This window comes from Mercenaria mercenaria, chromosome 17, assembly GCF_021730395.1.
Source record: "Mercenaria mercenaria strain notata chromosome 17, MADL_Memer_1, whole genome shotgun sequence".
Taxonomy (NCBI): domain Eukaryota; kingdom Metazoa; phylum Mollusca; class Bivalvia; order Venerida; family Veneridae; genus Mercenaria; species Mercenaria mercenaria.
Window position 1 is genome coordinate 30,004,174 of NC_069377.1, and position 144,179 is coordinate 30,148,352.

At 33.0% G+C, this 144,179-nt stretch overlaps 1 protein-coding gene across 3 annotated transcripts; it reads right to left on the reverse strand.

The window, feature by feature from the left end:
* Window positions 1-8,780: 8,780 nt before the first annotated feature.
* LOC128550396 (uncharacterized) lies at window positions 8,781-93,588 on the reverse strand. Of its 3 annotated transcripts, none has more exons than XM_053529370.1 (2): window positions 93,455-93,588; window positions 8,781-12,218 (listed from the first exon to the last, which is right to left on the reverse strand). In XM_053529370.1, the coding sequence occupies exon 2, from the start codon at window positions 11,600-11,602 to the stop codon at window positions 10,559-10,561; it is 1,044 nt and encodes a 347-aa protein (XP_053385345.1). In that variant the 5' UTR covers window positions 11,603-12,218; window positions 93,455-93,588; the 3' UTR covers window positions 8,781-10,558. The 3 variants fall into 3 exon arrangements, with proteins under 3 accessions (XP_053385345.1, XP_053385344.1, XP_053385343.1); XM_053529369.1 differs by lacking the exon at window positions 93,455-93,588 and adding an exon at window positions 56,711-56,833; XM_053529368.1 differs by lacking the exon at window positions 93,455-93,588 and adding an exon at window positions 24,371-24,525.
* Window positions 93,589-144,179: the final 50,591 nt, after the last annotated feature.

Sequence of the window (144,179 nt, forward strand, 5' to 3'; positions counted from 1 at the left end):
TTGAGTGAATAAAAAATGTCTTTATAATGTTTGCAGTTTGATTGTAATTTTACAAATCTTTTTTTTTTCAATTTTTCAGTTATACTGTCACATTTTTCTTGACATAGATATAACTTTTCTATACGAAATACTGAATGGATCTTTTTGACTCCAGAAAATTAAACTGATATTTAACCATACTCCAAAAAATTAAACTGATATTTAACCGACTAAGCAAATTCATTTTGCTTCAAATGGAACTTAGGTCATCTCAAGCATTGCAACTGAATAATGTCTTTAAGAATGTACCTAAGACTGATGCGTGCTTGAGGAAGTCTCCATAAGGGCTCGAACCTAAGGGTCCGGGTTGAGCGGCCGTCACATTTAACTGCTAGATCTTCGTCCCCTCTTCAGGTAAACGGAACATAATACTGCATCACACTCAAGAGAATGTTACTCTCTCTAAAGTCATTAATAAACTATAATATATGTCACTGTGGTCGGCAGTATATATTTATAACTGAAATTATCTGTTAAAATAAGCCCAATGATGATGAAAGATTACTGTAATATTGTGTTTGCCAAAAAAGGATGCCAGTACTATTTCAGCATTTTCTAGCCTGCGGTAGTTGAATTTGTTGACCATTTACAGTTTATATCACAAATGCACAGACGTGAAATGTGCGTTCTTGGTTCCTTTCATATTACTTTGTCAGAAATAAAATATAATTAATAACACAAATAAATATAAAATTCTACTAGACATACAGAAAAATGTAACTAAAAGGTAACGAACTGTGCATCATTACTCAAACACCCTAGCACCACCATAAGAGGACTCTTATTATAAATAGAATTGATTGGAATCCATAACCCTAAAGAACCAAAAAATAAATCAACACCAAGTCCAAGTACAGGGAGATTCATTACAATCCCATTGAAACAATGGAAACAAAATGTTATCTCGTTGCCTTGTGATAGGCGAAATGATTTCCCGTGGCAATGAGATAGAAGAAAGTAAAAACTTATTGCCGACTAAACTTCAAGGTCGTACAATGAGATCAAAGCCTCGAAGAAATTAACATAAGCTAACAAAGCAATTAATGTGATATTAATATAACGCACAATCCACTCATAATTCTATTATTATTATTGTTCTTGTGATTCAGGGAGATGAATCAATACTGCCATGTTATAGCAATGTAGAACCGAAGAGATAAATTGAAAAGTGTCCCTGCGGAGCTTTCTTTTTCACTAAAACTGATTACAAAATTTGAAAACACTAATTGCATGAAGAAAATAAAAAATATTAACTCGTGAATAAATTATTTAAAAAAAATCTTTATATCACGTGATTGTCATTTGTAAACTCATTTGCAGACAGGAAAAATGGTACATTTCTGAGTATTTGTTTTGTAAGTCTTCATTTATTACTTCTGTTTATTTTGTTTAAATTCTTAGACTATGAGATAGGAAGTCGACTTAAATAGCTTTTGATAGCATACGTGCTGTAAAGTATCGTGAACTTCAATCAAACCGAGTCTGCTATTATTCCTTTTTGTTTGCATTCTATGCTTCCAAAGGATCATTTTACAGAGAAATGTTTATGTGCCGTGTGGCGGCTGTAAAAAGTCTCCCCGTTCTTAAATTCAGTGTTGTTATATTTTCTGGTCCTTTGGGATCATGAAGTCCATTCAATAGATATATAATAGAGTTCCGTTTAGGCCAGTGTTAGGGGCGTGAGAGGTGTTGCACATTTTATTACCTTTCATTAACAGACTCAATTAAACGGAGTCCGCTAATTTTTTGCTTGCATTCCATGCTCCCAAGGGATCTTTATACAGACTGTATTAACTATCACAACATCAATCTTTATGTGCCTTGTGGCGGCTGTAAAATGTCTCCCCGTACTTGGATTCAGTGGTGTTATATTTTCTGGTCCTTTGGAATCATGGAGTCAATTCAATTTCATGTGCTATTTTAGTTATAATACTTTTAATCTTGATCCTAGAATGTATGTATTTAGTGATAATTTTGCCATAAAATGTCAGGCGAATTAAAATCAACGTGTACGTTGAAATGCAGTAACTCGCTTTCGTACTTACGACAAGTAATTTTATTTATTCAGCATCCCGACATTTAGAAATTAAACAACCAAGACAATTAACATGATTAAAGGCGCGTTACATATTTCTCCTTTTAGGCTTAGCCTAGCGATATGCCAATTACATGTTTCAGTTTAGAGAAAACCTAACAACCCAAGTAACAACTTAATGCTATACATTATATATTGCATCATTATAATTGATATGTAAAATACAGTTATACATATTTCTGACGGTGGTTTCTACATATCATCGAATATCATAAATATATGGAAACAGCTTGTCTTTGATGATTGTTTTCAGTTAGTAATGTAAACAGAACTCGAAGGCAAATCCACATTTAATATCCTCATGTCTTTATCAAAAAAGACAAATCGGTTTGAAATGGCCATGCATTTGTGGTAGTTGGAACGAGATTCAAAAAGCGCTAGGCCATTATATAGGTCTGTCAATTCTTACATAATGGGGTGTTGGGGTAGCATGGTGTTCAATAGAAATCTAGAAATGTGCTCTGCTTGCTTAACATACCATTAACGAACTGAACATAATGCAGAAAAGGGAACACTTAGTTGATATATCATTATTATATTTACTTGGACAAACAATAAGTATATGTGAGTTTTCATGTCGACGCCTTTTGCCGTCATTCGGTCAAACAAGAATGTGCCTCGCCGGCGCTTAATGACCTTAGTTCTGATTTCAGCATTCAATGCAAAGGTGTTCAAATGAGCTACATGATGACCAGGAGACTGTTGAGTATATATAAAAGTTTTGTTTTAGGGATAAAAGATGAATATAAGGACACAACATAAAATGACCTGTATATTCTACATAAAGAAGTATAACTTTCTAACTATGCCGCAGCTTTCGCGATATCGTTTCCACATTCCATGATGACAAAAGACACAATTTATGACTGACAAAAGAAGATTGAAGTAAATTGACAAATGGAACACTTAAATAATATACATATTTTCAGTATTGTCTTTTACATATTCCTAAATACGATATTTCATGATAAAATACCATGTACATTTTACTTATCGCAAAGTCCACTTTGGTCACAATGTTCGGTTATTTGCTGCCACTGGAACAAAATTTTAAAAAGAAGTCAATATATTTCGCATTGCTACCTATCTATTTATGAGCCTGACAGTAATAAACGTAAATGTTGTTGTATTACCAAATTGCGAAATTATCTTGTACCTATAAAGTTATCGCAAGATCTCACTCGTGTCAACATTTCTTGACACATTTTTGGATAATTTCTTGCCATGGCAATTGTATGTTTTACCAGCAACACATTTACATAGTTAAGTGAGTTAGCACCCTATCAAAAGGAGTACACATAGATGACAAGGTCAACTGCGGAATAGTAAAAGTCAGCTTAGCCTGTGGTAGACTCCATCCCAATGTATGGGAGCGTAGAGATATCTCCATAGAAACAAAACTAAAGGCTTACAGAGCCGTTGTTCTCCCTATACTATTCTTCGCCTGTGAATCATGGACAGTCTACAGTAGATAAGCGAGCAAACTGAGCCAATTCTACATGCTCGCGCAAGTATCTCGAGGTAATATGGCAGGGCAAAGTTCCAGATACGGAGGTGTTAGAAAGGGCCAATCTCCCAACTATTCACAGCATTCTACAGAAATACCAAATTCGAAGGGCTGGCCATGCTTTCTGCGTGTATGATTAACGTCTTCAAAAGCAGCTCCTTTACTAAAAAATATTAACGGGAGAAGTTGGTGGCTAAAGGAAGCGGTCCAAAGACTACCTGAAAGAGTCGCCTAAAAGTCCCAATATGGATAAAGACACCTCGGAAGAGACAGACTGATTACTAAACAAGTGTCAGTGGAACACTCATATAAGCAGGGTTGTTATACTTTCAGAAGGACGTCAGACATAGTCTTTGAAAGAAAAGCCTTTTCTCTGTAAGAGTCAGTCAGTCAGCCAGCACCTCAAAACCAGTATCAGACCATGTGTGCTCGGCTTGTGGTCCGCATTGGACTTATCAGCCATCACCAGACCTGTAGAAGCATATCAACTGCTTAGAAAATGTCATAGTGGTCATCGAATATCGATGGACGAACGTTATGTTTTGCCATAACAATAAAATATCGGATATGTGCATATTTTTCATATTGCCATCTATCCATGCAACAAGTTTCATGAAAAAAATCTGGCACCTTTAGAATTGTCTTAGAATCCCCCTTTGCGTAAGTGACGGACTGATTAACGGACGGGAAAGACACTGCCAAACTGGTGAAACATCGACAGGTGACAATGACTAATAAGACCATATGCCTTTTAAAACATTGACATTTAATCAAGTTTATGTTCTCTACACAGAAGCATTGAAAAGTATCTTAGCTGCTAGAATTCGATAACAATTCTGTAGCTTGAACTTGTTTGCATGTTCGCACTGGCTGTAATTTTAATCAATTTTATTAGACTCAACATTATAGACCCGTGCTAAAGTAATATCTTTTGTGAAAATACCTGTGTACACTAAATTAGGTTAGTATTGATTATTTATTACGAGTACTTACCATGTTGTATTAATATTATAATCTAAGCATATATGCATCGTTAGTTTGTTTCATAAAACGACGATGAGTGTGGGTAATAGGAACAATGTTATTTTCGTCGAATACACTATTACTTATTTAAACTTACAAATATACTGTGTCTGAATATGTGTTCAAAGTAAAGTATATATGTTTTTATCTTGCCGCGGCTTAATCTCTTGTCCTGACAAACTAGCGAATGGCACACTCTCTCGACTTTTATACTGTTGGCCTCTCTGCTCAATCTCAGCACACTCTTTGCGACCATTAAAGAGGCAAACACATGTATTCAGCCTGTTCATTAAGTTTTCAAATTGAATGCATGTTTCTGTCAGTATTTTTATTGTTTTCTTAATTTTATCATGGGTCGAAGTCGTAAAATCTCCATCATCTGTCACGGCTATAACCTTGCTAGTCATGAACAACAAAAAGGCAGAAAACAAATATTTCAAAATTAGTAAACTTTAAAACTGTTCAATGGTGGTTAGCTCTAGTAATATTTTCAGGAATTCTTTAATGGCATACTGTCAGTGTTTGCTCTGAGGATGTCTCATTAACGGAGAAAAAATGATTATCTACTATTTGCTTTTGGTTTTACAAATTATATGCCACATGCCAATCTCGTGCCTTTGCATTTTAACAATCTGTAAATACGTTTTGACTTACAACAATTTGTGTGAATTGTCATATAATAGTTGGTTTTTTTTTTTGGAAAATGACTGTTATAGATACCGTACAGAAGCAAAGTATCATTATTGCGTTTATTTTTTGCAAACTGTAAATTTAGGTAGTTCTGCACGTTTGGATTTAAATTTCTTTACATGTAAAATTTGATTAAGTAATTTTTGCTATACTGATTTGAAAAATTTGGACCTCACGCAAACTTTCATAATATTTTCGTGAATAGAAAGTTTTCAACAATGTAGATTTTGATGAAACTCTCATTTTTGTAAATAAACATATGACATATAATGTGGGCCCGAGTGCTTATTTTTGAGATACTTGACCATGATTCAACTGAGCCGAATATTTTACGCTAATTTTAAGACATTATTTTGAATTTGTTAACGTGTCATATTTCTTATATGCTATTTTTGCCTTTAAAAATATAGTAGCCATGGCATTTTCAAATTGATAAATTTACTGTCTGGTTGTCATTAATTTATAAAATGATTTTCATTTTCGTACGCCGAATCCAGGCTTTATTCTATGTTTTCAGGAAATATGACGTTACGGCATCACTTCCGGTTTATCAAACATGCGGCACTACCTTAACAGTCAGTAGCATTTTCGTTTTAAACAGAATATATACGAAGTTAGATTAATATTTGACTTGTTGGTGCAAGGGATAACTTGAAGGAAATGTAATTATTTTGTAGTGACAATTTTGACGCTTCGAATTTTGTATCCGTCCAAAACAAATTCGCATCACATCCTCTGGGTATGGTTTCTAATTCATCATCGTTTTAAATCGGCATCATCTTGAAATTGATCAATATTGAAATCATGGCCGGGCTATGCTATTTAAAGTAAAGTTTGAAAGTTTCATAGAATTTATTAAAAGTTTCTTCGTTGTAGCTTACTGAAAAATAAGAAATTAAATACAGCCATCAAAACAAAACAAAAATATACGGCTATGGGAATCGAACTCATGACGAAATAGCGCAAAAGTGTGCTACCGCCAAGCCAAAGAATTAGTGTTTGTGTCGGAAACTTTGTGTATGGACTTAATCTTATATCATTTTGTTTGTTAAAACATGGTTAAGTCATTCGAGGAGATGGTAAACTACCAAATAAATATTCTTGCATAAAAACTACTTTTTTCACTGGATCCGCCCATGTATAAACGGGAGAAAAATCGTGTGCAAACAAGGCAATTCACGTGCTGTTAATACATGATTTTTATTTTTGAAATGCTTTGCCAGGGACGTATGTATGTATTTCTGCGCAGACTGATATTTGGCATCTGCATCTTGTTTCTTACATAATAACCTCTTCTTGTAGCATTATAGATACATTGTAATCCATAGTATGTTTATCTGTATCAGTTTCCAACCCCAAACGTACTGCCCCCATCAATGTAAGTACTAGCTTCTCTTAGACTTTACTCCCTTTACAAAGCGTCTGTTCAGTTATTGTAAATAACTGTGAATAAATAAGTATCGCGTGTAACTTGTGCTATTGCCCGTTTTTAGGTATTATATTAATGATTTTTGTTAGTATCAGTCGGTTTGTTTTTACCCGATTGTTCGCAGAATTCATATAATAAACCTCGAAAGCTAGTCACTAGCGTCGAACTCATCCGTACTTTGTTTGTTCGTACTCAAAATAATTCGAATGTAAAGTTGTTATTCTTAAAATAATTGTGTTCCTGTTTATCATTATTTTTAGTTATATGCAAAATTATGTGTAATGTAACGTTTGTAATAACTAAAAATAAAAATAAGATGCTCAAAACCTTCAAATCACGCTTTTAGTAGTGTTGTTGTTATGTGTGCCCCGGTTATGGATATTTAAAACATGTTTACCGTTTCCAAGAACAACAAGAATGGTAAATAAAAAATGTACCGGAATCGTCAAGTCATCACATATGAAAACAATGCATTTAGTCGTCGTGTGATGTTTTTTTTTAATGCAAGAATAGCGACAATACACGTTTGTTTTGTGTATTAACGCCTGCAGAAGCCCTTGGGATATGTTTGTGACCTCGACCTTCGGTCTCGGTCACAAACAATCCCGCGGGCTTCTGCAGACGTTAATACACAAAAAAAAACGTGTATTATCCCTACAATAAAACATTTCCTTCTGAAAAAGAAAATACCATCTCTTGATAAGTAAATGTAACTTTTAACTTCCGAATTTTATCCTTTTTTTCATTAATATATGAGAACACATTTGCCTGTACAAGATAATAAACTTGCCAACATGATACACAAAGTATACATTGGGTCGGTTTCAACGTGTAAGTAAATAATTAACGAAAGCGCCACATGTATTCTCTGCTTAAATTCCTCCTGGGAACAAAGTATGGAAATTGGCAAGCGGTTCAGAGAACTGATTTCAATACTGTCTGGCTGCATTGCATATTTTTAATTCGTATTTTCAAATTGTTTGTTTTTGGTTTAACGCCGTTTAAAAAGTATTTCATGTAAGGGCGGGCACTTATCAGGGTTCGTTGATTGTGCAACGGTTCGAACTTGTTCTCCGCAATCCGCAAGTGACGGCCATCTTCCCCACATAAATCTGAGGTGGAATACGAATGATTTCAGACACAATGTTTTTATCAAATCGTCATGGAGTACATACGCCCACCATCGAATGGATTGCGAACAGTGCAGATCTTAATCAGACTGTATATATATGCAGGCTGAGCATGACCTACACTGGTCGCAAAGGCATAATCAATCATGTCCAGCATGATAATGGATAGCATTAATTCAAATCAGGTCCAGTACTGTTTTCTTTCATTACCAACAATAATGAAATATGTACTTTGATTCATATTAGATTAATAAAATATTATTATGAAAAGTTTGGAATTTAGATCAGTGAAAGGCATCTGTAGATATGCGGGTGTACAAAAATATAGGAACCATTTGATATGTAAATAGCAGATCGTTGAGTAATGAGATAAAATGGTTGCATAAGCTTGGTGAAAATACCTTTGATTTCTCATTTTTCTTCTTTTACAGTGTATAAAATAACATTGCAATTGTCATGACTTCATTTGCAAAATATTTATTGCTAATTCTCATTCTTTTTTTAAGCTTTAATATTTGCAGTTAATAAAGGATTTAATTTGTTCTGAATTTAATTGTTGACCTTGGTTACCTATACGTATTGTTCAACTCTGGATGTATACAATAATCTAAAACCATTTAAGAATGATAAATGTTACAACTTATATTTTGTATCTTGTAAAATGTAGGATCGTTTAAAAGCAGATCTGACATTGTAATATGTACAGTTTTCGGGGTCCGGAACTATTTTCGCTTAATTGCCCTTATTCACTAGGAATGATTATTGTTAATATATCCGTCATTCTGTCTGTCCAATTATAAGGCTATACGTCGTAACAAGTATTACTATATTAAATAAATAGGTCTGAAAATAGAATCCAAACAAATATAAGACATAATATTTTAATTTCAAAATAGTTCCTGAAAAAGAGCAAATACTTAAACATCAATATACATGTACATACAATAATGGTTTATACACTTCTCGTTATATAGCATAAAATAGCTGTAAGTGTATCGTTATTTATATTTTACATCCAGGGTAGTAAAAGACACAGCAAACATGACATTTTTATGAATAGAAGTCTTACTCACACTCATACCGTTTTCACATATTTTTTTCGTTCGACGCAAAATGAATTCGTATTTGTAAGGAAAACATATACCATCTGAATATCAAATATCTCGTGTATTTACCGAGGAGTTACTAATAATTAAGATTTAAAAACAAAGTTTCTTCATACTATTTTGTGAAGTCATTGTTGTCCTCGTCATCTAAAAATAATGCCAATAAACTATGGAGTCAGTCCTACCAGGTATATATGCGAACGTTAAAATAAATTATAGCATCAATCCTGACAGGTATATTGACAAATATCAAAAAAAATATACAATTATAAATCCTGAAATGTATATTTTCCAATGTCCAGGTAAAATATAGAAGCAAACCCGATAGGTATATTGTGAATGTGAAAATAAACTATAGAATCAATCCTGACAGATGTATTTGCAAATGTCAAAATAAACCATAGACTTAAACCCAGTCATGACAGGTACATTTGGGAATGTCAAAATAAATCATAGAATCAATCTTGACAGGTATATTTTCAAATGTCAAAATAAACAATATCATTAGTTCTGACGTGTAATTTTGCGAACATCAATAATCATGATAATATACAGTCGATTCTGAAAGGGATATTCGCGAATGTCAAAATAAAATATAGAATCAATTCTGACAAGTATATTAAAAAAAATTGGCGGATGTCAAATTAGACTATAAAATTAGTCTTGAAATGTCAAAAATAGCAATGCAGTCAATTCTGAAAGGTATTTTTGAATGTCAAAATTAAATATACAATCAATCCTGTCAGATATATTTGCGGAATAGGAAAAAGAACTACTAGTAGAGCGGACCCGGGTATTATCTACTGTTACTGCTTGACATGTAATTGTGAATACTTCTGTACATACACAATTAATTCAAATATTTAACAAAATTAAAAAGCCATTATTGAGGATTTTCTATTTTTTTTTAGATAATACCTGAAGATAATTATGTCAGTGAAAGATGAGCACTGAGTCTGTTTAACACTTTTCATGAAGCAAATTCTATCAGAATAGGTAGTGTTCAATACATTTCTTGTTCAAATACATTGAAACGATTTCATAGTCAATGCTGTATATCACAGCCGGGTTGGGAAATCTGCTCTTTAGATTAAAGTGATATAAAACTTTTCTTCATATGAACCATCCAAATGGTAACGTGGTACTTCTACCAAGCTATAAATGCACTTTGCATACTCCCATTCCAAGGCAACAAGGAAACTAGTTTTAAATTAGTTACTTTTTTTAAAAAAAAGATGCGTGGATAGCAAGCATTCGTAGTCTTTGCACTACGTGTACAATGATGGAAAATGAAATCGGTCGGTAGATTTTTGTAGAAGTGTTTGATATTTGATTATTCTTTGGTGTTTATTTCTTCAATAATGAAAATGGTACTGTTCTATTTGTAATAAGTTGTCAAAGCACATTTGAATTATCCAATCTCAAGGCAACACGGAAACTGGTTTAACAACATTTCGTAAATGAAATGCATTAATTAACAACAACCTTTCTAACTGTTATGCCTTTCAACACATGGCATTGTCCTGTTGTAGCAGGCAGTTACACACTTGTAGAAGTAGAAGGTACTTGATTATATTCCGGTTTTAATGTTTTCAACTCGATATGTGCACGTTTCCTTCTTAGGCGAGATATAATTTCATTAAAAGCGTCCTTAAGAGAATCCCTAAATACGTTACATCGAATAATAAGCACGTAAAACACACACAGATAGCATATCCAAGAAATATATGTTGCAAATTCAAATAGAAGAGTAAGACTTCTTCCGTTTTCGTCATTCATTATATGCATAAAGTGTAGAACATTCGACGGCATTGCACATGAGAAAACTATGAGCGAAATTATCATGACAGCATATGTTACGTCTATTTCATTTTTCGATAGGTCTGGCATTTGTCTACCATGATGTTTAAGACAAAAGCGTATAATCATCAAGTTTCCGAAGGTGAATAACAAAATTAAAGGCAGACATCCCAATAGAAAACCTGAGGCCCATAGCCAAAGCCTATTGAAATAATCCCCCCTCTCAAAATAGCAAATAAATTGCGGCGACATATTGTACATCCATAGGGCATGTATGCTAACAGCAGTCAAACCTATTAAGATGAAAACAACTGCATTCTTTGCCATGAACACTGTACATAGGCTTTGCGCTTTTATAGGAGTCCAAAGAATAAACACTCTATCTACCGCTGCACCAGTTATGAACCAAAATCCAGAAAATGTCACAATACACGTAAGGAAAGACCAAATTCGGCAGCTAATTTGAGACATACTACTAAAGTGTCGTGACTCCGACTTGTCTAACACCCAGTTCAGTTTTATCATTAGGATCCATGTAAGAATTGCTGCAATACAATACGCCTTTAAGTATACAGACACTGAAATGCTGTTGATTGGTGGTCGTAGAAGAGCAATAAATGTGATCGTATTGCAGACTATTCCCACAACTGCCAACACAGGACAGATATAATCATAGATAAACTCTGACACTGGGTGAACAGCTGGTCCTCCAAAATGAGCGTAATAGGAACCGTTACTGTGATTTGAACAATTGTTATATTCAAAACATGTTTGATTTTCCATTTTGCGGTATTACAAGTATGCAAATATTATATTAGGCACTTATTTTGAAGATGGATAATGTAAATTTGAAACTGTGTCACATGTCACAACTTTAATATTTTCCTTTGTACTTGTGTATCAAATAGTGACAGCGTCGCTCTAAATTCTGTATTATGTTGAAAACAACTGCACCATGGGTCTATTTCAAACGATCTGAATATGAAAATGTGTCACTCGTTTTGTATTGTGTGTATTCAAGTTATTATATAGTGTCACCCCTGTTGATACAAACTTCCAATTGAAAAAAAAGGAGAAAAGCATTTACTGTCCATATAAAGCGATGGAGTTACTACAGTAAAAACTTAACAACGTTTTAGCTTTTTGTTTTCATGCAAAGTAGTCCACATATTTTTTTTTAAGAAAGGATAAAGATCCAACAGTAATAGTTGTTTCCTAAAACTTCACTTAACGAATTTCCTGTTGTTACAAGCAATAGTTTGTTCCCGTATTCTCTATTGGTAGATATTTTCTATAAAGTAACACTGGTGAAGTCAATAATGCTGTAAACCATCGAAAACTTCTTGAGCGTTATAGGTTAAATTGTTTTCTTCAAGGTCAACGCATGTTGCAGCAGCAACTGAAATGAGAAAAATAACAAAATGAAATACAGTAGCAAGTGTTTGAGTAGTACTCACCTAGTCCTTTGCTTTATTTTTTTATAATTACCCCGTGACCACGAAAAGTAATGAATTTTTTTCGAGGTCTCGAGAAATTTAGAATCATTGTCAACTCGTGGTCGTCACGTTACATGTCGTGCAGTTACATAATTAAAGAAAACTTCGTTCGTATTTGATTTGTTTCCGATGTCGGACAGTGTATCAAAATTTAACATCGAATCTGTCTATTTAATAAATTCAAGACTAAACAGATATGTTCATAAAAATCATGAACGTAGCATGTGGATAATTTTCAAACGAAAACCTACAGCTGGCATAAGTCTGAAGCATTTATACACTTTTTATTTCCTGTTGAATTGAAATGCATCGATGCAAAATTAATGCATTAAATACAATCCCACAATTGCCAAGTAATTTGCTTTCTATATATTAGCAGTTCCGATACTGGTGAATGGTTACATTTACATGATCATTTGTAAGTGATGAGGTACAATTACAGGAAAAACAATAACCCAACATTAAACTTGTATTAATATGCTTTTGCCGTCATTCAGAACGAACGAAAACATAAAAGTTATTCAATACTAATCTAACGAACAATTCATTTGTAATTCTATAAATGAGATTGGGTATCCGTGGCGCTATCAAGAATAAAAGACATAAAATGAAAATTTACAATGCATATCCCCCTCTGAGATTTTCGATAAGTTAATCATTTGCATGAAACGAAACTTTTAAGAGAGACAAAAACAATACAGATTATTGGAGATCTGATATCCTTAAACTTCATGGCGTTCAAAAAGTAGTATACATTTAAGTAATTGTTTAATTACTTCATACTTTCGTTTGTATTATTCATATATTAAAAGTGAGCTTAACTTTAAATTTAGACACCTTTAGAGGACCTTCGGACACCATACTATCCTGTACTTCTTATTCTACAAAGAAAAATAATTCACAACGTAGTACATAGAACACATCACGAAATCGCGACAGAACGTAAACGGCTTTAAAGACACTGACCTCCAGATTTAGCTAAAAATAATCTTTCTTTTAAATTGAAGTTTGGTCATATTATGAACATAAGAATATGAGTTTTTTGTTTCTAAAATAGTTTTAAAATTCCAAATCAAGAAAAAAAGATGACCGCGTCGGGAATCGAACCCGGGACCGGCGCGGCAATAAAATAGAGAAAAGTGGAAACTTCGAGGTCGCCCAACACGACAAAGACATTTTCCCGTCGTCGTAACTATCTAAAAAAAGTTTTGGTTGTCGAACGATCTGGAGGCCAGTCCCTGTATTATAGTACAACTATGTCGCGCTTCGCCATTGTACTATCGCGCTTCGCCATCGTTCTTTCTGTTTATTACGTAACTTAGAATGTTCTTTTATACGTTAGTCAGTGAAACTAAGTAAATCTTGCAAATACACATGTCAATTGTCTTCTTTATCAAATCTAATTTTCAAATTAAGTTTAAATAGCCTGCAGTAATTCGAAATCGATTTTACTTTGTTAAAGTTTCTCCAGACGGGAAAATTAAATTAGATTTAATACCACATCTCCCTCTGAGATTTACCACTACAGATTGGAGTTTCATAACCTTCACATATTGGCAACAATAACAGAACAGATGTACTGATAAAGTTATTTCTCTACATCAAATGTGTTATCTTAAGGTATTAAAGTGCGATATTTCAGCAGAAAGTAACGAATTACCTTTGATGTCAATATAATAAAAAATCTGGAATCAGAAATTTAGTATACTATGGAATCATTTAATTCCGTAGGCAAGACTTTTCGTGGATTTGGTCAAAAGATTTTTTTCGTCGGGATATGAACTCGTGGATCACAACTTACTCATTCGATTTACTTGTTCACGGGCATTTAATTTTATCATGGAATTCAGTACACCATTTTCAAATCAATGTTTCAGTTTTTTTTTTAATTCTGCTCATGGTATTCGAGTGTACACTGGGTTGCTATAAAACACTTATACAGCTCTTTTTAATTCCTTTATAATTTTAGGCATAGCTTTTGTTAAAGCTTCAAAGAACGTAAAATATGTAACTAAATCTGGTCACACGATTCCTTGAGAAGAAATGCATTTTCCCATAATTATACATGTATGACATGACGCAAACTTTGTTAAAATAAGAGTTTTTGCTTAATATGCTAAACATCACAGGTATTATTTATTAATGCACGAACGACTTCCAAGTTAGATATTAGAAGCTTTTCGTAGCAGGTTTATGCTTTATTTTGTAAGCGAAACAACACTTCAAATACTGACAATAAGTGTAATTTCCATAATGTATCTGGTGACATATAGTAAAGTTAGTACAAGATTTAAATCATAGTTACAAAATTAATGCATTTATTTAACACCAAGACGTATATTAAACACACAATTTCATCAAATTTCTGGATTGAAGCAATGTACGTAATTAAAAAAAGAGAACCAGGAATATTTGAAAACACTGATTATGATATGATTTTGTTTCGTATCGAAAAGCTGTTCTAGCATTATGACAAATATCAATTACGTACTATTATAGTGAACAGAACATTTGCAATATTAAACCAATATGATGTCCAATAATATCTCGTTAATTGATGAAGACCCACGTTTTCACACTTTTCACAATAATTAAACGTCTTGGCGACTGATTTATGAATCGACGTGATCAATAATTTCAGGTGAAAATGGCCAGTTACCGAACAGTGCCTTTGCTACCAGTGCAGACCAAGATCAGCCTGCACATCCGTGCATCATGGTCTATACTGTTCGCTATTCCGTCAGTATCCTTTTATTTAGCATACCTTCTAACAGTTAATGATACTGTCTAAATTGAAAGATGGACACGTTCATTGTAGAAATTTAGCAGGGTAAGGTTAAGTCCTAACAAGTAAATATTGTATTTCACGGTAAGAGTTGCCCTAGTATCTTCTTCTTTTTTTATTTTGCTACGATCAAGATTTACAATCAAAACTCTCTCGTTACCCTAACTTTATGTTTTTGTTGTAATCGGCAACTTGTCAAGAACTGTCAAGTAGTGCAATGAAGATGTCTTGTCAGCGATGAATGGCATTAGAACTGATTACAATATTCAATAAAATGAGCTTGATGCAGACAGAGAATCTGCTAAATGCAAATTTTGTTTCAGTGTATGGAAATTTGATTGGTAATACTGTACGAGTATCACGATTTTAAATTGTTACTGCCTTTCAAACTAGCCAGATTGCCCAGAGGTTTTATATGTTCCATATATCGGATTGTAGGCTGATGTAGAAACTGACTCCACCTTTTATCCCACCTATTGTCATCAGCCTCTCCTATCACATGATATGCGACTCTGGATGTGTTCCTACCCATACATTTATCATTTAACGTAAACTTTTAAAGCTACGCCTTTATAACTCTCTATTTTTCCTGACTATTTCACTGAATATCAACATCACGTAAACGTAAAAAACTATGTCATCGACTTTATTTAGAAAGTTTCCTCAGATGCTTGAAATCAATTAACTAGATTGCTTTTTGTATTCATAATATGACTTATTTTCTGGTCCTTCGGGACTATTGATTTCAACTCATTTAGATTTGAAGATTGAATATTGCTTAAGCCGGTGCTAGGGGGCGTGGGCAGTGTTGCTTTCTCCATTACTGCCCATGAACAGACTCAATCAAACCGAGTCTGCAATTTTCACTATTTGCTTGTTCTCGGTGCTTCCGAGGAATCTACTTTCCAGATTTTATTTCTACATGCGGAATCATATAACAATTGTTGGCTTTAAGATAATTCTGACCGAAATAAAGGATAATCAGAATTTAATAACAAGAGGGCCAAGATGGCCCTGGGTCGCTCACCTGAGAACACACACCATAATACACCGTAACAGTGTATACATAGTGAGTGAGTGTGTTCGGGTTTAACGTCTTTCTCAACAATTTTTCAGTCATATGAACGACGGTGTCTACTTGTAGCAGTGAGCATAATGCCCGACTTTATAGTGCTGCCTCACTGGAATATCACGCCGTAGACACATGACATGATACTCCACCCAGTCACATTATACTGACACCGGGCTGACCAGTCCTAGTACTATCCTCTTAATGCTGAGCGCCAAGCGAGGAAGCTACTAGTACCAGTTTTTACGTCTTTGGTATGACGCGGCCAGGGATCGAACCCACGATCTCCCGCACTCGAAGCGGACGCTCTACCACTAGGCTACCGAGGCGGTGTGTGTAAACATAGACCTAGTGATTGCATGGAAAAAATATTCTGACCAAGTATCATTAAAATTGGCAAACACAAGTATTTCTTTTATTTGACCTAGTGACCTAGTTTTTGACCCCAGATGACCCATATTCAAACTTGATCTAGATTTCATCAAGGAAATCATTCTGACTAAATTTCATAAAGATCAATTGAAAAATGCAGCCTCTATTGCATACACAAGGTTTTTCTTTGATTTGACCTAGTGACCTAGTTTTTAACCACAGATGACCAATAACCAAACTCTACCTAGATTTTATCAAGGCAATAATTCTGACCAAACTTCATAAAGATCAATTGAAAAATGCAGCCTCTATTGCATACACAAGGTTTTTCTTTGATTTGACCTAGTGACCTAATGTTTGACCCAAGATGACCCATATTCAAACTTGACCAAGATTTTATCAAGGCAATCATTCTGATTGAATTTCATGAAGATCAATTGAAAAATATAGCCTCTATCGCATACACAGGTTTTTTCTTTGATTTGACCTAATGACCTACTTTTTGACCCTAGATAACAAATATTCGAAGCTGACCTGGATTTCATCAAGGCAATCATTCTGACCAAAATTCATGAAAATTAATTACAGCCTCTATCGCATACACAGTGTTTCTTTAATTTGACCTAGTGACCTAGTTTTTGACCCCAGATGACCCATTTTCGAACTCGGCCTAGATTTTATCAAGGTTATCATTCTGACCAAAATTCATGAAGATTACTTGAAAAATACAGCCTCTATTGCATACACAAAGTTTTTCTTTGAATTGACCTAGTGACCTAGTTTTTGACCCCAGATAATATATTTTCGAACTCGGCCTAGATTTCATCAGGGTAATAATTCTGACCAAAATTCATGAAGATTAATTCAAAAATACAGCCTCTATCGCATACACAAGGTTTTTCTTTGATTTGACCTAGTGACCTAGTTTTTGACCCCAGATGACCCATTTTCATGCCTGGCCTAGATTTCATCAAGGTTATCATTCTGACAAAATTGCATGAAGATCAGTTGAAAAGTACAGCCTCTATCGCATACACAAGCTAAATGTTGACGGACAGACAGACGACAGTCAGACAGACGCCGGACATCGAGTGATTAGAAAAACTCACCTGAGCATTGCTCAGGTGAGGTAAAAACACATCCGTCTCACGTACACTAAGTGCTATATATATATCGTGCAATTAAATAGAACGCATGGATGCATAATATATCTATAATTTATGATTACATGTAATGAGAGTGAGATTCCTTTAACAACGAATATTCAATTGAAACACACTGTGACACATTATACCGTTTCTTTTTAATGATAAAGAATATTTCATTGAACAAAAAAGAAAAAAAAAGTTTTCCTTGGTGCACTTTTTTCAAACCAACGTAACGCTGTTTGAATTCACATGCAGATGTTGCGTACACAACTGAATAATTTATAATGTGTATGCTACCGGATATGTACAACCGACATATTAAAAATGCCACTAACGAACAATTTTACTGTGAATTTCTTTTACATTTTTTTTGCATCTATAAAACTTTAGAAAATTTCAAATTTAAATTTCTGTATGTAGTGTGTCTTTTCACAAGCTAACAAACACAAAATGATGTACGAAATTAAAAACAGAGAAAAAAAGTTTACTGTTTCTAAATTTTCAAATATAGAAAAGCGGACCCCATTACAAAATGTGTATAGCTGTTGCCTTTTAGTAGCTGTTGATTCGCAAGGCCGAATTGTGGATATTTTTTGCGACAAAAACGCAAGTTTTTGTTGTAGGCTAACGTGAAAAAATGCCAGACAAACAGCTAATTACCGACAGGAAGTAATTTCTCACTTCGGCATAGCAAAAACATTTCTGCTAATTAGATAAAGTCTGGACTATTATTCTAAAGTTATTAGACATATTTCATCTTTATGGAGTGTATTAAATAAACTGGTACAATGCATAGTAAAATACTAAGTTATGACATAAAACAAATTGTTGGTTTTCTATAAAGTACATTGAATTTTAATCAGAAGTAGCAAGATGGGCGATCATGACTTAGAAACAAATACTAAGGAAGACAAAAAGTCAGTTGCAACATGATTCAAAAGTCGGTTCACCATCCTGCTTTCGGAATGATAAAAGATCATTCTTCAATGTAACCTCTTTAAAGCATTTGCAGACAAACTGTGTTTTTTTTTCTTTTTATCAGAATTCGAATTTCACATTATTATCATTTACTTTAAAGCTCATCACTGCTTAAAACGTTATATTAAACAATTTCACCTGAGACAACAAAACAATAAATTTAATTGCTATTCGACCATATTATCTAGTGAAAAATAAACTTCAAAAGCTAAAGAGTGAAACGACCCGCCGGTTTACCTAAACTGTACAGTGAATATTCATCAAATGAAAAGAATGATCACGCTATCTAACCTTAAATAATAAATAATATTTAGGAAGACAATGTAATCAGTTTGGACGATGTGCAAAACAAAGTGATTGATTGATACCAGCTTTGGCGAAATTATTATTTTCGGCAAGCATGGAAAAATGAAAAGTATTCTTGGGTTAACGAAAAATGTCTTTATAATGTTTGCAGATTGATTGGTATTTTACAAATCAAAATTTTTCAATTTATCAATTATATTGTCACATTTGTTTCTACAAAGATATTACTTCTCTATACGAAATACTGAATGGATCTTTTTGACTCCAGAAAATTAAATTGATATTTAACCATACTCCAAAAAATTAAACTAATATTTAACCAGACTAAACAAATTCATTTTGCTTCAAATGGAACTTAGGTCATCTCAAGCATTGCAACTGAATAATGTCTTTTAGAATGTACCTAAGACTGATGCGTGTTTGAGGAGGTCTCCATTAGGGCTCGAACCTACGGGTCCGGATTGAGCGTCCGGCACTTTTAACTGCTAAATCTTCGTCCCCCTTCAGGTAAATGGAACTTTCAATGATACACGAAATGTTTTTCATGATAAGCGGCGATTGGTCCCCAGTTAAAACAAAACAGAGTACTATCTATATACAAAAAAAACATAATTATTTAATGTTTACATATGCAGTTTTATAATTGATGATATCGAACAAGACGTTTGGGCGTTATATAACTTTTAGTTTCCAAAGAAATAAGATGTTTTGGTCTAAAATCTTAGTATGCAAGAATTGATAAAAATGAAAGTAACCAATCATGCCATTTCTACATTTGTTTGTTCCACATTAAGTCTATTTCAGATTCCTTGAAGCAATAATTCATAGACAAAGTTACTTGAGACATTTGCAATGTTTTACATCCAATAAAACCGCAAACGAGCAAATCTATGTTTTGTAACTAAAATTTAGATGCCACTTGGAGTTTGGACACACCTTAGTTTATGCTTAAGAGCTGTTGAAAGTTAAACAAGGCAATTAACTTGGAAAATGCGCTTTTTACAGCTATTATAAATCATAATGTATGTTTTAGAGAAGATGAAAATTTTTAATATTTCACAAATTTATACGAAAACTGCGTCGTAACCGTACAATTACGCAATCGCTTTTATGGCAGTGATAACCTGACGAGTGTTATCTCTCATCTTTATCTAAGATAATATTTCTAAATTATTGTGAACAACTGTCCATTTATCTTGGCTGGTGTTTTGTTTTCGAACACACTCTGGTCGTTGCTGTTACTAATTGGCACCGGATTAATTTAGAATGGCATAAATAAAATACTTCCACCACTGAATAATTTGTCACGTTCTATATAATTTGAATAGAAGCAATGTCAAGTCAACTTTTAAATGTAGTTGTTGGCAACTACCTCTACGGCCATTACAAGCCCGTAATGAGCTGTTATGCTCTCTGATGATTTTGACACAAACGTGTTATTTTCTTGAAAAATACTTTATCTTCTTGTCAAATCTTCTTGTAAGAAAATTACAATATTTATAAACCCACGCCTCCAATAAGATATCACCAACAATAAATGGTCTAAACGGAAATCTCTGTCAATATAATACAAGTGTCATAAATCTGAGTAAGGGAAATTGTTTAGTTACACAGGGCTCGAAATATTAGACGTATATTATAGATCGAGCTGTCATGAGTTATAGTCCATTGCTGTAGAAAATCGTGATGGTATTGAAATCTAAACATGCCTGATTTTAGACATATATGTACTCTGAACAAACGTTCATCGTTTAACAGATGTAAATTTTTTCACGATGCATAAGTGGCTACATGGTTAGGAAAAGAGTAATGTTGCGACTTGGTCTTGATGTCGCTGTGATAAATGTTGTAAACTTGTCAGCAAATGTCAACGCAAGTGATCACGTTAGATTTACCTATCTGATATATTTTATATACTTTAGATAATTGGTATACGCCTCTTGTGATACAAAATGTAAGTTTTGCATTTAACCATGCCCCTGCTTACATTAGTTCCTAGTATACACAGACACCAATATCTAAATAAGCTGCTCTCGTATTACGACTTAGAGAATATAGTTTGCACTTTTCAACGATTTGTTAGGGAAAATTATTAAAAGTGTCAGTATGTGAACTCCCAAATGTATAGTCGGGAAACATTTCACAAAGCCGGCATAATCAGGAGAAATACATTGCACTTCTGAAAACACAACTCTTCAAAGGGCCATGTAGGCAAAAAGTAATAATTGCGATGATGTTTATTAACTCGGGATTGATTTAGCCGCTGTGAAGTTCTGTTCGTTTCATAAAATAAGTAATTATTTAATTTCAAAACCATAGCTTGTAATGAAATAAAATATGGTTTTGTTCCCTTATGTATTCACTATAAGCAAGTAGTTAGGTCTTTTTCAAGTCGAATCAATATAATCAACATTAGTCTTTAGCACTGTATTGATGTATTTTTATGGATAACAGCTTACAAGTTACGCGTTGATTTATTTTGAATAAATATACAGTAAAATTATAATTATTTTAGGCCATTGCAACACTAAGGTGTGCAAAGGCAGACAGCAGCAATTGACATTACTTTCCTTATAAAAATTATCAATAAAAAATGTTCTCAAAATGTTCACTTGGCTTGATATGAACACACTGGACGTTGATTGCAGGAACATTGTATATCATGTACACTAAATTTGTCGGCAGTATTATCGGCATGAAATTAAATCGTTACGTTATCAGTTGCAAACTCTTTAATGTTTATTGTCTATTACAAATCTACCGTATCTTGAATACCGTAATAGATAGAATTGTATGTATGTTTAGACCATTACAAATAAAATATAGGTAGGTGAATTATCTTAGTCTTGCCGACAAAAGTGTCTGCTGAAGAACTGCACATTAGGTCTACCTGTACAGAACAGAATTAAACTACTGAAGACAGCTTGCACTGTAAGAAGTTTTAAGAAAATGCACAACTACACCGATCGTTTAATAAACAATATTGTACTGCAAGACAACATAATATTTACCCTTACCCTGCTAAATATTTAAAATGGACTGGTCCATAATTCAATTTGGGCCATACCACTTATTATTCAAAGGGGTGTTCACTGAAAAATTACTGACTGAATAGCGAACAGTGCAGACCATGATCAGACTGCACGGATGTGCAGGCTGATCTTGGTCTGCACTGGTCGCAAAGGCAGAATCACTTGCCGCCAGTAGGCTAAGGGTTAAGCAATATAACGCTCCAAAGCAGAACACCTACACCGATCGTTCAATAAACAATATAGTACTCTAAGACAGCAAAATTACATCGATCATTTAATTAAGAATATAGTACTCCAAGAACAAATAGAACGTCCAGCATGGGGTTAAGAAGACGGAAGTACACGGAATAAAGACATGGTTTCAATTTATAATTCAATCGACTACGAACATAGACGTTAATGCTGCACACGTACTTTTCAGAGAACATTATTGGTGTATATACAAATGTAAAAGAAAACACTCCTTACTGTTTATGTTGTGTTGAATTCCGAATATCGCTAAATTGTCATAGAATGACAACAGACAAAAGTAAAATGAATATTTCCGCACATGTACAATCCTCTGTGGAAAATGCTCCTGAACGACGTTAAATTTCATATAAATTCTAAATTAATGTTGCAGGATGTATGTTGTATGCATGCAGATGTTACATTTGTAACTATAATTTCCTGATTATTCTCTTGATTGTACACAATCACGTCCGCATTTAGCACAGGAAAGCATAATACTTCCAAACATAATGTATCGCGTTGTTAAGCGTTCTGTTTTATGTATTAGTATGGGACGTTTGACATGAACAATTTCCTGGCAGTGCTTTTTCTAATAGAATAAAATGTATTGCCACATGCAAGGCGCGATAAATCATTACCATGCAAGACAAATATAGAACGTTTCACTGTAGTGTAATAGGATATGTCAAGAGCCAGTTTAGATTGATGCTCTGGTATTTTACATACTTTACATCTTTTGACAAAGATCTATGATTTATCAATGCTAAATTGCTAATCAAATTAAATAAAACAGAAAATGACAAATGCTTAAATACGGTAAATTGCATCATGTAACTCCGATTCTTCTGTAGCTCTCGCATCATCTTCCTTTGATATATACATGTTTGTGTTCAGAAGCACCAATTGTGATATATAAAGACAGTGTATTTGACAGAGATATAACTTAACAAGGACGAACTGATAATTTGGAAGGAACTAGACTGTAGAGGCAATGAGTATTGAGATACTTATTGCACATTTTATTACATTTATATTGTACATATAATGTTTCACCTTTCCAAAACGGAACTATGAAACTGTCCTTTATAACTAAGGGATACAATTGTGAAGCAGTTATTAGTTTATAGAACATTATAATGTTTCCATTACCTTTCCATTGATGCACTCTGAAATGGATTAATACAACGAAATAATCTATCTTTAACTTTGTTTGTAATTGTAATGCCAACAGAAAACTTTGCCCAAACAAGTTCACCAGCAAAAATAGCATCCGTTAAATGGATGCAGAATTTAGACCTGCCATTAACCTTTACCCTGCTGGCGGCAAGCGATACTGCCTTTGCTGCCTTTGCGGCCCCGTGCAGACCAAGATCAGCCTGCACATCCGTGCAGTCTGATCATGGTCTGCACTGTTCGCTATTCAGATAGTAAATTTTCAGTGAACACCCCTTTGAATAATAAATGGTACTGCCCAAATTGAATGATGGACAAGTTCATTTTAGAAATTTAGCAGGCTAAAGGTTAACTATTTTTTGTAGCTTGGATTTGATATTCTGTATTAAGTTTTATTCTGCTACCACCCTTGATTTCTTTCAACTTCTCACATATTCCTTATTGGTGCATAATCAGACTTAATTCATATCAGACATAACTTGCTACTTTACAAAACAAGAACTTCAAGGTTTTTTAAAAGTTTTTTCATGATACTTTGACTATTGCTGTCTTGTCTTCATTAAAGATAATAGGGAGATGACAATTTATCGCAGTTTCTCCAAATAATCGCCATAAAACTATGATCACGTAATCCATCTTACAAAGTTTCGTTCATGAATTGTTCATAATTTGTGTTGTGCATTTTGATGAACAAATTATACGTATTGAACTGTTCAAACACACGTCAACTCTGTATTAAATTTCTTTTCAAATTAAGGATAAAATCAAAATCTAAAATTGTTCCATTCCAATGTCATAAACGGATTTCATTATAATTTAATTCATTTTATTAAATACCAGGAAAAATGGAGTTTTGTATCAAAAAGCAAGTCGAAAACGATACATTATATTAACTCACATTTTCCGATTAAAATTTGTACTAAATCCTTAATACTCTATTTTGAACTGACTAAATATTCACCTGTGTTAATAATCCGTCGATGAATAAATTTTGATCAATCTCATCCTAACGTTCGCTTTATCCGTCATCTAACTTTATCAATGCGTGCTCTGTTCTTAAATATCTGTGTTGCACTGCCGTTTCTATGAAAAATCCAATAATATCTGTCAGCATCGTATACTAGACCAACGTTACAAACGGACTTCGAGGGAAAATGATCTGTTAACCAAATACGACTCCTTAAATCCACCTTTCCAAAATGACAAAAAGTGGAAAAACACAGGTCGCCGAACACGACATAAATGAAAATGTTTCTGGCTCGGTTTGATTGAACCTGTTCATGGACGGTAGTGGAAATGCAAGCTACCTTCCACGCCCTCTAGCCCCATAGCTGTGCATTTTAATTTTGACAGAAAAACGATTACAGTACATTACTAGTACAATGCTTTGCTGTAAAACAATCCTTGTAGGATATTAAATATGAATTTTATAACATCGGGAAAATTGTAACATCAACATTTCTGAAAACAGGTTGTCTGTCTTGAACTTTTAATATTCAAACAAACCCTGTTTAAATAAAGAACGTAACATAGCTCGTGTTAATTTGTTATTTTTTGTATCAGAGCCTAGAGCGCAACACAACAGTTTACGTTCGGAAACTTGTAGGTTCTGTAATCAATGCATTTTACATGTCTTAACATTTCTATAACACTTTCCGAGCAATAATCGATTGAAACTGTTAAATTCATTGAATTACTTCCAATTGAAACATCAATTGCAGGCATTGAGCTAATAAATAATCATTTGTTTAATAAATCGCAAATTATATGAAAATGTTTACTATAAACAAGTTAATAAATAGTTTCCCTTTGTAAATATCAAACGAATATTAGAGTCTTAATTTGATTAGCACAATCATTCATTGTCAGGCTTTATTGTTATATACAGATGTAGAATGGGTATTATTGATATCCTTAATTAGATAACTTTTGAGATATTTATTGCATTTCTTTGCTAAGATCAGAAAAAAAAGTCTGTGTCTCTCGGGCACATGCAATATTAAATAAAGAATGGCAAAAGTGAATAATGCTACATCATGTGTGCCCCTTAGAACTATGAAAGTGGATTCTTCTGGAAAAAAGAATGAACTCCATAATCATAAAGGACAAGTTCGAGAGACTTTGCACGGGGTGTACTTGCAGATATATAAAGACAGAGACCTTACACGCACAAAACTTTCAGTCGTATTAAGTTGACCAAAGGTGAATATTTTATATGAGACTTTCGACCTGATATTAAGAACAAAATCATGCTGTATTATATGTTGTGTTTGACAGCAATAAGATATTGATTATAACAAATGAAACGTTGCTATTAGATACATGCATTTTGATGCAACGCAATATCTATAACATTTGAAAATAGAGCAATTAAAATCTGTACTATAAATGAAGTTTCAAGTATGACTTATACGCTATGCTACATGTATTGTGACACTTCTATAAATGATTAAAATGGACAATATTTACTGAATATTTCAAGATATTTTATCAAATTATATCGTTAGTATATGCCTAAGCATAAACTAGCAATATAACTTAAAATGTAAGTTCATCCATTTTATTCAGAAGGTATTCAATTGCTTTTGCGAAAGTTTGTTATGTAAATCCAAAAGCTTTCCATGATTTGCAGATTCAATATTTCTGTATTATTGACTTAAAGTAGAGGAAAATACATTGGAAATAATTTGACAACTTGACGTCTGATCTTACATTACTATTTTACAGTTTTAAAGAAAAGCCATAAGTCTTTAAAACTAAATACTGAAGAATTAATTCTAAGACAAATCTAATAATTATACATATAAAATATTTAGTAAACTTCAAAGGCTACAATTTCTGACCTTCCTCAATCATACAGTTAATTTTAGTCAGAAATGAAAAGAAAGACCACGATATCTAACCTAGAATATTTTAAATGATTTAAATGCTTGAATCATTTTCTGTTACAGTACTTTCAATGGAACTTTCTCTCAATATCAGTTTTGTATCTGGTAAAAAAAAATCCCAGTACTTAAATTGAAACCCTTAGAGTGCTGTTTACTTATATATTTGTAAGTATTTGTAAATACATCAGTACCGTGAATACACGTAGTCTAAAACATGTTTTTATGTTCACACACAATTTGCAGTACTAATACTTGCAGCTGTGACGTTTGGGCGTAATATACCTCTTACTTGATGTGTTTGACAAAACCAGTTTAAATATCTGAGATTACCAAATGAATAAGTTTAAATGTATCCTGTCATGTAAGTTCTTTTTTATTTTTTGTTTGTTCTGCAGTAAGACTGTTTATGGAAATTTCAAAGCAAAAGAAAAATCACAGAAATTGTTATTTGAAGCGTTTTGCAGAGATTTGCAACAAATAAACAGAAAACAACAACATCTCTATGTCTTTTTTTTCAGTTCAGGCAACATTCAAATGGCCTTTAGAATTGTGAACGATATCCCTTAAGGCTTCGAAAGAAACAACTAAACGAACAGAATAACTCTACAGCGTTCTTGACAGGTTTTCTTAACCTTTACCCTGCTAAATGTTTAAAATGGACTGGTCCATCATTCAATTTGGGCACTATCATTAACTATTCGAAGGAGTGTTAAAAATATACTGACTGAATAGCGAACAGTGCAGACCATGATCAGACTGTACGGATGTGCAGGCTGCTCTTGGTCTGCACTGGTCGCAAAGGCAGAATCACTTGCCACCGGCAGGCTAAATGTTGATGTATGCTTATATTTAGTAAAATAACATATTCCAAATTAAACAGAACCTGAATCTTCTCTATAATCAAAAATAATGATATAACAAAATTAAAATGAATAATTGCACATTTGTGCAGGCAGCTGCCCAATTATTGTGGTTTTAGAACATTGGAGGCAGAATTTATTGCTAATTTGCGCCGGTTCGTTTTGAATTACATTTTACCAAATACTTCCCACGCTGAATAATACATCACTGCAACATAATTTGAACAAAAGCGATGTTGTCATCTTTAAATTGTAGCACATAGCAATTTTCCTTCTATCATTTCAAACACGTAATGAGCTATAATACAAACTGATTATTTTAGTGATCACCTGTTATTTTCTTGTAAAACGCGTGATTTTCTGGTTAACATGCTATTTCCTTGTCTTGTTCGAAAATAACAATATTTTAAAACAAATGACTAAAGCAAGATATCATCGTAAAACAGATATTTGTTAAAATAATGCAATATCATTGTCATAAATTAGAGAAAGTGAAATTGTATTCATTGCTATAGTTATATGGAGCTCACAGAGTTAGACGTATACGAGGTATCATGAAATAATGGAACATATCACATCGCTGTGGAAAATGCTGACTGGCTATAATTTAAAATATTTGTTTTTAACCATGCTTTGTTAAAGATATGTTTGTATTCTGAATGTAAACTTTAAATGAAGCGAAAGTGTCTACATGTAATATTGATAAATATCAATTTAATAGTTAGTGAATGACATTTCTGCGAGAAAATATATTAAACCCCGATTTTTAGGAGGATGTTGTTCATACATTTCTTAACAATTTTGGTCATGGCAATTGCCGACAGAATTTTTTTAATTTGTAAAAGTTTTATCAAAAGAGGTTATATCCCAACTGCTTTGAGACACATCGCAAATTGTGTGTTCTTTTGAAGATTCACGTTACGATAGTGATAGATAAATCGGTTAGATTTGCCAACCGAATAATCGGCATAATCGGACAAGCCAGCCGATGCGATTAATCGGACATAATCGGATAATCGGTTAGTTTAGTTGCATATCTATAAGTTCACCTTTACATTGGTTATAAACATTCACAATGTATGTTTTATATCATTTCTTAAGAAATGAACCACACAGAGATTAAATACCTTATTTCTATTGTATCTGATATGCAAAGACCCTTCATTAACACAAGTAAGTTAACAGCGTAAAAAGTACAATATTTTTGAAGATAGTAAACTTCAAATCAGGTACTCCTCTAAATTTCACCAGGATGCAGACAGACAGTATTAATCAAGTGATATTGTGTTATTAAACTAAAAATTATATTGAGATCAGCAAAAGAAAAGTAATAACGATTTATCAATTCTTAGTTAACTACTGGAATTTTTTCAATCTCACAAAATTCAAAATACTTTTGTTTACGTTAGTCTTACGACATGCTTTGCATACTGCTATACTAATGTCCAGAGTTTGGGACGATGGTCTCCCCGGCTAAATTTTGTAAAAGTCAAATACCTTCCAAAATCTGGGTGATTATAGATGATTTCGAGTTTTCCGAGACATTTTCAACAAACGTGTTGGAAGCCATTTTTGTAGAAGAGAAGTTTCCCTTGGCGTAATTGCCCCCAAAGAACCGTAAATACCAGAAAGAAAGAGGTCAGAAACAACTAAATTATCCATTTAGGGTGCCAAGTAATTAATCGGTCACGAAAATGTGAAGTCGGCGATCGCAATCATGAATGCAACGCCGACGATTATCCGATTGTCGCCGATTGTCGGCCCATCACTACTTTACGATTCCTCTTTGTTTATCTGTAAGGGAACAGGCAAGTACGAGGCCCTTGTAGGCAGTTTTTAAACCCCAACTAAGCTATGTTGGTATCTTTCTTCTTGCTCGGTTTCTTTGGCACTTAAATGTGTTTCTGTCAATGCTCTGTCTTCTGCAAAGGCACAGAGTATTACTTTACAGGAGCATTTTTTGTGATTTACTTGAAAACGTATGTGGTGTCTTTGATTCATAAACATGATCAGGAAAGAAATCAAATCTCGCAATTAGAAATCTGTATCCAGAGACATATTACAATCAGAATTCGGTCAATTAAATAACATTGTAGTGAACTCGTCCAATGTCAATGATCTTGTGTGAGTTCACTAGAATCATGTCCGACATTGTTCAGAAACATGCCCCTCTAAAGGAAAGAACTATTCTCTGTAGACCGACAGTTCCTTGGTACTCTGGATACCTGAAACAGCTGAAACAATACAAACGATCAATAGAAAAAATCTTTATGAATGACAACTCTGACCTTTCAAAGAAAGTGTATAGTGGTGTAAGAAATGTATATAGTGCTGAACTTTCTAGGACCAAGGATGAGTACTACCAGAACAAGATTGGAGAAGCAGAAGGAAACATCAAAAAGCTATATGCTGTAACATCCGATTTACTGGGAAGGTCGAAGGACAATCCGCTCCCATTACACACAAATGCAGTATCTTCGGCAAATTACTTTCTACGATACTTTGCTGATAAAATAATCAAGTTGAGAAATGATCTTGACAACATGTCAACTGAAACACACAATGGTAATTCTTCCTACTCAAATCCACCTGTGATTATGAATACATTTACTGCGTTCAAACCACTTTCCGAAAACGTTATTTTGAAACTTGTATATGCATCAACATCTACAACTTGTGAACTTGATGTGATACCAACTAAGAAATTAAAGGAGCATTTTTCACAACTTGCTCCCGTTGTGACAGAAATTGTAAATCGATCACTGCTATCTGGTGTGTTCCCTGAGGAATGGAAAAGTGCTGCGATAAAACCTTTGTTGAAGAAGAAAGGTCTCCCACTTGAACTGCAAAACTATCGCCCAGTGTCAAATTTAACATTCCTCTCCAAAATTCTTGAAAAAGCTGCACTAAATCAAATCAACAAGCATATTGAAGCTAACATTCTCCTCCCAGCTTACCAAAGTGCCTATAGAAAATATCATGGGGTTGAAACAGCAATGGTCAAAATGTATAATGATCTTTTGGAAACCATAGATGAAAATCAAATAACAATCGTGGTCATGATCGACATGAATGCAGCGTTCAATACCATCGATATCCCGATACTGATTTAAATCCTTCAAGATGACTTTGGTATAAATAGCACTCCCTTGAAATGGATAGAATCTTACCTCACGAACAGAACAATGAAAGTTTTAGTCAAACAGTCAGCATCTGACACAGAGCCACTGAGGTTTGGTGTCCCGCAGGGTTCTTGTGCCGGACCTGTGATCTTTACCCTGTATATATCGGCTCTCGACCGAGTGGTTTAGAAATATCCAGCTGATCTCTATGGATACGCGGACGACCACAATATTGCGTTAAAAAATCAAGCGGGAAATTCTCAAAATGAGACAACTGTTCTTCAACAACTCGACAGTTGTCTAAATGAAATCATAAAATGGATGACAACCTTCAAACTGAAAATGAATCAGTCTTAAACTGAAATTATTATGTATGGAACAAGACAATAGTTAGCGAAATGGAACATCACAAGTGTAAACGTTGGTGGGTGCGACGTAAAATGCGTCGATCATGTCAGAGACCTAAGTATATCTATGACCAATACACTGAACTTTGACCATCACATTCAGAAAAAGTGTCAGATAGCTCATGTGCAGTTACGAAACCTTAGGGCTATACGGAAACATCTCACACAAAAGTAAACTGAATCATTAGTGCATGGATTGGGTCATTCTCACATTGACTTCTGCAACAGTTTATTTACAGAAATTCCAGCCAACCAAATCAATAAACTACAGCGAGTCCAAAATCATGCCGCCAGAGTAGTCAAGAATGCTTCATATGAAAAACCAAGTACCGAACTTCTGAAAGAATTACACTGGCTTCCAGTTAAGGCTAGAGTCTTGTTCAAAGTTTTAATAATAGTCTTCCGTGTCATCAATGGTACAGCTCCAGTATATCTGAGGGAAATGTTTGTACGTACTCGACAACGATACAAACTTTGATCACAAAGTGACTCTAACTTTAACATCCCTAGACGGCGAACAAAATTAGCAGACAGATCTATGGCAGTCGTTGGTCCCAAATGGTGGAACGATCTGACATTCAGTCTGAAGCCAGCTTTAGATCAAAACTGAAAACACATCTATTTAGGCAGTTTCATGAACAATGAGTGTAGTCTTGTTAAAATACAAAATATCAGAAGTGGTGTAAAATAGTATTTATACATATCTAAATCTTTAAATCTAAGTTCTAGAATCCTGTTCATATTTTGTATGTATATATGTTAAATGTGTGTTATGTAACTGTAAAGCGCAATAGAATAATTTATATTTTTTGCGCTATATAAATGCCACGTATTTGTATTTAAACACGCTTTAAATTGCTATTTGGTTTCATCCCATGATCAGAATTCGTATAATGTCATGTATTTTTATTTAAATCATTATAAAGGTTGAACATATTACACGTATGTGTATGTAAATGACTCTGTTATTTTGCCGACAAAAACATCTGCAGAATATTCTAACACGATCCGCAGCAGTTGCTATATAAACATATAGTGAAATCGCCTATACATAAATCTACGATAAAATATAGCTCTTCCATTCCACCCTACGATTGTAACATGACTGTGAGATTCTACTCTGCTTCTGTTATATGCCGACTAAATATTCGACTTTTTCAGTGCTATGTAGTAGTAATAAAAAGTACATCAAATTTTCTGAAACAAACAATTTCTAACTGATGAATTTATTTGTTTATATTTTTACCGTAAGAAAATGTTTCAGCCCGGTAAGTTTCAACTTCAACACCAGCGGCATCTGTCTGGTCGTGTGTGTAGTTTACAATTTCTGCGTTGTAGGCACCACAAATGTCAACTAGATTCTACTTTGACAGTAAATAAATTATAATTCATGTTCCAATCTTCCAGACTCAAGTGTTTACGTGTTTATATGCCGCCGCAATTTTCTGGCGTGTATGTTTCAGTGCCATCATGTTGGTGACGTGCACTATTTTTAGAAACTGCATAATATAAACTTTGAATGAAGTATTTACTTCTGATTTCTATATCCGACCTTAGATGTTATTGAAAATAACATTTTTACAGAAGTAACGACTTAATACTTTAATTAAAATTTGCTGAATATCGGAAAATTCCGTTTTATGCAACGCGTTCCATTCGTGGGGAGGTTTTTATAATAGGATATGGCCAGCCGAATGACATATCGAGCTAAAATGTAGTGCTGTTAAATGCGAAGAATTTGCGTGGTTAGAATCGAAATAATAAATATGTTCCAATAATTTTATCAGTTAATAAAATATGGGCAGTCGTTCGGATGCGAATATTAAATCACTCGTGCTACGCACTCGTGATTTAATTATTACGCATCCGAACTCCTGCCCATATTTTATAAACTGATAAAATATAGGCACATATTTATTATTTCTTAAATAAAATCACACATTAACTCCAATTCTGTATACAAGAATAAAACTATAATCAATAATAATGCCCGTCGTTATGAACTTTACCTCATGGTTAAGCTTACGCTGTCTTAAATGAAGTGTAACATTTTACGAAAAAGCATTAACCTATATCGAGTTAAAAGCAGTAGTTAATGGTCCATTGACAACTGCAATGTTACATCGATCACTAAATAAATTTACAGCATTCCAAGAAAGCATCAAAAGGGAACTTCCAACATGAGGTTAATAAAACGGAAGTGCACATAATAGGCACATGCTCCCAGCTTAAATAAATGATAATTAATTAAACCTAAATTAAAATGTCTACAAAAGTATTGATCAAGCAAGAATGACAGTTTATGTACGGTGTAGGATATATACTTATCGAACACACTATACATTATTTTCATTCTTGCAGAAAATATTCATAAAATAAATAAGTCTTTCATGACATCCCTTCGATACTGTTGTATGATGTAAATAGACGTTTATACATATACACTTTTAAGAAAACATTACTTAACAAAATGTTCATGTATGTGATACGTGTACGAAACACTTCTTATCCATTTGAATACAAAATCGATTACTCAACAAATGCATTTCAATACAATTGAAAAAGAAAGAACTGTAATGAATTCTATCATGCAGGAGCGACCTTCTGTAGAATCTGTTGCTGGATGACGTCAAATTTCGTGTAACGACTGATTCGCTTATTGCATACTGTATAGATATAAGTATTGGAAACTACATTTATTTACGAGATTATTAGATAAGTTGTACATAAAGATATCCCACACTATACGGTATTTGCATTTTGCAACGCAAATAATATTTTAACACTTCTAAAACTATAACTCTTATAATAATGTAATGTATTGTAAAAAAAAATGTTTTATTAATTTCTAGTAGACTGTTTACAAATCTTTATAAACTAAGAGATTTCCTGGCAGTGACCTCTTTGATATCAATTTAAAACGTTCTGAAATTAAACTTATACAGAACAGATTCTCTGCCATAAGTTTGCATTCATGCAAATTACATACTTACTGCTGTGCAAATTATACGACATCACATTTAGTGTTTTAGTTGTATAATAATGATTACTGAATACTGCGGACATGTTTATATGCCTGCTACATGTTATACAAAAACATTCTCTGATAAATGTTATTTTGTAAAGGAAAGCTTACATCTTTAAAACGTTAATAATAATTATCATACTGTTAAACATTCTGTTTCATGGATTTCTAGAAGACGTTTGACACCAGCAATTTCCTGGCTGTGTCTTCCCTGATAGATTAAATTGTACTGCTTCGTGCAAGCGGTGTTATTTTGTACAGATATTATGTATGATACAATCCACAATGCAATCGACGTTCAGAATTTAGTCACTTCCGACATGTAACGAAGTTTCTACTGATAATTAAAAGCATATGTTGTTCCATTTTTATCATTTTACAATATGGTAATATGTACGTTTAGTACAGGAAAACAGCTTTTCATGACTTAGACAGTAACATGTAGTTATATACTACAATATACTACAATGTAACAAAAACTACATTATAATATTGGAGATCAACGGTACTAAATGGCATTTAACTCGACTGTAGCATTTTGATTTACTATGAAATGAATGTATCAGAAAAACGTATATTCCTGATAAGTCCTGATGGAAAGATAATAGCTGTTAATTAGTCTAAAGTCTTCGAGAAAAAGAAACCTCGGCCGGTCACTCCGCCACGCTCCGTTTTCCTCCTTATCGGTTTCTTTTTCACGAAGAATTCACTTCATAAACTCCATCTATAACATAATGATTAATAATTACACATAATTCCTTTTCTTGCTATGCATAAAATATTCATGACATTGTTCTAAATAGAATGAAACGTGTTCGGGCTTACGCAGACGATACTAAAGAAAAAGTCACATTCACATTACCACCACAACATAATGGCTGTAGAAATATGTATCGAAAATCTGTAAAAGAATAGTTTCAGCAGACCGCGTATAAATTGTAGGATTTGAGGTTTGCTTTGTTACGCCATGTAACAGGAATATGACACTTAGAGGTGTCAATTCCACGACGCAAAGAACAATCGTGTAAATAAAAAAGTTCATATCTACCTTGAAACGATAAACGCTGCCAACTACGTTAGACAAATAATTTGGAGTCAGTGTTTAGAACGTTTTGGTTTAAGGTAATGGACCCATAATGAAAATCGTTTATTTCTGTTCGATTACGTAGTCTCAGTATAGGACTTCGGCATTCTCCGTCTGGTTGGTTGCTCATACAAGCTGAATAAGCAGCCGGAGAATGCCGAAGTAACATTGGGATATTACGTCATCAAACGTAAATTGCCGATTGTTATTATGGGTCCATCACCTTAAATCAATATCTGTGTTAAACACAATATGCATTTCAAAATAAGTACCTTACGTTTAATTCAAAATACTTGAATACCAGAAAATAGTTGGAAGTAAAAAGCATACTAGCAAAAAAGAAACCAAAAATGTTATAATTATTGACTTCAAGGAATTTCGCTTTCATTGAAGTAAAAACATCTATTCGTGATGAAAAACATAAATATTATAAAGATACAAGTTTCTTAATGGCCTATAGCCGTCATTCATTTATGTTTCTTTAAATGCTTTTTTTTTCACAGTATAAGCAAGTAATAAAATTTGGACTTGATCTGTGAATAATTTTTAAAATTTTTATAAAATTTGATATCATTCTGAAAAAAAAATCTGAAAAGCATTTGCCATGCTGTGTGGCGGCCTTAAAAAGTCGCCCCGACTTCATCTCAGTGTTGTTATATTTTCTGGTCCATCAAGATCATTGATTTCAACTCATTTAGATTTGAAGATTGAATACTGCTTAAGCCGGTGCTAGAGGGCGTGGGCAGTGTTGCATTTTCTATTACTGCTGATGAACAGACTCAATCAAACCGAGTCTGCAATTTTCACTGTTTGCCTTGTTCTCGGTGCTTCCGAGGGCTCTACTTTCCAGATTTTATTGTTAATGCTTAAACATGTAACTCATGGTATAATCTAAATATTAAAAATAAATATATATTTCTGTATCTCGAACAAGTGTTTTCAAACAAAATCTATATTATGTAGCTAGAAAGAAGTTCTCGCGACTAACACTTCAAACCAACTTTCAGATTATTAACATTTTGTAATATGACGTTTAGTTTTCAGATAAACAATTTATTGCATGTGCTAGTTCACCATCCTTAGACATCAAATTTAATCAGTCCAGTTTCACCTGATTAAGTTGCTGAAAATAAAGAAATGTACGGCGAAGTCGTATGTAACATCAACATATAGCAGGGCAGAACGAAAAATGAGGCAGTTTGTTACAAATTAGGTAGTTTACTATTTTACGATTTCTAATAACATTTAAATTCAGAATTTTAGAAATAAACTGTGCTTATGGAGAACAAAAACTGTTTAAACTTTGATATGTGTCTAAAGCTTAAAAATACGACGCTACAATTTGAACCCAACTCAACAGATCAACTAAATAAATTCAATTACCTCAAATAAAACATCTAAATAAATTCAGTTACCTCCAATAAAATGTTTAATTTAACTGAATCACCTCGAATTGCGGTCAATCATTGTTCCGAGGGTTGAACGGGAAACTATCTTAACTCGTATTAAATAAAGGAGTTACAGCATTTTCCCGTTCTATCCACGATTTGTTTAAAAGTTGCAAATTATCTCACTGTGTCTATTGAAAGCCAGTCAATTGATATTTCCCTAAGTAAACATCAAAACTATATTAATGTCTGAATCCAATATTTCATTAATTCCTTGTCAGGTTCTATTGATACTTAAAGCCATAGGAGCGTCATTATTGACATCCGTAATCAAAAGGCTTATGATATAAATCCTTTATTCGGAAAATTTGTCTGTGTCATACACATCTGCGCTATGAAAATTAATAAATGAATTGATATCAAAACACACAATTAATAATAAATATAAACAAAATAATGAATAATAAAATAAGATTAAATAATAATCATTTTTAGTAAATAATTGTAGTGAGAGATAGTGCAAACCCACTGGCAGACTTCCCCTGGCAGACTTCCATAATATAAGTATTAATTAAATATATGATCTCATGGCTAAGTACGAGGAGACTTTGTAGTTGCTATGAAACGTTGAGGTTTACTCGAAAATAGTAATTTGAGAATATATAAAAAAATCTTGACATTTTAGAATTTTGTGCCGTTTCATTTAAGTCGTATTTCATTTGATTGAAAAAGGCAAAATGTTACAGTTCATTTCTGGCTTAAGCTGATAATAATTCATACTTCAAAATATGCAACATCATTATTTGTAATATCGATTTCATAAAGAGAAGTATATTACTAAATTAAAATATCGATTATTAGTAATGAGACGTTGCTATTAGATACATAAACTGTGATAATATGGATATAATTCCAGACTCAACCATAATCAGATATGCTGTAAAAGACGTTTATTACTTTGATTTACACGCCACTGTGACTGAAACAGTTGTATGATAGGTTAAAAACGACAACATTGTAAAGATAAGACTGATAGAAATATTCCAGATATTTCATCAAATTATATTGTTGTTATAAGTCGAAACGCAATGAACAAACTAACTTAAAATGTAATGCGATTGATTTTATACAGAACATACTTCCTTGTTTTCATGAACATTTGTTTTAGCATATTAGAAGGCTTTCCCTGATCCTTAAAATCAATTAAGTAAATTTCTTTTTGAGTCATAACATCAATATCTAATGCAGAATCATATAAGAAGTATTGACATTAAGCCGAGTCTCAGATGAACAGATAAAGAGAATTCCATTTAATACACGTGACAAAATCCGTTAAAGAAAATTACGTACAATAAACGGTAGTATATTTTGTGCAATGGAATATTTTTAAATGTAACTAAAGCACTGAGCATTTTTTTTACTTTCCATTATAAGGCTTCTATGATTACATACAAGTCTATGCAGATGTGTATTCCGCCGAATACATATGACTTACAAACATGTTTAAAAATTGCATCAAAAGATCAATTATTTATGCTCTGATTTATTTTAAATTATTCTGCTTCTATAAAGCTGAAACTATAGATTGTAGTTCATGCATCAAGTCCTTTTTTCAAGTTAACTCACATCTGTGAAAGTTAAACAGAGAAAAGACTTAATTGATTCTAAAATCGCAAATGGAAACAAACAAGGATTCTCTGACCAAAGCAGCACACAAAAAAACTGACTGTTTCTTATCCCACTGTTAAAATTTCGTGACATATAGCGCTCAGTTTATGAGTTTATGAAAAGCAACACCCAAACAAATATTAAAAAGTGTCAAACATAAAGCTGATTACCTATAGGAAATAAGGTCTACAAAAATCGTTAAATTAAATTTTAATTAGAAACAGAAAGGGGTCAATTCAGAGTTCGATTTATGGCTACAATATTCCGTAATATTGTAGAATATATTTGAGAAGGTTTTTTTCTAAATTATGCAGTGAACTTTAATCAGAAAACAATCAAGATATCCAACCTAAAATAATTAATAATACTGAGAAAGACAATGCAATCAGTTAAGACAAAATGATTGATTGATATCTGCTTTGACGAATCGATCGCTCTTAATAAAAATTAAGATTAAATATCTTACAGAGAAAGCTCCGTTCACGTGTTGCATATCTCAGCACCATGCTTATGCCGACGCATACCTAAGACTGTGGAAATGCACCCAAATATCAATTGTATTTCAATTTCGTTTACGCTATCCTCCATTTATAAAACTGAAACTATAATTCATCATGTTCCTTGAGCGTTTGACGATTATTTGTGAATTATTAAATTATGATTTGAGCACGTTAAAACGACATTTTACAAAGAGAACCTTACTTTTAGAAAAGGAATTCTAAAAGGTGTCAACAACAATATACGAAATTTATATGTCTATTCATTTAATAAAAGTGGAATTTGGTACAAATACTATTAGGAATTACAAATAAATTGTACGTGTGTGTGTTCTAAGTATATAAACAGCATTGATGTGTACATATGGGGTATACCTTGACCGTGGTGTAGACAAATGTAAGGGTATATGTGTTCTTCTCTTTTGCTGCTTAATTATGAATGCGTAAAACCCGCTTTTGACAAACATTTTGTTCTGTGTATGAAATTTATACCATGTTATGCTGTATACCCTAGTGCTTTGTTTAGATATCAGCATAAAACAGACATCTTGGAAAGGAATTCTCTGTCAATAAATTTAGAAAGTCACAAAATACTTGCCAACAAACTTATTCTGGTCTTTCAGGATTAGGTTTACAGTTTTGTATCGAATTACGAAATTAAACTATGCATCATGATGAGTCCTGAATGTATTATAATATAACTGTTAAGTATTTGATAGCTAATGTTTTTGATATAATATGATGATTTTCACATTTATCAGGGACATCTGTACATTTTGAATGGTACCAAAATGTATATTAAGTGTATGGAACAGTAACGTTTAAATAGAAGATGGGTAAATGATCTTCAAATGTCTTTTGATTTTGACTTTTAACCTAAAAGCTTCCAGTTTTATATTTGTTTTTGTTTAAACTAGCTTCAATTAAACGCCCAGGAATACAAAGCATATGATACAGGAACCGCTTTAATCTTTATAAAGACAAATAATGCAGTTTTTTTTTTCAACGTTACTGAAATACGTTGTTTACTGTTATAACATCCATTCGTTTCCCGTTTTCTCATTTTTTTTTTAAAATCATATTCAAATATCAGACTGAAAGATGTTTATTTCTTGTCTGTCTTTTACAAAATATGGGATTATCATGGGGTTGGTTTATCAGACATATCTGGATTATTGACATTTTTGTAATACTACATTTATGGATCCTTTCCTGAATGGAATGGTTTAAATGACATGTCAAGTTTGTTTGTAATCCGTTGTTTGATTAGCACGACACCTCCTGGTTTTAATTTTTGAGGTAGTGCCCACTGAGATTTGTCTGCGAAAATCTCAGTTTCTATCCCCTGGTGTAAAAAGGAAATGTCATTAGCTTTCAAAGGAAATTGAGTTACTTTAGGTTTCAGTTTTATACCAAACAGTGTTCCGCTTGAGCCAGGAACGTTGATAATTGCAGCGCCTCCGAAAGCGGAAAAATAGACAAATGCATCAGTTTGCTTTTTTTTCTTGCGTAGGCTGTTTGACTGCTGTTATTAGTGCTCATATTATTCCTTCCGATGATACCATTTTCGGCATGATACAGTGGCATTACTTGTCCTAGCATCAATTTTGTCAGGATCAGCTGAGATATTATATTCTTTAAACATGTTGCCATCGAAACACAATTCTTGGACCAAAACTGACACTTCTTTTCATGTAAAACCACTGTCCTTCGACCTTTTGTCATGCTCCTTTTTAAGTAAATATCTTAATATTCATGTACGTTCATATTCCGTTCAAATCTTTCTTAAGAGCATTTTGAAAATCTCTCGGGCACTGGATGCTTTGAAATTTCTGGCATGTATTACAATTTGTAGAAATTATATCGCATTTAACTAAAAATACACTGTATATGGACCTATCTTGTGATGTTTTCTTGTTGACACAATTTTGTTTTGTTGCACGTTTTGCATCAACATGTAAACTTTTATACAGTCAAACCTGTCTATAAAGACCACCCTTGGGAGAGCCAAAATGTGGTCTTTATTGGGAGGTGGTCTTTATTCACATGTTAAAACACACTGTAAATGTTAAAGTGGGAAACAACACATGTGGTCTTTAGAGCCAGGTAATCTCTGTTCAGAGGTGGTCTTTAACACAGATTTGACTGTATACAGTGTGGTCTTTAGAGCCAGGTAATCTCTGTTCAGAGGTGGTCTTTAACACAGATTTGACTGTATACAGTGTTCTTAATTCACATCACGTCGGATATTTTCTGGATCATTCTAAAAGTAGACCCCATGATTCCAAGGTACATGGCACAATGGATCGTGCCAGCAATAATCACCTGCTAAAAGTAAAGCTTTTTTCATCAGACTTGAGCCAATTTAAGCATACAAGACATGAAAACTATTGACATTATGGTATGTTTTATTGTTGTTTAGCTCTCGAATATGAACGAATATTAAGAGAACGATACAGGGTTAAAAGGAATAGTTAACGGTTCTTTGTTAACATCAAAGTTACATCGGTTGTTAATAAACATTGTAATACTGAGTATCAAAAGGCAATGTCCAGCATGAGATTAATCAAGAAGGAAAAAACATGCAATAAGCTCATATTTTTAATTAAAAACACATGTTAAATAATTGATTTTTGAACAGCAATGTTTATAACAATTTGGTATTCATCGACGACAATTTTTTAAACGATAGTTTACAAACGTAGAAGAAACTGTATTAACTGAATACAGTACACGTTATTTCTGTCAATAAAAGAAAAAACTACCGACGATAAAGCAATTGTGGCATGTTTAGGACATGCATTTTTTAGATTAAATTATCCCGGGCGCTCGACATCTTATCTCGAGCGCTTGACATAATTATTATCTTGTGCGCACGACATCTTTTCTCGTGCGTACATCTTATCTCGAGCGCATGACATATTATCTCGAGAGCACCACATTTTATCTCGTGCGCACGACATTTTATCTCGAGCGCACGACATATTTTATCGAGCGCTCTACATCTTATCTCGTGCGCACGACATCTTATCTCGAGCGCACGACATCATTATGTATATATAATAAAGGCCCTTTGTGCGTATTTAGGTCATCAGTAAAATATACGGACAAGTAGATAATTAAGGTCCCGCCTAATAGTATTCAGATGCTATTTAAACTTCCCACAAGTACAAGTTTATCACATCATTTAAGAGAGCGGTGCATATAATTGGTCCTCCTATCTTCAAATTTAAACGAAAATAATCAATGATGCTTACTGCATGTTAGAATAGCAACAAATCGCAGTTCGACTGATAGCATAAATTCGTGCATTGTCAGAAAAGTTGAAGAATGGCATGCATAAATTAAGGGGAAACGGGGAAATTTTTTGATATATGGACGAAGCCTACATTCTAAATCTTTTTTTTTTTTTTTTTTTTGGTCATGGACTTACATTTATTCCTTTGCGTCATCACTGAATATTTGCTGCCTATTTTTATCAGTTTGTGTGTTTAAATTACAACCTTGCAAACACGTGAAACGGTTGTAAGACATTAATCGAAACAAAACAAAAGCTGTGGCGGGCGTATGTTTTACTGAATTCACACAAACGGCCTTAATATATATATTTTAATGATTTCGAGCGCTCGGGATATGGCTTCGTGCTCATGACATAAGATATCGAGCGCAAGAGATAATATGTCGAGCGCTCGAGATAAGATGTCGTGCGCATGTGATAAGATGTCGATCGCTCGAAATATGATGTCGGGAGCTCGAGATAAGATGTCGATAGCTCGAGATAAGATATCATGCGCACGAGATAAGATGTCGTGCATACGACATAATTTAATCTTAGAAAAAATAAATGTATGTCCTAAACATACTACCGTACAATCTACAGTTTTGGGGATTTTTGTATTTTTGTTTCAAATATTAGCGAATTATACGTGTATATAACGGACATTTTATACACAGAAATCACTTCCATGTCACTCTTTTCTTGATGTTGAATACTGATATAAATTTATTGATTTATTTCTTAATCACCACGAAATAATACAATAACAAAATACTTTCATCATCTGTACAAATTATTTATGACTTGACAATCAAACCGCATAAAGCATATCTTTGAAAAGTGAAAATGTAACACTTCATCCGAACAGGCGAAACCAGCCTAAGCTACATCTTGAAATCTGTTGTAATTATTTAAACACAAAGCAGAAGGCTTCCAAAAACATAAACTATGTTTCAAAGACCTAGTCGGCTTAGTGCTTCAAATAAATGTCAATAATATGAAATTTATATTAATATATAAATAGTATGTGAAATGACCGCAATGAATAGAGAGAAGTAACACCATCAACATATAACGCAAGACAAATGGCTTATAAAACGGTTCGGATGTGAAGAAATTCTAAAATAAGGACACCATCTTACCAAAGTCATTACCCTTTGCAAAGGAAACTGGAGTTTTGTACGTTTATGGGCATTGGCATACCGATCTCACACCTATCCTTTTTTCAACTTGTAAGAAGATAAATAAAATGATTCCTCTTTCGGGTAAGTACAGTGATGAAAAATACCTCAGCAAAGCAATGAGTTTTAAGTTTAAAATCAAGTGAATGAGACTTTGATATCACCGTAGAAGGGTGAAAATTATAAAACAAAACTGCTTGAGTGTTAAAACAGAATATATAATCATGAAAAGAAAGAGTTATATGTATAATACGATCATGTAGGAATGTTCTTCTGTTAATAGGTTTCTAGACGACATTTTTAGTGTAAAGAATTTCGTTGCATACATCACACCAGAGATATATAAATATAAAGCTATGCTTTCGTGACAACTCGCTTGATTTCCTATGATAAATTTCTATTAAATATTTTGCAAAGGGATGGTAACCATTTCCAGGAGCTTATAGTAATGTTACGCGTGCTGTGTTGTGCATTTATAGTAGTGGCTTGACATAAGCAATTTCCTGTCCACATCTTCGCTAATAGAATAAATTGCATTGCTGCATGCAAGAGCAAATATGGCATTTCTTTGTTTTGTATATGTCGTATACATATGAATATAGAACTTGGGATGGTAACAAAAATAGTATAGGTAAATAACAGATTTGAAAAGCATTGCCTTTTCTGCAATCTGAAATATGATGTTTTCCAGTAATAAGGGACTTTTCATATCAAACCATATGAAGTTCAAGGCTAAGTTGTTCGAAACTTCCCGGCGATTAAGTTAATGGTTCATTAACTTTTAGGGTTATATTTAGGCATTTAAGAGGAGATAGAAAAACAAAGTTATAAGTTAAGGATTGTGAACAATACAACGTCCTTACAATAAAACCAAAACATTATACTAGTGTTTCCTACAACAACTAATATTTTGATTAAAATTTCATTTCGAACAAGTGAATCCAGGTTAACAAATACATAAAAAGGAAAGTTATTATTAGATCAATTCTTTTTTTTTTTAATTTGTAACTAATTTTAAGTTTGAAATGCGCAATATCAATATAAGTCAAACAGTCCAGATTCTAGACAAACCTTATTTATGTATTTCATGATATTGGTCCATTCTTTGATGACACACTTTTGAAAACCTTTATGAGCATATCGGGTTGTCAGATAATATAACTCTGCATTTCCTCCCTGATCTGAGTTAGATAACGTATCGATATCTGTCTTATCTTCTCGATTTCGATTTAACACATAATATGAGAATAGCTCCAGACATGGATACTCTTTTCTAATTGGATTTTCGGATATCAATTTGAATGTGGTATTAATGGCACAATAACGCCCATAGTATACTTCTTCTTTTGGTAAATCCTTTTATTAAGAAAGAAGATAATTTTGTGTTATATAACTATTGTACTCGTAACAATAGCGAAGATGTGTTGTCGACAGAACCTTAATTTGATAGAGGCAAATCGCTTATTGGAAATGATATATTTTCTGAAGAAATCAAATCGACGGACGTTTAGTTAAGTTTTGTAAAACAGCTGTCCTTGAAAACATTTTATTTAAGTTGGATAATCGTAAAAGTTACCATATGGACGTATTTAATGGATGAAAATAAGCAGTAATTCAATATCACGACGTGATATGCATTTACTAGGGAATACTCGCTGTAAATAATGGTAGAACTCGTGGGTAAACGTTTTTGCCTTATATACGTACGAACAGTGCTATTGTTTATTCATATATGTATATACTGGCAACAAGTTATGTCTAAACAAGGAATATTATCATCGACATACAGATCAGCTCACGCGGAAAACCCACTTTCCGTTTTTCCTCGAAGGAAAAATCTTGCATAGCGAGGAATTCCTCCGAGTACTGCCTAATTCTGACTGGGAGTACCGACTGTTATAGTTTTATTACTTTAGCGGAATTTCGTCGAGTCACTCCGAGAAATTACTTGACGGAACTCCGTAATACAGGTAACACTATAATGATTTCCGGTATTTTATGGCCACTCCGCGCAACTCCGAGTCTGTAATAAGCAATAAATCGGTCATTTCGAGTGCCGCGAGATGATTTGACGAAACTTCGAGTCAGTATTTACATGGACGGATTGTTTTTTATATAATTAGCTTGTTCTTTTATTTGAATGTATGAAACTGTTGTGAATTTTGATACTGAAATAGTTTTCGACCATGCGAATTAGATTAAGACGTATATTAATGTATAATAAACTAAATTATTAATCATACAAAATTAAACAAACTTTCAAATCACCGCCGTTAAAGGCAAGTGATTTATTAAATTTTTATATTAAATAAGTCCTGACTTTGCGAATTAAATTTAGGAAAACAGTCGTGAAGTAATTTATGCACTTAATTTAGAATAATTTATAAATAGATAAACTTTAAAATAACACCGGCTAAAAGTAATTGTTTAGTATGATATTGAAATACATGCGAATTAGATTTAGAAGTAAATTTATGTAGAACGGACTAAATTATTAATCATATATAATTAAACGAATTTCCAAATGAGAGCCGTTTAAGGAAACTGCTTTGTTAAATTTTGATATAGAAATAATTTCTGACTTTGCGAATTTGATTTAGAAATCAAGTCATGAAAATGCACTAAATTATGAATAATTTATAACTAGATAAATTTTAAAAATACGCCCGCTAGAAATGTAAATTGTTAAGTATTAAGAATTACATAAAACTAAACAAAATTTCAAATAACTGCCGTTAAAAAATAGTGATTTGTTAAATATTATATTGAAATAGTTTCTGACAGTGCAAATTAGATTTAGAAATAAATTGATGTAAAATGGACTAAATTAGAAATTATGTAAGACTAGATAAACGTTAAGATAATGGCTGTGAAAGAAAAGTGACCTTTATTAATTAATGAAAATTATAGGAGAAATGATTAATTTTCATCATGAAAATGGCCTTTCTTTAATTAATTCATTTGGAAGGAATTATCAATACGATAAAAAAAATACTACAGCCGTATCCACTCAAACAGTGATAAAATATCATAAGTAAACAGAAAAAAATGGTTTATTTTAAAGTAGGATAAAATACTACAGTATTATTTTTATTTAGAAATACTGTGTTATTTCGCCTATCACTATGTAAAATATAATCACCCTACTCCTATTAATCTGAAATCTGTCCTCGAAGTTACTCTAAGGCCCATTTAAATTTGTATAGGTAATTAATTATTCGTCTCGGAGTCACTTGAAGGAATTCCGTCAACTGACTCGAAACAAAAGAAAGCAATAAAGGTGTGTATTCCGCTAATTGGATTTCTTCTCGAATCACTTCGAGGATTTCCTTCGAGTGACTTCGCATAAATCCTCGGAGTCAGATAGCGAAATTCCTTGACGGAAAATGGCTGACTCGAAGAAACTTCGAGTCGGAGCCTTGGTACTCGTTTTGGCCATCCTCCGAGGATCGAGTAGAATTGGTTTTCCGCGTGAGCTGATCTGTATTAATTATGAAACTCTTGATAAGTTTTCCTTGTTTCAAATTGTAATGTCTACAGATTCCTCTGCTCATAAAACAGGTTAAAACTATGAAGGATTGCCTTTCTTTTGCTATGTCTTTTTTTTTTTTTGAATTTAGGTTATCAAAATATTTTTAAAGAGCTAAGCTACTTTAAATTTGTATTGAAGTTTTATTGCAAATAATATCTGCAAAACGTAACTTGTTACTTTTACAAAAAACAAGTAATTCATTCTTTCAAATTTTATATGTTATGCTGACTTGATTTGTTTAACATAAATATATAATTATATAAAAAAAAACAACTGACCGAGTTTTATCAAGGTTCTCATAATATTATGCAAATACGTGTATAATCAAATAAACAAAGTTTTATTTGATAAAATGTTTACATATTAATACGCTTTTCACAAAACCATAGAAATAAGATTTAAAATAGGATACACCTTTTTCAAACTCTAATATAATAAGTTGATTTTTTATCCTAAACTACAAAGGAAACTTGTGTTATTCGTGAAAAAACAAAAACAAGAGAGAGAGATAAAAACATTTCATTTCAAATTAAATTCGAAATCTTAACTTATTGCTGGATTGTAACTCATTAACAATATTGACTATTAAACATTTATTAAACTTTATAGATTGAACTTACACTTGATATAAATAGCTAAGAAATTTTGTCAAACTTTCACCTTTGTTGATAATCCACTGCTGAATCAACTGTAAGGATATTTTATTCTCAGCGTACACTGTGTCTGTCATCCGACTTTATCACTGTGTTTCCTGCTCTGAAGTAGTTTAGTTATACACTGTCGTGTCTATTAAAAATCCAATATATTTCACTATACAGTCTTCAGCGTCTGTCTAACAAACGAATTTTAAATAGAACATGTTGTGTCTTATAGACCATTTTACAGTCTTCAATAGCAGTTGCTCTCTTGATTTCAGTTTCAATCTCTGTTGACTTACATTTACATTTTAATTTATTATGTATTGATTATGTAATTTGTTTGTTGCATTGCATATTACTTCATATTGCGTATTAATATTCACCTGTGTTTACAAACGGGCACATTGATACTTGAAAAAAGTCTTTGTAGCTATAATGAGAAATTTTGTGCAATGAGGAAATATTTTGTTACGCTTTGCAAATATGTATAGACAGCGTTTATTAAAAAAACTAGGCAATTGATATTTCCCTAAGTAAATATCAAAGCAATTTTGTCTTCATAACTCACTTCAAACATTCTGTTTGTATTCTTGTTATTAGCCGTAGGAGAAATGTTATCAACAACCTTAGATAGACAGATTTATTTCGGTAAGGAATGCACATACATAGACATTTAACAACATGTATAGTAAATACAACATAATACATACATGAACTTATAAATAGCCATGACAGGCACACCATCGCCAAGGATTATATACAAAAAAGAGAAAACTCTTATTTCCATTGTCACAGTGGTCCTTTGTGTTTGGTGGCATGACATAGAGAGGCATAACATAGTTTAAAGAGTTATGTGGCTAGTTGGAAACTGCACAACTATATCAAAATGTAAAATGCGAGCTTAAGTTAAAAGATTTGCTATACCAAAAGCCATCTAAATATTTATAAAAACACATAAAAGTAATTATGCTAAACTATCTAGTAAAAATTATTTACTAATGATTTTAAAACAAGTGATTTCTCAGTCTGTGCTATACTATTAGGCAACTTATTCCATAGGGAAATACCAGAAAAGAAGGATTTAAAGTCAAAACCTTTGACCTTAGGAACAGCAAAAGCCCCTTTGTGTCTTAACCTTGTTCTATTTGAATGCAGAGTATCCTGGGGTGGGGTGGGGGGGATAAGATGGTCTCCCTTGTAGTCCGGTTTATTTTTAAAAACATGACACAGACTAATCTGGTCTACACATTTGTTGACGAGTAAACAGTTGGAAGATTTAAAGTGTTCTGGGCCAATGTGCGACCTAGCATCAAGGTCCAGAACAAACCTCATCAATTTGTTCTGTGTTGTTTGGAGCTTGCATTTAAGTAACTGAGTCTGACCATGATACTTTATAGAACAGGCGTAATCAAAATGACACTGGATTAGGGCAATGGCAAGAAGTTTCTTGTTGCGTTTGGTAATGTAACGTTTCTTCCGATATAGATATTTTAATCTTGCGTTAGCCTTTTTTAACACGGAATGAGCCATGGAATCGAAAGATAGGATCTGATCAATAGATGCACCATGATATAACAGCAGAAATTGGTTCAATAGTTGTACAGTTACATTCGAGTTTGATCGTATACTATGTTTAGAACCAAATAAGATATTATCTTCCAACCAACTTGTCTTGACTGATAAGATGCAGGTCATCTTTCAAGGATTATTCTACAGATGACTTACATTTACCTGAAACAAGTATGCCAGAATCATCTGCATATAACATATGACATAGATTAAAAATAAAAGCGGGCCTATAGACCCCAGTGAAACTCCACATGAGATGGGAGCAGTAAAGAATGAGTACCTTGTAAAATGTTTGTTGCATTACATATTAGTTCATATTGCTTATCAATATTCACCTATGTTTGCAAAACGTGCGCATTAAACGTAGAAAGAAATGTTAAGGTAACATTGTAAAGGAGGTAAATGATATTTGAAACTTTGTCGTCGAACTGTCTCCAAGTTCCTACAGCTTAAATAAACGAATGGAATCGTATTATAACAACTGTTGAAATGTAAAGATATTTGAAAGACGTCAAGACATTGTAGCTGCACTATAACAGAACCAATCGTCAATAATTTTGAAATTGTAATATACTGAGTATCGTTACGCTGTTTGTTTAAAAATAATATTAGAATACTTATAATTGTGGTGCAAAATGCAGTTTATTTACAAACAGTGAATAAATAAGATATCCTTTTCCTAATAAAACATCATTGTCACAATATAGAGAATGTAATTAGGAGCTACAATTATAGCAAGAAACCTGATAATATGACTGTGAACAAAGTAAGCACAAGTAACATTAGGACATACTTTTCAATCACTATAAAAACATGCAAAAATTCACGTTTTATGACAAGATTTACAAATATATAAAACAAGCTAGAATCTCATAATGCAAACAGGCCAAATTGTAGAAGACGGTTAGATTGTGAGCTAGTTCAGGACAGGTAATGAAAGATTTAGACCTGACTACGCTCACTAACACCGACTTAAAATGAACTTTTGTAAAAATGAAAATTAAATGGAATCCAAAGAGCTGGAAATACCGCTTTTATCCCATAGGTAAGCGAATGTATTCATTGCATGAAAAAAAAAATGCACCAGAAGCGAACTTTCGAATAAGATCTTTAGTGTTGAGAAGCAGCTTTGAAGGCTGAACATCTGATTTTAATTTGTTCTCGATATATCAACTATTCAACTATAAACATATATGTATGTTTAATCAAAGTGAGACACACGTGTGAGTTTAAACAACAATTTGCGTGCCTTCATTAGTTAAAGTTAAACAGGTTTTGAACATGTTCTGCATCTAAAATGATAAAGTAAAAAAGTGGGTAACAACATGTCGCCCAACACGACATAAACGAAAATGTTGCAGGCTCGGTTTGATTGAGCCTGTTCATGGACGGTAGTTGAAATGTAAGTTACCGTCCAAGCCCATACTACAAATTTAAGTACACTGAGAAGAGGCAACTTGAAAAACCTTTAAGACAGATGGTGTTCATAAGATGGAGACAAAATTTCTGTATCAATTGTTTTAACATCACGTTGAAGGATATAAAAATACTTAAAAATAAAACTCGAAATTTGAATCAGACTGAACTTGTTATATATATTTCAAAGCACATCCTATAACTTGTAACAGTAGACTATTATTTCACCAATTATCTGCATGATCAATTTTCTAGAATGAAGATGCTCTTGACTTGCAAAATGATATTGTAATCCATTCGAACAGCAAGTGTGTTAATAGTTATGTGCTTATATTGCTACATTTTTAGAAGGTTTTTTTTTTTCCAAATATAAATTTAGGATCATGGAATTTTTCATGACTGAAAATACACGACAACATTAACTGTAACACATCTCATAGCTGAAATGCTATTCCACGGATTAAATATTTCGCTGTTATTCGTGTATACAAATACACACGGCATTATTTCCATTTGGAGTGCTGTAGGGGCGACTACGTGCTTTGAATGTAGTTTTACCGAGTGGAGATCTGTCCTTGTTTTTTTTTCGTCGAACTTTAAAGGCAAGCGTTCAACAGGAATAGTAACATTTTACAAATCAGCCACCTAGAACTAAACATGAATGTATAGATATGTGGAGTGTTATGAAAAAGAAAAACATAAACGAATAATTTGCGAAAGCAGAATTTTGGCATTTATAAATTTGTTTTAATCATTTCAGTCGTCAAAGAATGTTATAAAGCAATGGGGCTTTAATAAAACCATTAAACTTATTATTCTTCTTCGGCAATTATGAATACTGTACAAAATATTATAAATTTATATTTAGTCAATCTTCAGATAAAACAGCATCCCTGTTTTTTGTCTGTAAAGTCGCAGGTTTGACTAGATGAAAAATGGGCTCAAATTACAAATATCACCTTTTTTCTAAAGTCATTACCAGCAGCTGAAAATTAGTAATTATCCCCTCTGATATTATTGACAAAGAGATTATTTTCTTGTTAAACTTGTAACTATCTTTTATAAGAATGACACCATTTATAATCTAATGATTTTCAAAAGCTATCATCATCAATCAGACAACATGAAACTGTCATCTGTTTCCATACTAGAAGTGCCAAAGATTTGAGAAAGGTGAAGATCAGGTCACCATAGTAAAACGGATCTTGAAGCTTTTAACCGTCCCGTTTTTTAACCGTCTTTGGATATTACAAACAACTGAGAAAACCTGCTTTTATCATTGTTTGAAATATTTTTCTTGTTTTGAGGTAAATTTCTCATTTTGGAATAAAAGTTTATCTTAAAATGGTGAAGATCTTGAACAAACATAAATATCTACAAAGCAAATGTGAGTTTGTTTGTTTGTTTGTGTTTGGTTTAGCGTAGTTTTTACAAGAGTATCTTAGCTATGTAAAGACGGGCAGTTGATATTACAAGTTTTCCTGATTAAAGAACTAAATGGTCTCCACAAGTCACTGTCAACCTCTACGTGAATCAGGGGTGTAGGACTAATAATACCAGACATAACGCCTTTTATCAAAATGTCACGGATAACATACGCCTCGCCCGGGAATCGCACTCATATGACCGGCGATCCGTAGATCTGCGCTCTCCCTATTGAGCTAAGCGGGCAGGCTTTAGTAAGATTTTGGTTTATGTTGCTTTCTTAATGCAGTACCGATAAACAAAATGCACGTTCAGCTTGACACCTATTTAATAGCTTGAATAAAAAGCAAATCTTACTCGTTCTAGCAGGTGCTCGACATATACTTTCAATATTCATAGGAGGTACATATAACGGTATATGATACATGTACTTGGTTTAAACAATATTTTATTCAACAAATAGCATGTGATTACAATATATGTTACAAAAGCAAGGGATCGAGTAGTAAGCTAATAAGCTTTTTAAGAAACCCTTTCCCGATACATATACTTGTCTTAACGTCTCCCGAAGCATGACTTTGCATGTTCCTGTTAAACTTTCTGTCTCGTACGGGACACAATACATAAAATACTTTGTTATTTCTATCATTTAACGGCATCATGAAAATTCATGTTAAGAAGACAGATAATGTACCTTACAATGTTGCTCAGATAAAACTATTGTTTCAGCATCTGTTTACTCACATGAAAATTTTAAAAGTAAATCAAGGGAAGGAATGTTTTGTAAACAGAAGAAAGGCTTGATTTGTTTCTAACCTATAGATGGATGTAGTCACTTGGAGCGTCTGTTATGACTTTGTTTGCCTTGTGTACGCAAGTAAGGCTCAAAAAGATTTTCCCATTTGAGTATCTACAAGTAAATCTAGGATAACTTAAACCCTGTGGTACTGTGGAATTATATTCAATTTGATGAATCTTCAATTTGTATAAAATCTTTTAAATTATGCGATGATTTACATTTACGTCCTTTTACTGTCACTGTGGTAATCTTAGCCCATTCAATTTCTTGTCTTATGTTTGCAAAGTCAGTACCTAATCGGAAGGAACTGCTAATGATTTCTATCAATCACCATACTTTAGTATACATTAACTTACCTTGTATATAAATTTCAATCTAAAAATGTTATGCAAATTTGCATGTATTAACTCATGATTGACACATTGTTTATTGTAATACAATTATATAACATCTAGTCCAGCTACCGACTAGATAATTGCTTTAAAAGGTTTTTGTTTATATAGTTTTTTTTATAATTACTACCTAATGTACTACCTAGGTATAATTAGTCTAATCTCTGACTACCGATGTTTTGGAAAGAAAAGGGACATTACTTCTGTATAAATAACACTCCATTTTATAGAATTTGCATAGGTATAGCTTCATGTGTGTTCAACAATTATACATGGAGTCCTGACATAGCCTTTATGGCTTATGTAAACTAAGTTTATGTACTTACTACATAAATATAACATGTAGTAGCAACTATAACAGTTTTCCATGTTTCTCGTATAATACTAATCGAATTTATGTAATCAATTTGCTGCTATTTTACTTGTTAAAAAACGTATTTTGTTACATGAACTCTCAACCTATGTAATGTTGAGCGCAGTGCATATTTTCTAAAAAAAATGTTTTTTGACGATATTTTTTGTTTCGTGTATCATTTAAAGACGAATCATTTAGATCTTTTGACTGCATAACATAAACACACACAAGACATAACTTTGACAGGTATTAATTTGAAATTTAAAATTTAATACATGTTTCGAGAAAAAATTGTTTCATTAACAAAAGAAATTGCATTGTATAGCCAGCTGTATTCACGTTTGTAAATTAAAGACCACTACACAACCACTGTCGATTTCCTCCAGAATTATATGTATTACACAGCTGTATTCACGTTTGTAAATTAAAGACCACTACACTGTGTAGTAATCTTCATCTATTAATAGTTTTCTAGACGACAACCTTTAGTGTAAAAAATTTTGTTGCATATATCACACTGAAGAGGTAGAATCAAGGAGCTACGCTTTCGTGACAAATTCGTTTGATTTCCTATATGATAAACTTCTATTAAACATTTTGCAAAGGAATTGGTAACCATTTCCAGGAACTTCTAGTAATGTTAAGCGTGCTGTGGTATGCATCTATATTGGTGGCTGGACATAAGCAATTTCCTGGCCGCATCTTCTCTAATGGAATAAATTGAATTGCTGCATGCAAGAGGAAATACGATATTTCTTTGTTTCGTATACGAATATAGAACTTGGGATGGTAACGAGAATAGAACACGTAAACAATAGATTTGAAAAGCATTGACTTTTCTGCAATCTGAAATGTGATGTTTTTTTTTTTCAAAAATAAAGGACTTTTTCAAAATAAATTGCTTTCATATCATACCATATGAAGCTCAGGTCTCCAAATGTATGAATCAAGTTAGTCTTGAATCTGGGCCATTTGACCTATACTGATAATGCCCATTTTAAACTTAGAATTAGTTACAAGTTCAAAAAAAAAGTTGATCAAATAAATTTTAAGTCATGTTTTCAAAACTGAAATTGATGTAGCCCCAGATTAAATGGGTTAATAATATATTTCTCAAGTCTTTGTTCATTCCTGCAAGATCAGATTCTGCGAACAGGGACCTTTCTCTATCCCTAAAGTCAAAGGTTTTTGTGTAAAAACATTTGCTTTTGTGCAACTAAGGACGATCAGTAAATTGAGAAATTTTAAAAAATCGGTGAACTAGGTTGATATTGTATTATACATTTTTTCTTCATAATATAGAACCAGATTCGAAGCCCCTGAATTAATTTAAATGTAATCTTATTAAAATTTTTGTCTTTCAATTTTTAGCTCAATATGTCTCTCTATGTCAAGTCAACTAGATTTTTCCGAATCAAAATGGAGATTAGAAATTCATTTCTCGTTTCTATATGCTTTATGAGATTATGTAGTTGATATTGAAACTTATTATGCATATATATTTTTAAGATTCATATTCATCAAAATTGATTCATTAATTTTTATTTATTCCTTTATTAACACTAAAGGATGCTACAATAGGAACACGAGCCTACTAATAAAAGGAAGACGGCAATGCACCGAGTCAGAAATGGCAGTGGCAAAACACCAATGATGAGTTTAAACTAGTTGATTGGCACATAGAATTATTCTCCAACAGGTGAATGCATTACAGTGAAATAAACACTTGAATGCAGTGTTAACACAATTATGGCCATAAGACAAAATTTCACAATCTTTGGTTTAAACAGTGTGAACCTAAATTATTAAAACATTTTCTCCGAATTTCTTGTCAAGACGATGACCACTGGTGACATATGACCTATTTCGGAAAATAAGCAGTCGCATATTTTGTTTTGCCCAGAAACAAGGAAGCTGTCCCCATTTTCCAAATTTTATTGCTGTTTGCTCCATAAAAATCGTAAAATTTGACATCAAGAATAGTTTTGGCCATTGTTTTGATTACGTATTTTGTTTCTTTTTTTTCTCAATAAAAGAACTCACAGCGTAATTTCTTTGTGAAATTTTGTCATTTTTAACAGAAAGTGTGGCTTTATAAATTTTTATCAGCGGTGTCAGCAGAAGAACGTACTGAAGGGCCTTTGATGTCTTTCAACCAGTCAAACAGTTTGTAGCAAATCAAGTTGGAATTGTTATGATATATATATGGTACCTGGGACAAAGTTAGAATCTATGAGTAAAGAGATTCATGAAACTCATTTTTAAGTATTTTAATTATTCTGTTACAATTTGAGCTTAGCAAAAGTAAGACAGATTTGTCAATTTCATAAAAGTTATAATGTTAGATAATTACGATAAACATAAATATCATAGAGATGAACGATATGCCTTAAAGAACTGCCCGAGTGTGTACCTCAAAATGATTATTTGTTTTTATTTCCTTTCCACTGATGACAAATATATATATAAAAAATCTTTTTGTGCATATCGGTAACTCATAAAAGATTAGTCTGACAGTGTATTTGATCTTTCCCTGACTGTAATTCTTGGTCTCATTTATATTTATAATTATAAGGTTTAGATATCTGTCTTATATTCCCGTTTAAGCACATACGAGAACTTTAGACCTCTCTTACATTTTTTGAAATTGGATTTGCGGAAACAAATTTGAATGTGATATTAATGACACCAGGACGCCCCTGGTATTCTTTCCAGCGATCTATAAATTTCAGTTCATCCGAAGCTTGTTCATCATCTTCATTTTGTGAATCGTGTTTTTTCTTTTTTAATATTTTCTAGAAGTGTACTTTGTGTTATATAACTATAATAACAAAGACAGAGGCGAACCGATTATTGGGAATGATATATCATGAAGATAAATATCGACGGATAATAGGTGATAACATATCTAGATGTATTGTTAAACTATTATACATGAGTATTTCACGGATGAAAACATGCAGTAAATCAATATCATCAAGGGATATGCATGTATCAGGTAAAGACATGTTGTTTATGTTAAGAGAACTTATTGGTCAAACCTTTGTCTAGATATAGATCTATGTACAAATGAAGTATTATTTATTCATATATGTAATTTTGGAAATAAAAAGTATTTCAATAAGACATGCAATCATCGAAAATTTTAATTATGAAACTCTTGTGTCAAATTGTAATGCCTCCAGATTCCTTTTCTCATAAAACCATTCCATTAGACATTTGAAGGACTACATTTTCTATAGCTAGGAATCTAAATTCAGATTTAATGTTACTACAACTACTTAGTAACTTCGTTTTTATTTTATACATCAAACGTAAAAGGCTACTTCAGAAACAGGTAAAACCTAATCTAAGATATTATGCGTCTGTAGAACTGCGGTCTTAAAGATAATGATATATATAAATATATTTATTTAAAAAAATTCTATTAACCAAGATATATCAAGGTTCATATAACATTACCCAGAAATAATCTACCTGGCTAGTTTTATTAAAAAAAACAGAAAGTGTTTCCGTATTGAAACGTTTTTTACATAACCGTGGAAACAATGTACATCTGTTCCAGTGCAATAAACTGGTTCCTTTATCTTAAATTACAGAGAAAACATAAGTTTTACGTCAAATAGAAAGGGGAAAGCAATATTTTATGTTATTTTAAATTAAGTTTAGAACGTGAACTCATTGCTATATTATAACCATTAACAATATTTACTATTAAACATTTATTAAACGTAATTAATTTAATTTAAACATTGAAGAAATTTAAATAAATTTTCACCTTTGATTAAAATCCTGTGCTGAATGTTGTGTATTTATATTTCATCCTCAGCGTACACTGTATCCGTCATCCGACGTTATCAATGTGTGTTCTCCTCTTAAATATTCTAGTTATACACTGTCGTTTCTACGAAAAATCCAATATATTTCCCTCGACAAGCTTTCAGTGGCGTTCATAAAGTCTGTCTAACAAACGGATTTCAAATGAAATAATCTGTTGGCAAAACCTACATTGAACATCATAGAGACCATTTTACAGTCTTCAAAACAATTTCTGTCTTGTTTGTTATTTATTGCATTGGCAGCTTCAACCTCCATTCACTTGCCTTCATATCTTTATTAAATTTTGTATGAGTTTGATGGCATGATTATTAATTCTGAATTAGAAAAGAAAAATAGAGATAGAAAGTAACAACCAAGTGTAAGACAGAAGCAACACAAGGAAGATTTAAGAATAGCCCCTTGCGGTAAATACAGAAGAACATTTTGACGGCAACACCGACTTCATTGTTTAGATTGCCATTACTTTTTTAACTGATACCGTATTTATACAAGAAAAGTCATCAGTAAATAGATTCGAACGTAAATGCGACTCCGAGTGCTTGGTCAAATGCATAAATGCAAAAAGTGAAATGACTCTTTTTGGCACAAGTTTTGGTATGATTTGGTGTAACCATTAGATGAACTATATATATGCTTAAGTCGCTGTCCATTTTCTCTTACATTGATTATTTTAGGAAGCGAAAATATACATTTTAATAGGAATTATATGTCGTAAAAGTCATATAATCTATATCTAAGAGTCCTTCGTGACGAAAAACTATCAATGACGAAAAATCAAAACTTTAATCGACATTCTATAATCGTTCAAAAAGAAACTTAAAAAAAACTTAGTTGTTTCTACTATAGTTTCAAAAAGTTACAATCTTTAGAGAAAGTTGAGATTTTACGCCAGGAATGGTATTAAAGCAGTATATATTTCTTATTCATGCTGTTTTCATTCCTACGAACAAACCATAGCTGTAACATATCAGCAATAATAAATACCATTTGTCTATTTGAACCGATGTCTTTGGGCTTTAGTTTTATTGATTGAGTCATACCACGTAGATACTGAAGTAGATTTTGAAACAAACAAAAAACACCAGAATCTATGAATGCTTTTTTCAGGTAATTAAACAGTCCCGAAGTGTGTTTGCTCTCACAAGTTTTATTTGTCAAATTTATGATTAATATTGCCTTTCTTTATTAAATATGCAAGTATAGACGAATTCCAATATCAAGCGTTCCGTAGAAAGCAGAACCAGCCTTAAATACTGGTAAGAAATTGTTAGCTTTATAACATATTTAGGCAGAGTTATTTCAGTCATTCTACTTTATAATTTTGGTGTTATTTGAGTTTCATACTGGCCAGCTACTTAGGATTTAAAAGATTTTTATAGTTTGAATTATATCTCCGAGATTATAATATGATTATGTTCTTTAAGCTATGAAATATCAATGAAATTGGCAGGAGCTGAAATAATCTGGAATGTTTCACGGCATCCTCAGATCAATCTTTAATACTGTAAGAAATGAGATCACGTACTTTATATGAATGTTTAGAATTAATGCAATTTCTTTGAACAGAAATGTCTGTTTAATATTAAGATTCAAACTATTTAGACTGAGAGAGTAATTCTGGAAAAATCCAAACTTAATGAAACCACAATGAAACCACACTAATAGCATATTCTTGAAATCTTTACAGAAACATAGAATAAGAATATGCAGTCTTTTCTCTATAAAAATTAGAATACCAGCCATCTGTATTAAGCAGCCAGTCTAAGGAGTGGCACAATATCTTCTTAGGGCAGGTGGACAGAAGAATGATACTTTAAGATTTCAAAGTAAGTTGACTGACTGCTTAAGGCAAATGGCTGCTTAATACAGATAACTGCTGAGGCAGATTCAATTGTATATAAATGATTGCAATATATAATCATTTCAACAAACAGAGAACTTCAAGAAGGAAGACGTAACACAAATAATATGTCGAATTCTAAAACAGAGAAAACCCTACATAATGGCACGTATTAAAGAAAATATTGTTGTACATTACTGATGATATAAAAATATTTACATATCCGTCGTCACTTGTCTTGCGCTTACAGGAACAATTTAACAATTATCTGTTTGTGCAATGAGGAAATATTTTTGACGCTTTGCAAATACATAGACAGTGTTTATTAAAAACAAGGCAATTGATATTTCCCTAAGTAAATATCAAAGCAATATTGTCTTCATAAGTCACTTCAAACATTCCGTCTGTACCAGGTTTGTATGGTTTTATTAGCCATAGGAGCGGTATTATCAACAACCGTTATTAATTACGTTGTAAAATGCTTGTTGCATTGCATATTAGTTTAATGTTGTCTATTGATAGTCACATGCGCTTGCTAAACGTGAGCATTATACAAAGGAATGTGCACCTTTAATAGAGAGCAAAGGGCACTTAGCAATATGTAGTCGACCTGTCTAATGAATACTGTCATTAATCAGTGCAGAAAGCAGTTTTAATAGTAGAGAACATGTACCTACTATTTAAATAAGCGAATGAAATCATATTATCACAAGTAGTGAAATATAATGATACTTAAGAAACGTCAAGACTCTGTTGCTAGAATTAGCAATTTTCACTGCAACAAGCTCAATGGCCAGCAATGTTGAAATTGGTACACAGTGGGTATCATTAAAGTCTTTTCTTTTTACAAAGTCTTTGAACAATAATAAGTGTGGTATAAAGAATACAGAATATTACAAACAACAAATATTCCTTAGAAATCATTATTTTCAAAATATTTTAGAGAAAGTAAGAGACAAATTATCTGCAAACAAGAATTTAGGAGCTACAAAAGCAACATTAACTGTAAGACATTACTTAGCTGAAAATGTTCTTCCAAACACTAGCTCTTTCGATGTTGTACGTGGATACATTAACACACACCCATATGTCCATGTGGAGAGCTGTATAGGCGGTTGCGTTATTAGAATTTTTTTTCCTATTGGAGTTCTGTCCTTGTATTTTTATTTTCTCGAATCTAAAACCCATCACAACCTAGTGACCTACTATTTCCTTTCACATGAATTTCGTGCAAATCATTCTGATAATACTGTTATAATACAGATATTCTACAAGATAACAGGTGGCCAATTGAGGCTCCCTAAATTAATGTGTTTTCACAACTTCATCTGCAAAAATATTCAGTCAATATAGTTTTAAAAACACAGAATAATAATTATCTTATACTGTAAAAACAAAGTATGGTCTAAAACTTAATACATCAAGAATTGTGCATACAACTAAATTAATTCAATAATATATTTAGACATTAAACACATTATCTTGGCCTTATATATGTCACTGTCAATTTGTATTTAGATACTTGTTATTTCTCAATATTTTCATGCAAAGCATATATAACTACCATGATCATGGAAATACAATGTGAAAATAGTACTGTTATTTTATGGCGCCCTTTTAGACCGATGAAAGTAAAGGCAAACGTTCAGAAGAACAATAACATTAAATGAAAGCAGCCACTTAACCCTTATCATGCTGGAAACGACTGATTTCGCCTTTGCGAACAGTGCAGATCATGACCAGCCTGCACGTTCGTGCACTCTGATCATGATCTACACTGCTCGCCATTCAGTCAGTATCTTTTTGATAAGCACCCCTTTTAACAGCTCATGGTAATATCCAAATTGAAAGATGGACAAGTTCATTATGGAAATTTAACAGGGTAAGGGTTAACATCAAACAGTATATATGGACGTGTACATCATAGACAATTAAAGACAAATATAATGACGAATAATTTGCGATAGTAAGAATTCAACATTAATGGAGTTATCCTTCAACTGTCAAAGAAAACTTTATGTCAAAGGAGCTTTTGGTAAAAGCTTTAAACTTATTCTGCTTCTTTCGGCATTTATAAATAGAGCATGATCTAATGTAAAACAAATCATATTTTGATATTTAGTTAAGCTTCAGATACAACATCAGCCATGTTTTTCTTCTGTAAAGTAGCAGGTTTAACTAGGTGAAAATGTGGTCAAATTACAAATATCACGATTTTTTTTATAATAGTCATTACCAACTGGCAATTAGCTGTTATCCTCACTGATATTAATGAGGAAGAGATTGTTTTCGTGTTAAACATGTAATGATCTTTTATGAAAATGACACCATTTATAACCTATTGACTTTCAAAAGCTATCTTCTTCATCATTTTTCCATACCAGAAGTGCCAAAGATTTTAGAAAGGGAAAGAAAAGGTCTCCATAGTAAACCGGATCTTGTAGGTTTAGATATCTCGTTTTCTTTACCACTCTTCTGAAATGACACACTATTGCAAAGAGCCTGACTTTATTATCAATTAAAATTGCATTTTTATTTTAAATGTGTTTTTATTTCGGATGATTCATATTTTGTAATAAATCGTCCAAATAAATATATCAGAATTTGAAGTAACGCAATTGTTTACAAGATAGGGATTGGCTAATCTTGGTATTGAAATCAAGTACATGTATCGACAAACATTATGCAGTTAGCACTTTATTCGCTATAATGAAAGGTAAATTAATTTATTCGTTTGGAATTGAATCGTCATATCATTTTGATCCTCTTAGTAGGTATATTATGATAACTGTACTATACATTTACTTGACTTATAGTCTCCTTTTACACAACAAAACGGTTTACAATTTTTCGACTTTTTGCTAAAACCTCTGCCTGATAAGTACCACGATAATTCATAAAATATTACAATGAAAATGATGTTCATTCTGTTGTTTTATAACAGCGTGAAGATATTTACTAAAAAGGGATAAATTTTGCATTCTACAATGTCGTTCAGGTAAGGCACTTGTTGTTCCAACTTCCGTCTACTTGCACAAAAATCTTTAATGTAAAGCAAAACAAGAATAAGACGGTTTTTTTAAAAAAGAAGAGCTCCAGAAGGTAAGTTAGGTTTAATCACTTCGAACTACTGTTTGTTTCTAATTATACGTCATTCTTATTTTCAAAACTGAGATAACATGAAAAAGAAATCCATAGCTTTTAACGAAATGAAATATGGTTCTGTTTGCCGTGCGTACGCATCAAACTCTCACTTACATTTTATCACTGGAGTATCTACAACTACATCTAGGAAAACTGAATTCCCGTGGTACTGTAGCATGATATTAATGTATCATTATTCTTTACTTTGCATAAAAGCTTTCAAGCAACGCGATGATTTTCTTTTAAGTCATATTTCAGTTCTGATTTCAGGCATATCCAGTTCAACTATCCTATTTATTTTTCTATCTCGTACTCAGAGGAGTGCTTATGAAGTTGCATGTTCTAACATAGGCGTAGGATATGATTTGCCCCCTGCCCCTAATTTCCAGAGAGAGAGAAATCAGAATAACAGTAAATGTAGGGAGGAAAACTATTTCGACAGCGGTTGCAGCATTTAGATGTAGAATTTTATGGCGATGTCTATTGGCAATTATAGAGGAAAGTGTACCATGTGGTAATTTCACAAGGAAATATAAGATTAAAAGTTTATATCAGACGCAAACCTAAGGCGAACAGAATAAAATACGTGAAACAAGGAAACTGCAGTGTCAGTACGGATCAACTTCCTTCAAAATGATTTGTTACAAAACATTTTTAAATTAATACAATACAACGCGAATTTGTTTCAAGTGTTTTCTTAAGTTTTCTTTTTATCTTACTAAATTCTATAAATCCAATTTGATTTAGACATTAATGATATAAATGCTAATATATTTCCTTGAATAAGTAATGAGCTTTCTTTGATTCCCATTATTTTGCATTCAGTCACAAAAATACAAAGGCGCAGATGTGTACTTGACAGACAAATTACTTGACACAGGCGAACTGATTATTGCCAAGGAAATGATATATTAAATAGAAGACAATTACAGGATAATATGTAATGATATACCTTTTGTTCATATAGAGGGAAATGAACACAATGCAGTTGTAAATCATATTGAATAAAGAAGATAAGACAGTATTGCGGCCAACCCTCACGCTGTATATGCTGAAACATAACATAGTCTGATTTTAAAGTGGTCGATCATAATTTGAACATACTGTATTGTCATGATAGTTTTTTTTTTGTATCTTATTAATGGTTCAAAATAAACCAAGGTATAAAATCATCCAAATATCAAACGTCAATATCTTTTTATTCATTCAGCCTTTTTCCTAACGGTATTGCTCATAGATCTTTTTCTTGCAAAATGTCGCAAACAAAAACAATAGTAAAATCAATGTATGATTTAGGAAGAATCATGGCCTGTTTGTTTAACTAAGTATCCATACATAATAGTTAAAGTCTGTTCCAACCACTCTTCATATGTTACCATTAAAACGAGAAAATTGTAGATAATGTTAAGTTTATTAATAAATTACAATTATTTTAAAGAGAAACCAGGGTTTTTATGTTAGTATGGATGCTTGTCTAAGTAAATAAAATGCCTGCCAAACATAACTTGCTAATTCGTATAATATTTTGCTGTCTTGCTTTCTTAAATAGTAATGAACTATTACATATATGGAATATAACATATTTTTCCAGTACTACGAACTGAGGTACCGAGACACAGTCAAATTAATAATAACATGTTCTGAGCACTTTGCAACAAGTAAATGTTTAACTGAATGAATTATATTATATAGATGGCATTTTTTCACATACAGGGAAACAGAATGCAACAACAACATACGTGTGCTTAATACGTAATGCAGTTAACAAATATTACGGAACATAAATTATAATAATTATATTTTATTTAAAGTTTAATTTTCATTTGAAATTTCAAATCAATCCGTGTTTGCAAATATACATTCTTTGCATCTTTTATTTTTAATTGAAATTAATGAGACAAATATATTGACTGAAGTAATAAAGTGCAGAAATAATGTATCGATTATGATGTGCTGAATTGTGCAATTGTAATATGTGTCATACATCTTACTTAAAGGATCGTTTTCCAGATTTTGTTAGTACTAAAACACTTTGGAATCTTCACAATAACACTATAAACTTACTAACGTTTGTGCTGCACAATCAGAGGAGTACTGTTGATCTAGAAACACATTCTACATGCCGACGGGCAGACTGTCGAGCCCGTCAGTACATTTGGCCTTTAAGTGTGACCTTGACCTTAGACCTAGGGACCTGGTTCTTGCGCATATGACACTCCATCTTATAATGGTGAACACCTGCTGAGTTACATCAAAATCCCACCATGCATGAAAAAGAAATGCTCCGGACAAACTTCAATTTGACATTTTCACCTACAACTGTGACTTTTACCTTTGGGATAGGAACATCTGGTTTGCGCATGACACTCCTTGTCATTGAGGTTAACATTCATGTCAAAGATAAACAAGATTGGTCCATGCATGTTAAAGTTATGGTCCGGACAAGACGCCCGGACGCACGCACGTCGGACGGACGCACGCACGCACATACAACGACCCGCCAAAAGTGACGACTATATCGAGCTCACCGCAAGCGGGACTGACAATAAAATCAATAACTGTTGATATTCCGGTGTAAAATATTATTTATGTGCTTGTTTATAAATTAATTAATCCAGTTTAGCTTCAGACTTAATTCTCCCCAACGACAAGACAATCCGAGGCATAAGTGCATTGCTTTCGAGCGCTCAGTGAACTTATGATAATATACCATCACGTCTACTAGTATATAAAAGCAGGTAAACAACTGAAGTAAAAGTAATTATTAACACTTAATCGTCAGTCCTAATTACGTTTACCTATACGTAGCATCAAAACAAACGCGGGCAAACGTCAGACAAATAACTAAATCACCAGCAGGAGATAAATTAGGTTCTAGTGTGTGCTAATTAAGTACAACCTAAGATGTTATTCGAATGTTGTTATAAATATCAGCATATATATTGATATCCTCTTGCTGCTGATAAATAGGTAAACGTAAAGTATAATACGATTCAAACTAACATTTAAAAACTATTTATTAAGTTTTCATACACAATACCGTACTTTTTATGAGAAGAGGAAAAACACTTTCGCGAGGTCAAAAACAAAAGAAATCCATATCATTTAAGAAGACTAATGTAATCAGTTAAAACAATGTGCAAAACAAAATGATTGATTTTCATTAATCTGATTGCAACATTGCTTTGTCAGATTTATGTATTTTCCACAGCTTCGATCAATCTCAATTTAGCCTTCTAGAGATTAAATGACAGTAATCAGAATTTGAAATTATGTAATAAACTTTTTTCTCTAAAAGAACATCACTCTTTTAAATGAAATACTAAATGATTGAACAATAATGAAACAGTGTAAAAGACAATAAATCAAATTAGCGTTACTAATTATTTAGGCTCGATAACTACAGAATTTGCCGTCGTTTACAAAAAGAAAAAACAACAAAAAAAAAAAGATTTGCATTTTTTGTTATTTCAAACTGAAATTTAACAACTGAAAACATGTTGATGAAATTGCAATTTCTACGTCACAACCAGTACTCTGAATCTGCAGTTCGTACCAAATTGAAACTAGCCACAACAATGAAACAATGAAGAATGTTCTCCCTTGCAAATAAGAAGTTCATCAGAAAATAGCGATAAGAATGATAACAATAATTAAAAGAAAAGTAAGCACATGACCTGGGATAACACATTATAGCACGATATATGCACACAGGAATGATATTATGATTTCAATATATCAATATTATCTTAAAATATATAAAATATATATATCATATATCACAAAAAAATGTTCAGGTGATTTTGTTTGAATTCAATATATCAATCATATTGAAAATAAAACATGTACATGTATATGGGCGGCGGTTACCGCCAAAATTAGTAAATATACAATCCATTCATAAACAAGTTAGTCAGTGCATTGCATTTCAATGCCATCTAGTCTAAAACTCCATCCCGTCCAATATACATTCAACGCATTGTATCTTGAAACCATTTAATATAAAACTTCATTCCATCCATTTTAACATGGAACGATGCATTGAAAAACTTGTTGCTATGCACCGTAATATGAAACCATCCAACCAAACATGATACCATGCAGCTCAATGTGAAGACATTTAACACGAGTACGTGCAGTGTAAGATGAAATGATTTATTACAACTTGACACTGTCTATTGCATATTGAAACCGCTTTGTGTAATTCAGAGCGGTGTAGTAAAACTTGATGCCATGCAGTCCGATGTGAAGACGTTTAACGCAACATGAGTTCGTGCAGTGTTAAATGAAACGATTCATTAAAATGTGGCGCCGTCTAATGCATATTGAAACCATGTTGTGTGATTTGAAGCGGCTTATGAAAATTGGATTCCATGCAGCCAAATGTGAAGCCGTTCAACGAAATACGAGCGCGACCTGTTATAAATATAGTTTCTGGATCAGTTATACATAAAAATATCTTGAAATTTGTCCTGAAACCAACCGTGTGGTAAAATTCTAACAGTTACTTTTAAACAATTCCTGCGATTTATCTGATTATTAAAAGGGGCCTTCCTTTCGTGAAACATCTTTCTTCTTAGTTTAAGTTTTTTTCAGAAGTATGCTTTGTCAGAGTTGCATGTACTCCATTATACAACGTTTTGTAATCTTTTTTTTTTTTGTTTGTTTTGGGAGTGGGGGTGGGGATGGTGACCGTAAGATCTTTTTTTCCATTTTTAAACAATATTTCGTGTCAGTTGGAAAGTCAGTTTCCTGGATTTCATACGACCTGTTAGGGGATTTGTGAACCGAGCGAACGTAGCAGATTCTTGTGGAGAAAAAGTTAATAGACATTTACGGATTAAGTCTACGTGGACTGTGGACACCTAAGGCGATAGATTTTTCAAGGGGACCGTCTCAACATAGTTTAATTATATTATGCGAGATATGAAAAAGAGTTTATAACGGCAATAGGGTTTGAGTTATTATATCATCACTATGTGGTAGGTGATATAAATTTGGATGTGCCTGTTTTAGCTCAACTTTTCGAAGAAAAAGTAGAGCTATTGCACTCGCTCCGGCGTCGGCTTCGGCGTCGGCGTCTTCGTTGGGTTAAAAATTTTGATAAAGTCAAATATCTCTGTTACTGTCAAAGCTATTGACTTGAAACTTAAAATATTTATTTACTATCAAAGTCTACACAAGGAAGAACAATCCCCATAACTCTGATTGAATTTTTACAGAATTATGCCCCTTTTTAATTTAGCATTTTTGGTTATAGTTTTTGATAAAGTCAAATATCTCTGTTACTATCAAAGCTATTGACTTGAAACTTATAATAGCTATTTACTATCGAAGTCTACACCAGGAGAAATAATCCCCATAACTCTGATTGAATTTTGATAGAATTATGCCCCTTTTAACTTAGAATTTTTGGTTAAAGTTTGTGATAAAGTCAAATATCTCTGTTACTATCAAAGCTATTGACTTGAAACTTAAAATACTTATTTACTATCGAAGTCTACACAAGGAAGAACAATTCTCATAACTCTGATTTGAATTTTTACAAAATTATGCCCCTTTTTAATTAAGAATTTTCTGATAAATTTTATTATAAAGTCAAATATCTCTGTTACTATCAAAGCTACTGACTTGAAACTTAAAATAATTATTTACTATCGAAGTCTACACCAGTAAAAACATTCTGCGTTACTCTGATTTGAATTTTGATAGAATTATGCCCCTTTTTAACTTAGAATTTCTGGTTAAAATTTTTGATAAGGTCAAATATTCTGTTACTATCAAAGCTATTGACTTGAAACTTAAAATATTTATTTACTATGGAAGTCTACACAAGGAAAATCAATTCCCATAACTCTGATTTGAATTTTTACAGAATTATGCCGCTTTTAATTAAGAATTTTCTGTTAATTTTTTTGATCAAGTCAAATATCTTTGTTACTATCAAAGCTATTGACTTGAATCTTAAAATACTAATTTACTATTTAAGTCTACACGAGTAGAAACAATCCCCATAACTCTGATTTGAATTTTGTTAGAATTATGTCCCTTTTTAACTTAGAATTTTTGGTTAGTTTTTGATAATTTTAAAAAGGCAAATATCTCTGTTACTATCGAAGCTATTGACTTGAAACTTAAAATAGTTATTTACCATCAAAGGCTTTACCAGGAGAATCTTTCCGCATAACTCTGATTGAATTTTGATAGAATTATGCCCCTTTTTAACTTAGAATTTTTGGTTAAAGTTTTTGATCAAGTCAAATATCTCTGTTACTATCAAAGCTATTGACTTGAAACTTAAAATAGTTATTTACTATCGAAATCTACACCAAGAAAAGCAATCCTAATAACTCTGATTGGATTTTGACAGAATTATGCCCCTTTTTAATTAAGAATTTTCTGTTAATTTCTTTATCAAGTCAAATATCTTTGTTACTATCAAAGCTATTGACTTGAACCTTAAAACACTAATTTACTATTTAAGTCTACACACGTAGAAACAATCCCCATAACTCTGATTTGAATTTTGTTAGAATTATGTCCCTTTTTAACTTAGAATTTTTGGTTAAAGTTTTTGATAAAGGCAAAGATCTCTGTTACTATCATTTATCTAGTAAAAAAGCTGTCTTCGTCCATCCACTACTGACAAATTAAAACAATAAAGTTATACGAATACAAAGTCTTTAACGCGGCTAATACAGAAATAACAAGTGCTCCGCCAAGCGGGGCAATATACGCCCGAAGGATTATATCAGGGGATAGGAGCAAAATTTAAAGAACTTTACTGTTGAAGCCCAAACGAAAAGGACAACAAAGGGAAGAAATTCCCCGAAAAGCTCTAAGTCCACTAAAATCATTACCAGGTACAGATATGTCAAAATACACCTTTACTTTGCAGGTACCATCCATGTTGTACCACAGAAAAGTGGTATCGGTTTTTTCCCTATGGCCAGTAATACAAATGTTACAAAATAACCTATTTATAGTAACATAAAAGGGAAGTAATTCAATAAAAAAATATTGGAAGTGAACAAAAAATGGATACGCCAAATAAAACCAAGAGCACCGCAATGCAAAGCAACATAAACATAAATAGTGTGACCTTGACCTTGAAGCGAGCCATGCGCTCTGCACGTCGTCTCAATGTGGTGAACATTTGTGCCAAGTTTCTTTAAAATCCTTCAAGCAGTTCAACAGTTACACATCGCACTCGAAACAAAGTTATATGACCTTTGACCCCTTAGTGTGACATTGACCTTGTATCTAGCCATCAAAAACATGCGCTCTGCATGTCGACTCGATGTGTTGGACATTTGTGCAATGTTTCTTTAAAATCCCTCATACAGATCAAGAGTTACAGAGCGGACACGAAACAAAGTCATATGACCTTGACCCCTAAGTGTGACCTTGACCTTAAAGCAAGCCACCTGATACAGGCGCTCTGCACGTCCTCTTGATGTGGTTTAACATTTGTTCAAGTTTGTTTTAAATCCTTCAAGGAGCGGAGTCGACGCGAAATTGTTAACGGACAGACGGACAGACAGACAAACAGACAGACAGCCAGATGAACACCTGTGGTATCCCAAAATACGTCCCTTCGGGCGTATAATAACAACAAAGGAATGGAGACGCAAGATATTACGTTTTCTACAGTTTTCACAATGCTTTACCTGCTGACCTACATTTTGATCCCAATTGACCCAGTTTAGATTTTTTCATGGTGGGCGACGACGACGATGGAATACGGATACATTGCGATCAGACTAGCTCATCTTTTCAACTTTGTCGCAGATGCGCAACTTATAATTTTGAATAACATTTCAGGAAAGTGTTATGACGCTAGATCAAATACTTTTTGTGATATGTATAACAAAACATTTCTCTGGCAAACAGACGGACGGACAGACAAATCCAAATATTATCCTGTGCAGTAACATATTAAGCCAGACCTTACCATCATTATAGGAATGTTTTCCTACCAAACATAAATTAAAATTATCATGTTGAGACGGTCCCCTTGAAAAATCGATCGTCTTAGGTGTTCACAGTCCACGTAGACTTAATCCGTAAATGTCTAATACTAGTACGAAATCAAGGAAACTGACTGTCCAACTTAAATGAAGTACTGTATAAAAACGGCATAAAATTTTCCGCCGCCCCTCTCCCCCCTCTAGCCTACTCGCTTAGCTCAATTAGGGAAAGCGCAGATCTACGGATTTTGGGGTCGCGAGTCCGATGCCCGGGCGGGGCGTATGTTCTCTGTGACGATTTGATAAAAACAGTGTGTCTGACATCATTCGTCCTCCAACTCAGATTCATGCAGGTAAGTTGACAGTTACTTACGGGAATCAGTTTTGTACTGGTACAGAATCCAAGAACACCGGTTAGATTAACTGCCCGCCGTTACTTTAACTGTAATACTGTTGAAAAACGGCGTTAAACCCAAAACAATCAACCCGACCCCGAAAAAAAAATTGTGAAGTACATGTAAGTTTGACATACTGTCTAAAAGCATAAACATGTAAACATAGATTTTATAGGATAATAGTAAACTTAATTTTGTCATTATTATTTCTATTACTGAGTCTGTTTCACGAAACATACTTCTGACAAAGCTTTAACTGAGAAGAAAGATGTTTCACGAAAATAAGGTCCCTTTTAATAATCAGATAAATCGCAGGAACTGTTAAGAATTAGTTAGAATTTTACCACAAGGTCGGTTATAGGACAAAATTTCAATATATTTCATGTAAAAACAAGGAAGAATATCCAACAGGGAAAGCCACGTTCTAAAAACGCAGCCTCTCCAAATGCACAAACACACGACAAAAAAGACAAATACAGGACCACAGTGGGGCACCGCCTTGGAACGGTCAGTGGTAAAACTACCACTGGGGAGTTTAAACCGGTCTATGGTGCACCTAACTTCACTCTTACCCCCACCAGCTTCGAAAGTCACAAGACAGTGTAAATGAAATTAAGTGAGCCTAACCCTGCCAGGTAAAACCCTAACATATGTAAAGGCAACAGAAAGCATGTAATGTAAAACTGATCCAGAATCTATATTTATTACAGGTCAAACTTATGAACTGATAGTCTTATTAACCTTTTACAATGCACACACTCGTGTTTCGTTAAACGGCTTCACGATTTGGCTGCATGTCATCAAACTTTGACACGTCGCTCCAAATCACAACACGGTTTCAGTATGCATTAGACCGCGCCAAACTTTAATGAATCGTTTCATTTTACACTGCACGAACTCATGTTGCGTTAAACATCTTCACATTGGACTGCATGGCATTAAAAATTTATACACAAATCTGAATTACACAAAGCGGTTTCAATATGCATTAGACAGCGTCAAGTTGTAACAAATCATTTCATCTTACACTGCACGTACTCATGTTGTGTTAAACGTCTTCACACTGAGCTGCATGGTATCATGTTTGGTTGGATGATTTCATGTTACGGTGCATAGCAACAAGTTTTTCAATGCATCGTTCCATATTTAAATGGATGGAATGAAGTTTTGTATTATATGGTTTCAAAATACAATGCCTTGAATATAAATATATTGGACGGGATGAAGTTTTAGACTAGACTGCACTGACTGACTTGTTTATGAATGGATTGTACATTTACTAATTTTGGCTGTAACTGCCGCCAATACATGTATGATATCATATAAATGAAATTTGTTTACTCACATAATCATTTTAAAACTAATTTCCACCGAAAAAAAATTTGTTACAGATTATTTTATCTGCTTGTACGTGTTCAAATAATTATCTTTTCAATACAGAAGCACTGACACTTAGTAAAAGTGGCGAACTTTCGAAGATTCCGATAGGAAATATCATGGAACCACTAACTGCCGTCCACAACACTTAGCAGTTACAAAAAGCACAGATAACCTCGGCGCATGCGCAGACATCTATTTCTGGGTGTAAATAATGCTATAAGATACCGAGACAGAAACAATTAACCGAATAACGATTCTATGGAAAAATAATTCATACTTTGTAAACCACCAAAACATACAAGGTACGGTCAAATTATCTCACCGAAATCTTAGACTACCGCTTGTGACTACCTTTGTAAAATATTTACATCCGGGTATTATCTTTTGACAGATTGAAAAAAAGACGAAAAAACTATACTTTCAATTTCAGGTTCTAAAGTAAGGATTTGGTACTCCATAAAAAATAAGGAATTACAATGTAACAAAATGGCATTTCAGTACAGCAATTGCTATTTGCATAGTCTCAAACCGTAAATAAGATATATAAATGCTTGCAATTTCAGGGAAGGTAATTTTAACAATCCCTTTACACACTCGAAACATTTGTTATGTATCCTAAGTGATACTTTCTTGTGACTTTTTGTTGCTACATGCTTACCGCTTTCAATTTATATGCTGCTGAATTATGTTCTTGCATTTAATATTATTAGAAAACGTTCGACTTTTTTGCACCTGTGTTGCTGTAACTTCTTGTTTTGTCAGCCCTAACATCAGCAGTGAAAGAACATTCAATAAAATCTGTAGTGAAATGAAATTAAACTGCTTCTTCTTGACTCTATCTAAAGGTAGAATTAATGGAAGGTAGAAATTTCTTGCTGTGTAAATGATACTTGACAACATTACATTTCGTGTTTGAATTAAGTTGCTTATTGAATGCTGCGGACACATTAATATGCTTACGTCATTTAACACAAAAATAGTCCTCTCTGAAATGGTACTGGGATTTATGTACAGGAAAGCTCAACACTTTGAAGTGCTTATAATGATGTATCGTGTTGTTAAACACTCTGTTTTGTGCATTTCTAGAAGACGTTTGACATAAGCAATTTCCTGGCAGCGTCTTCTCTAATAGAATATATTGCATTGCCGCATGCAAGGGGTGATATGACATTTCATCGATTGTTATTCGTCGCATAAAGACGAATATAGTAAGTTTGATGGTAATGCATTTTGTTGCATAAGCATGTATGCAAACTAATAATATGTTAAATAAACATGTGAAATTGTAAACATTTTGTGAAAATCTCCATGGTTAGTATTTAAACATCTTGTTAAGTCATCAGCATAAGTGTCCTTACTACAAGTGTACATGTACAACAAGATATGTAAAAATATTACATAAATTCCCCACTGTCATGTCTTTATGCATAAATATAAGCAGTTTCTTAGTGCACGTAATTGCAGTGCGGCCTAAAAAACATTCAATTCTTGCATCTTACACTCGGTCTGAAAATCTGAGCTCTAAATGGGTTTAATTTCTATGAATTAAGATATTTGAAGTGCTGTCTTTAAATTACTGTTAAATCAATTTTAAAAAACAGCAATATGTTGGCGTTAAACGAGACATAAGAACGAGTGTTTCTACAACGTGTATACTACTAACTGATATGGAGTAGGTTTCCGAGCAACAATAATTGAATTGAGACATAAGAACGAGTGTTTCTACAACGTGTATACTACTAACTGATATGGAGTAGGTTTCCGAGCAACAATAATTGAATTGAATGTTTTATGATTATCGGCAAACTGCGTATTCTCCGTTCTCGATTTCTGCCATTTCCTTTTTTTATGGAAGGTTATGTACGCCTTAAGGTACTTAACGTCCAATGCTTATATTATTATTATTATTGCATTGCATCCTTTATCGCAAATTGCAGTTTCGATAACACTTCTATATATAAATATATGATAAACATTCGTTTAATTACATATCTAAGCGTCTTTACTGCATTTTGCATAACCCCAGCTGACCATAAAATGTGTTATAGCACTGCTACCAATATTATGAGAGTATGTAATTTGTATAAACAAATGACTTTGTTTTTACTTTTTATCATGACGGATGTCTTCGCTTGCTTCAAAGCACCTGCCCATGTTTTCTCCTAACTTCCGTGTCTTTCTGTCCTTTTCCCTCATGGCAATCTTGAGAAACACTATTTGAGTCTATCGAGTTCCCATATAATTTAAGTACTACATTACGTTGTTATTGAATGACTCCTTCAAGTTATGTAAGTAAATGGTTCCTGTATAGTGCTGTTGACCAGTCTTAATTTAGGTATAGGCTTACTATGGGTAAAATCAATGTTTGTGATTGGCAAGGACCTCGTGATACAGTTTTGACTACTGACAGACAAGTCATTTTATCAGTTTGTATTGTTACAAACCTTTATGTGATTCAAAACGTATCGTTAAACATTTGTCTTTCACTCTGACTCTTCGTTTTCTTTGTAGCACAAATTAAGAAACAGAATCATGCCATATTCGAGACATGTTTCGTTTTTCATCTTCTCACAATTTAATTATTTGAAATCTAGTTGATTTTTAACTGAAATGCATAAGATGCCTTTCTAATGGTTTGCTGGCAATTATTAATTTGAATTTTACGCCACTTTTGTCTCCTTTTATAAAATAAGGTTTAGTATTCAGGAGAATGCACTGTGGAATTCAGCTGCGCAGATGTGTTTCTGACAGGCAAATTACTGACATGAAGCAGATGAGACTGAGATTTAGAATTTAGGTTCATACCGAACAATGGTATATGGTATATAATAAAGGACAATAGAACATTGACTGAATAGATGGAATGCGCACTGGTTCATTGTAACTATAAGGCAAGTTAAGAAACACTTTTTTGTAATTCCTGTTACAAGGTTTTGGTGATATTACGTATGCTCTATAAAGAAGAGGAAAATGAAACACACTATCTATATAAATACGCCTCCCTTTCCGCGTTATACAAATACGTGAACAATGGTACAAGTGGCTCCTCTTTCTTATAAAAGGGAAACTGATGATTAATAGATCCCAAAATACTTTGGTTTTCGATCGGCCGAAAAGGGATTAAAATCATGCTTTTTACATAAGAAATAAAACTTCCTCTGCTTGGAGAGTTTGAAAACATATATTGCTAGCATCATCATGAAATGGAAGCTAAATGTTGAAAATATATTATATAGCAATGACGTCACATTTCACGTTAATGGGACTAACCCGCACATATCAGGTGAAAAATACGTATTTTTTTCCAAAACAAACCCCCATAAAATGTGAGTAATTTAAATCTGAAAGTGATTATTTAATACAAACATACTGACATAGATATTTTCAAGCTATTCTTATATATAACCAAAATTATTGTACAGAAGGTAGTAAACCGTTGCAACACTTTCGAAATAATGCTGAAAATGTACATGTTTCTTACATTTTTACCAGTTATCTATTTTTTAACCCACTTCACGAGGAAATGAACAAGTTGAAAACAATTAACCAAAAACTGAAAGAAAAGTCAAACTTTCAACAGGAACAGTAACATTATATGAAAGCAGAAACTTAACCCTTATCATCCTGGACACGACTGATTCTGCCATTGCAACGAGTGAAGATCATGACGAGTCTTTACATCCGTGCAGTCTGATAATAATCTGCACTGTTCGCCATTCAGTCAGTATCTTTTTGATAAGCATCCCTTTTAACAGCTGATGGCACTATCCAAATTGAAAGATGGACAAGTTCATTATAGAAATTTATCAGGGTAAGGATTAAAATCAAAAAGTATGCCTGGATGTGTACATTATAGACAATGAAAAAAAAAAAACATAAAGACGAATAATTTGCGATAGTACAAATTCAATATTTAAGAATTTAACCTTCAATCGTCAAGGAATGTTTTATGTCAAAGGAGCTTTGGTAGAAGCTTTAAATTTATTCTGCTTCATTTGGTAATTATAAATATTGTAAAACAAATTATAAATTGATATTTAGTTAAGCTTCAGATAAAACATCACCCCTGTTTTCTCTTCTGTAATGCAGCAGATTTGACAAGGTGAAAAATGTGTTCAAAAATAAATATCACGATTTTTTTCTCAAGTCATTACCAGCTGGAAATTAGCTATTAACTCCAATGATATTATTGAGAAAGGGATTCTTTTTGTGTTAAACATGTAATTATACGGAAATCTCTTTCCAAACTACAAGTGCCAAAGATTTGAGAAAGGTGACGATCTGATCACCATTATAGTAAAACGGACCTTGTATGTCAGATGTCTCGTTTTCTTTACCACTATTCTGAAATTTCAAACGATTGCAAAGAGCCTGACTGTATTGTCATTTAAACTTGCATTATTATTTTAAATGTGTGTTTTTGAGGTTTCTCATATTGGAATAAATCGTCCAAATAAAAATATCGAAATTGGATGTAACGCTTATGTTAGCAAGATAAAGGTTGTGTTATCTTGTTATTTAAAATTAGTACATGTATTGACAAACATCATGCAGTAACAACTTTATTCGCTATAGTGAAAAGCAATTCAATTTATTCGTTGGGAATTAAATCGCCATATATTTTGTCATAATTATGCTTTTGATCCTCTTAGAATGTACATTATGATAACTGTAATATACATATACTTGACTTATAGTCTCCTAATACACAGCAAAACGGTTTACAATTTTTATGACTTTCTGCTAAAAGCTCTGCCTGATAAGTACCACGATAATTCATAAAATATTACCAAAAAAAAAAAAATGATGTACATTCTATTGTATCATAACATCGTGAAGATTTTTACTAATTAAGGATAAATGTTGCTTTTTATAATGTCATTCAGGTAAGGCAGTTGTTGTTCCAACATCCGTCTACTTACACAAAAATCTTTAATTTAACTTATACCTTGCTAAATATCTAAAATGGACTGGTTTTTCATTCAGTTTGACAAACTTCTGACTGGACAGCATCAGACGGAGGTTCATCTTGGTTAGGACAGGTTGCAAAAGCAGAATCATTTACCGCCAGCAGACTAAACGTTAAAGCAAGACAAGGATAAAAAATGTTTTTAAAAAAGAGCTCCAGAAGGTAAGTTAGGTTTGTTCACTTTGAACTACTGTTTGTTTTCTATTATACGTCATTCTTCTTTTCAAAATTGACAAAAAATAAATGAAAAAAAAATCTATAGCTTTTAGCGAAATGAAATATGGTTCTGTTTGCCGTGTGTATACGCATCAAACTCTCACTTAATTTTATCACTGGGACATCTAGGAAAACTGAATCCCCGTGGTACTGTGGCATGATATTAATGTATCATTATTCTATTCTTTAATATGCATAAAAACTTTCAAACCACGCGATATTTTTCCTTTAAGTCATATTTCACTTGTAATTTCAGGCACTTCCAGTTTTTGATATAGGTTCGCAAAGGTAGTACCTAACCGGAAGGAACTGGAAAGGATTTTTATTAATCAACATAATATTATCTCACTTTGTATATCATAATCAATCTTAAAATTTCAGGCTAAATTTGTATTCATTAATTTATTACTGAAACAGTGTATATTGTTATAAAAATACATGGTATCTAGTTTTTTTCTTCATATTTACTACCTACGTATAATTCAGTATAACATCCGACAACCTATCTTTTTGAAAGCAAATGGACATCATTATGGTATAACAATGACACTCCATTATACATGTATATGATTTGCAAAGGTATAGCTTAACATGTGTTATACTATCAACAAAACATAGAGTCTATATACAGCCTATATAACATCATGTTATACAATAAGACTATAAACAGATATTAGTAACTGTAACCGTTTTCATTGTTTCTTCAATAATAATGCTAATGAAGTGTACATAGAAACCTATCGGCTGATGTTTTACTAGTTTACAAAACATACTTTGTTACATGTATAAACCTCTCAACCTATTTCCTTTTTTTAACTCAGAGGAGTGCTTATGAAATTACATATTCTAACATGTAGGATATGATTTCCCCCCAGCCTCTAATTTCCAGACCGAGAAATCATAAATAACTATTACAGTAAATGTAGGGAGAAAAGCAATTTTGGGAGCGTTTGGAGCATTTTCAGGCACTCTTGTTGGGGTGGGGGGGGGGGGGGGGGGGGGGGGGTGTTCGGGGTTGATGGCGATGTCTTTGGCGATAATGTGAAGAAAGTGTTCCTTCTGTTTGTCCTAATAAAAATCCTCGGAGTAAGTGCACCATGTGGTAATTTCTGAAGGAAATACATGATCAAAAAACTTATACCAGACGCAAATCTTAGGCGAAAAGCGTACTCAGATGTCTAAAGAAATGTCAGATACCTTAGCCATTCATAAGGATTGACATACATTGGTATTACTCCGGTGCAATATTACTTTTGTGGTAATGAGAATAATCTGGCAACCTGTTAACATGGTTAAGAAACTTTTTTATGGTTTCAGATACCTTTGAGTTCAGAATCGTCGAAAAGTTAAAATAATGTATTCTACGTATGAGATTTTCGAATTCTTAGCTTTTTTTTATGTTAAGTCATGTGTGAGTTGAGCTAAACTTTTTTCCGCAGGATGCAGAACTACCGAACAAAATACGCGAAAGAAGGAAACTGCAGTGTCAGTACGGATCAACTTCTTTGAAAATAATTTGCTACAAAACATTTTTATACAATAGCAATGTGAATTTGTTTCAAGTGGTTTCTTATTTTCCTTTTTTTTAAACTGGATTCTATAAAAGTTGATTTTTGACATTAATGATATAAATGCTAATATATTTCCTTGAATGAGTAATGAGCTTCCTTTGATTTCCATTATTTTGTATTCAGTCACACAAATACAAAGGCGCAGATGTATACTTGACAGACAAATTACTTGACAGAGGCGAACTGATTATTGCCAAGGAAATGATATATTAAGTAGAGAAAAATTATAGGATAATATAAAATTATATACCTTTTCTTCATATATAGGGAAATGAACATAATACTGTGGTAAATCATATTAAATAAAGTGGATAAGACAGTATTGCGGCCAAACGGCACGTTGTATATGCTAAAACATAAAATAGTCTGATTTTAAAGTGGTCGATCATAATTTGAACATACTGTATTGTCATGATAGTTTTTTTTTGTATCTTATTAATGGTTCAATATAAACCAAGGTATAAAATCATCCAAATATTAAATGTCAATATCTTTTTATTCATTCTGCCTTTTTCCTAACGGTATTGCTCATAGATCATTTTCTTGCAAAATGTCGCAAACAAAAACAATATTAAAATCAATGTATGATTTAGGAAGAACCATGGCCTGTTTGTTTAACTTAGTATCCATACATAATAGTTAAAGTTTGTTCCAACTAGTCTTAATATGTTGCCATAAAAATGAGAAATTTATAGATAGTGTTAAGTTTATTAATAAATTACCATTATTTTAAAGAGAAACCAGGGTTTTTATAATGGATGTTTGTCTAAGTAAACAAAATGCCTGCCAAACATAATTTGCTAATTCGTATAATATTTTGCTGTCTTACTTTCTTAAACGATAAATTAAATGAACTAAATTAAATATGTGGAATATAACATATTTTCAAGTACTACGAATTGAGGTACTGATCGAGACACAGTCAAATTAATAATAACATGTTCTGGACATTTTCAGCAGGTAAATGTTTAACTGAATTAATTATATTACATAGCTGGCATTTTTTCACTTACAGGGAAACAGAATGCAACAACAACATACGTGTGCTTAATCAGTAATGCAGTTAAAAAATATTACAGAAAAGAAATTATTACAATTATATTTTATTTAAAGTTTAATTTTCATTTGAAAGTTACAAATCTATCCGGGTTTGCAAATATGCATTCTTTGCATCTTTTATTTTCAATTAAAATTAATGAGACAAATATATTGATAGAAGTAATAAAGTACAGGAATTATGCATCGATTATGATGTGCTGAATTGTACAATTGTGATATGTGTACATACATCCGTCATCTGACTTAAATGATCGTTTTCCAGATTTTATTAGTACTAAAACACTTTGGCATCTTCACAATGATACTATTAAGTTATTAATGTTTGTGCTGCACAATTAGAGGAGTACTCTGTTGAACTAGAAATACATTATGCATTCCCACGGGCAGAATGTCGAGCCCGTCAGTACATTTGGCATCTAAGTGTGACCTTGACCTTAGACCTAGGGATCTGGTTCTTGCGCATGACACTCTGTCTTATAATGGTGAACATCATGCAAAGTTACATTAAAATCCCACCATGCATGAAGAAGAAATGCTCCGGACAAACTTCAATTTGACATTTTCACCTACAACTGTGAACTTTACCTTTGGGATAGGAACATGAGGTTTGCGCATGACACTCCTTTTCTTTGAGGTTAACATTCATGCCAAATATAAACAAGATTGATCCATGCATGTCAAAGTTATGGTCCGGACAAAATCGCAGGGACGCACGCACGCCGGACGGACGCACGCACGCACATACACCGACCCGCCAAAAGTGACGACTATATCGAGCTCACCGCAAGTAAATCAATAACTCATTCGGATGTAGAATATGATTTATGTGCTTGTTTATAAATAAATTAATCCAATTTATTGTCAGACTTAATTCTCCCCAACGACAAGACAGTTCTAAGCATAAGTGCATTGCTTTCGAGCGCTGAGTAATATTATGCCATCACGTCTACTGGTATATAAAAGGAGGACTGGTAAACAACTGAAGTGAAAGTAATTATATTAACACTTAGTCGTCAGTCCTAATTTCGTTTGAAAAAAAAAATTGTTTACGATACATTTTCAGAATACATACGTAGCATCAAAACAAACACCAGAAGAAGGACATAAATTAGGTTCTAATGTATGATAATTAAGTAAAGCCTATTGTTATAAATGTAAGCATATTATTCATATCCTCTAGTTGCTGATAAATAGGATAACGTAAATCAAAATACTATTCAGACTAACGTATAAAACCTGTTGATCACTTTTAACACAATACCGTACTACTTTTAAGAGAAGAGGAAAAACACTTTCGCGAGGTCAAAACAAAAGAAAACCATATTAACATTTAAGAAGACAAATGCAATCAGTTAAAACAATTTGCAAAACAAAATGATTTGATTTTCGTTGATCTGATTGCAAAATTGCTTTGTCAAATTTATGTATTTTTCACAGCTTCGGACAATCTCAATTGAGCCTTCTAGAGATTAAATGACAGTAATCGGAATCTGAAATTATGTAATAACCATTTTTTCTAAAAGAACATCACTCTTTCAAATGAAATACTAAATGATTCAACAATAATGAAATAGTGTAAAAGTCAGTGAATCAAATTGGCGTTACTAATTATTTAGGCTCGATAACAAGGGAGTACGTCGTTTGCAAACAAAAAATAACAATTTGCATTTTTTTTTATCTCAAACTGAATTTTTACAACTGTAAATATGTTGATGAAATTGCAGTTTCTACGTCACAACAGTTACTTGGAAACTGACTTTATGTTGATACATGCCTACCGCTTTCAACGGTTATACTGCTGAATTGCATTCTTACAATTAATATCATTAGATAACATTTGACTCTGTCGCACATGCGTTGCTGTCAGGTTTTTGTCTTGTCAGCACTAATATCAGAAGAACATTCAAGAATTTTTTTGTGAAATGAAATTAAACTGCTTCTTCTTGACTATGTCTTCAGGTAGAAGTAATGAAAGTTAGGAAGTTCCTGCTGTGTAAATAATACTTGACAACACCACATTTCGTGTTTAAATTAAAATGCTTATTGAATGCTGCGGACACATTAATATGCTTGCGTCATTTTACACAAAATGTCCTCCCTGAAATGGTAATTGGAGTTATGTAGAGGAAAGCTCAACACTGAAGTGCTTATAATGATGTATCGTGCTGTTAAACACTGTTTTGTGCATTTCTAGAAGACGTTTGACATAAGCAATTTCCTGGCCGCGTCTTCTCTAATAGAATATATTGCATAGCCGCATGCAAGGGGTGATATGAAATTGCATTGCTTGTTATACGTCGCATAAAGACGAATATAGTAAGTTTGATGGTAATGCATTTTTGCATAAATATTATGCAAACTTATAATATGTTAAATAAACATGTAAACTTGTAAACATTTTGCAAAACAATTCATGGTTAGCATTTAAAGATTTTGTCAAGTCATCAACATAATTGTCTTAACTACATGTGTACAACAAGATATGTAAATATATTGCATGTCTTAATGAAAAAATATAGGCAGTTTCTTAATGCAAATAACTGCAAATGCGGCCTCGAAAACCAATTATTTTATACATCTGACACTCTAAATGTGTTTAGTTTTTTTTAATTAAAATTAAGAAATTTTACTAAGTGTCGTATTTAAGTTACAGTAGACTAAGTTTTAAATCAATTTTAAAAACAGCGATATATTTGCGTTAAAGGTCCAATACTAAGGAAAGTGAACATTTTAATTTCTTTTAAAAAGCACAGAAACTATTTCATTTTATTGGAAAATGAAAGTTGGTATGTATAAATTCGAAATAAATCGCAGTATATGTACAATTATTTTTCTATGAAGTATGAAGAAAGTTAAAAAGACCTGGGGGGTCATTCTGTCGATTCATTGAAATTTCAACATAATACACATACATTTCTTTGAGTTCCAAAGACCTTCTGTAAATTTTGACCTGCCAATCTTCATTATTTAGTGGCTTGCAGAAGTCTATGCACTGGCTATGAAAAAAATTGCCAACTCACTTGCCCTTAGTAATGGACCTTTAAACGAGACATGAGAACGAGTGTGTCTACAACGTGTATCTTAATAATTGATATGGAGTAGGTTTCCTAGTAACAACCAAGTTGAGACGTGAATGTTTTACGATAATTGGCAAAGTATGTATTCTTCATACTCGGTTTCTGCCATTTCCGTTTTTATAGAAGGTTTTCTACGCCTTGAGGTACTTAACGTACAATGCTGATATTATTATTATTATATTTATTATTATTATTATTGCATTGTACTCTTTACCGCAAACTGCAGTTTTGATAGCACTTCTATATATGAATTATTTTTATATGTGATAAACATTCGTTTAACTACTTATCTAAGCGTCTTTACTACATTTTGCTTAACTCCAGCTGACCACAAAATGTATTATAGCAGTGCTACCAATATTATGAGAATATGTAATTTGCATACACAAATGACTTAGTTGATACTTTTTATCATGACGAATTTCCTCGCTTGCTTCAAAACATATGTCCATGTATTTCTAACTTCCGTGTGTTTCTTTCCTTTTCTCTGATGGCACCCTTGAGAAATTCTATTTGAGCCTATCCTATTCCAATATAATTTAAGTCCTACCTACGTTGTAATTAAACGCCTCGTTTAAGTTATGTAAGTAAATGGTTCCTGTATAATGATGTTGATCAGTCTTAATTTAGGTATAGGTTTACTATGGGTAAACTCAGTGGTTGTGTCAGCAAGGACCTCGTGATACAGTTTTGACTACTGCCAGACAAGCCATTTCATCAGCTTGTGTTGACTCCTTTATATGATTCAAAACGTATCGTTAAAATTTGTCTTTCGTTCTCGTGTTTCTTTGTAGCACAAATTGAAACACAAAAATGCCATATTCGAGACAGGTTTCGTTTTTCCTCTTCTCAAAATTTAATTATTTGAAATGAAGTTGATTTTGACCTGAAATGCATAAGATGCCTGTCTAATGGTCTGCTTGCATTTAGTAATTTGATTCCACGCCACTGTTTTCTTCTTGTATCAAATAACTTTTAGCATAATTCAGGAGAGTGCAACGTGGGTTTCAAATGCACAGATGTGTTTTTGACAGGAAATTACTGACGGGAAGCAGACGAGACTGAGATTTAGATTTGAGGTACATACTGAACATATGCTATATTTAATGTAATATAAATGTCAATATATAGATTATATTTCACGGATGGAATGCGCACTGGTTCAGTGTAACTATGAGTCAAGTTTATCTCTAAATCAAAGAAACACTGTTTCCAAATTTTTGGCGATAACATTTTGTATCCGTTGCTTAAAATAGGTTGCCAACAATATAACGTTAATTAAGTAAATGCTTGTTTCAGATGAAAGTCATTGTTCTATACCTAACTGTCGATATTTAGATATTAAATAAGTTTTTGTACAATTTGGTAATTACACATAGTATCGTCAAAAAGAGAAAACTATTGAATTTTACCACACATCTACATAGCTTTTGTTTTCTTCGGAATAAACTTCTGTACTAAATTATATTAGTTACACGGCATGTTGGTTACCGGATACGGAAAACATACGCTGTCGAGGAAATTCATATCAGGCGATAATTTTTAACTTGAACTAATTTTTCCCTTTAAATACCAGACAAATCTTGAATATAAGATCTTGAATACACCTGTCCAGTTCTGAATGAACAAAAAATCTTATATGATTTATTTAAATATCCATATGAATCTTCTGTTATAAATAAAAATAAGAAAATCTTTTTTTCTCAAATTTCAAACGTCAACTCAATTCTATTTTGTAAACTTATAAATGTGCATTCTTTGCTATTGTTTTGATTACATTAATGCATGAAATATATATAGAAAAAATCACCTGTGTTATAATGCCCTTTTGAGACAGTAGTTGAGAATCAGTAGTGATATGTTTTATTCAAACCTGATCTTTAATATTCTTATTTATACTCTGTCATTTCCTTTAATTTAAATTCAGTACTTTTATTCGACAAACTGTGTAAGCGCCGTTATAAGATCTGCATAACTGAAGTATTTTGACTAGTCAGCGCAAACTTAAATAGAAAGCATGGGAAATAATCCAACAGGAAAGGCCACAATTAATGGGCGCAGCACTTGCTTTTTCATACATTCTTTTGTTGTATTTAGAGTCACATCGACATAACTGAGGCCATGTGGCGACTTTTCCAGCTTTTGATAGAAGAGGAAGAGACCGGGTTTCCTCATGGCATTCATTCAGGTAGGAGTCTGCATCGAGCTAGGATTCTACGCCCTAGTCGGAAATTACAAAGCTACAATTTAGTATGAAATATGCATCGCTGTAAACATAAACACTGAATCCAGAGGAACATTTTTACACAATTAGATTTTAAAACCAGACGTACGTCGTTTGCTCATGACATGTTTTAGAATATTTCTGGAAACAATCACTTTCACAATCGTCGTGGAAGTAATGTTAATCGTTTTCCTTTGAATAGAGAACAGTACGTATTTTCTTCAAAGAAGGGGAAAATGAAGCTCATTGTCTATATACATGTAAATATATTCGCCTCCTTTTCTGCGTTATGCAAATACGTGAACAATAGTACAAGTGGCTCCTCTTTCTTGGCGTTTTGCAGTAAAAAGGAAACTGATGATTAATATATTTCAAAGAACTTTGGTTTTGGATCGCCCAAAACGAGATTAAAAACATGCCATTTACTGAAGAAATAAAATTTCGTTTGCTTGAAGAGTTTGAAAACATATATTTCAAATATTATCATGAACTGGAAGCTAGATATTGAAAAGTAGTATATACCAATGACGTCACTTTTCATTTTAAAGGGACTAACCCGCATATATTTTTCTCAAAAATCCATAAAAAGTGTGAAATCTGAATGTGACTAGTGGTACAATTTATTGACATAAGATTTCTGCAAGCAATTCTATGATAAATGACCAAAAATGTTGTACAGAAGGTAATAATACGTTGCAACGCTTTTGAAACAATGCAGAAAATTTACATTTTTCTTGCATTTTTACCAATACCTATTTTTATACCCATTCCACCATTTTTCAGTGTCACATATATATTATATGCCAAACTTTGTGGAAATGAACAAGTTGAAAACAGTTCATCTAAACTGTGGTATAGTAGCTTTGATACAGATGTCATTAAGACTGCTCGTTTAATGCCGTGGAGATATTAATATGGAGATATGCTTTGTGACCATTTGCTTGATATTTGCCCTTTCAATAAATACTACTAAGCATTTAATGCAAAAGTTTTGCAAGACAAATCAGTATACTTCTAAGAGGTTATATTAATCTTTTTTTTATGCATTTATAGTAGATCCTTGACACAAACAATTTCCTAGCAGTGTCTGCTCTAACAGAATAAATGGCAACGCTGCATGCAATAAGCCACATGCCATGTCTGTATTTCACATACGTAATCTAAATACTCATAAAGAATTTTTGACAATAAAATATGTCTAACATACTGTTGAAAATCATTGATTTTTTTTTCTAACATCTAAAATAGGATATTTTACTAAATGCAAATCATTCTGGAAATGATTTTTGTTCACATAAGGATTTGCATGACATTTAGAAAAAATACAGCGATTATCACAACCATCGTCTTTTTTATTCAGGATTCAGTCTCTTGGCAACAACTGCCCTTCATCCGGCTATGTTTGAATTTTTAAAACTAACAGGAAGGAAGTAATGATTTCCCGTCTACAGATATTTTTAATGTCATGTTTTTAAATTGTTGGTTTTATAGCAAAAAGCTTTTTGTGACAGTTGATATCAATCAGCTAAATCTCAATTCAATCATATTGTAAAAGTTTTAATGTAGTATCGTATTTGCACTGTTGAATAATTTAGCACAGTGTCAAATGGCATTATCACTGTTTACAGTGTGAACAAAACTGAATAAAAATAGGCTGGCTTTCGCATATAAATGTACTGCAAGATGAATAATTTGAGCCGCACCATAAGAAAACCAACGTAGTGCATTTGCGACAAGCATAGATCCAGACCAGCCTGCGCATCTGAGCAGTCTGGTCAGGATCCATACAGTTCGCTAATGGTTTCTCTAATTGCAATAGGGTTTGAAAGCGAACAGTATGGATCCTGACCAGACTGCGCGGATGCGCAGACTGGTCTGGATCCATGCTTGTCGCAACTGCACTATGTTGGTTTTCTCATGGTGCGGCTCAATTTTTTATTTCGTAGTATGTATCCTTTAACTCATATATATGCTGATTTCAAGCGCAGGAATAGAAAAACATTGTAGTTAACTACCGACACACCTAATTTCATACAACTGATTAAACATGAGACACAACTGTTTAATATCAATCTAAGGAATAACACACACGCAATAAATTAAGGCTGATACACTGTGAAGATTAAGTTAAAATACTGGTAACCTCAGCATTATCCATTAGATACGTAGAAAAGAAGTAAGAGCACAATTTCTAACAAAATACTGTGCACATCAAATACAACCGGTACCACACGTCATGAAAAAGCAGCTAACCCATAGATTGATACTGCAGTGGAAAGGATAAAACATATAAAGTGCTAAATTACCTGTCAAAAAGCTACAGTTCTATTATAAAGAAACTAATATAAAAGAGTATATATAACACGAAAACAGACATAACACAGAAAACGGTAGAAAGAAAGAATGACTGATAATACACGACAACCTTGGAACAGTACCTAATCTGTACTGAGCTGTAGGAGAATGTTAAAACGAATTTTAGGTCGGTTAGTTTGTAAAATCTTGCACTGACTCTATGTTGGTCTTTTTAGACGACGCAGTGTTAGTTACAAAACTAGTTGATCAGTTAAGCTATAACATTAGAGACAATGACGCGACTGTATATCAAATTAAAACATGCAAGTATAGTCAATGCGAGGTATCTGCATAAAAATGTTCTCAATAACTTGTCTGAAGTTTGAAGTACTTGCGTGCATACAAAAGCAAATTTAATGCCACACAATGCAAGAAAAACATCAATTGTATCTGCGCAGTATTTGTAGGATCAAAGTGTTAATCACATCTATATTGAGTCTAACGCTTGCACAGTCATTTTGCCATCAAATAGTTAATACATATATTAGTCATTAACTGTAAATCGGTCAATCAACAATATTATACTTTGCTTAAAGATCCACCTAAACCCAGTGACATACTTTTTCCTTAGACCTGAACTTCGTACAAATCATTCTGATAAGATATTATTCTGCAAGATGACAGGTGGACAATTTAGGCCCTCCCTGAATTAATGTGACTTCACAACGTTATCTTCAGTCTCTATATCCTTTTAAAAACATAAACTATATAAAAGACTTAAACTGTGAAAACATAGTGTACTCAAAACTCAGTAACTGTGCATATTGCTACATTTATTTAACAAATTTAGACTTAAATTCATGTTACTGTAAACTTGTAGTGAGATACTCGTACTTCTAATCATGTATAATGCAATCATGGAAATACAAAAGAATACAATTATTCTGTGACTCGTCTTTAAGTAGGACGTATACCTTGTCACCGGGGTAGATTCAAATTAATTGAACCTTAACCGCTATTTAATTTCGTGTGATTCATTGTTTTAGCTGCTACAATCTCAAGTTTGTTTCTCTTTTACGATTCATGTAAATTTTTATCCAGGTTTGAAGTACATGATCTAGCACGGCCCTCCAAAGTTATTCGATATCGAAACAAGAAGGAAAATACGGTAATCTGATCCTTTTAGCGTATTCTATTTTCACTGTTATCAGTTGAATGCACGTTAGACTTCTAATACAAGCTTTAAATGTATATGTCGCGGGGCTTGTGTTTCCATTATAGTAACGCATTTTATGTCATTCTTAAACAATTATATATGATAACGGGTCGAATGACGGTGTCAGTACCATTCTCTTTATGACCACATTGGAACATTAGGGCAATTTATTAGCAGAATAGCAAACAATTTACATGGTATCTTATTTATCTTAATTTTTAAAATAATCATGGCAACAGAGATGTTTAAAAAATAATATGTTATGCCATGCTTTTATTCGTTATTTCGTTGAAAAATGTTTAATATATTTATCTTTTTTTATGTAGCTTCAAGACAATTCATTTTCAAAGTAACTAATCTAATTTTAGACATACAACAAAACTTAAAATACTAACAACAGTACTCCTCATTTCACTGTTTTATGAAAAATTCATTGTGCTTGCAATAATTATACTGTGGGATATTGGTGGAATACAGATAAAAAGCTGCATCTGTGTTCCTTAGTACACAGATTAGTATCAACGCCCTTAAATTTCACATTTAGATATATAGGTCACGGAGTTGTAATATTAATTTAGTTCAAAATATCACCTTTGTCTACTGAAATATGAACAATTTTGGAGCATAGTTTTAGTATAATTATAAGAACCAAATTAGCAATGGAAACGGTAAAATAGGTATTACAAATTACCATTCTAAATTTTTATTCGAAAATAATCTTGAACCCGGCTATCTTCCATTTCAAATAACATAAGTTGTCTTCATCCATTTTCTTACAATATGCATGATATTTCAATATAAGTACATAAATCCGCAAAATATTGATCATTTTTCAAGGCGAAAGACCCATAAAGTATTTCGGCTATTTTAAAAGTAGCTCAGATAAGACAAAATGCTCAGAATTACTTACATTCAAGCTTTTAATTTTTCGCGGTAAATAACACGTAATGTCATAAGGTCGATGACGTCAGTTTAGTGCAACAGTGTTTTGTAGCGTTTTGGCGGTAATAAATTCATTATTTTAGAATTAATTGACCTTTAAGCATCAGATCGGACACAGGTTAATATAATAAATATACATGTGTCAACACATTTAGTTTGTCGTAAACATTGTCGTTTATCTTTAGTTTAGTTTTTTGAGCATGCGCGCATACAAATATCAAGGTTTATTTTATGCTTATTGGTGAAATACTGGAAAATAGCAGTGAGCTATAAATCGGTATCACTCAAAGTGCCGAACTTCTTTTTTTTCCAGATAAATAATCTCCCTTGAAATATATATTCTTTAATTACCTCCCTTCGCTGCCTTTAAAATTACTGGATTATACTACTTTTTTCCATTGATTCACTATCGTGTGGTAGATTTTACTGGCGACAGCACATTTAGTTGGTTGTTGTCTTAGTTAATTATCACAAGACATCAACTCAACCTTACGTAATATGCCAGCATTTACTTTCCCACTCAAAGCCCAGCCAGTTGTGTTCCAACTTCCATGCATTTTGTTATGCTATGCAGCTCCTAGATCAATATTTCCTAACTATTTCTATTGAATCCATGATGATTTTTAATTTTGCAGCTTGATTTTCCATGGACATACGCATATTCCACAGTTGTTTAGATTTTTCGTGTTGTTTTTTTTAATCTGACCTTCAGCGTGTGTTTTGGTAAACAAAGCAAGCTTCCGGTTATTCAACGAACTGACGTATTGACCCGAAAAGATTTAATTATACTTCTACTTAACTACCGGCATTTGTCAATGTCTCTGTTAGCCGCGGACTGTGTATTTTTACACAAAATATTTAAATGCAGTTTTTGTTTGTCACCCTCTTTTTTTTAAAAACAAAATGGCGTCGTGTTAAATTAATGAACCTAATCACCAATATTCGATATTAATGTGCCTAAGTGTCCATGGTAATTTAGCGGATGTATCATATGTAACACGGTAGCTTAAATAAATCCGAATTTCGTCATAAAATATTGGATTTATATGAACATTTATGCACGTAATAAACAGAAAATTCGTTGATCTTCACAAGCTAGCATAAAATAAAAAGAAAATTTGTTTGTTTGCAGTGAAAATATTCAATTGTCTCCCTTATCGGTGATGATATATTTCGATATCTCACTGCAAACAAACAAATATCCTCTATTTACTACCTCAATAACGATGTGTACCTGATATCATGTTTTATATCTTATATAGTAGACGCAACTTGACCCTGATGGTTGACCTTTGTATTATAATACATAATGAGGCACAACCTATTATTGCAAAGGAATTTACGTAAAACAAGAGCTGCATGAGAAAGTGGAAATATAAATTTGTGGAATTATAAATTAGTGTATTGGAAAGTTTTAACTGATCAAATGTAAGTATACATACTTTGATAATGGTCTGTAAACAAACTAATTACATATAAATATACATGGCTACCCTAATCACCCTTTATTTCTACAATGAAATAATCGATATGTATAATCAGCCGAAGGTCAACCATCGCGCTCAAGTTGCGACTATTATACGTAAATGATCTGACTTACAGCATAACACCAGTACCGATGTGCGAATATTGGGACAAGTAAATTCATTATTATCTACAGGAAATAGTTTCTTAATTCGGCTAGACGTATGCAAATACAATCTCTAGTAATTTGTAATACCTTTTGTGGTCGACTAGATTCAGCAAAAGTGTATTTGAGACGCTAAGATAAGTAAAAGAAAAGGATATTTAGCATGAAGTTAATGCCAAAGTAAAATGTTGTAATTATAACCATAACATGCGATTCAGAAATCAACGTAAAAACATTCCATAATGTTCAATTTGCAAGCATTTGTTTGTCATATCTATATTTGTCAAACAAAATATTTTTAAATAAAAAGCTATTTGCAGCGTACGCAAACAAAAACTGATACTTGAAATTAAAAATTACTAGGAGATCGTTGATATTTCGAATCATAACTAGAAATGTCACAGGAGTAACGAATATTACCCCTACATTACGGCCTTGTCACAGAAGTATGGCTCACACTTATATACCCCATTTATGATGTTACACCTGTTGTACCAAAAGGTATTTAAATCTATAAAGCCTTTTATGAGTTATTGTCCGGAAACCATGAGTTTGGCAAATTTTAAGTTGGAAAGGGGTTATAACTCCGTCAAAAAAAAGTGGTTTGTAGGCAAAGTCGAACTTGACCTGTATATTATAATGTTACACCTGTGTACCAAATTTTATTTAAATATGTCAAGCCTTTCATGAGTTATTGTCCGGAAACTATGAGTTTAGCAAATTTAAAGTTGGAAAAGGGTCATGACTACGTAAAAACAAACCGGTGGTTTGTAGGCAAAGTCGAACTGGACCTGTATATTATAATGTTACACCTGTGTACCAAATTTTATTCAAATTTGTCAAGCCTTACATCAGTTATTGTCCGGAAACCATGAAAACCAACGGCGGACAGAAGACCGACCGATCGAACGACCGACAAACTCACTCCTATATTTCCTATATTGATAAAACGTCTTTCCATTTATAGATTTTATCAATATAAAGAATATTCATAATAAACAAATTTACTGAGAGAAAAAAAAAATAGATAAGCTAACCATTTGAGCTTTTGCTAATATCCTAAAAGCACTGATTATACTATTTTGCAATGAGACATACATTTGGATCAATATTTCGGAAATTTCTTATCGCGCATAATAAAATAAAACATGCGATATTCAATATAAGTCCGGTTTAGAACATGATTATCGGAAACTAAGTTGAAATTGATATGAATGGCACAAAATACCTCAGTATACGTTTGAATTAAGTATTACTAATTACAACATTTCCGAATCTTTTACGTCATTTAATTGATATTCAGGAGAGTGCATTTTGTGACAAATACGCGTTTTTGTCAGTCGCATTGCTCTACATTAGCTAACAATTAAATTGGGAAGGTTATGATATGTATGATATTTAAATGAAAATAAACAGAGGATTAGTACTGAAATGCCATCTGTAACGAACAAGTATTTTGATGAAACGCGGAAATTTCCGTGCGATTACATGTTCTCCGTATCCTTCTTTGACAGTCAGCGGCGGTCACAAACAAATGGACTTCCGTACCTGTGAGTGTCGCGAAATGCCGAAATTTTAGAGAATACGTGATCAAATGAAAATTGTTAATTGTTATTACATTTGAGCCGCACCATGAAAAAACCAACATAGTGGCTTTGCGACCAGCATGGATCCAGACCAGCCTACGCATCCGCGCAGCCTGGTCAGGATCCATGCTATTCGCTTTCAAAGACTATTGCAATTAGAGAAAGCTTAAGCGAACAGCATGGATCCTGACCAGACTGCGCGGATGCGCAGGCTGGTCTGGATCCATGCTGGTCGCAAACGCACTATGTTGGTTTTCTCATGGTGCGGCTCATTTTAGCTACCTTAAAGACTATTTATATGGTTTTCTTCTATATAAATTCAATAGAAATATAAGAGAGATTATCTTTTATTTATTGTAAAAACTGGCATTTATTCACACATGAAACGGAACAAAATCGTATTTGAACAGTGACGAGTATTATAGGAAGTCTACAAACAACTGTATTAAAGTACACACACTGACATATATAAATTTAAAGGCAAGTTGTTCGCATATTTTGCATCTTAATACATTAAAGCATGGGATAAATTAGGTCGAACATACTATATCTATATTCAAATGTTAAAAACATGTCCAAACATCAACTGGAAATACCTTTTTGACTTTATCTTTACGAATAAAATAGCACATCCGAATAAATGTTTTTTGCTCATAGATTGTTTTCAATAAAAAAACATAAATTAAATCGATATTCTACAACCAACCTAGCCTTTGACATGTAGAATCCTGAAAAACATAAATTTATTCATTGTGTCTTGTCGCTCAAGTCTTTGTAACTACAGAGTTACTCGCTCAAGTGTTGAAACTACAGTGTTACTGGCTCAAGTCTTTGTAACTACAGTGTTACTTGCCGCTCAAGTATTTGTAAATACAGGGTTACTCGCTCAAGTCTTTGTCACTACAATATTTTCGTGTGTTTAATTTAATTTCTTGCCTATACGTTTGTACAATGTAATCACCTTCTTTACAAACGAGTGATCTAAACAAAAGTATCACTGTTCCGTTACAATTTAGATGCAATGAATTGAATTAATAGTATGAACAATTTTAAGTAAAATTTCCTTTAAAGTTTCACCTCTTTCCGCTGTGTTCTGGTATCATTAAAGCAAGAATATTTGTACTTGTATATACGTAATAATTGAACGAAAACTAAGTTAAGCTTTTACCTGTTTAAACGCATACATTTATTGGCAATCCTTTACTGGATAAATCAAGATACATTTCATTGAAAGCGTACACTACTTCCGTCATTTGACATTTTCATTGTATGCTCTGCTCTTAAATATCCTTGTAATGCCTTGCCGTTCCTATCTAAAATCCAATATTTTCATATGGCAATGCCAGTTAGCAGCGTTTCACTAGATCTGCTTTATAAACAGAGTTTGAATGAAATGATTTGTTGACCATTTTCCCATGCTCAAGTAGGATTTGTTGTGTTGCGTATGCCACAAACAAATTTAATCCTCGGTTTACCGTTTCGAAGCGGTACCACTTCGTGTCCCTATTTTTAACGACTTTTGTTCGTTTCAATTTTATATGTTGTGTATATTTTCTGATGTGTTGGCGATGTTTCTTTACCTCACCCAAATTTTGCCCCAACCCACATTTTGTGCCCTCCTCTATTTGCTTACCTTTCCTCTCATCTACTCATACTTCTTACCCCAAGACCATTTGTATATATTTCATGTAATTTAAATGTAATTGCTGCTGATATTGAAGACAACCGTTCACTATATCTTTCCAGTACGGTTTCTATTTGTGGCTGGTCTACTTTGCCACGTGTGGGTTGTGTTTGTTTTGTCCCTTACTCTCAGAGACTCTTTTCTGACATTTTGGTATTCATTACAAACGCAGTTTAAGTCTCCTATGACTTACATTTATATTTGACCAACTGGGCTAATAAAAAGTTAAATGAAAAAAGTATTGTCATTTTTATTAGTAAATTCAAGAAAACCAATGTTATCAGGTTGACTACAATTATGATATGCTTTTTATACTCGCAAATTACATAGCGTCTTTGCTTTTTATATCTGGAGCCAATGACGACGTGTCTTGACATTTTCTTTTGATCAGTCGGAGTCATATTAAAACATTCCGACAACCATAAATCGGTTGAGGTGGGTGACCATACGAAACAGCCACACACATATAATGATAAATGAGAACGAGTAAAGTGATTTTCAACGGGTGATAGTAGATGATGTCAGAGGGTATCTTCATATTCTAAAATCTAAGCTTTACTTACTCTGTCAGACTGATTTGCAAGCCCCATTCCCTGTCCAGCTTTTAAGCATATGTCTCCGTCCGGTCACCTCTCAAATTAAAATCAGGTTCTCTCCAACCTTAAAGATGGAACAACTACTTCTTTTCCATGGGTCCTCATTCTTGATAACGTGGCTGCCATTTATACTCTCAAATTGTCGATTAACACAGTAAAACGTATTACTGAATCCATCGTGTTTGATTACCTCTCTTTATGACTCTTACTATACATGTTTGTAAATCTAATTATTTTTATTCCCCGTTTGGTTAGCCCCTTTTCTTGTTACTGATATACAATTTTAACATAAAATAAAAGCATTGTGGAACGTATATGTATATATATTATTGTCTACAAATGCACACGCATCAATATAATCATTTCCTAACTGAAAATTTTATAAAGAAACGGGAGTACATTATATTATTTATGAAATCTGTTCTGCATGAAATTATATTACTGCTAGTATAAAAACAATGCAGGAATATGTGTGTCTAATTAATGTTCCATCCGCCGGAAGCATGGATTTTAGTAACGGATATATTTACATCCAGGACCATATATGTTATTTGCGGCAAAAAATTATGTAGCACAACTTCGTTATCATTTGTCATTGCCATTTCAAATGTTAGTAAAATAACTACTTTGCCATTTAAATTTGGAGTCGGAAGAACACATAATGAAAATCTCTTTAACTTTACGACAAAAACAAATGCAATTTCAGACAATGTTGAAACAGAGATCTTGCAATTACCCCTACAGGTATAAATAACACATAATAAGCTAATATCTAAGAGATTATTCTGAGACAAAACCGTGTTATTTTCTAGCAAAACATGACATTTACAGAAGAAAACTACAGTTAATTTATAGCTGAACGACATTTAAGCTATCAACTACGCAGCGATTGTTATCAAATTATCTGAAGGATAAGGAAAACTTCCGTTCAGAATACGAAGTCAGCAATTTTAGAATGACACGCAAATCATTGTATTTGTTTAAACTCGCCCATTCATTTTGTATTGTATTAACATTTTTGTATTCTGCCGACCTGGTAACACATTCTATTACTTGGGCGGATAGTATATGAACATATAAAGAGAGAATCAATTTACTTTAAGTTTGTTATCCAATTTTGCTGAAATACTTCAAAATTGTACAAACGACTTTTTAAATTTTAGTTAGATAAAAGCTATCCGAATCCTGGTTGCATTTTCTTGTTAGCTCGAAGTAGGATATCTCTGCCTTTTAAAAACACTTTATTCATTTATTGTTAAAGTAGACTTATGACAAATTTATGTTCACCTCGATCCAACCTTTAGAAAGGCTTTGAAGAAAATATACCAAACATAATCATGAAGCATACTACATCACTCTCAACTAACACGAGTGCTATATCATATATTTCTTACTCCACTTTCGCCATATCACGATTTCTCCTTGGTTTCTTTTTACATACATTGTAAAATGCGTATTCCACAGCATCACCAAGGGGGGAGTTTTCTTCTAATTTTTATAACATTTTATTAGTTTTACATTGATCGTCATATGTTATTTTGAAAGAGTGTTTTGCTTCGTCGATTTCAGTCGTTTAGAGCACCTGTGTGTCCGGTAAGTTTTAAAAACACCGTCACTTTTAGCTTCTTTTGTTGTTGTTGGTTTGTTATGAGTCTTCCAGGACGTCTTATTTGGCATGTAAGCGACATTTCCATTAGTACAACGAGGGATTAACCACTCCGATTGTTATATTGCAGTTCGGTTTTTAATAAACATAACAGACTAAATTTGTTTTGTTTTGTTTTGGATTTGTTCTATTTATGACGAACCGTGTACTCCTGCACCAGAGTTTATCCATCAACCTTCGACGACCTAGCTGTAGTTCTTTAGCATGACTACGCGAGATTCGAGGTACGGACCGAAACATAAAAAGTGTTTATATGTTATTAACAAAGATATCGTTAATAGAAAGAGTATATAAATACATTGCCTAAAGGAATCACGAAAGCAAAGGAAGGTAATTACAAAATATTTATTTAATGCAAAACCAAGAAAAAAAAATAACAGGAAAAAACACATTCAAAGAACGTTGCAGCAACATATGAAACATGTGTTGTTCTTTGCCCACAAGGTACAAAAGTGCAATTGTGCGATATTTTCAATCAGCTGGCAGAAACATCAGCATATCATTTACGAAGGGAAGGAATTATTTTTGTATAAAACAACACAGTACGCGCTGGGAACAGTCTTCATTGTTAATGATGAATATATACAAGATTAATTTTAAGAATTGTTAAGTCATATTAAGTGCATTGAAAATTAATCGAAGGAATCATTCTGTTTAGTTGGCCATGGTTTTGATTATATACATGTATTGATGATTGGCACGAAACATAGCCTTTTCACTTTTATGCATAACACGCAATGCATTGTGTAATGCCATTTGTGTTTTGTAAAATATTTTTCTGACTTAATGGTACATATAAATGAGATAAGAAAAAAATCTTCTTAGACACTACGTTCATCATTGTAAGTTATGAAACAACTAAGTCAATGTACAAGATAATGTAATCATAAAAAGCAATAAAAATATATCAACATATCAAGTAAATGGCGTGACAATATATTTGTATGATTTTATAACAGTGCATTATTTACATTTCTTAGACTTTCAACTGTTGTGCAGGATATATGAGAGATACTGCACATGTCATTCTATTGCTATTATTTAAATTGTCTTGTTTTTATTGTATTGAGTCTCATACGGCTTAAAATTAACACTTATATTTGAGCCGTGCCATGAGAAAATCAACATAGTGGGTATGCGACCAGCATGGATCCAGACCAGCCTGCGCATCCGCGCAGTCTGGTCAGGCTCCATGCTGTTCGCTTTTAAAGCCTACTGGAATTGGAGAAACTGTTAGCGAACAGCATGGATCCTGACCAGACTGCGCGGATGCGCAGGCTGGTTTGGATCCTTGCTGGTCGCAAACCCACTATGTTGGTTTTCTCATGGAGCGGCTCATTTATTAAAGAATACGCATTAAGAAATAGCAGCATACTTCCCGTATCTGAGTATATCTTCAGTATATTTGTATTAATGTTATAATTATACTGCACACTGTTTAATTATGCTGACAACATACTGCAGATATCATTCAAATTCACTACATACTACATATGCCTTATATTCTTCAAACACAATATATACAGTAAACTTGCTGTTTTCCAGCAAGTAGCTTATTATACACAGCAACATATTGCAGGATATTTTAATTATTTTACCTTTGCTGAAAAAAAATCAGAATAAGATCGCTGTGTGATACCTTCGGGACACCCTCTTATGCACTTACCATTGATATAGTTTCTTCTATTGCAAACTGTTCCAAACACTCTACACAACTGAAATGCAAGCTACTTAGTCAGATTAGAAAGATGCCTTTATAACACTACTGCACTGCACGTATGCTTCAAATGCAACCAGTATGCATGTAACATTAAGCTCTGCAGCATAAGTGAATTGTTGCTGATATTTATCTTCTACTGCAAATATGCTACATATACATTTGTATACTGGAAACATACCGCATATGCACAATATATTATTGTAAGGTCTCCTAAACGAAATAGAAACAATTTCAAACATGGCCACATCAAGTGGTGGTTATTGACATTTTGAGAAACAGCTGTTGTGCAAATCTTGAAACAGTCGGGAGACCAGTCTTGAATCATTCACTTATTAAGTTCAAATTCAGATATATTTAGGTTATTCACATAAAACCATAAAAACATGGCAAAACTGGGCGATAATGATGATGAACCAAGGACCACAACTCCTGAGCTACTATAATGAGACATTATGACAATATATCGTGTACCTCAGTTTGGATAAGATTGCCTTTTTACGGTGTTCCGTTTAGACCATCGTGACATTTTATTTAATACTAAACCGCGATGCAGGATGGTACGATGACGAAAACGCGATGGCGCTATGGTACGATGATGAAACAACGATGGTACGATGGTGAAAATGCGGTGGCACTATGATAAAATCGCGATGGTACGATGGTAAAATGTCGATGTAATATTGCGGTTTCATCATCGTACCATCGCGCTTTCACCATCGTACCATCGTGTTTTCGATATCGTGCCATCATGGCATCGCATTTTAACCATCGTACCATCGTGTTTTCACCATCGTGCCAGCCATCGCGTTATCACCATCGTACTGTCGCGTTTTCACCATCGTGACATAGCGTTTTCACCATTGTACCGTCGCGTTTTCACCATCGTACCATCGCGTTTTCACCATCGTGCCATCGCGGTTTCACCATCGTACCATCGCGTTTTCACCATCGTACCATTGCGTTTTTACCATGGTACCATCGCCTTCCGGTTAGAAATGTGTAGTTGCACGCACTTGTACTTTTGTCAACAATTATTATAGACGAATGTATCTCAGTGTATATTGTGAGAAGAAATTTACCATTTAGATTCTGCTGTTTTGCAAAATGTTTAGTGCTCAGTTCATTAAAACTGTGTAAAATCTTCAAGGCCACGTCCTTTGTATTCTATGTACGCATGAAAGTAAATAAAAAGCTGGATGTAATAGTCACATGATATTATTCAAACTCAGCTTATTCTTGTTAGAATGTAGAAGGTATACAGTGAAATGTGAAAATGAGATTGTACCAAGCCTGTATTTTAATGACACATGTACACATACTGTACCACTGCGCATGACCACCGGAAGGCGATGGTACGATGGTGAAAATGCGATGGTACGATGGTGATAACGCGATGGTAAGATGGTGAAAACGCGATGACACGATGGTGAAAATGCGATGATGCGATGGTACGATGGTGATAATGCGATGGTACGATGATAAAAACGCGCTGGCACGATGGTGAAAACGCGATGGTATGATGGTGAAAACGCGATGGTACAATGGTGATAATGCGATGGTACGATGATGAAAACGTGATTGCACGATGGCGAAAACGCGATAATACGATAATACGATGGTGAAAACGCGATGGTACGATGATGAAAACGCAATATTACATCGGCATTTCACCATCGTTCCATCGCATCATCGCGATTTCATCATCGTGCCATCGCGTTTTCACCATCGTACCATTGTTGTTTCATCATCGTGCCATCGCACCATCGTGTTTTCGCCATCGTTCCATCTACATCGCGGTTTAGGATTCAATAAAATGTCACGATTGTCCAAACGGAACACCATACCTTTTTGACCATTCAAGTCCATGTGAGAATAAATCTACATATCTACAGATTAGCTGGCTTTAGAAAGGCCAAATAGTCTATCCAGGTTCACATATTTTAACTATATTATTATTGCAGAACGGAGAGCCTTTGTTCATCAAAGTTCAGATTAACGTTTTATCTTTAAAACTGGGAGAACATGTCAAGGGACAGTTAATACTTGTCAACCACGTAACAGCAAGATATGCTTTAAATCAAATGATGAATAGATAGCCTCCGGTATTATTGTTACTTTCGTGACGAGATGTACTAATGAACAAAATGGATTTTCGTTGATTGAAATGATAATGCGAGTAATCTAAATTGATGAATGGGTCGGTTGTCCATCTATTTAGTGTCATATTTGATTTGAACAGAGGACAAAAAGATTCAACATAAAATCAGTAATATTCTAAGCAAGTGTTTTGTCACATTCCTTCAAATGTTTTGTAGAGCTGACCTTTATCATATGTGTTCCTGTCATCTTAACATTTTTTTTTTGATATCGAAATAACAATCAGTAACTTTTTATTTTTTTATCAAAATAAATGTAAGTCATCTTTAATTCAAAACACAAAGTTACACACACGCATTTTATTCCTTAAAAAAGAAAGAGTCCCTAATTTTTTCTGCTACTTTAAGTTTCATCTTATTTAAAAATAACAAAACTGATATCTAGTTGAATTTTCATCTGCTGTAAATGCCCTGTTTCAAAATCAGTTGTGACGTATTTCACTCTTAGCGTAATTTTATTCGTCATCTGACTTTAACATTGTATGCCTTGCTCTCGAAAATCTCAATAATGCGCTGCAATAAATGTTTTCATGTAAAAGTTGATATCGATATTAATCTTATTTCATAGTTTTTCGAAAAAAAAAAAAACCCTGGAAAACTTGAATGTTAACATTGCTTTTACAATGTATATTTGCTATATGTTCAGCAACGTCACACTCAACATTAATTCCTGAAGTACAAAACACTGAATTATTGGACTATTGTTAATTAGCACTGATTACCAATGTGCGTGTTCTGTGTTACTATATTTTCCGGGCCTTTAGGAGTATGGAGTTCATTTAATGTATCTTCATACGATTTAATGTAACTTAATAACATTTGATATATCTTAATAATATAACTCCCAGTAAGAGGTGTCGTACATTTATTAACGTGCTAACGTTTATCACAACACGCTATACGCAATATCAATTTGTATAAACTAATTTGAATAGATTACTCATTGACAAGTTAGTCTACTCGTAATGGCAATCCTCCATTTCCGTTTGATTAGAAATCATTCTCGTACGTGATTTCTCTTTATTCTTCGGCCAAAAATGTAGCTCATTCGAGCACATGGTTCCTCATAGCAACCGCAGAATGCAGACATTGCATACTGAGGACACAGTATTGAACGGAAATTGCCAATTGTCAATACTTTTGTTAATATAAATTGTGCAAGTATGGTGTGATACATCTATATTTTTAAAGTTTTCTCTCCGTTACGTTGCAAACTTAGACAGAGATGTGAGAATGATGTGTAGATTCTTTCTACATAAGTGTTAACTGCATGAAAACATGCTTGGACGATTTGGGGCAAATAATTAAGTCCGTATACTTAAATGTCAACACAATTCTGTTACTTAAGCGTTTTAAACGAAATTACAGTTTATGAAATTTTGGGTCAGTGACTTTCTCGACATGAAAAACCTTCAAAGACGTGTACCAGATATTGGTGTACTAAATACAGAGATTCAATATTCGAATAAAACATTCTATCCTAAAACGATAACAAACCATTTCTTTCATCAAGAACAAACGCGCAAACAAACATTTTTTTTTTTTGTATTTTCATCAAGAACCAACATCATCTTTTAACAAATAGTTTCATTTTTATCCCACATGTAATTTTTTATTGCCAAGATTACAATTTTCGCTATTGAGTTCATTAAGCTTCCTATTATCTGAGGGTCTTCAAATTAAATTTTAACATGCAATGCTACTAAACGTCGAATGGATGTTTATCATTAGAATAAATGCAAGCAAATGTTTGAGCTTTTTTTAATTTGAATATTTAACTGCAAGACTGTAGCGAAATTTTACACACCAAGTTGCAGTTTATGATAATGTATCTTTATATTTCATCTACTTCAACAAAAAGTTAACAGTCTGGAGCAAACACAACAGTTACATTTTGTACAATTTCTATCTCTTGACACTCTTCATTTGACATTTACAGTACTTAGTGGGCTTCTTTTTATACAGTTATATTTGGGGCAAAATATGGTTACTTTCTGGGAAAATGGCATGTAAGTTAGAGTTGAAAGTTGCTACAGAATATAAAGAATCATTATGCGTATTATATACATTGTAATTGAAAATTTAAGGAAGGTAAGCTGATTTGAAATTTCGGGACATTTGTACTTAGTATACATTTTAGTATGCATTGTTTTAGACACACATTACGAGCTTGAAGGATACTTGACTGTAACATTCGTATATGCGGAGGTCCAACCGGAAGTAGATGTTGCGAAGTTCGAAAAAGTGAATGTGACTCTATGATCAACCTTCTGAACAAATGTTTTACCGAGTCTTCTTATTGATGCTCGGTTGTAAAATTGTACTAAAATAACGGAAGAAATGCCAGAGCTGAATATTTTTCGCGCATGTTTACCAGTTATAAATCTTGGGTATGTACGGACATTTTTTGCACAGCTTATCCTATTTTTGCAACATAAAAATTGCAATCCGTAAATGAGCCGCGCCATGTGAAAACCAACAATGTGGCTTTGCGACCAGCATGGATACAGACCAGACTGCGCGTCTGGTCAGGACTCATGCTGTTCGCTTCCAAAGCCTAATTCAATTAGAGAAACCGTTAGCGAACAGCATGGATCCTGACCAGACTGCGTTGATGCTGGTCGAAAAGCAACTATGTTGGTTTTCTCATGGTGTGGCTCAAATATGTTTTGCTACATTAGATACCAGTCCAACGTACTCGTTGCATATATCCACTCCAACTATGTGTTCAAACGACACGTCAGATAGGGAAGCACGATAACAGTGAATTCGATAAACTACACGCAATCTGTTCAATTTTTAATTTTAATTACCATTCCAAATATATTACGAAGTATTAACCGGTGTTGTTTAACTGAATGTCTAGAAATTTTCATATACATTGTCGGAGTAATGCAACTCTATCAAACCCTCAAAAGACATTGTGTCTGAAATCATTCGTCCTCCACCTCCGGTAATTTCTGTTGAAAAGTTGGCAGTTACTTGCAGAGAACAGGTTTAACTGGTACAGAATCCGGGAACACTGGTTAGGTTAACTGCCCGTCATTACATGACATATGAAATACTGTTGAAAAACGACGTTAAACCCAAAACAAACAAACAAACAAACATAAACACTCTTACGCACGTTTATTATTGTTCAAATCTAAAATTTAAACGATAATGTATCTTTATTGTTATGTTTGTTAAAATTTACGCTATCAAACATGCATATGTTTTTGCGTTGAAACATGTTGACATAATAACATTCTCATTAATAAGAACTCCTACTGGTGCTTTAAGAAAGAATAGTGACATTCAATTTCTTTTTGTTTGAGTGTATTTACGTCTCTGCAGATGCCCTTAAAATACACGAATGACACTATCTACAGGCTCTGTCATGCAAATCACCCTACTGAAGCTTCGGAAGACGTTACGAATTTTGTTATACTACGATGGTACAAGAAACAAGAAGGAAAACTTATTTGATAATTTAGTAATGATATTTAAAAATTATGAAAAATGTGACCATAAAGACGCTTTGAAAACTTACAAAACATTCTCAGCCTTGGCTAATTATAAGGTAACGAATTTAATACACTATTAATAAACCAACTTTAACATTTAATTCAAATATTAAAGACAATGGCTAAAAAGCCGTCGGAAAAGACATTATTGCCAACTCTTACTTAATAATGGAGGACAATTTTTATGAGGTATTCTAGTATTAAATAGGTAATAGAGGTTCTTAACATTTTTACGCAGTTATAATGGCTTTTTCATGTCGTATGTGACCAGTTTCTATTTTTGTTTCATTGTCAACCTATACTCGACAGTTCGGTAGCAATTTCATGAACAATTTCCGTATTCATAGAAACCTTATTACACATTATGTACATACCCACATATAAGCTGTCAGTTTGGAAGATGTTTGATAATACTGCTTAATCCTGATGATCTGTCAGATAAAATGCTGTCTTAGAAAACACATGATCACCACTGTTTTTCGGTGCTTTAGTGGTTTAAAGGTCATTATGGACATAAGATTTATAAAACGTTTTAAATGGGCCTGGATGTGTGTGACTGTTCATTTTATAAACCACATATAGCAAATTTATTTACTACTGTGCTACATCTGGTGGAATCATGAGCCCCGTAACGTATTATAGCTTATTCAAGAAAGCAAATGCATACATTTATAACATTATCCGTTTTGCAGACTTTTATGGATAGGACAAAGCCCAATGTAAGATAAATAATGTTAAATATCCATGTTAATATAAAATATCTCAAGCGGTTTCAAACCTAAATTGAATGTGTAAGAGACTAACAATTTAACTTCTATCGGCTAAAAAATATTGAGTTAATAATATGCTAATTACGTCAACTGCTCAGACTGGTAAAAAGATTAAAGTTACAAACATTACACACATGTTATACATTCTTTTTTATACATTGACTGCCTAAATCAATTGTGTAGAAACAATTGAATTAACAAATGCTTTTGCAAAGTAACAAATAAAATGAATTGAACATGCAAATGGCAAACAATGTTTTTTCTTAGAAACTGATAGAGATAATGTGAACGAAGTAAAGGAGAAAAGCCGAAAACTGTCCATCATGTGAATGAATGGACAAATCGAGGCGCAACGCGCCGAGATTATCCATTTTTTCACATAATGGATAGTTTGAGACTTTTCTCTGACTTAAAACATGGTCCTCACGAAAAAGTCAAGATTTTCATTATATTATTAATTTCTGTATTATTGTCCTCTTTAAGCCAAAGACAAATCATTGATTTGTGTATCTGCACTAAACTGGAAACAATCAGGCGGAGCTAAATTTAAATTGAACATACAGGTTTACTGTAAGTAAAAGGTTTCTTTTTAATTCATTTGAATGGTTTGAAGTGCCTTTACAAAACTTAAATTTAACTTTGCCTTATGATACGTGCGTCAGTAGTTGCCCATGTTAAATAATAATGCGTTGCTTTTAACACGGGAACACTTATGAATGTTGTGTATATTTTCTGAAATCAATTATGTTTTACCTACATTACAAAAAAAGCGTCCTACAAAGACATTTCTAATTATCTGTTAAAGCATTCAGCACTAACGTGTTTCCACTGCAGACAAGATCAAATATCGTTTTGAGTGAAACAAATATATGCTATATCTCGCTTCTAACTAGTCACTCACTAGTCTTTGCCGTAACTTTAATATTACAAAAGCAGCAAGGGGCCTCCGTGGCTGAGTGGTTAAGGCCGCTGACTTCGAATCACTTGCCCCTCATCGATGTGGGTTCGAGCCTCACTCGGGGCTTTGAATTCCTCATGTGAGGAAGCCATCCAGCTGGCTTACGGAAGGTCGGTGGTTCTACCCAGGTGCTCGCTCGTGATGAAATAATGCACGGAGGGGCACCTGGGGTCTTCCTCCACCATTAAAGCTGGAAAGTCGCCATATGACCTATCATGTGTCGTGCGACTTTAAATCCAACCAAAAAAAAAAAGAAAAAAAAAGCAGCAGGATCATGTTTTCTCGTTTTCACTATTTCAAAACGTTTCTTTCTGTCAACAAAATGCTATTTGTTATCACAGAAATCAATTAACAAAATTGACGTATTCAATCCTAACATAAATAGTAGCTCTCGCAAAGGACATATAATACGTCCCATAATTCAGAATTGTATTGCGTTTTCGACGGAAACCTAAATGAAAAATGTTTCCGCATTATTATATTTACCTTCGTATCTGGGTGTTTGAACAAGATTCTATTGAAATTGAGCTTGAATGTCACATAATGATCTATTGTCAGACACAATTCTAATATTCCCATGTTTGCTTTGTCATAATATTACAGACAGACGCATTTCTACACTTTCCAGAGGTTTGTTTTGTCGTGTTGTTGCAAGGACATGCAAGTCTGCTTTTTATCCATGTTCGCCTTTTTATGTTATTACAATCAGACGCAATTCATCTTTTTTTCCAGGATTGTCATGTCATGTTATTACAGTCTGAATGATGATCAAGTAAGATGATAAACCCAACGAAAGTTACATTTTATCAGGAAAGTACTATTTGTGTAGTTGTTAGCTCGTGCAGAAGTGGAAAGCTATGTATTAAAAATCGTTTTACATAATATAAAAAACTCGTATAAGATATACAGATAAATAGTGTGATTACGAGTTGTTACTGGCATTTCTGTCCATCTTTGACGATTTTTGTTGATATGTTATATATGGGTTAATCTTATCTCATGATAATATTAACCAATTATAATTATTATATTCAATATTTATTGACAAGAAATGTTAATGTTATACCAAATTATTTTGCCAGGGAACGATTTACATTTAATTTATATAAACATGATTATACTGAATTTCATAATTTATCAAATATATTTTCCTTCAAAACCCAGTGTTTTTACTACTGTTATTTTTTTTCTAAATTGAGGCTTATCCTTAAAGGACTCAATTAGATCGCATTGAAAAGCAGAATTTAATCCAATTAATTTGGAACTTCAAAGATAAATTTATCTTTCGGCCTTAAAAAGAAGTTATATATTTGTAGTCATTATTTAGTTATCAGGGTTTCTCTGCTTCCGAAATCGCATACTAGTATTAAGACACTGCTGATTGACTTCAGCCACACTAATTTATTGTTTTCAATAAGCCGATACTGTTTAAGCTGTTCCTACATTTCCATACACATACCGGAGTGTTATTATATTTCCTGGTCCTTTCGGATCATGGAGTCCGAATTTTGTGTTACATAATTTTGCTAAATCTAGTGTGGAAAGGGTGAGGGTGAATGGGATGGGGGTGTCCACTTTGTCATTACCTCTCATGAACATACTCATTAAAACCGTTGTCATTACCCTATCATGAACATACTCTTTAAAACCGAGAATGCAATTATTTTACCTCATCGAATATATTTTTATATATATTTTATTATACATACTACATGCTTTCAAATAACATCAGATTCAAATTCCTGGTACATTTTATTTGTAATTTTTCAAACATGGAAAAAGTAGGAATATTATCATGTTACGGCCCTCACAGAGATAAACACATAGCCACGGATGTTTACATAATTATGCGTGCATTCGTTGTATTATGTTTTCTGTACGGAGGATTATCAATGGAAATATATTCAGGAATCGCAATGTGTTAAAGGTTTCATGATATTCAGAAAGTAAGTTTCAGCTTCGTTTATGAACGTGACCTAATTAATGTGAATGCTATTATGAGAATATTGTCAATATGACCCCAGTATTATATTATTTTTTATGAAGATCTCTGTCATCAGTAGGAGTTTCATTTAAAAGAGAATGATTATACTTCCGCGAATTGTATTAATGACCCTTTTTAATCCCCCGACACGAGTGTTTGGCGGGGTTATAGGAAAGGTCTCCGTCCGTCCTTCCGTCCTTACGAAACATTTTGTTTCCGCCCTGTATCTCCTAAACCCCTTGAAGGATTTTCATGAAACTTGGGTCAAATGATTTTCTTATCAAGACGATGTGCAGACATTGTGATTCAGCCATGTCGGCTACAGGTCAAGGCCAAAACTTAAGGTCAAAGGTTTGAGCCTTCCATTTTGTGTCCGCTCTGTATCTCCTTAATCCCTTGAAGGATTTTCATCAAACTTGGGTCAAATGATCACCTCATCAAGAACTCATGAGTCAGCTATGTTAACTTAAGGTCAAGGTCACAACTCAATGTCAAAGGTTTGAGCTCTGTATCTCCTAAACCGCTTAAAGGATTTTCATCGAACTTGGGTCAAATGATCACCTCATCGAGACAATGTGCAGAATTCATAGGTCAGCCATGTCAGTTCAAGGTCAAGGTCACAGTTCAAGGTCAAAGGTTTACCCTTTCACTATCCATAACAGTGGCGGGGGAATTAGCTGTCTTTCAGACCGCCTTGTTGTATTAAGGATAGTTTGTTTGATATGTTTGTAGCATATTAAACTCAGAATGGCTTTACGTTATTAAGTCATGTGCCTTATTACATCCGTATTTTGTTGTAATAGTCTCTATAAATAGGAAAAAATGTTTTGACAGCGTTTTATGAACAATATTTTGACTGGATTTGTTTTTCAGATATATAACTTGAACTTTTTATAATGACCGGAAATGAGTTATTTTCAAACTACAATGCAGTCATTTCGCCCAAGATCTGATATCATCAAGTACAAAAGGATTCATTTGCTTATTGTAATCAATCGAATGTGTCTTAAACATTTATCAGTTTGTTTATGAAAATAAATTAGCTAGAAGAAACCTTTTTTCATGGGTTTAACGTCGCATCGACTCTATTAAAGGTCATATGACGACTTTCCAGCTTTGACGGTGGAGGAAGACCCCAGGTGCCCCTACGTGCATTATTTTATCACGAACGGCCACCTGGGCAGAACCACCGACCGTCCGTACACCAGCTGGATGGCTTCCTCACATGAAGACTTCAACGCCCCGAGTGAGGCTCCAACACACGTCGATGAGGGGCAAGTGGTTTGAAGGTAGCGACCTTAACCACTCGGTCACTGAGGCCCCCTTGCCAGAAGAAACATTTTTTAAGTCACAGTAAGCATCTGTACATATACTTAGTAACATTATATCAAACCTTGTTAAGATTTATTGTGTTACGTATAAACCACTTTTGATTTATTATCTTTATAGAGAATAGCATAATTTTATCTGTTTTACTACTATTTAAAAATATAAACAGGTCCAAATGTTACAACCTATAGCATAGAACAGGCAGTTACCTTCTGCCACTAGTGTAAACTAGTAAGTTGTCTAAAGAGCCTTCCAACATGGAATAGATTTATTATATTTCATTCGTTTACGATAATTTTTTCCTGCTATTTTGAACTCTTTCATAAAATGTACAATTAATATCAGTTTTAAAATATTATGTATTTTCTCATTTGATATATCAGTTTTTCATATATTTAACAATGTTCCTTGGGGAAATAGCTCATAATTCTCCACGGATAATTTCAAGCTAAATTGTTTAAATTTCTACAAATTGCTGAAAGCAAAAGTGTTAACAGAAAAATAATTGATAAAATTGACTTAAATATATACATTATTTTACAAACATGTGTACCTAAGAATTGTCTGTATCCACTAACGAAACCATATTCTGTATTCAACTCCCGTCAGATATGGAAAACTATTCAAATTGATTGAAAAATTTTATTTAGACTAAGTGCTGACTTCAAATATGACGACAGAAATGACGTAAATGGTGGCTCTCTGCGTCAAGATGTTTTATCATTGCAGACAAGTTTTTGGTCTTACTTATATACAATTATAGCAATTCTGACAATTTGAAATATAACACTAGAAATTCATGTACATTTATATATCAGAAGATCATTAAATCAATGCACCGATCTACAATGGTACACTCCATTCTAGTAGATTTTGATTTGCTGTATCACACTAGGCTGGACCAGAATACGACTGGATCCGAACACAACACTACAGATCAAGCTTCTATTGTAATAACACTACTGTACAACTCTATGCAATACGAGAAGGTAGATTTGCATATTAAATTATGTTTTGTGTCTCATAGCAAACTAATACTTGCCGATCAATGAGTATTAAATTTTCATAGATCGCTGTTCATACACGTGACAGTTGTTAATAGTTTTTACGGAAATATCTGTCTCTTTGTTTTGAATCAATAATAAAATATGACACATTGGATTTGCATTCGTATTCTTTGTATTAGAATTTTATATGGTAATAAAGTTAATTGATTACACGGATTGCAAATAGCTTTTTGCTCTGCTCAAATGACTTAAGAACAAACGTTGTTTCTCTTTCCAACTCATACTCTAACTCTCTGACGCCTTTAGACTCTTATCTCATAACAAAACATCATACTTTACACGCCCACATTCGAATCATCATACAATCATAATATATTGAACTACTTACTGATGTATATTTGAATGTTCTTATAGTTTTTTTGTTTATAATCATATTATACATATTATATTGAATTACGTACTGATGTATATTTGAATGATTTTTCTCTGTTCACTGATCTGTTCAGAAGTATGTATCTATATATGTATATATGTTATGTGTGTGTAAAGTTTTGAATAAACGGGCTATATTCTTTGTAGCTCAAAAAAAAAAAAAAAAAAAAAAAAAAAAAAGAAAAAAAAAAAAAAGAACAAACGTTGTTGGAGTGAGAAAAAGGAAGAAACATTATGACTTATATTTTACTATCTCAAATTAATGATTCTTATTGTTTTTGATATAAGATCTTAATAGTCAAGTCCCAAAAACGGTAATGAAAATTAAAACAATATAATTATTAAGTGAAGAAATTAAATCTATATTACTTAAAACGTTTATAATCAAAACATAAAGTCGCACATCTAAGTTCAATTACAACTATCTTCCATTGAGACAATGTATTATTTGTATTCCCTTTTCGAATAAATTGTGGGGATACCGATATATATTTTTTGTCGAGTTAACATCTTCAGTACTTTTTAAGATACAAGACTGGGCTCTTCGTCGGGAGAGTTGGAACATTCAGCAAAACTAATGATTTTGTGGATCGTATATTTGGTTTGGTATACCCTAATAACCAGAACAAAACGTGTACAACACCTTCACCCCTAGAAACAATAAAAACAAATGATAATTTTATAACGCATTTGTAGTTAAAATATTAATGTGATTATTTCGCCGTAAGACTCATGCCGTTCTAGATATTTAACAACTACTGTGGTGTAAAATGCCAAATAATTGTTCTTGTAAGAATTCTTATACAGTTAAATGTTATGTTACACATTTAATAGGTCATTTGTTTTGAACAATTAGCATTTATACAAATTTTGCCATTATCTGTTCTTTATATTGTTTTTCAAGGCACGTAAATTCGCTCTTATGGCAATTTCTTGCTTTTAATTTTTTTCAAGTAGAAACCTCACTTAAAACTTTCTGAATTATCAGAGGAAGCAAACAGTAAGACTGTTAACTCTGTTAATCAAGAAATTTGTATTTTTTTCTGAATCAAACGTACCCCTGTGATGCAAATGTAACAAACGTTTAAACTGTCTTTAATGAATGTGTCCGGTTTATGTAAGAAAATTGTTATATTTAATAAATATGATATTTGGATTCTTTGATATAAAGTTAGGATATGCATCTTTTTCTTAATATAAAAATGATATAAAATGAGTTTTATACAGAACATTGCCAATTCTATTGAGGAAGTAAACCTCGTTCATAATAAAGAAACAAAATCTATAAAAATCACTTGCAAGATTGAGCTTGATTAGCTGAGATTTGGTCATACACGATTGGGAAAAGGGAGTAGTTAACCACACCTTTATAGCACAAAGTTTCCTTCTTTATCTATATAAACCGCCATTTTGTTTTTTGTGGAATCAATTTTTGAAATCAGTCACGCATGGGTATAGTGTATTGTAATACATTTTTCTATAGATTCATTATACACCGCGTCAGTGTAAAATGATAATAACGGTCTTCATAGTTTTCTTTTGTAATTTATTAAATGTGTAGAGAGGTACATTTTATAAAGGTTTGATCAATTATAATCAAATGACAATAGACTTTATGCATTAGGTTTTATATCCATTTATTGTCGTTTGTTAATATTAAGGTGTGTTAATATAACGAGAGCCTGCAAGTTTGAACACAATCGGTAATGACTCAGTAAGGAATTGCTACACCTTTGTTCTAATATAATAGAATCTTTATTCCTTATTAATCAAAGGAAGTGTGGTCTTCATTTATGTTCCATTTTGTCTCATCTGAAGGATTGTTAATTATATATTTATAGAAGCACGGGAAAATCATTCATTCGCAGCAGCTCAGCACCACCACCACCACCACAGCGCCGCCGCCGTATGATTTCAAGTCTCGCATTTTTGCATTAAATATGTAATGTTGTCTCTCGCATGCTACAATACAATTTAATCCATACGAAGAGCATTGTCCAGGAAATTGTTTGTGTAAAAAAATCTTGTAAATGCAAATAAAAGACAACTACCAGCACGATTAATTATTATCAACGTCCGTATGCTTATTTATCATCTATGAAACATCGTGGTCTCCTAACACCGTGTACTGCAAAAGCACGATTTTATATTTATTATATGTTTTGACAGTTGGAATTTTCATATACTGTTAAAGATGTTATAATAATGCTAAATTATATCCTTTATAAAATGTGAATAACAGATCTGAATATTTTTTTCAGCATGCGTTCATGTCAATACAAATATTGTTTTGTAGACAAGGATCTCATTCACATCTGAAATGTTCAACTTTCTAGCTGGTTTGCTTATATTAAGTCTGCTTGTCCTTTCCAGGGGCTTATTCATGTCTAAATTAATGTCCGAACGGGCCGCTGAGATATTCGCCATCTTTTAAAGTCTTCGATGACCTGAACTTTGACGGTGCTCCTTTATGCTTTAAAAGTCAAACAATTATGAAAGGGTTAGTTGTGTTATTCATGGTCTGCAACACTTAAATCGCCTTTGTACTGGAACTGATCTTGACTGTAATGGGATTCAGTTTGTGCTATTGTCATATATATAATATATATTATTATAAAATCAGTTCCATTCAGTCGACATCAAGTAGGTATGGCATACATGTAAATCTGAATTGTAATGCCCGTTGCAATTCTTTGAATAAGACTTACTATTTCGGTATGTTTTACTTCAAGCCATGTTCAATTCATTTTCAGCCTTACATTTTTTTTATATTTACTGATATTGTAAAGTTTTATCAGAGTAAACAAATAGCTTATTAAAGGCTTGGCGGCAAATTTAAAAATTGTGTTTGATCCTGATTATACTAAATATTTTTGATATAAATTTCAATAAAGTAATAAATGACGGATAGCGTTTAATTACTGATAACCAGGCTGTGGTATTTGTAAAAGTAAATAATTCAATATCAGATTTGTAATGCATTGACGCAATTTGTCAATTACATGCATGAGCTCTTCAGGAAAAAGGAATTATTATAATTGGTGGCAAAATAATGAATCGGTGGTTACTTCTAAAATCAACATTTACGTCTTCCCTAATGCTACGACTGGAGTTTTAGCTTCGTATGTTTAAAGGCAAAGTTATTAACACTGTTTTATTTTATTAATACTAATGGTATATCACACACACGCAAGCACGTATATATTAAATTTATTTTTCTTTAGAGTGACTTGAACAAAAAGATACATAGAATTAAGACGTACAACTCCTCATAACTTTAAACTAAATTGCAAATATTTAAGAAGATTTGATTTTTTTTCATCCTATAATCGAGATAAACGCTATGTCTATCAGGTTGATGTATTAAACAAAAATAAATCTACACTGCGCTTATTTAAATGAAATAAATCTCTCCTATAATTGTCTTCTAAGACGACTCTTGACTTCCATTAGATATTCATATTTTGTCGTAAAGTGTCATCTACAGACACGATGCAAATCATTCTATGAAATAAGAAATGGTGAGGAAATAATTTTTTTAAGCTTTTACTAAAACCAGGTCCAACGCATGCAACATCGCGTTGCTTAAGTATTGACACAGTATGCTTTGTGGAAAACGTAACTTGGGAATCACGGTTAGCTTATTAGGTTATGCAAAGCAAAATAATGCAGAAGCATCGTTTTATATAACAGAACCAGCCAATGAAGCTGACATTCACACAACCGTCTTATAAAAACTATTAGTTTCTATCCAAAGAAATGCGCTAATTTGAACGTGTAGTTTAACTTTGCAGAAACGATTTTGTGACCAATTTTAGTAACAACGTTACATTAGTTTCTCAAAATATGTTCATTTCTTTTAACAGAGTAAAAATTGCCTTCTTAACATTTTTGTATCTAGTTTGGATGTATAATAGCAGATTTTGATTCCACGGTTTTATGATCTATAATCAGACAGTAGAATACTTCTAATACGTAATCAAATTGTTTGGTCAAACAGCAATACCTAATCGCACAGAAATATTGATTTCTTGTCATTTTGAATCTGATCGTATTGCTATAGAAACTGCAATCTAACAAAACACACTATATCTTGCAGTCGAAATCGTCTCAAATACTACTTAATGCATAACATTGAAGGTCAAATAATTATGATGTTTTTATTTCTTATATGTGCTCAACTTTTGTCAATTTTGTCTGCCCTAGTCTCATCAAAAAGATAATTGAATGGAGCGTGTATATTTGATAGCATAGGAAAAGAATAATATACTTGTCATTTTCTTCTAAGCTATGGTATTCCACCTGACTCCTCAGTACGGATAATAGCCCATTTTGTGTCAGCAGAGGAAATTGTTTAGAACTATGGTTGTAACATATCTGACATAACTTCCATCTTCAAACAGTTTTAGTTAACGAAATTTTATAATGATGGCATTTTTCTTGAGCAACAATCCTGCAAAACAATGGTTTTCTATCTAAATGATAAAGCTGATCATGTAATGACTGATATAGCTTAGATAACAATGTTTTAGTATAACAATACGCAGGAACATACCTTATTTTAAGGGTTACCTAATTTCAATAGCAGACAGGTTTATACATTTTTCTTGATCTTAAAGACTCAGTAGCATCGTAAGCAGTATCTTTATTGCTATACAATATCTTGCTTGATTTTTGCTTTGCAGGGTTGCATTCTATGGTATTAAAGGGTCTACATACTTGATTACTTGGTCTATGTTTCTGCACGTATCAGTCATATGCACATCTATCCGTATACTCATGTAAGGTTTTGTTTTAACGTGTGTGCGTCTGGGGAGTTGGGACGGAGAGGTTTGTGTGGGGGTGGGTATTTCATGGACTGAATCTATTTCCATTGTCTCATTGGCCTTGTGTTGCCATTGTATCCTTACAGAATATGTATGTGCACAGTAAATTTCTGTTAGTTGCTTTCTGTCAGTATGGACGTATGTTCAGACACAAAAACAGCTTGGCAAAATAAAGAACATTTTATAAGTTTATAACTTATAATACAGAAAGGCACGCCGCTGATGTTGTAGTGATCTAATGTTGTATAATGTCGTGCTGTAAAGAAATATTCATACTGTTGTTCATGCTCACTTGTGTTCTTTTCAAATGTCATATTCTTTGCTTCAAATCCATTGAAATTAGTAGCTCTTATTAATTATCTTTTGTCTTGTATATCTTTGCTGTAAGAAGTTGGGTTTTTGTTTTTGTCTCAGGCGTGTTATTAACTCAAATATCTACCTTGCCACCAGACGTTACTCTTCAAAGTTCATATCGGCAGTTTATACAGGTTTATAGACATGTATTGGTCTTAGTAAAGCGTACTTATACTGGATATGCACGTTTAAAACAATATGTTTGTTTCATTTGATTTCCATTTTCCTGATCTCTGATAGGTCCAGCTCCGCCCCTTCAAGTATATATTAACAACATGTCATAAGAAGTTTTCACTAGGCCTTGACAGCTGCATTATTAACCATATCAAATGGTATGTTGACACTCATGTGAAGCTATGACTAAGTTTTTCTGAGTGTCAATCAAAATAAAGCTAAATTATTAATTAATACACTGATTTAGTAATGTAAAAAGAGTATCAGTAGCAATCCAAGGTTTTTAATTGCTTTTTGAGGTACATGTATTTAATCTGTTGCGAAACTGCATGTATACTATATTTTTTCATACAGAATATTTATTAATAAAATCTTTAAACGTTTTTGAACCTTGTACTTTCCCAAAACTTTCAAAAATATTAAATAAAAATAAATTCTGTGAATATATTTCAATGAAGAGTGATGCTTCCTGTGCTCTTTATTTCTATTCATATCAAATGACAAGGAACAAAGTCTAAAAGGGAAATACACTTTCAAAGAACGCGGGCGTCCATACAGTAAACTTTCTCTCAGATTCAAAGTCAATGTAGCAAAACAGTTTACAAATGGATGGCAAAACAGCATTTCTATATTCTCTCAGCCGATGAGTAAGAACAGAAAAGAAAAAAGGTAATTGATTACATGTAACCTGATTTTTACCATGTTTCAGATGAAATTTAAACGACAGAATCTACTTTCGAAACATTATAAACAAGAAGACAGGTGTATGTTCAAATCAACTAATTGTGTTTGTATTTTGCCGGGGTAATGGTCGTACATTATGGACAGTGCTTTATGTGCGGAATAATAAAACATGACTTTTTCCCAGTACTTTGAACTTGTTTGACAATATTCCATTTAACACCGACCAGAAGCTTTGTTACACTAGACAATCACCTAAGATATGAAAATGTTTGCCTACATCTTTTCAGTTTCTGAATTTAAGTTATAAATTATGCTGTAACTTCCTAACGAATCTACTGAAAATATTACTTTTGCCAATAAACAGCTCTGTCTGAGGTCATGAGGCTGCGTTAATGAAGTGCGACTTCTACCATTTGAGATTTATCGTTAATTTTTATTGTAAGAAATGAGCGTTTCGTTTAATACTAATAGTTTTTAAGTCTCTAGAGATGTCTGGATTGCCGAAACTTCCAAAAAGGTTACATTTATTTCTAATGGCACGTTTTTGTTTCAGTAATAAGCTAATCAATGTCTTTCGACACGGAACTGACACCCTGTGTATCTCTTGGGTTTGAACTTTATGTCAAGTACTTGTGGTCTAAGTCAAACATTATTTTACAAACATTACTATGATTTAAGGTGATTAATGACTGAAGTTTTAACCCGAGTTCTATATCTTCAAACTACAGTTTGTATCTAGAAATTAACTGTATTTTTTTTTGAAGATAGTCTGATTGATAGGTTTATACCATATTAAACTCGGAATGACTTTATGTTTTATGGTTTATATGCATAAATAGTTTCTGCAACTACGAAACACAGTTTTGAGCGATAGCTTGTGTTTTCAGATCAAAGTTCTTAAAATGTGGTTATTTGACAAAATTCGTTCGTGCTTATATCTGTATTTTTTTCTTCAAAACTATGTCTATTTTGAACAGCTTTATTAAGATTTGATTAAAAAAAGTATAAACAAGAGCGCCGCCAAGCGGGGCAATATACGCCCGAAGGGTTATATCAAAGGACGGGAGCAAAACTTAAAGAACTTGACTGTTGTAGCCCAAAGGACTGGAACAACAAAAGGAATACTTCAAAAAACAAATCTAAGTCCACAAAAAATATTCAAAGTCCACAAAAAAATCCTTATCAAGTACAGGTATGTAAAAATACACCTAAAAATTGGAGGTATCACCCATGTTGTACCATAGAAAAGTGGTCTCGGTTTTGCCATACGGCCAATAATAAAAAAGATTCAAAATAAGCTATTTATGATAAAATAAAAGGGAAGTAATTCCAAAAAATATATTAAGTGAAGAAAAATGAGATCTGTCAAATAAAAACAAGAGCACTGCAATGCAGAGCAATATACACAAAGCAAAGTCATATATGACCTTGACCCTTAAGTGTGACCTTGACCTTGAAGCGAGTCATCCGGAACATGCGCTCTGCACCTCGTCTCAGTGTGGTGAACATTTCTGCCAAGTTTCTTTGAAATCCTTCCAGCAGTTCAAGAGTTACAGAGCGGACACGAAACAAATTGATATTACTTTTGACCCCTAAGTGTGACCCTGGCCTTGAAGCGAGTCATCCGGAACATGCGCTCTGCACGTCGTCTTGGTGTGGTGAACATTTGTGTCAAGTTTCTTTGAAATCCTTCAAGGGGTTCAAGAGTTACAGAGCGGAAACGAAACAAACTGATATGACCTTTGACTCCTAAGTGTGACCTTGACCTTGAATAGAGACATCAAAAATATACACTCTCTACGTCGCCTTGGTGCGTTGAATATTTGTGTCAAGTTTCTTTGAAATCCTTCAAGGGGTTCAAGAGTTACAGAGCGGACACGAAACAAACTGATATGACTTTTGACCCCTAAGTGTGACCTTGACCTTGAAGCGAGTCAGCCGGAACATGCGCTCTGCACGTCGTCTTGGTGTGGTGAACATTTGTGTTAAGTTTCTTTGAAATCCTTCAAGGGGTTCAAGAGTTACAGAGCGGACACGAAACAAACTGATATGACCTTTGACTCCTAAGTGTGAGCTTGACCTTGAAGAAAGGCATCCAAAATATACGCTCTGCACGTCGTCTCAGTGTGTTGAACATTTGTGTCAAGTTTCTTTGAAATCCTTCAAGGGGTTCAAGAGTTACAGAGCGGACACGAAACAAACTGATATGACAGTTGACTCCTAAGTGTGTCCTTGACCTTGAAGAGAAACGTCCAAAACATACGCTGTGCACGTCGTCTCGGTGTGTTGAACATTTGTGTCAAGTTTCCTTGAAATCCTTCAAGGGGTTCAGGAGTTACAGAGCGGACACGAAATTGCTAACGGAGAGACGGACGGACGGACGTACGGACGAACACCAGCGTCGTAACATAATACGTCCCTTCGGGCGTATAAAAAGTGAATTGCTAATTTTGATCAATCAGGTGTTTGGTTTGTTTCTGAAAATAAATGTATAATTATGCCAGGAGAAACAAATTTAAAGTCACCAAAAGGTTCGTTCAAAGGTGCCTTTATACATTTAACAGGAAAAACTGTATTAAACCTTGGTCAGATTAATTGTATTACATATAAAATAGAAAAGGTGGAAACTCCACAGCACGACAGAAACGAATATGTTGCAGGCTCTGTTTGATTGAGCCTTTTTATGGACGGTAGTGGAAATGCATGCTACCGTCCACGCCCTCTAGTCCAAAGTTGAGCAGAACTCAAAGTTTACATATGCTACAAGTACAAAAATCAATTTAGAAACATCATCAGATGTATTCATACGGCGGTGCACATTGAACCTTCAATGATACACTAGCGTGTAATTCCATGAAAAGGAACCACCATTGATTTCTTATCTTTAAATAGAATAGCATACCTTTATTTGTTCTTCTGTTGTTTAAAAAATATAAACAGGTCGAAGAGGTAGACGCTAAAGCATAAAACAGGCAGTTACCTACTATCGCTAATAAGTTGTCAGAAGAGCCTTCCAACATGGAAAAAATTGAATACCTTAACGATTGTTTTTTCCTGCTATTTTGAACTCTTTCATAAAATGAACATTTAATATCAATTTTAAAAGTTGGTGTATTTTCTCATTTGATATAGCAGGTTTTTCATATATTTAACAACATTCCTCAGGGAAACGGCTCACAATTCTCCGCTTAAATGTTATATCTAGAAATTGCTGAAAGCAAATGTGTTAATAGAGAAAAATAGATAAAATTGACTTAATAAACCGATATATCACTTTATATACATGTGTACCTACGAATTTTCTGTATGCACTTCGCTAACACAAACAATATCCTGTATTGAACTCCCGTCGGATACGGAAAACTATTCAATGATTGAACTACTTCATTTAGTTCTGACTTCAAATATGACGCAAGAAATGACGTAAATGTAGGTTCCATGCGTCCGTTGTTGGTCATTGCAAACGAGTGTTTAGTCTTACTTATCTACGATTAGAGCAATTCTGACAGATATGACACTAGAAATAGGTACATGTATATAGCAGATGTGTCATTAAAACAGTACATTGATATACAATGATGCACTCTCCACTCACCTGGATTTTGATTGGCTGTATCACACTTTGCGCAAACACCTCGTCGGATCCAGGCGGGATACGAATACAACATTATAAATCAAACTACTATTGTAGTACCACTATTGCACATCTCTATGCAATACGAGAAGGTAGATTTGCACATTAAATTATGTTCTGTGTCTCGTGGCAAACTAATACTTGTCGATCAATCAGTATTTCAGAGAACGCTAGTTTTACGGAAATATCTGTCTCTTTCTTTTGAATCAATAATAAGATATGGCACATTGCATTTGCATTCATATTGTTTGTATTAGAATTTTATATGGTTAACTGATTACACGGATTGCATACAGCTTTTTGCTCTGCTGTCGTAAGAACGAACGTTGTGGGAGTGAGACAAAGAAAGAAACATTTATGACTTCTATTTTACTATATCAGAATAATGATACCTATTGATTTGTGATATAAGATCTTAATAATCGAGTGGCAAAAACGGTAATGAAAACTCAAACTATATATTAAGTGAAGAAATTAAATCTATATTACTTAAAAAGTGTATAATCAAAACACATAGTCGCACGGCTAAGTTCAATTTTCACTATCTTACATTGAGACAATGTATTGTTTGTATTCCCTTTTCAAATAACTTGTGGGGATACCGTTATGTTTCTTTTTTTTTTCGAGTTAACCTCTTCGGTACTTTTTAAGATACAAGGCTGGGCTCTTCGTTGGGAGAGTTAGAACATTCAACAAAACTATTGATTTTATGGTTCGTATATTTGGTTTGGTAAACCTAACAACCAAAACAAAACGTTTACAACACCTTCATCCCTTCAAACAATAAAGAAAAACAACAAATGTTGATTTTATAACGCATTTAAAGTTGCAATATTAACTCATTCTGCCCGCGCGACGCATTAATGCGTCGACCAATTGTTATCTGAATACCGCGTGCCGCTCCTAGACGGTGTTGTTATCTACATCTGGAAACCGCACGCCGCGTACATGCGTCTTTACAGTAATAGCTCCGAATTCCGCATGACGCATTCAGTCGTCACATTTCATTGGTCTTAAATAAAATCTTTTAGTTCTTTCTAACAAGTTGGACCAATCAGTTTTTTTTTTGTTGCGTGACATTTTTAAAACATAAATAAAACCGGATGTTGTGAGAAAAAAAAATGCTTTCGTTAAAAAAAACGTTAAAAGCGAGCCTCGTTCGAGTTATAATTTGTGATTTCTCGAAGCCTGAAAATTACGGATGATTCTTTATATGATCGAAACATAGAAAAAAATGAATAAAGAAATAAAAAGATACCAACAAATATTCATTGAGAAATGACAGTTGAAATAATGCAACCTAAAAGTATATACTTTTTCGCTCGTCGCTATGCGGCAAATAATGCCATCTGCGGGATCAAACAATTTTACGGCTAATTGAGTTTATTCTTATTATTATCATTCTTACGTTTTATTACAATAAAATCATCATTAAACATTGTGCCAGAATTTCATTTAAATCTGTCAAAATTTGACAGAGATAAATATAAAAACATAGCTATGGAGCTATAAAGGGCGTTGAGTATATTCTTTATAAGTACGGTTCTAAACATTTGAGTGCGGAAAAAAATTGAATTATAAATGATCGGGTACTGTTATAAAAATACACTTCAGTAAAGACAGACGTACATAATTACCGCACAAAAATAACGTGTAAGTATCATACCGAAATGCAAAACAAAAAATTCATAGAATTATTTTACACTTATTTCATACCGCGTGAACATTGTCACATATTTGCGTCGTGACCTATGAACGCACACAACACTGCCTGTGTGAGTGAACAAAACTGGTAGAATTGTGGATTATATCATTGAAAAGAAAAGAACTAAAATATTTTCTTTTACATGTAAGATTAAACTCAAGCACACCATATTTTTAATTCTTACGTATGCGATATAACAATGCTCATGTGTATAAAAAAGTAAAAACATCTTAGTTGGTATCTAACTATCTATCTATTTATTTATTTATTTATTCATCTGTTTATTTTGTTGTTAAACTTCGAGACTGTCTCTTGATCTATAGCATAAAGTGTTAGTAATAACTAAATTATTTCGACAGCTAGTTTGTGATACTTTAGAAACTCCACAAAATTGTTTCAAAATTCAAATTTTCAAAGTACATGTACATATTTTCTGAAAATTAGCCCAAAATAATCTCGTTTTCAGCACAATAGTTTCTGTCTAAAATAGCTAAATGTTCATTTTATTACATCTTCATACTAAACACATACGCTATTTTTTTATGAGAAATAACTTTATTTTGACGCGTTTTGATTGCCTGGATGCGTATAAATGAGTAAAACCAGTGTTAGAAAATGACAGTAATATGTATTTATAAAATTATTTTTAAGAATGGTTCATATTTGTTGTTTAGATATGTGCATGATAAAATTAAGTATTTTATAAATGTTGTTTAGCCAAAATAATATCTGATGAGAGAATACGGTCGTTTGTTTTGTCTTTAATTCAACAGTCTGTTGAAATGACTGTACTACAAAGCTGCTTGAAATAAACTTTGTTGCGTAGCTTCTTCAATTTACTTACAAAGAGTGCAAATTCCATACCTATTAGCACATATTTGATGTCATATGTCACTAATTAACAACAATATCCGAAGCAAAAATCTACGAAATCAATGTTATCTCTCAAAACATCTCTCGGTATTCAGGGTAGATTGGCTTACCAGCCTCCTAGGTGGCTGAAATATAAATATCAGCAGAGTAGAAGTGGAGATAACGCTTTAGGGCAGAATGAGCTAATGTGATTATTTTGCCGTAAGACTCATACAGTTCTAGACAGTGGTGTAGAAGGTCAAATATTTGTTATACTAAGCCTTCTAACTATGTTTTGACAGGGGACTTGAATTTTGATTTACTTGATTCTACCAAATGCACTCCTCTGAATGATATCATTGATATTTTTGATATGTCTAGTTTAGTCAAAAAGCCAACTTGTTTTACTAAAGTTGGTAAACCCTCTCGTCTAGATGTTATCTTAACAAATTGTCATTCCTGCTTTGGAAAAGTATGTAATTTTAACTGTGGGCTCAGTGATGTGCACAATATGATTGCTTCTCAGCTAAAAGTTGAAATACCTAGTAAAAAAACTAAATGGTGCTACTAGAGATCTTTTAAAAATTTTGACTCTGAAAAATTTAATTTAGACTTGCAGTCAGATTTTTTAAACCTGAGTCATAATGAAGATGATGTAAATACCGTTTATAATAATTTTAGTAAGACTTTTGTAAGTGTAGCAGATAAACATGCTCCTTTGAAGCGTAAGCGCTCTTTAAATCAGTCAGTGCCATATATGAATAAATTACTGAAACAGGCAATTTATAAAAAAAACGCATGCTGCAAAATATATTTAATAAGTATAAAACGACCAAAAACTGGGAAAAGTACCGAAAACAAAGGAATCTGGTAACTAGCATTAAAAGAAAATCAACTAATAGATATTTCTTAGAAAGGTGTGTCGGTGGGTGCAAAAATAAGTCTTTCTGGCCCACTGTCAAACCATTTCTAACAAACAAAGGTACAAATGTAAAAAAGGATACAATTCTCTGTGAACATAATATACTTATAAACGATCAAACCCAGGTCTGTGATATTTTCAACGATTTCTTTGTCAATGTGGCTAATGACATAGGTAAGGACTCAATTCCAATTAGTGATAATCACCCTAGTTTGAATTCAATTCGTCAGAATGTAAAGTCAGATAAAACATTTTCTTTTACGCCTGTCAGTAAGTATTTTATTAGTAAGCAAACTGACCAACTGTCTTCAAAAAAGGCTACATGATGGCATATCTGCTAAACTTCTAAAATACTCCAAATCTTCGGTTGTAGACCCCATTACAAATATGGTAAACTTATGTTTCCAAACTTCAGCATTTCCTGATTGCTTAAAAATAGCTCAGGTTGCCCCTGTTCACAAGAAAAATAGTACACTTGATAAAGGCAACTATAGGCCTGTTAGTATACTACCAATTATGTCCAAAATCTTTGAAAGGTCAATTAATACCCAGCTAATGGAATTTTTTAACAGATATTTTAATTCATACCTATCTGCTTTTAGGCCAGGTTATGGATGTCAAAGTACCCTCCTTAAAATAACTGAGGACTAACTAGATGATAATAGGTATGTTGCTGCAATTTTAATGGACCTGTCAAAAGCCTTTTACTGCCTCCCCCATGACCTTTTACTCATGAAACTTAGCTGTTATGGTGTCTCGGATGAAGCACTAGGTTTGCTATCAAACTATCTTAGTAACAGAAAATAATGTGTCAAACTTGGTTCACATCTAAGTACTTTCAAAGATATTTATAAAGGTGTTCCTCAAGGTTCCATTCTAGGTCCCGTACTGTTTAATATTTTCATCAATGACATTTTTGATTTCGTCCATAAGCGTGACTTGTATAATTATGCAGATGATAACACCCTTTCCTGCAGTGACACACATATAGAAAACGTTGTTAACTCTTTGGAGTTAGATAGTCAATCTTTAATAAAATGGTTCTCAGACAACCATATGAAAGCCAATCCAGATAAATTTCAGGCAATTGCCGTTGGCAAAAAAAAACAAGAGATCAAAACGTAACTTTTAACTGAAATGGAAGTACCATTTCCTGTGATGACGATGTTAAACTTTTAGGTGTAACTTTTGACTTCAAACTAAAATTTGACTCCCACATCTCTAACATCTGCAAAAAGGCTTCAAGGCAGTTAAATGTTTTAAAGAGAATTGGGAAACACTTATGTAAACTAGGCAAATTAAATATCTTTTACTCTTTCATTTTATCAAATTTTAACTATTGCGCCCGTACTTGGCATTTTTGTGGTGAAGTATACACTAAAAAGGCTAGAAAAGATCCAGGAAAGAGCGCTGCGCTTCATCTATGATGATTATATATCAGATTATGATTTACTTCTAACCAAATCCAAACTTCCAACGTTAAAATTAAGAAGAATTAGAACCATGGCACTAGAAATTCACAAAATTATTCATAAACAAGGACCGACCTACTTAAATGACTTGGTTAATATTAAAACTCACTCTTTCAATTTTAGGTACACAAATGTAGCTAATATTCCTCAGGTAAGAACAACCAGTTATGGTAGCAACTCTTTCCGGTCCTATGCACCTAAACTCTGGAACTCTTTGCCACAACACCTTAGGGATGAGGTCAATTACAGTAACTTTAAAAATTTGATTGGTGCATGGAACGGAGAGAGCTGCTCATGTTCATTTCGCCAGTAAACCTGCATTGCCTTAGCTTGTGTTAGTCTGCTTTATTTTTTATTTTTAACTATATCTGAGTCTGAATTTCTAGTCTTTTGATGTTTATCTGTTCTCTTATATTGAATTATTATGTGCTTTTAGGCTGTTTTGTTGTGTATGCTTTATGTTCTTAGTTGCAAACAGCTTGTACTTTATTTTAAGCTTTTTATCCATTTCTGTCATTGCATGTGCTTAGATATTTTAAGTTTAGTTATTTATTATTCAGATTAGTAACTTATTATATAGATACAGTATATTTTATTTATTTATTTAACTAATGAATAAGAAATCTTATTTCCATACTCTTAAACAAATAGTACTCTTCAGTGCTTATAACCTTTGTCTTTCGATTATGATAGATTTTATATATGTAAAATGTGCAATTTAACATGTTGATTTCTATGTATGAATATGTCGGTCAAAAGCTATACATAGCTTATGTTTATAATGTTATTTTATCTACCGACAATAAATAAATATTGATTTGATTTGATTTGATTTGCCTTCTAATACAGTTAAACGTTATGTTACACATCTATATGAACAATTTACATTTATACAAATGTTGCCATTATCTGTTCTTCTTATTGTTTTTCAAGGCATGAAAATTTGCAATATGGCAAATTTCTTGCTTTTAATTTTTAAAGCAGAAAGTTAAACGTTATTTAAAACTTTCTGAACTGTCAGGGAAAGAAAACAATAAGAATGTAAACGACTTTGCTGTTAATCAAGAAATCTGTATTTTTTTCCGAATCAAACGGACCCCTATAATGAAAATGTATCAAACGTTAAAACTGTCTATAATGAATGTGACCAGTTTATGTAAGAAAATTGTTATATTTAATAAATATGATATTTGGATTATTCGATATAAAGTTGGGAAATGCATTTTCTTGTTAACATAAAAATGACATAACATGAGTTTTATACAGAACATTGCCAATTTTATTTGGAAAGTAAACTTCGTTCATCATATAGAAATAAAATCTATAAAAATATCACTTGGAAGCACAGAATGCAACCAAGTAAGATAATAACAGAATTAAGTTTCATAAGCTGAGATTTGGTCATACTCGATTGGAAAATAGGCTTGTGTTTTTATAGACTTTTACCTTTAATTTTTACCTAATATTTAGCAATGTCGCAAAGCTACGGATTGAGTTTCAAAGTCGTGTTTCGAAGGGTAAAGCTGTTTATAACGGCGGATTTTATTGATACTGATCATGCATATTTATGAAAGGTTTTAAATATCCATTTCTTTTAAATGAACTTCAAACATATTTTTATTGCAAATAAACCTGATAAAGCTAATTCTTTTAGATGCAAATGCACCAGAAGCTTAACACTTTCATCTTATAATCAATATGAACGCTACCTTAAAGTTGAATTTTGTGCATTTTTCAAGTAAAAATCCAGCTGAAATAGATGTGTGTGTAAAAAGGATGGAGGAAATTATAGCTTGTAACCCAATATACCAAACTATCCCTGTTACCAGTATAAAATAATAACTTTCCAAATAAGACTTTTCTTATTTTAACTGGGGCAGTCTTTTAAGAAAAGTCAAACTACATGCAGGAGTTTCTTCCCTTCAACTTTAGATATCTCTACATATAGGTAAGGGAGATCACTGCGTATAAGATTGAAGAAAAAACTATTATTTTATTAGTCCGATTTCTTTATTTCTACAGCATCAATTTCAATACTTATGTGGCATTATCGTTTATGTAACACATTTAAATGCACAGCAACCAAAAACTGCTTTTATAAAACATTCACCAAAACACACTATATGCAGTAAGATGCGCATAATGCCACTTTAATCAGTTTGTTGTGTTAATAAAAAAAATCTAAAAGAATATTCTTTGGGAGCAACAAAATATAGCAAACTCTTTTTGACTGAATCTTTTCATGAGAATTAAAGAAATGTGCAACACTCCGCAGGCCCCTAACTCATTCTTCACATCTAGTACCGACTGAAGCGGAACTCAGCAATAAATCAATCGAAAATGTTAAAGATTGCTTTTATATACAATAACTTACATACCGTTAGAATATAAGTTGACTGTCAGAAAATGCGCTTGCTGAGTCAAATATGTACGGTAGCCTATTCCATTACATGCAAAATTTGATTTCAAGTCTCATTAATTATGTGATGTTGTCTCTCGCATGCCACAATTCAATTTAATCCATACGAAGAGAAGTGTCCAGGAAATTGTTTGTGTAAAACATTTCTTGTAAATGCAGATAAGAGACAAATACCAGCACGATTAATTATTATCAACGTCCGGATGCTTATTTATCATCTATGAAACATCGTGCTCTCCTAACACCGTGTACTACAAAAAACATGCAAAAGCACGATTTTATATTTAACTCTCTGTACGAAAGAAATATAGATAAATCAAGATTCCACACGAACCCTCTTACAAGCTTGTTAATTTTGACATTTGATTTCAGAAACAAAATTGCGCTTAATGAAATAAATTGATGAATAATGCAAAACTGCGTTTGAAAATACACCTAATATTCTTTTAGGTCTTTTCAGAGTAATACGTATGTTGGCTGCATTGAAGTGGTAATGGCTGTCCCTGATTTTTATTGCTTACGACCAAACGTATTCTTGTGAACATTTGCATCTTTTGTAAAATTTAATTTCGTTTTATTTATGAACAGACTCAATCAAACCGAGTCTGCTATTATTTTGCTTAGTTGCATTCTGTGCTTCGTAAGGATCTTCTTATAGATTTTATTTACATTCGGTCATAGAGGTCGAAAAAAAGGCTAAAAATATTATTTTAGGTCTCACGTAAGCAGAAAAGCTGCCCAGCAGACATACTGAAGTCAGAGCGATTGCAGTAATTAATCAGTCTACACAACAGACTTGCAAATTACAGGGTTTCAGTAATATATTTTTTATTCACTGGAAAAAAAAACTCAACATATTTTAATAATAAATAAGGCAAAGACAGCATTGCTTATAACTAGAAATGACAGTTTCATAATTACTATATTTGTTTTGACAGTTAGAATTGAATAGTTATATTTTATCACCACAATAGGCCATCAAATATATTACGATATATCAGTCTATTGAGCTGATTTATTTAATAATAAAATGTGAATAAATATGTTAACCTTTCCTTTTATACCAATGTTATATTCTATCAGTACGATTTTTCAAATTTTCATATATTGTTAAAACTGTTATAATACATTAAACTATATCCTTCATAAAGTGTGAATAACATATCTAATTCCACTGCATAAGTTAGTTTTTATAGCATGCGTCCATGTGAATACAATTAATGTTATATAGACATGTATCTCAGTATCTCAATCACATCTGAAACGTTCAGCTTTCTAGCTGGTTGACTCATAATAAGTCAGCTTGTTCTTTCTAACGGCTTCTTCGTGTCTAAATTAATGTCCGTATGGGCCGCTGGGATATCTAAATATAGGAATTCCTAGAAGACCTGAATTTTGACGGTGCTCCTTTATGCTTAACAAATCAAATAATTATGACAGAGTTAGTTGTGTTATTTATGGTCTGCAACACTTACATCGTCTTTGTACTGGAACTAATCTTGACTCTGATGTGTTTCAATTTGTGCTATTGTCATATATATAATCAGTTCCACTCAGTTGACATCAAACATGTATTGCACAAACATTTATTGCATACATGTAAATACACATTGTAATTCCCGTTGTAATTTTTTAACATGACTTAATTTTCCGATATGCTTTACCTCAAGCCATGTGCAGTTCATTTCCAGCTTTACATTCTTCTGATATTTACTGATATTGTAAAGTTTTATCGGAGTAAACAAACAGCTTATGAAAGGCTTTGCGACAAATTTAAAAATTGTGTTTGATCCTATATCAAATACATATTTTTGATATATGTATTTAACTACATATTTCATCTTAATTGATTTGAATTTTTCAATAAAGTGATAATCTTAGATAGCATTTAATTAATGATAACCAAGATGTACTCTTTGTAATTGTAAAGAATTCAATATCAGTTTTGTAAAGCACTGACACTATTCGTTAATAACATGTATTAGCTCTTTAGATAAAAATCAGGAATAATTGATCGCAAAAGGATTAAATCGATGATTTTATAATTAACATTAACGTCTTCCCTTATGCTTTTGCCTTTGCTCAAAGCTACGATTGAAGTTTCAGCTTTGTATCTTAAACTGTTTTACTTGATTAATATTAATGGTATATCACACACACGTAAACATAAATATTAAGTACCTTTTCTTTAGAGTAACCTGAAACAAATGATGCATAGAAGTAAGACGTACAACTCCTCCTAACTTTAGTCTAATTTGCAAATATTTAAGACGGTTTGTATTTTCATTCTATAATCGATATAAACGATATGTCTATCAGGTTGATGTATTAAACCGAAAAAAATCGACACTGCGTTTATTTAAATGAAATAAATCTCTCCTTAAAATGTCTTTTAAGACGACTCTTCTATAAGATATTCATATTTTATCGTCAAGTGACATCTACAGGCACGATATAAATCATTCTATGAAATAAGAAATGGCCAGGAAATAGCTGTTTTGGCTTTTACTAAAAGCAGGGCCAACGCATGCTACATCGAGTTGCTTTATTATGGACACAGTATGCTTTGTGAAAACCTTATCTTGGGAAACATGGTTAGCTGGTTAGGTTGTGCAAAGCAAAAAAATGCAGAAGCATCGTTTTATATATGCAGAACCTGCCAATGAAGCAGACATTCACACAACCGTCTTAAAAATTAATATACTACTATCAGTTTCTATCTAAAGAAATACGCTGATTTTAACATTTAGGTTAACTTTGCAGAAACGATTTTGTGACCAAGTTTAGGAACAAAGTTACATTAGGTTCTCAAAATATTTTCATTTCTTTTAACAGAGTAAAATAATTGCCTTCTTAACATTTATGTATCTAGTTTGGATGTATAATAGCTGCTTTTTATTCCATGTTTTTATGATCTATAACCAGGCAGTAGAATACTTCCAATACGTAATCAAATTGTTTAGTCAAACAGCAATACGAAGAATACCTAACCGCACAGAAATTGCCGATATTTATTTCATGTCATTTGGAACCTGATCGTATTGCTATAGAAACTGCAGTCTAACAAAACACACTATATCTTGCAAATGAAATCGTCTCAAATACTACTTAATGCATAAAATTGAAGGTCAAATAATTATGATGTTTTTATATCTTATATTAGCTCGATATTTTCAATTTTGTCTGTACTAGTCTCATCCAAAAGATAACTGAATGGAGCGTGTATACTTGGTAGCATAGAAAGCAATAATATACTAGTCATTTTCTTTTAAGATATGGTTTTCCTCCTGAATCTTCAATACGAATAATAGCCCATTTTGTGTCTGCAGAGGAAATTGTTTAGATCTATGATTGTAAAATGTCTGACATAACCTCTATCTTCAATCAGTTTTAGTTAACGAAACGTTATAATGATGGCATTTTTCTCGAGCAACAATCTTGCAAAATAATGATTTTCTGTCGTAATAATAAAGCTGATCCTATAATGACTGAAATATAGCTTAGGTAACAATGTCATAGTATAACAATGCTCAGGAACATATCTTATTTCAAGGGTTACCTAATCTGGATAGCAGACAGGTTTATACGACTTTTGATCTTAAACAGTCAGTAGCATCGTAAGCTGTATCTTTATTGCTGTACGATATTAGACCTGGTTATTGCTTTGCAGGGTTGGATTCGTCTACATACTTGATTACTTGGTCTATGGACCTGCACGTATCAGACATATTCACATCTATCCATACACTCATATAGGGTTTTATTTTAAAGATTGTGCATCTGTAGATCGGGGGCGGGGAGGTTTGAGTTGGGGAGTCTTTCATGAACTGAATCTGTTTCTTTTTTATACTTGACATTGGGTACCATCGTATCCTTTCAGTATATGTATGTTAAAAGTAAGTTTCAAAGTTTCTGTTAGTTGCTTTCTGACAGTATGAACGAATGACGCTTAGCAAGAGAACGAATTTTTAATATTCGCTATTTATAACCCGTCAAAAAGTGTTTCGCTCATGTTGTAATGACCTAATGTGGTATAAACTCTTTCTGTAAATTAATATTCATTCAAAGGTTCATTCTCACTTGTATTCCTTTGTTTGCTTCAAATTTATTAAAAAATTAGCTGCTCTTATTAATTATATCTTGTCTCGTGCTTCATTGCTGTAACAAGATGTTATTATTTCAATTATTAAGTCAGGCGTATTATAAACTACAAGTATATCTAATCAACATACGACGTTTTAAGTAATCAAATATGCATCACCAGGCCTTGACAACTGCATTATTAACCATATCAAATTGTATGTTGACACTCATGTAAAGCTACATTGTATGACTAAGTTCATCTAGTAATTATGAATTAAAAACTGTATGTATACTATATTCTTTCCTACAGAATATTTATTTATAAAATCTTTAAACGTTTTCTGAACCTTATACTTTCCAAAAACTTTAAAAGATATGAAACAAAAGTAAATTATGTGAAACTATATCAATGCAGAGTGATGCTTCCTGCACTCTTCATATAAAAAAAACGAGAACAAAAGTCCAACAGGGAGACATACTTTCAAAGACCGCGGGCGCCCATACAGTAAACATTCTCTCAGGTTCAAAGTCAATGTAAGGACAAAACAGTGTACAAATAGATGGCAAAACTGCATTTCTATATTCTCTCAGCCGTTGAGTAAGAACAGAAAAGTAAAAAAAGTAATAGTTTGACCATGAAAATGTTTCAAATAAAATTTAAACGATACAATCTACTTTCGAAACATTATAAGCAGGAAGACAGATGTATGTTCAAATCGGCTGTTGTATTTGTATTTTGCCCGGGTAATGGTCGTTAATTATGGACAGCGCTTTTTGTGCGGAATAATAAAACATGACTTTAACTTTTTCGGCGACGCCGTCTAAATTCGTTTTCGTTTTCCTATGCCACGTGACTTCAGTTTGCCAATCAAACTACTTGATAACGCATTATAGATAATTTATCAAAACGGAAGATTTATGCAACACTCTGCCTGATTGGACGAGAGTGTCAATTTCTTTCACTCTGTTGACTGTGCTACGCTGAGTGAAATGTAGACAAAGCGTTTATCCTAAACGGCGCTGCTCACAGTTTTAAAGCCAACTTTGGCTCAGTATATTTAGCAAGAATGTTGATATATCTCAAAATAATAAGTAAGTTAAATAAAGATGATAAAAACCTGTTCAGATACCAACATATACCAAATTAAAGAAAGAGCTGAATACGGTCTGCGTATCACATGAATAAGGGTGTGATAAGAGTCTTTTATGTAGAGAAGTGCTTTTTAAAAGATTTTCCTTGTTACAATTGTCGTCAGTATATGAAAAGGTTTCTTGCTTTTGTGACCTATTCAGTTTGCATATTAAAATGAGTACTTGTTTGCTTTGATATATTTGTTACAAATTATTTAACTGATTTGTTATATATGAATATTTTTTTTAGTATTGTATGCAAGTATTGAACTCAGTTGAAATCTGTTTCATTATATATATGCTATATAATGACTGAATCTCATTTTACACTGAAATGAAGGTACGTTGCATACAGTTTATCTATGTGATATAACTAAGATCAAACTTTGCTTATGCGGTCAAAATTTGCTTATGAAACAGAAATATTGAAATAATAACAATTGTATGTTTTGCTTGAACTTCACTTTTTATAGGTGTGACGTCATTGTCTAAAGATTCACGAATAGCGAATATGCATTTGTTAAAGCGGGATCAGTTAGCCTATTTTAGAAATAAATAAAAATAATAAATAAAAAAATCCTTTAATTGATTTTTTCTCATGTATTCTAATCAAACTTGATTTGTAGCATCTTTATTAGGCCCGCGGCCAACTTTGTTCAGCTGGGACATTTAACCCCTTTTAGGGGCTGCTAGAGCTAAAACTAGAAATGCCTTTATACAGCGCCTCATGAACAGCTTGGTGGATCTTTGTCATACTTGGTCTGGAGCATCATTATAAGGTCCTCTTCCAAATTTATTTATAAAGGAACTTGGGCCCTATTAGGGACCACTATAGCTAAAGGTAGATATGCCTTTCTTCGCATTAACCACTAAAATGTAATGGATTTTTATCAAACTCGATGTGTAACAATATCGTAAGGTCTCCTGCTATTTTGTTACAAATGGGGATAGGGACCAATTTAGCTAAATATATAAAAACGTTTAATGACCTCTTCTCATAAACCGCTTTATGAATCTTCATCGAACTACTGCTGTAATTATTCGTCTAAGGATAAACGAAACAAAATTGCAACCCTACGAAACATTTGCGAAAAATTAAAAGAGAACCATTTAAATTGTTAAAGTGCGGTGTTTAGTTTTGCAATTTGAAAAATGTTAGATGAAAGATGAATGTTAGATGAAAAATTTATAAACTTCTTTCCTTATTACAATTCGCCGACCATCATTTTTAAAGATATTTCTTGTTTCCCAGTACTTTGAACTTGTTTGACAATATTCAATTTAACACCGACCAGAATCTTTGTTACACTAGGCAAACACCTACAGTATGAACATTGTTGCCTAAAACTTTTAAGTTACTGAATTTAAGTTATTAATAATGCTTAAACTTCCTAAAGAATCCACAGAAAATATTTCATTTTGCCAGTAAAGAGATTTGTCTGAGGTCATGAAGCTGCATGATTGATGTGCGACTTTTACCATTTGAGATTTATCGTTAATGTTTTACTGTAAGAAATGAGCGTTTCGTTTGATACTAACAGTTTATAAATCTCTAGAGATGTCTGGATTGCCGAAACCTCCAAAAAGGTTACATTTATTTATAATGCCACGTTTTTGTTTCAGTTATAAGCTAAGCAATGTCTTTCTTCTCTTGGGTTTAAACTTTTTGTCAAGTACTTGAAGTCTAAGTTAAACAGTATATTACAAATAGTGCTTAAGTATGATTTAAGGGGATTAATGACTAAAGTTTTAACCCGAGTTCCATATCTTCCCACTATAATTTGTATTTAGAAATTAATTATTTTTTTCTTCAGACATCATGCATAAACTACATTTAGACTTCTTGCAAAAAGTCTCAATGTGGCTAATAACTGTCTAAGCATAACATTCAGTCCCTACAGAAAATCAAAATAATTGTCAGAATTTCCTGTTTGGTTGTATTTTATATTTCTAGAGTATTTTCTGTAAGATATTTATTTACAAACTAACAACCAAAACGCCGTCCCTGTTAAACTGTAATTCGCACAGCTTCTGATCTGAATTCAATATTTATAAATTTAGGAAAAAAGGTACAACAAAATGTAGTCGTTTCGATCCAGTTTTGATCTTTAATGACAGAAAAAATTAGTTTTAGCTCTTTTTGAAAATTGTAAGATTTGTTCGAAAAACATCAGTTTTTCATATTTTTTTGTGACTTACATTAGATTTGTGAAATCTTGCGGAAAAGGCCATCCTTCATATCATTTGAACAATATTGTTAAGTGGGCCGGTAGTCTAGTGGTACACATGTAACACGCTTCACTGTCAATCCTTGGTTCGTATCCCTCTCCAGGCACTGAAAATTTCTGAGATGTCTCCCACTTAACCAAAAGGCCTGTACTGTTTTTTTTTTCAGGAAAGATGGTTTTGCGTGTATTAGTGCTCTATTCGCTAAGAACTTGACTAAGTTAGACGGACAGACCTGTATCTAAAAGGATTTCCCTCTATCTGTTCTGGGGGCCTTATCACACTCCGTCCCTCTAGTCATATCACTCTGTGTCTTTCCTAGTAGAAGATGAATTTTGCACACTCTGTGGCTGCCTTTGCGGATCTGGTATAATAATAATGATAATAATGATAATAATTAATAATTGTTTTTTAACGAAACTGAACGGTTGTTTTCTTTCTATTATTATAATACACGTTTTCCGTTGGTTGACCTACTTTGCAGTGTGCAGGCTGTGCTTAGTTTTTCCAAGGAGTCATCATTACCTTTTAGTTTTTGTATGCTTTGAAGTTGCCGTGTTGTTTTTTTTCTTTTTCTTTTTGCTAGTATGACGTCTTATTTAAAGACAACATTTCTCATACCAATCGAGACATTTTTTTAGGAAAATGTTAGAATAGTAGGGTGTTTTACTCACTAGCTACCTGTGGTAATGCTATTCGTTAGGGCTTTGCCAAGTTTCGTATTTCACACACTTTGATTTGGAATTCAAATACATTTTTCCAATTTTAAAACAAATGGTTTTATATAGCATTTCACATTATTGCCATTGTCTAAACTTTATAATATGTTACTGTTCATATACATGTCATTTATAAGATGAACGCTGTTTTTGACTCCACTAAAATAAATGCTGACATAAACTTAAATGCAAATAAATACCATAGCTATCAAAAATGATTTTAAAAACGTTTTCAACTATGCGATTTCAGTTCTATTACTTCGAGTTTTCGCAATGTAAATCCTGACGTTTTTAACTTATAGACACGGCTAATTGGATGTACATGTATGTTGATTAGAAACCCTTGATTTATTAATCAACGAAAAGAAACACAAAATTTTAATACAATTTCCATTCAGTTTATAGAATCAAGCTCGAAGACCTAAAGCAAACAAGAAAATTTAAAACAATTTAATAGTTATCTATAAAAGTTATATCTATATATCATGCATGTTTATAGAATCAAGCTCAAAGTTCTAAAGCAAACAAGCAAAAGCAATTTAATAGTTATATCTATATATCATGCAGTAGATAGTACTCATATCAAGTTTCCTTTAGATTTAGAATATTGACTGAAATACATTTTGTATTGTATACCTGAAGCAAAAAATAATGGTTTGTTTTATAATAGTTTACATTTGTTCGAGATGATAATATGAAACTTAGATAAATATGTCACAAGAAAATGCCGGGTAAAAAACACACAGTAAGATACATGGGGTTTTAACATTACTATCCCTAGTAAGTTTGATGAACTTACATGTCGTATAATTATGAATAAAGCATTCTGTTGGAATTCAGTCAATGGTGAAATCAATTAAGTGAATAAAAAAATCCCTTGAACCAGAGATATCTGTTTTTAAGACTTTAACAGGAAATTTCTTTAACATGTTTAAAGAGGTACAAAATATTAACACTTACATATTTTATCTCTCTGATCACAGTTATTAAGATATCGAACAAATGTTTTTTAGCATAATTGAGACAGCAGGAAAACACTGGTTTAGTATTAAATCAATCAGATCTCTTTACTGGAATATATTTCCATGGTTTTCAACAGTAGTCTTTTAAGAGCTGTTTGGTCGTAAAGAGTGTACTCTTAATTGAACTCAGTGTTGTTATAGTTTCTGGTACTTTGGGATCGTGGTGTCCATTTTATTTTTCTGGATAATACGAATCTGCTTGAGCTGATACTTGAGGTCTTGAGGGAACTTGCACATTTCATTGACCGAGTATTTGACTATTTGCTTTGATATACCCCAGTCCCACATACGGCGCGGATAGCTACGTCTAGCTACGGACAGAAACGTAGTAATCCGTACCTGAGCCGTACCTCAACGTAGTCATTCGTATTAATCCGTACCAAAACGTGGTCAAAACGTATTCAAAACTTATTCCAAACTTGCAAGTTTCTCCAACTTTTGAATATGCACAAAAGTTTGAGCGAACCGTAGCCATTTGAGCGTGACTTTAGTCCAACTTGGCTCAAACTTATTCATCCGTAGTTAAACGTACTTAAACGTAGTTATCCGTACTGTTACGTACCTCGCCGTGGCGGAACGTAGTTAACCGAGGCTGCTCGTACTTAAGCATAGTTCAACGTAGTTTACCGCAGACCCGTCCGTGCGCTGGGCAAGTTGCAAGGCGCAGTAAAACGTAATTCAACGTAGTACCTCGTACATATCCGCACTTAATCGCGTCCTGTATTGTTTTGTTTGTTTCCTGTTTCTCACCATTTTTCCCGTACTAAGACGTACTGCTCCGTAGTTATACACCCACAGACTAATCCTATCCGCACCGTACCTCAACGCACGGACATATCCGTATGTGTGACTGTAGCTTTACGTGTTATGATAATTAATACGATGTTTGTATTAAACGCTATAGTTATTTTGCTGGTATATGTATTATACATTCATATCTTACACGTATTTCAGTTAAAACATTAATTAATTATTTACATTTATTCCACCAATAATTCATTAACGAACATCCTATTAAAACTGTGTAAGAAGTCTTTAAATTGTATACAACTTCTTTAATTTGTCCCGAGAGAAACGTGACGTGAAGGTGTTGTGTATCACGTCGTGGTGTACAGTTGACATTGCGAGGGAAACTGGCAGAATTTGTGACCAAACATTTAAAAAGACAAGCAATAAACAGATGGATGCTTTACATCTGATATTTCACTAGTATTTCACTTGTAGATATATTTGCATCTGATGTTCAGACGGTGCATGACATTTCGCAAAAACATGCAGTTATTCTCTATATCCGATGTTTAAATAGCCTTCTCTGTTGAAAATTTACTTCATGAAGTCCTTAAGCCACATGTATCTCAATAATGCGCAGTAAGATATGGTTAAATTAATTAATTTTTGCCTTCACAGTTTTCTCTTTTGCGTAGACTAAACACATTTTTATTCGTATATTCCGAGTTTACCTAGGGGCAGAAAGTGTGTATTAAATCACAGATGTTTACAGAGTGTCTCATTCTAAAATCCACTGAGAGTCAGGCGAAGGCACTTGGTCCGAGAGCTCACGGACTTTTATAGCAACAATTGAGGCCAAAGGAAGTTTATACTTTTCTGGAAATAGTATTTCATATCCTCCATGAAAACTCATTTCTTAAGTGTCCCGTGCCTATCTATATTTTGTTCACTTATGTTTGTGATAGGGGAGGTTAAACTCACTTGTAAAATTTAGGGGGTAGGGTAAAGTTTACGTGTACCATTTTTTTCACTGTTTAATTAGATTAACTATCTAATTGTCAGTAAGTGTATATATGTCAACCAATGTCAGCAAAAAGAAATTCATCGAAAAGAAATGAAGGGTAAACTAGATATTTAAGGTCAAATGTCAAATTTTTGCACAAGTCACAAAAATTGGCATATTTGAAATTTAATTTTATTCTTTAAACATAGTTGGTTATCATAAGTCACTCAGCTTTTATATGTTATGTGTATATATATCAGCCAAAGTTAGAAATGCAAATCTTATAGGAAAAACGTCGAGGTCAACCCTGATAATTGAAGGTCAAAGTTTATTGTCATGCAAAAATGTGAAAAATGTTACCTTTACTTTTTCTAACCTGTTTAATATGTATTCACATTATTAGTCACTGAAGTTCATTCGTTTTAATGTCTGTATGTCAGGCAAAGTCAGCAGTGTAGATGTTACCCCTAAACTGCCAAGGGTAAAGCTTATATCAAAGGTTAAAGGTCAAATCTGTGTGAAAAATTGCATGAATAACTTCCTGTTTGAAATACAACAGCTATTTCTTATCATTATTTGTAATTGCTTGGGATTAATTTTAATGTATATATGTCCCACAATGTCAGTTATATAGATATCGTCTGAAATCAGACAAGTTCAAATGTGATATTAAGGGTCAACGGTCATTTTCATCTAAAAGAATAAAAAAATAGCTCTCTAACTTTTCTTCTTGTTAATAATATCTTGTCGATATTAGTGAGCGATATCAGTTCATTTTAATGTATAAAAATTAGGCGATATCCGGTATGCACATATAATTTAAAAAAATTAAAGGTCAGCCATAATATCAAAGGTCAAAGGTCAAAAATGTAAATAAATTGTTGCAATAATATTACATGTTTGTAATATTTTTATTGTTTAAAAGTAATTGTTTTCTCATTTTAGCAACTGATCGTTGTTCATTTTACGGTATATATGTCAGACGATGTCATGAACCTGATCATTATTCATTTTAAAGTATATATAACAGATGATATCATTCTTGAAATAATAATGAAAAATTAGTCAAGGTCAAATCTGATATTAAAGGTCAAAGGAGAGGGCCTTCAAAAAAACTCGCCATTATGAAAAATACTGGCTCGAACAAGTTGGGGAGCAAATATAAAAATCCTATGGCTAGTCGACACAGGCACCGTACGGCCCAGAGCATCCACCTCATCGGAAACTGATTCCAAATCCAGTAAAGATAAACTGGACAAGGTTAAATTTCAGGTCTGGGGGTAATACTGAAGGAATGAAAACAAATCCAATAAAAGAAATGGAAAAGTCAATCCTGAGCCATTCGAGACAAGACGAGAGTACTTAGCTTTTGTGCATGCAGAGAAGGTAAAGAGTCTACCATTCCACCCATTTCGCTCAAAACTTAAGAGCAGAACCAAGAACAGACTGAAATGACATCGTCAAAGAACTGCGAAAAGAGAAAGCAGCAGCACTGGACACAGGCAGAGCCACTCGAGCCCGATGAAGGGGTTCCCAGACAATGTGCTCCCAAGATCAGATTGGAGGTGCCATGAGTAGAAGAAAAAGGAAAGCAACATCAGGCTTACCAACAATCTCTTACGCTAGAAATGATCAATAACCGCTATCCAGCACACTCCAAGCATATGCCTATGGATCAGTGGAAAAGGCAGTTCAGAATGCTGGGAGTGGTGCCTACATCAAATTTTCAGACAGCTTCACACTCACACTCTCTCATCTAGTCAGTAAGAGATTCTCCAACTATAGATCCAGGTGCAAGCCCTCACATCGACGACACTCAAACTGTCTGAGCGATGGGAAAAGGGACAATATATTCTAAACAGACTCCAAGTCAACTCTTCAGGCTCTCTCAGCAGGTCCATTGGACAAATTAACCAGTCAGCTGTTGAAAAACATCAATCTCCTGTCTGAGAATAACAATGTAGCATTTCGATGGATTCCTGCACATGTGGGCATAGCTTGAAACTTGCGAAGGAAGCAACCAGGCAAATACAGTCCTAACCTCCAACTTCATACAGAGAAGCTCAGACTCTGTGGAAGAACAGCTTTGCGTCAGACTAGAAGAAAACTAATGCCCAAATCATGACAGTCTACACAAGCTAAAGGCACAGACATCCCATTTGAGACCAAGCTGTGGAATGATGCCAGTGACCTGCAGAATACGGTGCAGTTCATTGCCGTATCTAATCATAAGATATAAAACGGCCTTAAAAAGATGGAACGTGGTAGGGAAGTAAGTGAGTAACAGTTAAACATTAAAATGAATTAACATCAAATTATAACGACAGTATAATAATTATGTTTGAACAAAGAAATAAAATAACAGTGCTATCTTTTGAACTCATTACCCGAAAATGAATTTTAAGCTTTAACATCAGAGCTGATCTAGACTCATGTCTTATGATATCTTCATTGTTAACACTGACCCATATATAATATGAAACTTCAGGGAATAACTATAATATACTAATTATGACAAAATAGCTGTAAACAATGAAAATTATTGCAAAAATACTATTTCTGCGATCTTTTACGCAAATTTGACCTTTTAACTTTGATATAAGCTTTACCAATCACTGTTTTTGAAATTAGATCTGCATTGCTGACATTGACTTACAAATAAACATACTTAAGAAATATTTTCAATGAAAAAATTGACAAGATAATTTTAACGAAGAAGAAATTAACAAGAGCTGTCACAGGAGACAGCGCGCTCGACTATATTGATGTTTGATAGTGAAACTGGGCACATTTAACGAAGCTGGAGCTGTCACTGGAGTGTTTAAAGACTCCAACGTGGATAAAATATTGGATAATAGCTTAAGTCTGTGTCAAAAGTATTAAGTTATAAGAGAGATAAGGATCAAGTGTATCAAAACATTTTAAATATTAAGTATAATTCTTAGCAAAAAGGGGCATAATTCACGAAATATTGGTGCAAAACTGATGCACCTTGTGTCATGTTGAATCATATCCATTTTGTAATAACTTGAGATATAGTGAAAATGCATCAAAAGTAACCTTTATTTCTAAATAAAAGGGGCATAATTCATGAACAATTGGTGTCAGAGTTATGGACCTTGCGTTATATGATGTGGGTGATAAGATGGAATAACTACATTTAATTTGAATCAAATCCATTCAGTAATAACGGAGTATGAGTGAAAGTGCATCAAAACTTTAACCTGAAATTATAAGTAAAAAGGGCGGGGGGGATAATTCATAAAATATTTGTGCCAGAGTTATGACCCTTGTGCCATATGATGTGGGTGATGATGTTGAACAACTATTTTAAGTTTGAATCAAATCCATTTAGTAATATCTGAAATAGAGAGAAAGTGCACCAAAACTTTAACCGGAAATTCTAAGTAAAAAGGGGAGCTAATTCATGAAATATTGGTGCCAGAGTTATTATGCTTGTGTCATATGATATGGGTGATGATGAGGAACAACTATATTAAGTTTGAAGTAAATCCATCGAGTAATAACAAAGATAAAGAGAAAGTGCATCAAAACTTTAACCAAAGTGCGGACGCGAAAGGACGCCGACGCCGACGCCAGGTCGAGTAGGATAGCTCTCCATACTTCGTATAGTCGAGCTAGAAATGCTGTATTTTGAATTTTGACATGAAAATGACCTTTGACCTTTAATGTCAGGTTTGACCTTGACTAATTTTTCATTGTTATTTCAACAGTGATATTGTCTGTTATCTAAACATTAAAATGAATAATGATAAAATTGCTATTTTTGCGAATTCTTACATAAATTTGATCTTTGACCTTTGATAATAGGTTCGCCTTTGACTTATAGAGATATGACCTACATTGCCGACCTTGACTGACATGAATACATTAAAGCAAATTGCTAACAGGAAATTATAACAACAAGCTATTTTTGAACAAAGTAATGAGTAATTATGCTACATTTTGTGATTTTTTATACAAATGTGACCCCTGACCTCCATTACCAGGTTAGACCTCGACTTATTTTCTCTTCCATGACATCGTCTGACATATATACAGTAAGATGAACAACGATCAGTTACTAAAATGGCAAAACAAATATCATTAAACAACAAGAATTATTACAAACTGGTGATACTATTGCAACACTTTACTTACTTTTTGACCTTTGACCTTTGATATTATGGTTGACCTTGAATGCTTTGAAATTATATGTGCATACAAGACATCGCCTATTTTTATACATTAAAATGAACTGATTTCGTTGACTAATATCAACAAGATATTATTAACAAGAAGAAAAGTTACAGAGCTATTTTTTCATTGCTTTACATGAAAATGACCTTTGACCCTTAATATTACATTAGAACTTGTCTGATTTCAGACGATAACTTTATTTCTGACATTGTGGGACATATATACATTAAAATTAATCCCAAGTAATTACTAATAATGATAAGAAATAGCTGCTATATTTCAAACAGGAAGTTATTCATGCAATTTTTCACACAGATTTGACCTTTGACCTTTGATATAAGCTTTACCCTTGGAAATTTTGGGGTTACATCTGCACTGCTGACTTTGCCTGACATAAGACATTAAAAAAAATTTACTTCAGTGAGTAATAATGTGAATACATATTAAACAGATTAAAAAAGTGAAGGTATTTTTTTTTACAGTTTTGCATGAAAATGAACTTTGACCTTCAATTATCAGGGTTGATCTTGACGTTTTCCAATAAAATTTGCATTTCTGACTTTGGTTGATATATACATAATACATAAATAAAACTGAGTGACTTTTAAGAATAAAATAAGTTTCAAATATGCCACTTTTTGTGATTTTACATAAATTTGACCTTTGACCTTAAATATCAAGTTTGCCTTTCATTCCTTTTTAATAAATTTCTTTCTGCTGACATTGGTTGACATATATACATTTACTGACAATCAGATATTTACTGTAATCAAACAGTGAAAAAAACTGGCAGACGTAAACTTTAGCCTACCCCCTTACATTTTTACAAGTGAGTTTTACATCCCCTATCACAAACATAAGTGAACAAAATATAGATAGGCACGGCCTTGAGACTTAAGAAATGGGTTTTCATGGAGGACATGATATACTGTTTCCAAAAATGTATAAACTTCTTTTGGCCTCAATTGTTGCAATAAAAGTCCGTGAGCTTTCGAATCAAATTTATCATGCACGCATCGCAGCGAATTCCGATAAAATCTTAGTTCATTCTTATAACTCCGCTCAAATGAAAATTTTGAACTTACATACCTACTAAATGTAAAACACACATTCAATTAAAAGTTTGCCTTCTCGGCGGATCAAACAGTATAAATTATGAAAAACCGAATTATTTACTCCGTGTTATATATTTGGTTTCGCATAATGGTGTTTAATGCATGTCGCTACATAGTCATTAATACCATACGCATTGTACATGTGCTTCATGCACATAAGAAATCCTAAAATATAGTAATCATATAGAACTTTTAGAACTATGGAAACGTTTTAAGTGACTTCAAAATGTTATTGCACATATTTCCTCTATTACAAGTATCTGGCTGGACGATATAATCCTCGAAGTTCCTCTAGGTAAACATATGATCTCTTGCTAGGCCGATATGCAATAGGGAATTTTATGTCTGTTCAGAACCCATGAAAATAACAGGGTGTCAGTTCCGTAACGAAAGACATTGTTTGGCTAATTACTGAAACAAATGTAAATGAAAATTTCTTTTGTCTTCTTTGACTTAGGAAAAAGCACAGCAAATATTGTTTTAAAATGCTATTGTCTGTTTTTAATCTTTGTTGTTTTTTTTTTTTTTTTTTTTTTTTTTTTAACACCGGCAATAACTTATTGTTCGGTTTCAAATCTGCCACATAAGTGTTTAGTACGTAAGGAAAATGACATAAAATACATCATTGTATTGGTAAAATGTTTTCTGCTACATACAGTCGAAACTCGCTTACCTCGAAGTTCCGCTTAAGTCGAAGAAATTTTCAAGTCCCGTCAAATTTTCTTCTTTTTATATATAATTCAACTCCGGTTACGTCAAAATTTGACTTATCGAGACTCCGGGTGTCTCGAAAGGGATTGTCAGTTCCGTCAATA

Coding starts and splice junctions, on each gene's coding strand:
- LOC128550396 (XM_053529370.1), bottom strand. CDS start 11,602: ATGGAAAATCAAACATGTTTTGAATATAACAATTGTTCAAATCACAGT.